General features: G+C 43.3%; 3 protein-coding genes, 1 long non-coding RNA gene and 1 pseudogene across 10 annotated transcripts; 2 read left to right on the top strand and 3 right to left on the bottom strand.

Annotated features, from left to right (window-relative positions):
• Positions 1-15,089: 15,089 nt before the first annotated feature.
• On the bottom strand, positions 15,090-19,956 carry CUNH1orf216 (chromosome unknown C1orf216 homolog). Of its 2 annotated transcripts, none has more exons than XR_010411021.1 (3): positions 19,745-19,956; positions 16,706-17,465; positions 15,090-16,213 (listed from the first exon to the last, which is right to left on the bottom strand). XR_010411021.1 is itself a non-coding variant. In XM_045898103.3 (3 exons), exon 2 carries the CDS (start codon positions 17,458-17,460, stop codon positions 16,774-16,776), a length of 687 nt encoding a protein of 228 aa, XP_045754059.1. In that variant the 5' UTR covers positions 17,461-17,465; positions 19,745-19,954; the 3' UTR covers positions 15,090-16,213; positions 16,772-16,773. The 2 variants fall into 2 exon arrangements, 1 of the variants encoding a protein (XP_045754059.1); XM_045898103.3 differs by having other exon boundaries at positions 16,772-17,465; positions 19,745-19,954.
• Positions 19,957-33,868: 13,912 nt separating this feature from the next.
• On the bottom strand, positions 33,869-66,643 carry CLSPN (claspin). Its single transcript, XM_045898102.3, has 25 exons — positions 66,494-66,643; positions 63,912-64,020; positions 62,956-63,404; positions 62,184-62,354; positions 60,619-60,696; positions 60,215-60,287; positions 58,637-58,745; positions 57,875-58,452; positions 52,964-53,155; positions 50,262-50,512; positions 48,897-49,075; positions 48,506-48,570; positions 47,712-47,911; positions 47,227-47,381; positions 46,120-46,346; positions 45,475-45,586; positions 40,441-40,516; positions 40,120-40,223; positions 37,674-37,838; positions 37,460-37,581; positions 37,087-37,214; positions 36,662-36,764; positions 36,001-36,083; positions 35,577-35,738; positions 33,869-35,289 (listed from the first exon to the last, which is right to left on the bottom strand). Exons 1-25 carry the CDS (start codon positions 66,515-66,517, stop codon positions 35,179-35,181), a joined length of 4,026 nt encoding a protein of 1,341 aa, XP_045754058.1. The 5' UTR covers positions 66,518-66,643; the 3' UTR covers positions 33,869-35,178.
• On the top strand, positions 66,620-96,110 carry LOC135364201 (uncharacterized). The gene is made up of 3 exons (XR_010411020.1): positions 66,620-66,750; positions 86,502-86,597; positions 95,008-96,110. It is a non-coding gene; the product is annotated as an uncharacterized LOC135364201 (long non-coding RNA).
• On the bottom strand, positions 93,656-94,207 carry LOC123858403 (mitochondrial import inner membrane translocase subunit Tim17-A-like; annotated as a pseudogene).
• A 4,019-nt stretch (positions 96,111-100,129) lies between the features above and the next one.
• On the top strand, positions 100,130-138,912 carry LOC123859800 (protein argonaute-4). Of its 6 annotated transcripts, XM_064589476.1 has the most exons (19): positions 100,130-100,491; positions 109,720-109,885; positions 113,576-113,696; positions 115,108-115,289; positions 115,478-115,614; positions 115,720-115,854; positions 116,999-117,086; positions 118,882-119,029; positions 119,502-119,621; positions 119,747-119,875; positions 120,135-120,268; positions 121,396-121,580; positions 122,589-122,748; positions 125,402-125,717; positions 125,858-125,992; positions 131,179-131,268; positions 132,366-132,467; positions 132,737-132,936; positions 135,059-138,912. In XM_064589476.1, exons 1-19 carry the CDS (start codon positions 100,473-100,475, stop codon positions 135,165-135,167), a joined length of 2,676 nt encoding a protein of 891 aa, XP_064445546.1. In that variant the 5' UTR covers positions 100,130-100,472; the 3' UTR covers positions 135,168-138,912. The 6 variants fall into 6 exon arrangements, 5 of the variants coding, with proteins under 5 accessions (XP_064445546.1, XP_064445548.1, XP_064445545.1 ...); XM_064589478.1 differs by lacking the exon at positions 131,179-131,268 and having other exon boundaries at positions 100,132-100,491; XM_064589475.1 differs by lacking the exon at positions 100,130-100,491 and having other exon boundaries at positions 109,106-109,885.
• Positions 138,913-143,766: the final 4,854 nt, after the last annotated feature.

Below are 143,766 nucleotides of genomic sequence, written 5' to 3'. Positions count from 1 at the left end.
CAGTGTTTCCTTTGAATATTTTTTTCTCTACTTTTTCTAAAATATGGCTGAAGTCACGTGGCATTTGTAATTTTTGCTTCTGGCATTTTCACCCAATATGATAAAATGGGAATTTTCCCATGGCTGGATGTAACAATGTCCTTAGCCATCCCCTTTTGGATGGTCTTAGGTCCTTTCCAGCTGCACATAATATTGTAAATGATGCAATAATACAGTGATTTGATACTGCTTTTTGATCTGTGTTCCATCTGTCCAGTAAGGCTGAGATCTTTGAGGACAAAGAATCTGTTTTCTCTTCCCTTTCTATCCATCAGCATCATCCTGGGATAGGACTTGGTACAGAGGACTTACTGAGTCTTCACTGCAGTACAGGCACTGTTCTAAACATTTGACACACATCAAAGCATTTAATCCTCACAACTTCCCCATGACTAAGTAATATTATTATCATCCCTATTTTACACATGAGGCAGCTGAGGTAGAGAAATTCGCCCAAGGTCATCAGCAAGTAAAGGACAGAGGGAGAATTTGAATCCAGGCAGCCTGGTTCCAGAGTCTGAACTCTTAACCGTCAGCCATACTGCTTCCCTGTGATGATGGGGACAAAGGGAACTGGTGATGGGAGACAGCAATCCCAGCTTTGGGAACCGGTTGGTTTCATGTTTGAAACCTGGCACCCAAGCTTCATCTCTTAATTGGGAAGGGAGGGTCAGGAAGCCTTGGGGGAAGGAAGTGATTCAGATCCAACTCACAGGACAGGAGCTTCCAACTGTGTCCACCCTTGCACCTTTCTATTAGCCCACAAAGCACCAGAGGGGTCTTTCTCATTGCAAATCCCATGTTGTCACTTCCCTGCTTAAAGCTCTCTACTGCCCTCAGGATAAATACCCAAGCCCATACCTAGCAGGCAAGGTTCTCTCTAGCTCCATCTCTCTCCATTCTCCACCTGGCTTCTCTTCTCTGCCTTACCCGCAGGTCCTTCAAACCCCACCACACTGGGTCTCACTCTCATACCTTTTGGACTAGTACCTTGGAGAGCTCTTTCCTACCTCACTCCTGCTTACTTTGGCCTCCCTCAAAGTCTGTCTAAGCACTCCTCTTTTCTAGAAAGCGTGCTACAAACCCCTTGACTGGATTGTGTCCCCTCTGCTAGACCTGTACTTCTCTCCTGACACTCACCATATTTCTTGTAATTGCTTCTCTTAAAAGCAATACTTTTTTATTCTAGAAAATTCAAATATAAGAAAAACAAAAGAGGATATGCTCACCCCACAACTTCAGTTACCAACTCAGTCAATTTGGTTTCACCTGAGCTCCCAACTCCTTCCCTCCTCCTGTATTATTTTTAAGCAAGTAATATAAAGCATTTTATTTCATCTGAAAATATTTTATTTAGCAAGTGCCTCTAAAAGATAAGGACTTTTGAAATCATAATTACTGTATCATCCTCATACTTTTGAAAGCCAATTATAATTTTCTTTTTCCAACTTTTTATTTTGAAAAATTTCAAACTACAGAGAAGTTGCATGAGTAAGTCAATGAACAACCCTAAATTTCTCACCCGATTCACCAATTGTTAGCTTCTTGCCACATTTGTTCTCTGAACCATCTGAGACTAAGTTACGAATATCATGATCTTTTATTCCTATACATCTCCACATATATTTCCCCCAAGCAAGGAGATTCTTCTATGTAACAATAATATGCTGATCATATTAGAGATTTAAGATAGATATGATAAAATATGCATAATACAATCCATATTCACATTTTGCCAAATGTACCAATGCTGTCCTTCCCCGAATTTTTTTTTTTCCAGTCCAGCACCTGATCCAGAATCATGCATTGCATTTTGTTGTCTTGTCTTTTTAGCCCCTTTAATCTGGAACAGTTAATTCTTTCATGACTTCGATGTTTCTAAAGGGCCCCTGCCTGTTTCCTAGCCTGACCTTGAATTGGGGTTTGCCTGATGGTTTCCCTCCTGGTTCTGCATCCCTCAGGTTCTGCATCTTTGGCAGGCCTGCTACCTTGATGACAGTGTGTCCTCAGGGCTTGATACTTGGAGGTGGATGGCCATTGTCTCACTATGATGATATTGATTTTGATTGCTTGATTAAGGTGTCCTATAATTACTTTAAAATTTTTAAATGATCTGGGGTTTTTTGTGGGGTTTTTTGTTTGTTTGTTTGTTTTTTCCTGCTAGACTGTGAGCTTCATGAGGGCAGAAGCCATGTCTGTTTTCTCCATCTCTGGATCCACCAAGCAAAGCAGATTTGTTTAAACTGGAAAGGTGCACCTACCCTGGGCCCCCAGACTTCCACTGTGTTCAGCTCACAGCAGCCTTAGGAGGGACTAATTGAGACCTCAGATGAAGAAAATGAGGCTTAGAAAGGACCTGGCTCCATAACAGAGTGATTTCCTCCAACTTCTACCTGAGCTGTTCCCTCCCTCCTAAGATTCTCTCTTTGGATGGCATCTGGGAAAAACCTCCCCCCTGCCCCCCTAAAAATTGGTTTCAATGGAAATAGAAATTCCCAAAAAGAAGGAAATCACATAGCTGCCCAGAGCCTAGGGGCTGGAGGAGAGAGGTGGGAGGCCTTATTTGCATTTTTTCCATTAACAAGCTGGAATCGAGCTAGCTCGCCTGGGGAGATAATTTGAGAGGGAAATCTTTGCATATTTTATTTAAAAGCACGCTGCGTTAGGCGGGTAATAACGCAGAGTGTGGTGATTAGGTGAGGCCTGCAGGGGGCGGGGGTGGGGTCCTTTCCCTCCCCTCCTCCTACCACCCTATCCCACCCCTCATCACCACCTCCCCCACCACCCCCGGTCCTGGGAACCAGCTTCCTTAAAGGAACAGCCTCCTTAGGCCTCAGAGGCAGGTTGGGGCTCAAGCCTCAGTACGTCTTGACATTTTCCTGCCCAGAGGTAGAGGTCCAAAACTGAGACACTAGCCCTGTGGTCTTAAGTGGCTGGGGTGATGGTGGGAGTGGAGGGTGGGAGGGGAATACCACCCCTATAGGGGAATTTTAAAAAATATGAGAGAGATGTATTGGTTGTCTCAATCATTGCAGAGGCAATCCTATTGGTATTTCATATCTGGGACCAAGGATGCTAAAGTGGGACCCTGCATTGCCTAGCACAGTGCCACTGAAAGAATTATTCAAAGGCCAAAGGCACGCCCTCCCCGCACGCGTGCACAAGCCTTTCCTGTGAGGCCTGCAAGGCTGTTGCATGGGTTTCAACCCAGACCTGCGTGCTTTGAGTAGTTAGCTGAATGGGCGGGGTCCTTGCTCCATTGCAAGTTGTCCGATCTAATACAAGTCACTTAACCTCTCAGAGTCTTCACTTCCTCTTCTATAAAAAAGGCATAACAATGCCTCCTTCTCAGTATAGTAGTGAGACAGCAATGGGAAAATAGAGGTTCTATTTTCTATAAGTGTTCTATAAACTACAGAATTCTTTTTTTTTTTTTAAGATTTTATTTATTTATTTGAGAGAGAGAATGAGATAGAGCATGAGAGGGGGGAGGGTCAGAGGGAGAAGCAGACTCCCCACTGAGCAGGGAGCCCGATGTGGGACTCAATGTGGGACTCGATCCCAGGACTCCAGGATCATGACCCAAGCCAAAGGCAGTCGCTTAACCAACTGAGCCTCCCAGGCACCCTAAACTACGGAATTCTGATCGCACATTAGAGGATGTAAGGAACTCCTGAGGGTAGTTATCCTTCTCTGGGTAGAGTTTATAAGGCCAAGGCGACCCTAAAACCATTCCCTCCTCACCAGTGAGGGACTCATTAGGTCACAAGGTCAGTTAACACTGCTTGTCCTTGACTATAGCTTCTCCACTGAAAAATGGGGTTCATTGCACCCTCTCTACAGCCAAATAACAGAACTGGAAGTGATTTGAGAAAATCTTAAATATTATGAAGAGGCAAGGTATGAGAAGTTTCCATAAGGTCATTTGTCATTTCAAAATGAGCCGGAAAAATCTGCCTTCTCCTCTCCCTGCCTCAATCTCCTCATCTGTTAGATGAGTGCATAGTCATTGACTCACCATCCCCAAAATGCATATGCATGCATGCCCACCCACACATACACACACACCCACGAACTAGAAGATCTTATAAAGAATTAGGGGAGTGTCTTAGTGTCTCACACAAAAGAAGTTTCATTATGGAGATGAAGGGGATGATTGCACCTGAGACAAATTGGGGAGGGGGGCAGGAAATCAATAAAAGAGTCTGTTCCTATCTGCCTGAGTTTGGGGATGGGAAGGAATTCAGGGGTAAGGTGGTTTGTGAGTCCTGGGATGCACAGGAAGCAGAATAAGTACACCTTCCCTTCCCTCCATTTTCCCAAAAGAAGGAGGAAACTGTCATTTAGAGCATTAACTGTAGGGGCACCTGGCTGGCTCACTCAGAAGAGCAAGTGACTCTGGATCTTGGGGTCATTAGTTTGAGCCCCACATTGGGTGTACAGATTACTAAAAAAAATAAGTAAAAAAAAATTTTTTTTAATCTAGGGTATTAAATGTAAAACTGTACCATGAGGCAGACACCAGCTCTCATTTCTCCCTCCCCCTTCCATTCCAATGGCAAGCTCCCCACTCTTTCCTGCTCAGTTCCACTTAGCCCCAGGTGGGTTGGTGGGGGTGTTCTCTAAGTTACAGAAGCCTTTCTGAGTACAGATGAGCCTCTTTCTCAGGCAAGGAGTCTGTAACTTTGTTTCTTCCTGGCCAGGTTTGGAGGGGCAGTGTGAGACTGCAGAGTAGTTTGTGGGTCCTACCAGAAATGGAACCCACCTAAAGTAACTTCTGTGTATTCACCTGTAAAATGGGATAGTAGAGAAAGGGCACCTCGGAAGGCCTGAAACACAGTGCCCGTGCCCCTTGTCTGCTCTGTATCTCTACCTTCTTCCCATCCACGTCTCTGTCCCCATCCCCCAGTCCTCATCTTACCTCCTTCTCATCCTCTCCCACAGCACCTTCTCTCAAAACCATTCCATGTTCAGGAATACTAAAAGCAGAACCTCCCATGGAAAGTATTCCCAACTTTGCGAATAAAAGCAAACTTTACTTTTTTTTTTTAAGATTTTATTTATTTATTTATTTGACAGAGAGAGACAGCGAGAGAGGGAACACAAGCAGGGGGAGTGGGAGAGGGAGAAGCAGGCTACCCACTGAGCAGGGAGCCCGATGCGGGGCTCAATCCCAGGACCCTGGGACCATGACCTGAGCCGAAGGCAGACGCCCAATGGCTGAGCCACCCAGGCGCCCCAAACTTTACTTTTCTTTATAAAATTATTAATCACAAGCAATAAAGATTACATTACCAGTAGACTTCATTACAATTAATTTCAAAACAGCATAAAAATATCACTGTTTAGAAAACAAATGGTCAACTACTGAAATAAAGACATTTGCTTCTAGAAAGGGTGGAAAATAATATCAAGACAAATTAACAGGGGTGCCTGGGTGGCTCAGTGGTTAAGCGTCTGCCTTCGGCTCAGATCATGATCCCAGGGTCCTGGGATGGAGCCCCACATCTGGCTCCCTGCTCAACTGGAAGCCTGCTTCTCCCTCTCCCACTCCCCCTGCTTGTGTTCCCTCTCTCGCTGTCTCTCACTCTGTCAAATAAATAAATAAAATCTTTTTTAAAAAAGACAAAAAAACAACACATTGACCTGTAACAATTTTGCAATTTATAAAGCAATTTCAAGAGCATTTTTTTTAAATAACTAAAATAATCCTGTAAAGTAGATGGTACTTGGGGCACCTGGGTGGCTCAGTCAGTTAAGCATCTGCCTTCGGGGCGCCTGGGTGGCTCAGTCGTTGGGCGTCTGCCTTCGGCTCAGGTCATGATCCCAGGGTCCTGGGTTCGAGCCCCGCATCGGGCTCCCTGCTTGGCGGGAAGCCTGCTTCTCCCTCTCCCACTCCCCCTGCTTGTGTTCCCTCTCTCGCTGTGTCTCTCTCTGTCAAATAAATAAAATCTTTAAAAAATAAAAAAAAAAAAAGCATCTGCCTTCGGCTCAGGTCATGGTCCTGGGGCCCTGGGATCGAGCCCCATGTTGGGCTCCCAGCTCAGCAAGGAGCCTGCTTCTCCCTCTCCCCCCACCTCAAGCTCTCTCTCTCAAATAAATAAATAAAATCTTTAAAAAATAATAATAATAAAGTAGATGGTACTTGTTTTCTTATCCCCTTCTAACAGATGTGGGAACTAAGGCTCCAAAAGATTAAATGAATGTATCTCTTGGTCACAGGACTAGTGAGCTTGGGAAGAGGCTGTAAAGCTTACAGTTTTCTAAGGGGTACAGGGAAGAGAAAGGGACTAGAGATGGGAAGGTCAGATGGGGCTGCTGGTGATGAGTGGGATGAAACTGGACAAGGAGTAAGTGGGGTGGGGCTAATACGCTCAGGACAGGATGATAATGGCATCTGGGCATGGAGACTGGGGTGGGGCTGAGTAGGAAGAAATGAAGAAATGTACAGAGGTAGGTAGGGGGTGGAAGTGGGGCAGTGTGGAATTTGAGGGGGTAAGAGCACTGATCCTGCAGCCACACCATCTGGGTTTGAATCCTGGCTCTGCCTCCTACCGAACTGTGGGAATTTAGGCAAGTTGCTCAACACCCCTGGGCCTCAATTTCTTCATTCACAGAATGGGGATGGTAATGGTATCTTTCTCCTATGGTCACTGTGAGGATTAGCTAAGTTATCACGCGTAAAGCGCCAAGAACAGTGCCTGCCCTGCACAAAGGAAGTGCTCTATGGGCACGCTCTCCCCCACCTCTCCCTTCCCCTCTTCCTCCTCCTCTCCCCTCCCCATCCTGCTGCTTCTTTCTCTTGTTGTCGGTTAGGGAACCGGGAACCGGTTTGGGCTGAGGTAGAGAAGTGAGGTGGGAAGCTGGTTAGAGGATGGTTAGAGGATGCGCTGGCTGTTGCGGGAGCAAGAATAACACGTGGACTCTGGTGGGAATAAAGTGGGAGCGAGCACGGCATGGAAAGCCTCCAGAACAGCCAGAGAAAAGATGCTCTGGGCTTCTTCACAGGAGTCTGGACACACACATATTCACCTGTATACACCAGCATGTTCTAGATGGAGCCTATGTTGGGCTCTTGTGGGACCAAATTCAGTTTGGGCCTTTTAAGGGAGTCTTGTAGGCTCCCATGGTGACGCCCAGTGACCCTGGTATAGAACCCCTCTTTACAGAGGACTGGCTTCTGGGGTTCCCAGTCTGCACCCATTACTACCCCATATGCACCCAAACTGTGACAGTCCTGGGGGTGTACCTGAAGACAGAGGTATGTCTGGCTCACAGACAAGTGGGCTATTTTACTGACTTTATTATACTACCAGCATCCCAGGAAGTGATGTGCTGTCTCAGGCCAAACTGATCAGAGGGAACATCTGTCAGAGCTGTGCAGACAAAGCTCCTTTCCACATTGCAGTTCCTGGCTCAAAAAGACGCCTCTGTCTCTGGGGCAGTGCCCTGCTTCTGAAGCCTCGCAGGTCCCAGGTTCCTGCCTCCCCAGGGCAAGTCCTCTTCCCTTTTCCTACAATGCTCTTTTCCTCACCTACTTTTACTCATCCTCCAGGGTGACCCCAGCTCCTCTGTGAACTCTTTCTAGATCGCCACTTACCTCCCTCATTCCTCTTACCACCCCAGACACAGAAGCAGGCTCTCCATTCGCTAGGTTCCCATGGCAATGTGTTTCCCAAATATGATCTCTGGAAAATGATCTATGAAAAAAAGTTTCCATGCTCAAATAAATTTGAGAAACCCTTTTCATCGGCTGCTCTCCTCCCAGGAACTCACAACACATACAGTAAATGAGACAGTAAAGGCCCTGAAGAGTCCTGCAGTAAAAGTAAAAAGGGGCACCTGGGTGCCTCAGTCAGTTAAGCGTCTGCCTTCAGCTCAGGTCATGATCCCAGGGTCCTGGGATCGAGCCCCACGTCAGGCTCCCTGCTCAGCGGGAAGCCTGCTTCTCCCTCTCCCTCTGCCCCTCCTCCTGCTCATGCGTGTGCTCTCTCTCTCTCAAATAAATAAATAAATAAAATATTTTTTAAAAAAAGAAGTAAAGAAGTCCAGTTTGCATGGTTAAACCCAAGCCCTTTGATCTCGGAAATCGCTTACTTCCTGTCTATTATTCTGGAAAGTGCTTCCATAGCGCCGTGTACAGACTTCCATTAACACTTATCACACTGCACCCTGATTACTCATGTCTGGGTCTGTCTCCTGGAGAGACTGTGAAATCCCTGCGGGCTGGGACTGTCTCTGATTCATCTGGGTCCCCGGTGCCTAGCAGAGAGTCTGGCACATGGAGACAGTAATAAATATTTGTTCAATGCAGGGATTTCCTGTCTGGGACTAAGATGGGGACATGAAGGCAGGTTCCTGGCAGCACCTGGGAGGAGATGACAGTGGTGACAAGAGCAGGGTGACACAGATATGCTTGCAGACTGTGGGGTTCTAGGCCTTCCGGGGATATGATTCATCCTGAGGGATCAGGGACAGAGATGAGGGTGTCCAGCATCTCTGGGGATTCAAGCACCCGAAGTGGCCTCCGTGGCCGCAGTGGCCTGAGAGAACCCAAGGAAGGGTGGGACCTCATCAGCTTGGGAGGAGCTTGGCTGTCCTGCATGTGGCAGGACACCACAGTGTGGGTCGGGCTGGGCCAGCATACACCCTCTTTGGAGAGCCTGGCTTCCCTGACTCAGCCACTGCCCTGTCGTTCCCTGGACCTTGGGGCACTGAGGGATGGTTCTGTGAGGAACGAGGCTAAGCCAGCGATTTCATTCCCTTTCCTGAGAGGGAAAAATCTCCAAGGCCCTTGAGGAAGGTCTTTGTGGACTAGACAGTAACTTGCAAGACACCAAACCCTGGGGACAGATCTGGCCAGCACGCATGCAGGAACCAAGAAGGCCTCGCAAGCCAAGCAAAGTAAGTGGAGTCACTGGAAAGCCTCAGAAAGGTCTGAAGTTGGAGGAGCCTTGTGGAAGCCCACTCTAGACCAGTGAGGGTGAATGGAAGGACTGGGCTGGAGACGTGCCTGGGAGTGGAAGCAGAGCACCTGGTGATTGACGAGGAGGGCCCCCAGATGACTGAGTGGAGCGAGGAAGTTTGTGAGTGGGGAGAAGGTGGCTCAGCTTGGGACTTGGGAAGTTTAAGGTGCACTGAGGCATCGGGTGGAGCTGTCCAGTAAGTAGCTGACTATGTGGGGGGGCGGGGCAGAGGCCCTGCTGGAGACAGAGGTTGCGGAGGGAGTCTCACGGACGGGAGAGGACTGAAGTCACAGAGTGGAGGAGATCGCCGGAGGAGTGTGCAGAGAAGCGGCCCCAGGACAGCCCAGGGGAGCGTCAAGGGAGCTGCTTGCCCTGAGAGCTGAATGCTGACTGCTAGAGCCTGGCTAGAGGAGTCTAAGCAACAGGCAGCGCCAGCCTCCCACCCACAGGTCCCGTCCCACACCTGTGTTCTCACTTGCACAGCCCTGCACTCCAAGCGGGGAGCACACCCCGCAGCCCCTTTTGCTCTTCCCCCCCCACGGCCCCGCCCCTCCCTGCAGACCCTGGGGTTAATCCTCCCCTCCCCCAGATTAGGGGCGCTGCCCCGCTTTGTGCGCCCAAGTGCCGGAGGCGATAGCCCTGGGAGGCTCGCGGCCGTCCGGGCAGCTGAGGTGGGGAGGGCAGAGTGGGGCACGGGGAGGAGACACAAAGAGGGGGAGGGACCCCGACTGCAGCTGTCCCGCGAGGGGACCGGGACAAAGGGCCTGCTGGCGGGCCGGCCTGAGCCGTTTTCATGCTTGTTGGGATTAGGCGCAGGAAACGTCGCTCCCAGTCGTGCGGATCAGCAGTCCGGGGCGCACCGGCGCGTGGGGCGGGCTCGGCCCCGCCCGCCCCCCGCTTTGTGCGGAGCCGGGGCTCCCGGCGGCGCCGGGCTCCGGGGAGGCCGCCCCTTTGTCTGCGCCTTTCCGGGGACGAGCCCCGCCCGGGCCCGCTGAACACCAGCTGAACGCGGGCCTCCAGCCCTCTCCTTCTTCCCCAGCGCGGAGCACTGGAGCTCCACCTTGACCCCCCCGCCATGGGGCAAGGTCATGCCCTCCCCCCCCGCCCACGCCCGAGGCCCTCTGACTGCTCCCACCCCACGGCCGGAGCCTTCTCGCCTCCCAGGTGGGGGCGGGTACAAGCCTCTGGGGACCTAGCCCCTACCCGGGCCCTGACCTTAGTAGGACGAACCCCCCTTTCTCACGCTACCTCCCCCTTTCCTCCCGCCAGTCCCATAACCAGATGAATCTCTTCTCAAATCTGGTGATAAATGAGAATGGAGCGATTAGAGGATCGACCGGTTCTGAGCCTGGGTTTTGGGGGAAGGAGCTGGGCAAGGATAAGTTTTGGCCAGAGAAGCCTCCAGGCCTGGAGAGGAAAAGCAGACACATTTCTGGCTGTCAGGTGCTGGGGCTGGGAGAGTCTCAGGGGTCTGCCGGAGTGTGGACACCTCCCCAGGCTTGGTGCAGTCTTATTTCTGAGAGGCATTGAGGGAGGAGGAGGGAGCACGCATGTGGGGTCTGTGGCCAGGAGTGTGAATTTGTGAGTCTGAGCGAATTTGTGTGTGTGTGTGTGTGTGTGTGTGCGCGCGCGCGCGCGCGCGCGCGCGCTCATGCATAGGTGGGGGCCCCTGTGTCTGGGGGCGTCTAGGGGATGTGGGCATGTATATGAGTGTGGGTTTGAGGTCTGGCTCAGACCCCAGAACGGCCCCATCTCATGCTCCTCTTCTCACCACCAACATTTCATTAAACTCATGGGTCTGGGATTCAAGGCCCTTTAGCAACGCTTTTAATAGCACAATGGCCCAGCTGCATTTCCTACCTCTGCTGGCTCCCCATCCTCTCCTTGTCAGTTAATAACAGCTCAGGTTCGCTTCTTTGTGCCAGGCTCAGGTGTAAGCCTTTTACATGTGTAAACTCATTTATCTCTCACACAATCTTATGAAAGAAGTACTAATTATCCCCATTTGACGGTTGAGGAAAGTGAGGCATAGCTAGGAAGTGGAGGATCCAAGACATCTGGGTCCAGTCTACACTAGAAATCACTATCCTCTGTTGCTTCAACTTTTACTCATTCTCTAGGCACTTCTTCCTCCAGGGAGGCTTCCTAGATCAGGTGCTCACAGATTTTATTGATTTCCTGTTCCTGTCACCTGTTCCAGGATTAGGAACCGCTTGTAGGAAACAGAGGCTGGTAGGGCACAGGCCGTTACCAGGGGGCATTCAATCTCCTTAGAGATGGTCACCACACAGAGCCCTGATGAGCCAGGTTGGGGAGCTCACCCAGCACATTCTGAAGCCTCCTCATACCCCCAACTCTTTATACTCTTCCTTAGTTTCCCACTTCACTCCCTGCACCCCAGGCTTTAACCCCATCCCCTCGGCCACACTTAAAGGAGATGACCTCCTATTAGAGAAAGTTTTCATGGAACTAGCCCATTCTTCTCTCCCCAGAGGACCCAGCCCAGCACGGCCTCCCCGCCAATCCCTTCCATGCCTCATCCTGTTCCTGGGACCTGCTCAGGCCTCTGCTGTGTGCCCTGCCCCTGTGGGGTCTCTGGCTGTCAGCTCCAATCTCATCCCTCCTTCCTCCTTGTAAGTAAGACTCTTCAGGTAGTACCAGAAACCTAGTTGGACTTCCTCGCTGCTGGTCACGGGATTCCATTCCGGCTGGAAGGGGAAGGTGGCTCATTGGTTAATTCTCTCCCTAGAGCATGAACCTTCCCTACTCCCCTCCCAGTCCCAGAGCATGAACCTTCCCTACTCCCCTCCCAGTCCCAGGGACTAACTAATCCCCACCCAATGACTTTAAAACAAGCTCTCAAGTAAAGCAGTCTCCGGGGAAGACCTGAACAGAGGGCCAGCCCAGCTTCCCCTCTCCTAGGTTCAGAGTGGTTTATGCATTAGTCTCTGGGATGCGAGTCTCCTCTGCCTGAGCAGGGCAGAGGCAGGCTCCACAGGGCCTGGTGGGTTTTGATGCATACAAAGCATCTCCAGGTTCGTTTCCTCATTCACGCTGACCCATTGCCACAGGTGAAGAAGCCGAGGCAGTCTAGAAAGCCTCTGGACCCTGTCTGCCCCACATCAGAAGTCCAGAAATAACTCCAGCACTTCCTGTCATCAGGCCTCCAGGCTACCTGGTGGGCAACGGCATCCCCTGGGGTCCTGCCTCAGTTTCTCTGCCCCAAACTCTGGCCTGGCTGTGCCCTAACTCCCTCCTCTTGCCCGGTTTCTTCTGTTTCTTCTCTCGCTCCCCACCACACCAGGGGCTGGGCCTGCCCCTAGAGCCTCAGTGACTGGCAGGGCCCCATATGATCCACCACCCTGGCTCCTTGGTCTGGCTTTATCTTTTTCTCAGTTCAGACAGCTCTTTTATGGAAAGGAATACTAGGCAGCTTTATTTTTAAAAGCTTTTTTTTTAAGATGCCTTTCAAATTTTGGATTCAAATTCCTTAAGGAAAAATTTGATTTTTTTTTTTAAAGAAAAATGTAAGTGTGCATCACAAAAGCACGATTTATAATAACTCTCATTAATGCAGTTTACTCTGTGCCAAGTAGAGTTCTAAGCATTTTGCACATTATATATTCATTTAATCCTTGCAACAACCCTGTGAGGTCCTTACTACTATTGTCTCCATTTTAAGATGAGGAAACTGAGGCACAGAAAAGTAAATTGACTTGCCCAGGGTCACAGAGACAAAAAGCAATGGTGCGAACGTCCAAATCCAGGGGTCTGGCTTCAGAGTCTGTGCTCTTAACTGCTGGCTGTGCTCAGAAGAGCCTTCACACATTTAGGAAAGAGCCCCTTCTAAAAATTCACTATCTTGTGCTCTTAGAGATTGACGTTGTCTCTTTGTTAGAGATCTCCATGATTAAAGTCGTTAACCTTAAAAATAAAACTGTCAGTTATTTTACCAGGAAAGATGGGTTTATTTGAGGGTAGCAAAGCTTGCAATTCAGAATAAACAAGCTTCAGCAAACCACAGGCAAGTCCAGAGAACAAAGGAGAAGAATGCTCTTTTATAGAGGAAAGGGGGAATTGGGAGGAGCTGTTATAAACAAAAAGTCCATTGGAGTAACCCGGGAGTTTGAAGTGTAGTGGTGGTCACTGGCTGAGTTGTGACAGCCTCTCATTGGCTGGGCTGTTGCCCCGCAGGGAGAAAACCTTTCTTCTTCCTGCTCCGGCATTGAAGTATCTGCTTCTTCCTGTTGGGAATGCAAGGTAGTCTCTTCCTGTTGGTTATGCAATTCACTGGGAGTGATAGTGGGTGAGAGCTCCCCCTCCTGGCCTCCCTGCTGCTTTTAAATGAGGTTTCCTTTTATTAATTTTCCATTATTCGCATTTAGCTATATAACTCTTTGCTAGAACGACATCCCTTAATAAGTGGAATTTGTTAAAACTGGTTCAGTGTTGTTTCTGTTTAAATGGCAAATGTCAAGGTGACAAGAATTATTAATACCTTGGGGCTCCTGGGTGGCTGAGTTAGCGAGAGGCCGACTTTTGATTTGGGCTCAGGTCATGGATTTCAGGGTCCTGGGATCGAGCACCAAGTTGGGCTCTGCACTCAGCATGGAGTCCGCTTCAGATTCTCTCCCCTTTTCCCTCCCGCTCACTCTTTTTCAAATGAATAAATAAAATCTTTAACAAAACAAACAAAAAATACCTTGGGTCACTGTTTCAGTGAAAAGGATACTTTGTGAGGTTTAAAATATATAAACCTTGTTGGGGAGAAGTACAGGGGGACATTAGATTTCTCTGCAATGTTTCAGTTTATAAAAGGAGAACATAATTTTTATTTGTATAATTAAAAACCAATAAAAAATATGCCTTTATTTAATCAATCAAAAAATGCCTTCTGTGGTAGGCAGCCTCTACCTCCTGGTAATTAGTCTTATATAATACCCTCTCTTTGAGTAACTTGCTTTTTTATTTTTTCTACATTTATTTATTTGAGAGAGAAGGTGCGTACAAGCGAGTGGGGGGGAGGGGCAGAGGAAGAGAATCTCAAGCAGATTCCCCGATTGTGGACCCCACGCGGGGTTCAATCCCATGACCTATGAGATCATGACCTGAGCTGAAATCACAAGTTGGATGCTTAACCAACTAGGCCACCCAGGCGCTCCTTGAGTAACTTGCTTTTAACCAATAGAATATGACAACACTGAGGGGTTATCCCTTCCATGAGTAGGTTGCAGAAACTAATGACCTCTGTCTTGCTAGTACTCTATCACTTTCTTGGCTTGCATGCTTTGATGAAGTGAGTTGCCATGTTGGAAGAACCCACATGGCAAGGAATGGAAAATGACCTCCCTCGAGGAACTGAATGCTCCCAACAAATAAGACCACAGACCCTAGACTGACATCTTGATTGCAGCCTTGTGAGAGATTCCTGACCTACAGAAATCGTGAGATAACAAACGTGTATTATTTTAAGTCCCTAAGTTTTAGGGTAATTTGTTATGCAGCAATAGATGCCTTTCTTTATATAGTGAATTTTTGAGAAACTAATTATTAAGTCATCATACAAACCCATGTAAAAGAAAAGGTCTAGTCTAGATTGGCACAGCAAATATCTGAAGTCATAGACATGCACTATAACCACATCTGTCAGCACCATCTGAGGAGCCTAACTCAAGTCTTTTGCAGTCAGGGCACCCTTCAGGGAGGTGGTGGTTCAAAGGCAGGGTTGAGTAGGAGTGTGGGGGCGGGGAGGGAGAGAGCATATGTATCCCTCACCATCAATGCCTACTGCCCCCCCCAACCTTCAGGCCCAAAGGTGCCTTAGGACAAGGGCAATCCCATACGGGGCTCTCAGGCTGAGGCCAAGTCGCCCCTGTCAGACCAAGAGGCCCCTGAGGAGAAACTTCTTGTCACCCCCATCAGCCACAGCAGGCTGAATTACTCCTCCCCAGTGACTTTCCTCCCGTCTTTCCTCCCGTCTGTCCCCTAGCTCCCAGCCCAGAACTCTGCTCAAAAGGGCAGCTCACACGGTGTGGAAAAGAGGCCACCAGACAATGGGTAGAATAGAAACACAAACTCAAGAAATGTATTTCTCTGCCCCAGTTTATTCACCCTGGCTTGGCCCAGAGGCCAGGTTCATACTCAACATGCAAGGGCTAGACACAAAAGTCCCCAGGACCATTGCTTCAACCTCACTAATATGCCCTTCACCCACCGTCAGGGATAGAACTCTTTAGAGAGAGGAAGAGCACCCCCATTTCGCAAATAGGGAAACTCAGCGTCATGCCACTGCTCACCCATCAGGATCTTGCATCCTCATGGCTCCCAAAAGCAAAGCACAGAGCTTGGCTACCTTAGTCCTTATTTCTCCCCAGAATTCACCCACTCTCCATTTCACAGAGCCTCTGCTGGAGCCAGTCAACCCCCACTGAAAAGACCATGCAGTGACGGAAGGGGTTATGACCCAGCATCCTGAGAGCTTCCAGAGGCTGGGCTGACACTGCCCCCTGCCCACCCTGGAAAGCCGACTATGGCTCCTCTGGGCCTAGACAGCCTGATTTCAGGAAAACAGACCAACCTACTTGAACATCCAGTGTTGCTAAAGCCAGAAAGGGACAGCAAGTAGAGGCACAGAGAAGAAACTGAGATTTTTTTTTTCCCCAGCAGTCTTGGAGTACCTCATCCATTCCTTGCAAGCGTATAAGTGCACATCTGCTTTCATCAGAAGCTTAAATCAATATGGTCTGCAACCGCTCCTTTGCCGTGGAGAAGCATGGTTTGTTTCCAAGTGATGTTTTAGAATTCCCTTTCTCCTATTCTTCACAAGGTTCTGCCACTGTCATCTTCCCCATCCCCATCTCCCATGTGCCCCAAGGCAGAGTTCAAGTGGGACTTTATCTTCTTCTCTGATCCCACCCCCACCATCCCTGCCGCAGTGTCGATCACCAACCCCAGCTCCCCTCCCTCAGACTCATTCTCTACCAGTCGCCCTGGCAAAACTGTAGCCAAAAAGCCATGGCAGGCCAGAGCAGCCACCACACTTCGTCCACAGCAAATCCACCATCAAGGACAACAGCCTTAGCAGAGCGAAGTCTGAGAGGGGTGATGGGGAGAGGGTGGAGAGGTAGCTGGGAAGTCTCAGGGGAATGGATCAGCCACAACCCTCAGATAAATACTGCAGCCAGCCCTCTCTCCGGAGCAATGGGACCCTGGGGAGAGAAGAAGGCTAGGTTGGCAACGGGTAACACAGCGTGTGGATGCCCCACATAAGCAACTGAATATGTATTTGCATATACCTCCTTGTGAGTCTGCCTGCGAACACACACGCTCCTACTACACACTTCCCATGCCTGCACCTGCACACAAAGGCCTGCACACACAAAGACACATTCATATACACCCACTACAAGCCTACACACTCACTCAAACTCACTCATACACACACACAACTTTTGCATATATATCCTCACTCATGCACACATACGCACATTGTTGGATACCTGTTCGTGCACACATATACAAACTTACTCCCTCTCACATACATGCTGTACACACACATATGTGCACACACATAGGCCTGCACCTAAGTTAGCTTGTGTGTACATACAGGTCCATGCCTGGACCCATCTGCCTACATATTAGCACGTACATACTCACGTTTGCTTACCTGCACTCATACCAGCAAATAATCATGTACTTACTTGTGCACAACCACACACATGCCTGCAAATATGGACATACACCCCTGCACCCCTGTGGAGGCACACCCTTAGCCCTGCTCCTGGGGCCCGGATGGGGCTGCCCTCTGTTGGAGACAGCGGATAAGCTCCTTTCGGTTATCCAGGATGGTGTCGAAGCTCTCCTGCAGACGGGTCTGCTGGTCTACCAGCTGCTGCTGCAGGCCCCGGATCCACTGCAGCAGGGCCAGGCGGCGGTACATCACCAAGTGCACGTGGTGCTTCTCCTTTTCCTGCTCTTTGTAGCGCTCCTGAGCCTGCAGCTGCTGCACAGCCTGGGCCACCGAGGGCAGAAGGGCATCTGGAGGGCCCGGGCCTCGAGGGGTCCCACAGGCAGGCTCAGGACTGCTGCTGGGGCTGTCAGTGCTCAGGGAGCTGCTGGCGTAGCCGTTGTCCTCCAGCGGGGAGCACACTGGGCTGGCACCACTCAATTTCTCAAGCTCAGCTCCGGGGATTTCTGCCCCCTCTGGTGGGCTGCGCACCTCCCCCTCGGGGAGCCCAGGGGCCTGGAAGACCTGGTTGTCAGAGGGCAACTCAGAGGAGCTCTGCATCAGGATGGGCTCCACGTGGCCTGGCATCCCATGCCAGTTCTCATTGGCATCTTTGGCACTCGCCATGAAGTTAGAGTTGCTGTCTGGTTGGAGCTCCGGCTGACATACTCCCGGCGGGTCCCCCAGGAACTGGCCGCCCTCAGCCACCCCTGGCTGGATGGCGAACATTTGGTCTGTAAAGGGGAAGCAGAAGAATGAGTTAGAGCAGGACGGGGGTTGGGGGGTGGGCTGGGGTGGTGTCCGAAGTCATGGCAACCCAGCTGCTGGGGCAAGGCCGTCTCAGTCCCTTTCCCTCTGGCAACACCTCCTTTGTGGTTCTCCTCCTCTTTCTCTGTTGACTCAGACTCCTGCATAGGGTTTTCTCAGCCCTCTGAGACAGCTTGTCTTCTCGTTCTATGCATGTCTCCCCAGAGGACCTCATCTTCTGCTGTAGCTTTAAGAACCTTCAGGTGTTGGTGACTCTCAGATGTGTCTCCAGCCCAGATCCAAACGCTGTCCAACTCTGCAACCAACCATAGGCTCCCACTCTCCGTTCAGTCACTTCAGCCAGAAACCTACGAGCAGCCCAGACTCCTCACTCAGCTTCCTCCCCCATCTCACTGGCCACCAAATGCTGACAATTCTTCCTCGTAAAAACCTGTGTGTGTATGGACAGACGGCAACCCTCACTTTCACTTGGTTCAGGTCATTTCTTACCCCGATTACTGACGGCCACAGCCTTCTCACTGATCTCCCTGCCTCCAGTTAAAAAGGTAAACTTGATTTGTCACAGCTCTGGGTGGCCTCTCTAAACTGCTGAACCTCCACATGGCCTACAAGGCTGTGCTTCAGCTGGCCCTTGCTCACCCCTCCGGACTGGCCTCTTCCACCCCAAACTGCTCAGAAATCTCCGAAAATACCATCTTTCACCTCACACAATTCCCCTGGCCTGAGGCGCCTGGGTGGCTCAGTCGTTGGGCGTCTGCCTCTGGCTCAGGTCATGATCCCAGGGTCCTGGGATCGAGTCCCACATCGGGCTCCCTGCTCGGCAGGAAGCCTGCTTCTCCCTCTCCCACTCCCCCTGCTTGTGCTCTTGCTCTCGCTGTTTCTCTTTCTGTCAAATAAATAAAATCTTAAAACAACAATTCCCTGGTCTCTAAGCTCCTCCCTTCTCCACCAGCAAATTCCTTTCCAAACTCAAAACCCAGCTCTCATATCCCCCCTCTCTGAAGCCTTCCTGATATCCTCCCCCAGCACACAGAACTAAGCACCCTTAACTACGCACTTCCCCTGGGTCCCCACTGCTCCGGTACACACTGCTTTGTCTGTATTTGTTCCTTGGCCTTGGAACATAGCTGATGGTCAGTCGATGTCTCTATGTAGCCGTTTTGGGGTTTGTTTTGGTTTTGGACTATCTTGTGATAGCAGCTTGCACATGTGGCTCCCTGACTAACCGCGGAGTTCTTCCGCATATCCTCGTCATACCCCCGGGGCCAGCACGCAGCCTGGCTCTACGCGGGTGTCAGTACACGGTTGCTGCGGGAGTGATGGGGGAGGGGGACTGCAGTGGGCTACCTATGCTCGGGAAGAGGGAGCCAAGAGTAGCAGGAGGCTACTGCAGGCTGCCCAGGGCTGGAAGACCGGGCTTCAGTTCCCCCCTCGGCCCCAGGGAGCGCCCCCTCCCGCCCCGCCCCCCATTGACAAGCCTCTCTTCGGACCTTGCCCTCTTCCCTCTGCGTCTTCTATCTTGTGCCCCGCCCCTAGCTTGCTCCATCCTGAGGCCCCAGAGGGAGGGCATATCACAGCATTCTTTCCTCCCCAATAACCACCTCTTACCAAAATTAGGATTTGAATTGACAAGGGGTTTCTACTGACCGCATAGTGCTAGGATTAGAAAAACAGGCGATCAGTGAGAGTGAGGGATAGTGTAAGTACAGCAAGCACTAAGAGGTTTTTATAGGGGGCAGGGACCCTCCCTACATTCAGTAGTGGGCAAAAGTCCTGGGGGGTGTAGGGACGGTCCCTTAGTGACCTACACGCTCCCATCCCTCTAAGCAGTCTTGGAGATCTTCCCCGGCCCAACTGTTTTCTCTTTCCGAAGCTGGGCGGGGCCACAAGGCAAAGCTCAGACGCGGTGGCTGGGGTCCTAAGGCCCACGGGGTTCTCAGGGATGGTGAAATGGGAACCCAGACACCCCAGGATCAGGCTTCCCCCCAAGCTAATCTGTAGTCGGCCGGGGTCGTGGTTGGGGCGGGTGGGGGCGCTTGTCTCAGTAATGGTGGGGGAGGCGGCCTCCCTTCCTGCCTAGTCCTGCGGGAGGGGACTTCCCCAGGAGACAGAGGATAGAGACCGTCCTTCCCTAAGCTCCCCATAGGAGGCAGCTGGGCGGAGGCTGCGACACCCCACCCCGCCCCCTGGCACCCCCCCACCCCCCGCGCTGGGCCCCTAACCCTCCCCTCCGGGCCCGACTCACGGCCTGGACGCGCCCGGCGCGGCGCGGCTGGCTCTGCTCCGGTAGACCCCGTGGCGGGAACTCGTCCCTCGGGGCTGGCGGGGGAGGGGGCGTGTCCCTCGGCCCGGCCTGGGCAGCCCCACCGGCCGGGCGTGGGGTGCGGGGCTCCCGGACGGCGCGGCCAGCCCCAGGCCTGGGCTCCGGAGGCGGGCGGCGCCAGCGCGGCGGGGCGGGGCGGCCGGGCCCACGTGGGCCGGTTCGGGGTTCCGCCGAGCCAGCGGCCGGTGCAGCCCGAGCGCCCGAGCCGACTCCCCCGCCTCCTGCAGCCTCGACCGACGCCTGCCGGGTCGGGTTTATCTTCTAACTGCATCCACTGGGTCCCTCGGATCGCTTTGCGTCACTGCAGATACTGTGACATTTTCAAAATGAAAATCCGATCATGTCACCAGCCCCTGCTTAAAGCCTTTCAAATGGCTTCCCTCTTGCGGGGTAAATCCTTCAGGCGGCAGCCACAGGGTTCTGAGCCAGCTTCATCCTCTGGCCTCCATCTCTGCAGCTGGGCCTCACGATCCTTTCTGCCATGCGACTTCTGCACACACTGTTCCCTCTACCTGAAATTCTGTTCCCCTTCTCGACTTACTCATATTTCAGCTCTCTTCTCAGATAAACCTTCTCTGACCTCCTAGACCAGGTTCATTTCCCCTTTTGTGTTATCCCAGGGCACTTTGTTCCTTTTCTTCATTGCATCTATCACAATTTGAAATGACATATTCATTTTGTGCTTATTTCATTAAAGTCACTTAATGAAAGCTATGTTTTAAAAGAAGAAAGAAAATCTGCTCTGGGACAGGACTGGGTCTCCTGTCCTGCACCTAGGCCCAGGCACCCTCCTCCCTGCAGGGCAGAGAACCTCTCCATGGTGTCTGTGCAGTGAGCTCTTCTCAGCTTCTACTTACCGAAGCCTGATCCCCCTCACTCCCTTCTTCTTAGGAGGAGATGAGGAGAGTTGGGACTCAGTTTGCAATCAGAGAGAATGGGGTCAGAGTTGGTGCTGACCCTACTGATAAGAAAACACTGGCTGGCGTGAGGGAAGTTAGGGCTTCTTAAATTAAGTTTTTGACTAAGGCAGCCCTAGGAAAGAGACTGGGGCAAATTTAGCCCTCAGGGCACCCACGTGAGATTCTAGGAGGTCCCTTCCATACTCCCTACTTTACCAAGTAAAGCAAGCAACTGGCTACAACCTTTTTCATGTCCTCTCCCATTAAAAACAAAATAAAACTAACAGGGATTCATCTTTGGATCATAATATATTTAAAATACTCTTGTCTTTCCCTCATCTCTTTCTGCTGCTTTTCCCCCCCTCTCCATCTTTTGCTATTTTTTAGACCTCAGCCCCATTTCTACACAGGAGCTGAACCCTAGCTAGTCTTCCTTTTTCTCTTACCCACCTCAAGTTCCCTTTGCCTTTAGCCAGGTGACCAAATGAGGTGACCCAGATCCTCACTCCTAAAGCCACTCTGAGCCTGGGTGGTCTAAAGTTGTGCAGATCTTCCTGTGTCACACAGCTATGTCAGATACTTAGTTGTTCTGTGGACCCAGAGCTGCTCCTCCCCGCCTCTCCTGTGGACCCCATCTCTCCCAGATCTAACCGTGTGGGCCAAAAGGGAGCCTGATGAGTCCAGAGATGGGAACCCCATTCCAGGTGAGTTAGCATCCTTCTCTGGGACTTTCTTTTTTCTTTTTTTTTTTTTTAAGATTTTATTTATTTATTTGACAGAGAGAGACACAGTGAGAGAGGGAACACAAGCAGGGGGAGTAGGAGAGGGAGAAGCAGGCTTCCCGCTGAGCTGGGAGCCCAATGCCGGGCTGGATCCCAGGACCCTGGGATCATGACCTGAGCCGAAGGCAGACGCTTAACGACTGAGCCACCCAGGCACCCCTCTCTGGGACTTTCTGAAATAAAAGGAAGACGAAGCAGGGAAGACATATGGGTAGGGCTGCAGCAATCACATTCCCTGCCAAGTGGAGTCCGTTTGTAGTAGGAGAAAATGATGCTCATGCACGGAAGCAGAGACAAAAGACGGAAGTTCTGGTGATGTTCCAGTCCCTACTTCCTGAGGCCTATTTCTATATCTTCCAATAAGGCCCTTATTTTGCCAAGCCTAACTTGAGTGGAATTTCCTTCACTGGCAATCAAAGAATCCTGATTAATACAAGAGCACAAGGTGGTGACCCAGGGGTCCCTCTCATATACCTCTCAGCCCTCATTAAGGAATAGCAACTCTGTTTCCCCATGGTAGCCATTATCAATCCAGCTTACACAGCGACCTCCTTTGAAATGCAGTGGAATCATCTTAGTGTTCCCTCATTAGAAACATTCCTCCCTAGACGCTGAAACCTGCTGACCTGTAGAGGCTAGAATGGTGGAGACAGGAAGTAAACTCTGGGAGAAAGTCATCAGGTACAATCACATAGCGTGCCACACTTACCTCTGCCACTTCATATGTATTCTGGCCACAGATGACAAAGAATTCTATACTGATTGTTGACTTAGAGCCTCTATTGTACTCTGCAGGGCAGCAGACAGCCTGGCTTAGCTGAGTCATCAGTCGGTCTTTCCTTTGTTCTATTAAGCTAGTTGTTTCTAAATAACATCATCTCTGAGAAGTCAAGTGAATTCCAAGGGCATCAGATTGCAGCCTCTCTTCTCTTAGTCAAGGGTAAAGTTGTGTGGGATGCTCTAGTACTGTATAATTAACCCAGCAAGTGCTCAGACTGTGGTCCTGGGCACTCCATACTTTTCAAAAGCTGGGAGCCTTGAGAACAAAAAGCCCCAGGAAGGCAGGGGCGTCCATGTCTGCATGATCACAGAAAAGCAGATGTACAGAGGTCTGTGATTCATTCACCAGAAGATTCCACAGTCAGGATGCCAAGGAATCAGTCTTTCCAGGTACAGCAGTAAAGTGTCCACCTAGCTACATAGATTTCAGGGACTTAATTGGCAGGGACATAGAAGTCACCAGAGATGGCCAGTAGCAGCCCGGATAGGCTGGGTAGACATCCTGGCAGGCAGACAGATGTCAGAGCCAAGAGAGGCTAGCAGTGAGTAGCCAGATCCAGGCCCTAAGTGCCTAGAGCGTCAGGCAAGGAGACAAGGGAGATGAGAGGTATTTCTACCCCAGGATATAGGACAGGCAAGAGTTCCTCTCCAGGTGGAGAATTTCTCAGTGTCAGTACTCCCAGGAAGAAAGGGGTGGGGGTAGAATCGAGGTGTTTCAACCTCAAAGACTTTGCCCCTTCCTGTCCCTTCACTCACATCCAGCAGAGTGCTCTCCTCATGTCACGTGCTGTGTTGGGGATTCAGAGCAGAATCAGGACTGATGGGGGCCTTGTGTGACTCCCTGTTTAGAAAGGGAAATAGAAAAAAGTGGGTCAAAGGAATGAGTACAAAATAGAGTAAGGAAAGCCTTCACAGGCTTTAAAGGATGAATAGAAGCTCCCCAAGAGAAAGCGGGTGAAGGCCGAAGAGACTCTATGTGGTGTGTATGCTCAGAGTGTGGTCAGGGTGACTGGAGCTTGAGGGGAAATGGAGGTAGGAGATGAGGTTAGAGGGTAAAGTTGGCCCAGTTGTGAAAGGCCTTGACCACCATTCCAAGGAGCCTGAGCCTCATCCTGCAGGCAGCAGGAAAATAACTGAGCAAGCCCCCAAAGCTTTCTTATCAGAACAAAGCACAGGCCTCTAGCTCTGGAGGACAAGCTCTATTGCTACCTGCTTTCTTCTCTTTCCCCGAGCTCATAGCACCTGCCAGCCTCCCCACATGGCTTTGGGAACTTAGGCAAATCAAAGCATTTTAAACTTTTCAGAGTAAATAAAGATATTATGCCTTGAACATGGTTAAATAACATTGTAATTGTGAACATTGTTCCTTGGACTCCCAAGACTAGGTACAGCCCTGGAGGACCTTTGGTGTCCCAGAGAGTCCTGAAGGCAGAGTAGAAGGAAAATCATTCCCCAGAATTAGCTCATCCTGGGAAAGAAGGCCTACAAAGCTGGTGACCTGGTTGTTTTGTTCATCCGTTTCTCTGCTGCCTCTTAAAGGTAAAGCGCCACTCTATTCTATCAAGAAATTGCTGTGCTGGGGCACCTGGGTGGCTCAGTTGGTTAAGCATCTGCCAGGTCATGATCCAGGGGTCCTGGGATCGAGTCCCACATCGGGCTCCCTGCTCAGCGGGGAGCCTGCTTCTCCCTCTCCCTCTGCCTGCCTCTCTGCCTACTTGTGCTCTCTATCTCTCTGTCAAATAAATAAATAAAATCTTTAACAAAAAAAGAAAGAAAGAAAGAAAGAAATTGCTGTGCCATCACTTTAGGTAAAACATGTCCATTCCCTGCCCCCGATATGGCTGTTTTCTCAGCTGTAAAATGAGGGGGGGGGCGGGTACATCAAACAAAAGTTTTAAAACTTTTTTTTTTTTAGCCTTGGAATCTTTTATCTGCCCCCCCCAAACAAAATCTATGTAGTATACCCAGATGGAGATCTTGTCTCCTCCCTGAACCCTCCACCCTGAATGGCTCCTGAGGAGGCTCCCAGGAAGCTTTTAAAGCTTGGATGGGGCATAATTTCAAATGCCCTGCACCATAAGAATATAGGAGACAAATCCCTCCACTCACCATCCCTGCCTCCCCTTCTGAAGGGGGCAAGAAGAAACTGAGGGGGTGTTTTGGAGCTGCTGGGAGAATGAAAGGTAGTATAGACTCTTTCTCTTCAATGCACCCAAGTGGTAAATGGCCTCTTCCAAACCTCTCTTCCACCACGAGACCAGAAAGCCAAATCCAAGGTCCCGGAGGCTGTGGGAAATCCTAGAGCCCACAAGAGAGGGACTGGGCTAGAGAAGCTGATGGGAAGGAGGACTGAGAGAAGGGAGTGCCTGTTCTACCCCCTTCCTAGCAGCTGCCTCTGTGGGCTCCATAATCCCCATGCCCTCTCCGCCACCGCACCCTCTGGCCTCCCACCTCTCCTCCACCCACCCCATTCATCCGTAGGAGGGCGCGGTATCAGCACAGCCTTTCAGGGTCTGACAGGTCCTTTCTGGGTGCCCCCCACATGTAACCACTTAACCCCCGGCACAAAGGGCCTGGCTGAATGGGCTTGGAGCCCGCGGCTCGTGCAGAGGGGGAGGCCTCAATAGGATTTGGGGAGCTGGGTGTATAAACCGCTCTGCTCCAGCAGCCCTCAATGGAGGAGCTGGAGTCGGGGCATGTGCCGAGGGGAGGAGCCCGGCAGCTGCATCCCACCCCTGAACAATGATTTATTCATTCTCCAGGCACACACAGAGAAAACAGGCCCGAGGGAACGTGGCCCCACAAATCGCCCTTGGCCTCAGCTGATTCCCATGGCAATCCCTGCAGCTCAGAGCGCCCCCTCCCACTCCTAATGTATTGCCTCCAGCCTACCCTTCCTCTTCCTGGCCAGCAAGTAGAGTGCAAGATGACAGTCAGGGAGGCCTTTAGTAGCCTGCAGGTGAGGCAGGCTTGCTCTTTGAATTGTCTCCACCCAATCTCAACCTCACTCTCTCTGAAATCTTCCTGGTCAGGTTTTTCTCAAACCATTTCACAGGCAGAGAAACTGATGTAGGAAAAAAAAAAAAGGCACATCGCTTGACCCATCTCAGGACTGACCCAGGGGAAAGACTGAAAAAGAAGCAGGGTTTGGGGGTTCAGCCTGGAAATAGCCTACAGATAAAGGGCATGCAATAAAGGCTTTCTGGGTGAATTAATGGCTGCTAACAAAAGGTATCCTATTTGTTGTCCACACTCTTTTCCCTAGCCCCCATCCTCCAGCCACATCTGGCTCTGATTCCTGGAACAATCTTAGGGAGAACATTGGGGATTAGGGGAGAGAAGGAAGACAGATAAGTAGTGATGCTAAAACCAGTAGATTAAAAAAAAATGTTTGGGTGGGGGCGCCTGACTGAAGGTAGAGCATGCAGCTTGATCTTGGGGTCATGAGTTCAAGCCCCATGTTAGGGGGTAGATTGTACTTAAAATTTTAAAAAAAATCTTTAAAAAAATGTTGGGTGGGTAGGTGGTTTCGAGAAGCTAAATTGTGACAAGAATAAATTTGTTTTTGCCTTCTAGCATCCACACATCATGTTACCAGAGCCAGATCAAAAAAAAAAAAATCATCATAATAAATAAAACTAAAAATCAATAATGTTAGCAGAAAAAGGAGAACCAGATTGAAGTGACCATCCTCAGACTGGCCCCTGGGCCTCCTGGCCTCAAGCTCATAATTACCCTGTCACACAGAAAACAAATCTGTTGTGGGTGTTAAATGTGGAGAGGTGGGAGATCCTGGGCAAAGAGGTTGCCCAGCTCAGGAGGGGGAAGGGAGTTGTAGTAGGAAGACAGATTGGCCTTTGGTGCTGGGGCAGGAGGGGGGTGGAGGGGGGTGGTTTGAGACTGACAAAAATTAAAGCCTTGAAAGTTTCAGAAAGTTTTCTTCCATGAGACAGGAGGGTAGACGCATGAAGGGAGGTGATCCTGCCTAATACTGAACAGTAACGGTGGCAAGTCGGAGGGAGAAGTCCCCCAGCCCACTTCGCTGAGCCCAGGAGGGCGGGTTGCTATGCTGCTGCTGCCCTCTGGTGGCCAGAAAAAGAGTATCAACACCTCCAGTGCTGGAAACTGCAAAGAAGTCTGTCTCCTTTTCTGTTCTAAAGTCTTGGCCACCAAGACCTGCACATCCCAGGAAGCAGATGCTGAGACAGTTTAGCATGTAGGACACTCATTAAGAAGTGCCCTTGGGGGGGCGCCTGGGTGGCTCAGTCGTTAAGCGTCTGCCTTCGGCTCAGGATCAAGCCCCGCATCGGACTCCCTGCTTGGCGGGAAGCCTGCTTCTCCCTCTCCCGCTCCCCCTGCTCATTTTCCCTCTCTCGCTGTGTTTCTCTCTCTGTCAAATAAATAAATAAAATCATCTGTGGAAGGTAGGGGACAGGAGCCGAACTGCCATTCAGACCCCTGATAGTGTCAGCCAGCCCCTCAGGGAACTCTGAAGGTTGGATGGCCCTTCAGATTGTCCCCAAATGAGCTGAGATGGCCAGCCCTTTATACTCCTGTCACTGGATGCGGGCCATGCTGGAAAGGGGCATGACCGCAGACAAGGGGTTCTCTGCTGCAAAGGCAGTCCCCCAAGGGGCTGACCACTGAAAGCTATCTGCAGACAATGCTCCCAGAAACTGGGCCAACCCAGTCTTCCAGGACAGGGCAGTGCATTCCCGCCTACCCCACACATGCCCCACAGATACTCAATTAAACATGTGTTATGTGAGCAGCCAGGTTAGATCATGCCTCAGGCTCCAAGCTCAATGGGGACAGCCTGCAAGTCTGTTATTCAAGCCGCTGATCTTGGGAAATGGTCAAGGGAGCCTTAATGCTCGAACTCACAGATCCATTCATTCAACAAACACTCACTGGGCTTTACTGTGTGCCAGGCCCGGAGGGAGACACTTCACCAATGTTTTTCTTATTTAATCCTCACAACTGTGTGGCCGGTATTAACTTAGATTATTCGCATGAGATCAAGTTATCATGTGGCTTTCGCCATGCAATGACACTTATAAAAAAATGACACAATGGGACAAGTGCTATTGCTGCTGTCAGAGGTCCTTTGGGCCACAAAGGGGTGTCGGCTCTGTTCTGTGTGTGTGCATGCATGTATGTAGAGACAGGGCTCTCTCTCTCTGCTTTTAGCCAGAATATTTCCTCGATCACAGCCGAGAATCATGCCTCCATGGCTTCTGGCTTTAATTCATTTCTACAGAAGCACCGGCTTTAAAAAGTCCTGGTTGTGGGACGCCTGGGTGGCTCAGTCGTTGAGCTTCGGCTCAGGTCGTGATCCTAGGGTCCTGGGATCGAGTCCCGCATGGGCCTCCCTGCTCAGCAGGAAGTCTGCTTCTCCCTCTGTCTGCCACTCCCCCTGCTTGTGCAGGCTCTCTCTCTCTCTCTCTCTCTGACAAATAAATATCTTTAAAAATAAATAAATAAAAATTCCTGGTTGAAGCTACAGAGCTAGCTCCTTCCCTGGATATTTAAAGGGGAAACCATTCTTCATCCCCAGTGCTCTTTGGCCATCTGATCATTAGAAAATCATGAAAGAGTGAGTTCTACCTCTAATGTCTAACTTCCCTATCTGCATGATCATTTGGGGAGAACCCTGAAGGGCAAGAGGTGGAGGTTTCTGCTCCAAAAACCTCTCTGTATCCTATACTTCTCGCTAACCCAACTTTGTAGGAGGTGATAGAGGAAGCTGTCAGCAGCTATTCCATTATAGCCCTGACCTGTTCTCATCTTTGGCCAATTAAGTCTCCCAGCCATCCTAGCCACCAACATAAAGATTTTAGTTTTCTCGGGGCACCTGAGTGGCTCAGTCGTTAGGCGTCTGCCTTCGGCTCAGGTCAGGATCCCAGAGTCCTGGGATCGAGCCTCGCATCGGGCTCCCTGCTCCCTGGGAAGCCTGCTTCTCCCTCTCCCCCTGCTTGTGTTCCCTCTCTCTGTCAAATAAATAAATAAAATCTTCAGAAAAAAAAAAGACATTTAAAAAAACTGTAAAAAAAAAGATTTTCGTTTTCTCATTTAGATTCCAATCATAAAGAACTTGAAGGAAAAAGAGGCATGTATGTGTGTTGGGGGGGAAGCTTGGATGTCATGGAGCAATTTCTGGGTCTGACTGCAGAGAGACATAAAGTACTCTCAGTATTCCTCACCCCCCCCCCCCACACGCCTTTCCTCCTGGGTGCCCAGAACCTAATTTTTCACGTTTGGAAAACCCAGATGATTTTTGCCTGGGTCCATCTGGTTTTCCAAATAACCTGTCTTTTTGATAAATAACATAAGTTAAATTAGACAAGACAAACAAAGAAAGGGGTGGGCAGTCAGCTTTTTTCCTTCCATCAGCCCCTGAGAGAAAGACAGGGGCTGAAAAACGTACACCATGACTCACTCCCAACCCTGCCCTAGCACTTTCCACCCCTTAGACTTGGTCCTGTGATTCCCCAGCCTGGCCCCTTCATCCCCACAGGCCCCTTCACCCCCACAAGCCTAGCCACCAGCCATCAAGAATACCAGACTGTGGTGCTTTCTAAAATGAAGGGAAAGAACCCAGGCGTTCAGCCCCAGAGCTTCTTCCAAACACCCTGAGGCTGTAGCTACTTCAAACTCCCTTTTCCCATTATGTATCCCACCACAGGGAACAACTAGATCAATACACTGAAAATGAAAACCTTTAAGGTGAGAGAAGGGAGGACAGAAAGAGGGGATGGGAAGGACGGGGATAGTACAGACGGACGATACAACTACTAGGGATAGAGATCTGGCACCGGGGTCTCCAAAGGTAAAATCTGAGATGACCCCAGCCGTCCACAAAGCCATGCTGATTTCCTGAGCTCGCTGCGAGAGTCCAGGTACACGGCCAGCGCCCATCCCAACCACTCCCACAGGTCCCAGCACAGAGCCAGCCCATGGGCCATGGGCTGCTGGCTCTGGTAAGGCTTGGCTTCTCCTCCCTACTCAGCCAGACCACGGTGAGCCTGAGCCCCACCCCATCCTCAGCAGCGGGCTAGTGGGCATCAGTGTGGCCTCTTACGTGTGCTCCATCATTTCAGGTTAATTTGTGCCTCTGATCCCAACCACAGCTCTGTGAGCTAAACCCCAGTCATTCCACTCGGGCCTCATTTTCCAGATGAGGAAAGCAGGTCAGAGAATGACTTATTCAAGGTCATGCCACTTGTAAGTTGCAGAACAAGGACTTAAGGCTTTAGCTACCACCTCAACTATCCCACACTAGAAAGCTTCTTTGCAAGCAGTTCAGCTCCAAGCTTCTCCCCATTAGCTCTTCCAGGCTTCAAATCAGTCCTTGCTCAGTAGGTATTTATTGAATGATTCTATGTGCCAGGTACGGTGCTTTTCTTTCTTTTCTTTTCTTTTTTTACATTTTTAAAAAGATTTCATTTTTAAGCGATTTCTATACCTAGTGTTGGGCTCAAACTCACAACCCCGAACCAAGAGTCACACGCTCTATGACTGAGCCACCCAGGCGCCCCTTTCTTTACATTTTTTAACAAAACAGATATGGTCTCTGCTTTTACAAAATTTAGTCTAATGAGGAAGGCAGACCTACACAAACATTAAGGTGGCAAATTGTGATAAAAGGGGGCACCTGGGTGGTTCAGTCGGTTAAGTACCTGCTTTTGGCTCAGGTCATGATCCCAGAATCCTGGGATCAAGCCCCGCATCGGGCTCCCTGCTCAGCGGGAGTCTGCTTCTCCCTCTCCCTCTGTGCTCTCTCTCTCTCAAGTAAATAAATAAAATCTTTTTAAAAACTGTGATAAAAGATGCAAAAGAAAAGGAAACTAACAGAGGTAAGCTGATTAAGAAAGGGGTGGTAATGGAAGTTCAATCTAAGCTAACATCTGGAGAATTATACACTAGCCAGACAAAAAAGGAGGGTGGAGAGGAGGCATGCCAGGAAAAGGGAAGAACACTTTGGAAGGCCCTGAGGTTAAGTGTAATGTGGAAGGAGAGTGGACAGGAGGTTGGGAGGCAGAGCTATATAATGGAGGACCTTGTAGGCCATGAGGAGTTTGAAGCTCATTTTGAGTGCAAAGGAAACAATAAAAGGTTTTATTTTTTATTTTTAGAAGGGGGGGAGGGGCAGAGGGCAAAGGAGAGAAACTTTTTTTTTTTTTTTTTTTAGATTTTATTCATTTGAGGGACGCCTGGGTGGCTCAGTCGTTAGGCATCTCCCGTTGGTTCAGGTCATGATCCCAGGGTCCTGGGATCGAGCCCCACATCGGGCTCCCTGCTCAGCGGGAAGCCTGCTTCTCCCTCTCCCACTCCCCCTGCTTGTGTTCCCTCTCGCTGTGTCTCTCTCCATCAAATAAATAAATAAAATCTTTAAAAAAAATTTTTTTTTAAAGATTTTATTCCTTTCACAGAGAGAGAGCAAGCACAAACGGGGGGAGAGGCAGAGGAAGAGAGAGAAGCAGGCTCCCTACCGAGCAGTGAGCAGACTTGGGACACCATCCCAGGACCCTGGGACCATGACCTGAGCTGAAGGCAGACGCTTAACGACTGAACCACCCAGGCGCCCAAGATACTGAAAGGTGTTATATGAGGGAGTGGCATCCTCCAATTTATGTTTATACAAAGGTCACCCTCTGGCTGCTGTGCATAGATTAGATGGAAAGCAAGCAAAAATATTTTAGGAGAGGAGAGATCAGGAGGCTGTCGCAGTCCGCTGGCAGGAAATTATGGAAGCTTGGATTAGGGCACTGGCTATGGAGCTGGGAGACCGCTGAGTCAAGATGCAATGTGGAAATTGAAATACCAGGTCTCAGAGAGTGTTTGATTACGGAAGTAAGGAAGGAGGTGTCAAGGATGCCCCTACAGAGGTGCCTGGCTGGCTCAGTCAGTGTAGCAGGTGACTCTTGATCTCAGGGTTGTGAGTTCAAGCCCCGCATTGGGCTTAAAATATAAAAGAAATATTTAAAAAATAAAAGAAAATAAAAAGAAAAATATTTTTAAAAAGAGAGAATGGTCATATAAATTAAGTCATGGAGATGTAATATACAGCATGGTGACTGTACTTAATAATATGGTATCGCATACTACAAAGTTGCCAAGAGAGTAGATCATAAAAGTTCTTATCACAAGAAAAAAAATGCATAAGTAGCCATGTGTGATCATAGATGTTAATTAACTAGACTTACTGAGGTGATCACTTCACAATATATACAAATATCAAATCCCATTATAATGTACACCTTAAACTAATATATTTTTTGTTACAATTACAACAAAAAAGAAAATCCTTTCGACTCAGATTTGAAGGAATGATAAAATGAAATAAAATCTTCATAACTTAAAAAAAAAAAATTACGCCCTTCAGGTTTCCCACCTGAACGACTGGGTATATGAGGTACTTATTTTTTTTTTAAGATTTTATTTATTTATTTGAGAGAGAGAGAATGAGAGACAGAGAGCATGAGAGAGAGGAGGGTCAGAGGAGAAGCAGACCCCCTGCTGAGCAGGGAGCCCGACACGGGACTCGATTCCGGGACTCCAGGATCATGACCTGAGCCGAAGGCAGTCGCTTAACCAACTGAGCCACCCAGGAGCCCTATATGAGGTACTTTTACTGAAATGAGAAACACTGGAGGAAGGAGCAGGTTTTTAGAAGGAAGGAAGATCGTATTATTTTTTTTAGAGTAAGCTCTGGGCCCAACATGAGGCTTGAATTCACAACCCCAAAATCAAGAGTCGCTCGCTCCACTGACTGCACCAGCCAGGCTCCCCGGGGAATATCACATTTTTAAGATGCTTTTTAAGGGGCGCCTGGGTGGCTGTCGTTAAGCGTCTGCCTTCGGCTCAGGTCACGATCCCAGGGTCCTGGGATCCAGCCCCGCATCGGGCTCCCTGCTCGGCGGGAAGCCTGCTTCTACCTCTCCCACTCCCCCTGCTTGTGTTCCCTCTCTCGCTGTGTCTGTCAAATAAATAAATTAAAAAAAAAAAAAAAAGATGCTTTTTAAGATCACACATTTGAGATGCTTATGAGACAATGGGCCTTTAAGTTGTCCACAAAACGTGATACAATTGTGACAGGAGTGATTTCTCAGGCTTGCTGTGTAGCACTTGACATAATGCATTCACGTTCGTTTTCCAACGTAAGCCTCACAACTCTGAGACAGGCATGAATGACGATCCTCATTTTATAGCTCTCGATGGAGGCTCTGAAAGGTGTGGTATTATTCATTCAACCTTTACTAGGCAACACTACATTCCAGGCCACATGTCATGGAGTGAGAAGGGCATTTGGCTGGCTCAGTCCGTAGAGCGAGCAACTCCTGATCTCAGGGTTGTGAGTTCGAGCCCCACAGTGGGTGTAGAGATTACTTAAAAATAAAATCTCTATGAATAAAAGAAAAAAAGAGAATACAAGGTAGAAGATAGAACACTGTCTCAAGTATGATGTGATCAGATACCATGACACTCCTCCCTATCGTTAGGTGAACAAGTCAAGACAGGAAACCCTATGAGTCATTAAACAAGTAGAGGACATAAAGACCAAAAACGTCCAGTCTGAACCATTAGAAATTCTCGAAGGGCACAGTTTGTGGAGAAGCAGTTGAGATGAGGGATTGCAAGGGAGCTGAGCAGCTTGTCCCCATGGCGCTTTAGTGAACAGAACCTGGCGCTTTATGCGAGAGGCCCTAGAACAGTCTGTAGTTTGTACAACTGTGGACTGAATTAACCAGATCAGAGACCTGTTCACATGAAGTAAAACCATGTGTCCCTACCCCACGGTGTGGAACCAGGTGACAGGGCTGACACTGAGCATATCTCTCTCACAGATGCACAGGCTCTTACCCCTCCAGGGAGGAGTTCCAAGCTAGCGGAGCGGAGTCCCAGCACGAGCTGTAGCAGCCGGCCCTGGGGCGTTTCATTAAAACATCGCTGAAGCTCATGGCTCAATGTTTGGGGCAGAGGCATCTGGGTCTGGAGGCAACTCTCCACTGCAATCCTGTTAGCCAGGTCGAGGCTTAGCTTGCCCTGTGACAGCTGTGCCCACGTGGGGAAAAAGTGACCCAGAGCTGAAGACCCAACTTCACTTTCTCCAGAGTGCTTTCTTTCCAGAGCCTAGGACAGAAACCATTGGCTCCCTGGATATCTTTCACACTACTTTTCTTATCCTCCGTGGTCAATGCCAGCCCTCTTCTTCTGTCCCCCCAAAAAGGGTCTGGGAAAGCAAAAGGAGAGAAATATCTCGCCCTCCTTCCCAGCTCTCTTCTGCATGGCAAAGGCTGCCTGTCTAGGACCCTGTTTAGAGGGCTCAGAGGGAGGGGCATTAGCCCTCACCGTGGACCCAAGGCTGCAAATCAAAGAGCTATAACCACAGACACCATTTATGTAAACTTTCCTCACCTGCACTGAACCCAAACCACATGGGGAGTTAATGTGATTCACCGGAGTGGAGAGGCCAGGGAGGGACAACTGTAGCAGCCTTTCTCTCTAGACCCAGGGGGGCTTCCTTAGGAGACAGGTCGCCTGAAAACAATGCTCCTGAACATTAGACAGGTACTGACCTAAGAATGAGGACCCAATCTGGATGGCAAACCCTGCCTTCAGGCACTGAGATTTATTGAAACACTACATACATATTAAAACATCTTTATATACATTTTCCCCATTACAAGATTACAAATATACAAATTCAAAGTCAGCATCTTGTGTATTAGAAACAACTGTAGAAAACCTACACCCTAACTCCAGCAATTAAATTGGTGTTCCCCATCTGCCCATCACAAACTGGCACAATTCATCCAATTTGTCAAGTCCAGTTCCTGACAGTGAAACCACAGTATTCACATGGTATGTTTTTCCAAAGCAGCAGTGACACTCAGTTCTGGGGGGTGCGGGGGAGGATCTGTCTAGAATTCTGAGAGCCTCATGATTGTTCAGGGAAAATTGGGAGTGGGGGGGCAATTCTCTTCAACAATATTTTGATTATAAACTCGATAGTGGTCTTCTCTCTAAATAAGCAATGAACTGTTGTCCTCTGGTCAGGGCAATGTAATAAATCCAGTTGAATGCAATAAATAATGGTTATATGTCTTTTTGTCAGGATGAGAAGGGAGGTCCTTGAGCAACTTTGTTTCACATTGAGAATTTAATCCCAGGAGAGAGCTCTCTCTGCCCCATCGGATATATAATGTGGAAGACACCGGGTGTATATAACCCTTAATCTTCATCCTCGTAATCCAGAAAATTAGGGCAAACATCTTTCTGACTTGGGTACTGATTTGAGTCCTTACTATAGGGGAAGCAAATGTTAATCGGCAAGTTGAGGCTGCCTCGGGAAGAGGAATACAGGAAAATGGAAGGGGCGAGACAAATATAACGGCCCATCTGTTGATTCCGGGGTCCTCCAAGAAGGCTCTTTCACTGAGTCCAGGTCACTGTGGGGCACATCTTAGGGTGTGAAGGATTCCCACTGGCATCGACATCGGCATTCCCTGTTTTCTGGAATTTTCCGTAATGCCACACTTTTCCATCCTCCTCCTCCAACCACCCCTTTCACAAAGAGCTATCAAACCAGGAGGCTGCTAGGATAAAATGTCAAATATATAATGGAGGAAGTGAGCCTTCACCCAAGCATCCATGAATTAATGTAAACACTGCAGAATTAAGATTAGTGGCCAACCCAGGAAATAATACTAGGAAAGGAAAAAGACGTCCAGAGCGATGCAGTGGAAAGAACTGAAATCTCTGTCCGTAATCTTAATGCACTGATTATAAAGGGGAGCAGAGGGAGGTCATCCATGTGAGCATCAGTTCCAATCTTCAACGCCAGAAACTTCTCAAAGCAGTCTCAACATAAGTGCCAGCACCCTTGATGATATTAGCTTTCCAAGTATCTGAAGATGCTTTGCTTCAATCCTGAAGTGCTATCATCTGTTTTGAGGCGCTTGGGTGAAGGGGATGTCATTAAAGATGGAGCCCTTCTCCTTACCTAGAGAGCAGAGAAAGAGTCAGGACCAGCTCAAGACCCTCATACAAGTACTTACCTTCCATTAGCTCTTAAGAACACATAGTTAAATCATGGATATTTAGGAAAAAGAGAAATATAATCTTTCCAGGAAAGTTTCAAAGCTGATTACCTACTGGAGGTACTTCATTGGGGAGTGCAAGATTAACACCCCAGCATAAACCTTTAAGCCAGAAATATCTCTATTTTTTATTTAAAAATCAATCAATCTTGCCCTGGAGAGCCACCAAATCAGTTCTCAAATTCCCTACCTGAGGCTTAGATGATTGCTTCGCTGCCTCAGCCTTAACAGGAGAAAGTGTATGGAAGACAAAGTTTCTTAAATTTCGGGGTGCACTGGGGTTCAGGTCAGAGAGGGCAGCCAGTTTCTGAAGCACAGCTTTGGGCTGGTTTAGCAGTGAGCCTGTCTTCAGCTGAAGAGAGAAGAGTCGGTTGGCATCAGATCCCACGTGCCAAGGGAAGAATGAGAAGTCAGTCCCACCCTGCCTCCCCAGGTCTTGCGGGGACATATTCCTACCCCACTCAAGTAAAAAAGAAAGAGCAGAATCTTTTGACAGCTGCTTTCATTTCCTGCAGCCACCTCCCTCCGCTAATGACAGAGTACTCCCTTAGCCTGACCTGGGCCTAGAGAGCCTTGCAGATCGTGACATCAGCCTAACCAAGTCCCCAGCCAACCTGGTGGGCACTTTCCGGCCTGACGGCTTCAAAGGGACTTCTGAGTAAAGACTTTGGTTCTTGAGTAACCACAGCATGACTGGCTGAAAAGACAAGACAGAAAGGCTTATTCTGGGCAAAGCTGGGTAGAATTACCTTTAGATCTAAACAAGCTAAGAAGCCTGTAACTAAACGAATAAACTAAAGCTTGAAAACTCGGATTATTTTATAATGGTGACTTGAAACTATAGTAAGGAGCGGCAGGAAGAGAGACGACCAACTTGAACGTTGACAAATAGTTAACAGTAATAAGCAAAAACAAGCATGGTAAGAGTACAGAATAGTGTTTAAGAGCCTCATTCTGGAATTAGATATATCTAGGTTCAAAGTCTAGCTCTGACACAATCCTGGGCAACTAAATAAAGAAGCCAGAATTCCTACTCTGAGCTGCGTTAGAAGATAAAGTCAAACCAGCTACCTATACTCACAAGTACAATGTCCACTGCCCAATAGGCTAAGATCCAAAAACACTGTCATTTCCCATCTTGGAGGGCCCTCTTTAAGACAATGTTAGACACAGGACCATGCCTAAGCCGCAACAGTCCCTAAGGCTGCAGTCGCTTCCAAGGCTCCAGCACGAACAGTCCAGGGGGCTGGACCCGAAGGAGGGCCAAGAGCTCACCATTTTTCTGTAGTGCTTTGGCTGTAACTTTCTTGGCTAGCATCATAAACTGACTGTCTTCCCCAATGTCATCTTCTTCAGCTGCAATTTTCCCCTGCTGTGCCTGAAAATAAAAATCAACATTAATGGAAGTCTACCGCGTCCCCAAATGGCATAGCCTGGATTGTGAAGCTAAGGTACCTGGGATATCATTTGCTTTCTTTTTTGCAACCTTTGTTGCTATAGACAAAAAAATTGATATTGGACAAATACAAAATGAACTGCTCATGATCATCTTCTCAAAGCACAAAAGAAAATTCAAGGATTAAAAGGGACAGCAATAAGTTGCCCAAGATTTTGAAACTAGCCTGACCAGTGAGGTGAGTGGGTCCTCTCCTCCTCATAAACTAGGGACAGAACAGAGGACGTTCTTACAGACTTCCTACCTGGTCCTGAAGCCACTGCTCTCGTTCAATTCGCTCCTTCCTCCAACGGGCTTCTGTCTCATCAAGCTGCTCTTCGATCTGATCATCATCAGAGTCTCTGTGGAACAAGTCCATCTGGGAAGCATCATCTAAAGCAAAGAGTCAAGGCTATCAGCATTCCGCAGTCTCCTGGGAGAAGGTGCCCGGACAGACACACAGAACTCATCGCTCATCATACACCGACACAAGCTTTCCCCACTCACTAACACCAAGTCACGGTTACGGCCAGGTCCTCCTCAACAGCCTGCTGCGGTTTTGATTTCCACTTGCTGTCTTAAACTGGACAAACACGGATGCCGTACCATTTTGTTTCCGAAAGCAATGACCAAGATACCTATGTTTTTCCATCGGAATTTCCTTATTCGGCCAGGACCGTCACTGTGTAGATCCCCATCAGCGAGGTACCTCTCTTGGTATAAACGTAGCTCTCGCTTATCATCATCCAACATCGTTTTCCTGCAGGGAAAGTACAGCATTCAAAACCGGGATCACTCTGGCTGGTCGTAGAAACACCCCATTACGCAGAAGGGGCTTGTTGGGATACTGACATGTGTATTTTCTTGATTTGATTCTGCAGCTCCTCGTCAGAAGGAAGTACTTCATCAATTTCGTCCTGTTCATATTCGTCAAGCTCTTCCCCATCATACTCATCTTCACTTCCCACATCACTCCCCGACACCTCTGCCTCATCCTCCAGGTATTTCTTCAATCTCCTAGAAAAGAATTGTAAAGACTAGAAATGCAACAATGAATACAAACATACACAGACTATGGATGCAGTGAGAAAAGCAGAACATAGAGCCACTTAAATTTTAATAATATATTTTGAAGATACTTAAAGTCTATCATTTAATACACACTGTATGCCAATAACTGTCCTTTCCAGGCATTGTGGCATTATCTCAGGGGGGAAGACTATTATTCCCTTCAATTTAGTTGAATGAAATGAGTAAGAGTAAATAGAGATGAAAGAGAGTAAATAAATTACCCAAAGTCACACAACTAGGAGGTAGCAGAGCCTAGATTCTTTAAAGCCAGAATCCCAATCTCCTCTATACATTTGGGACATACCTGCTGGCAGGTTCAGATTATTCTGTTCTGTATTTAAGCTCACCAGTGTTGGGAGACAGATTAGAGATGGTATTGGTATAAAGACATAATAGATTGGGATCCCTTACAGCCACCAGATCTCGACCCCTAAGTTAGAGGCATGACTGAGGCTCAGAGTTACTGATAAGTAAAACCACTACTAGTTTTTGTGACCTCAGTTCCTACTAAGAACAAATCTGCTGTCACTTTGGGCTCAAAGTCCTGTCATCTCTGGTCATGAGTGGTAGAAGTTTGATGGCTATCTGAAGGCTGATTTTTATCAAAGACTCATGTTATTTTTTTTAAAGATTTTATTTATTTATTTGACAGAGAGAGAGAGAGAGATCTCACAAGCAGGGGGAGCCGGAGACGGAGAAGCAGGCTCCCTGCTGAGCAGGAAACAGATGCGGGGCTCGATCCCAGGACCCTGAGATCATGACCTGAGCCGAAGGCAGACACTTAACCGACTGAGCCACCTCAGCACCCCAGACTTACGTTATTCTTTTAAAGCTGAGTTCCTCTAAATCCTAGGGTTCCTGAGGAATTACTTCAGAGGGCTACTAGCCACTGAGTTCTCTAATCGTCCCATTAGCCCCTTTGGAGCAGTTCAACTTTTAGCTGTCATTCTTTCTAAGATTTCATTTGGACAAAAGACTTTGCAGTTAAATAAGGTTTAAGAACCACTTCTTTAGAAAAATCTATAGAGGGGCGCCTGGGTGGCTCAGTCGTTAAGCGTCTGCCTTCGGCTCAGGTCATGATCCCAGGGTCCTGGGATCGAGCCCCACATCGGGCTCCCTGCTCTGTGGGAAGCCTGCTTCTCCCTCTCCCACTCCCGCTGCTTGTGTTCCCTCTCTCGCTGTATCTCTTTCTCTGTCAAATAAATAAAATCTAAAAAAAAAAGGTTTAAAGAAAAATCTATAGATGACCCAAAGCTGTAGGAGATAGTTAATCTGAAAAATGACAAATTAGAACCCTAAACTTGATCTTAATAGAATGGAATGATGGGCTAGAGACAATAATATAAAGCTAGCAGGGATCAATATGATATCCAAATGTTAATTCTGAAGTCATCCGCGTAAAATATAATATTGAATACCTATTAAAATGGTATTTATAAAACTTTTAACATCACAGGAAAATGCTTATGGATATCCTAAGTGAGAAAAAAGCAAGATACAAACGTGTACATACAAAAAACCCCAAACAAACCTGCACAGATCTCAACTATATGAAAATATATGCATAAAAATGGTTATGGAGCAATCTACCATCCACACATTCATTAAATACTTGGATGGTGAACACAGATGATTTTTATTTGTAGCTTTCTGTCTTCTTTTAAATATTCTAAAATAAATGGTTTACTTTCATGAGCAGAAAAATGAAACATTAAAAAAAAAATGAACGGGAGGTCATATGCCCAACATTAGGATGAGGAAAACCTGAAATGACAGTAATTCATAGGAAAAAAGACCCTACTCCTAGACAAGGAATTTTTGTTGTCTACTAAATCCTCAGGATCTATATAGTGACTCAGCTCTTATGATCTTTGGTTACTTTACAAGTAGTGTGCGTCCAGATCATGGTTGTACCGCTACCCACAGCGGGAGTCAGACCACACCTGAGGATAAAGAGAATATCTAGGACGTGAGGAGTCGGGAAGCAACATCATGTGAGAAACAGCTGAAGGAACTAGAGATATTTAGTACAGAACTCACTTAAGGGAGTACATAACCATCTTTGAAGACTCAAGAGATATCATGTGAATGGGGTTTATTTAATCTGTGTTGACCAGGTCTGTTAACAGCAACAGACCCAGCAGACTTAGGTAAAACGGTAGCAAGCTACAACTCAACCATTAGGAGAACTTTCTCTAGCAATGGAAGGAATGGACATAACACCTACATTTGCCTTTTCAACCTCTCAGACTGCTTCAGGACCTCTTCCTCATCATCATCTTCATGGTCTTCCAGGGCCAGATCTTCATTAGCAGAGTTACTGTGTTCATCCTGAAAAATCAGAGTATCACACATAAGAGTTAAGCAGAATAGAATGTGTCCTCAACTAAAACAGGAATAAACTTCTGCCCAAACATCTCATTCTAGGAAATGGCTTCGGATGACATGCCAAACTTAGAATTCTCAACAACTCAGACTAGGAAAAAGACAGACAGCAGCAGCAACACCTGGAGTTCAGTTAGGATTACTCTGTTCCCTTCAAACTCACCTCATCACTATCAAACTCATTATCATTTGGGATAAGCCGAAAGTCTCCAAATTCCTCCTCTTCACCTTCTTCTTCCCTAAAGTGCAAATCAAGAAACCAATAAATAGGTTGTTGAAAGCAAACTACAAGGATTCAGCCAACTTAGGAATTGAAAATATTTTATTGGCACCAACAATCTCTTTAAGAAACAGGAAACAAGATACCTTGCCTTTAAAAAAAAATTTGTTTGTGATAAAATACACATAACATAAGGCACCGCATCTCAGCTGGCCCGCCCAAGACACCCTGAGCACCAATCCTATTCCCCCTCGCGGCCCCATTTCCAATCCAACAAAATAAAAGAAACTATCATGAACCAGGAGAAACTCGCCAAACTGCAAGCACAAGTGCGCATTGGTGGGAAAGGAACTGCTCGTCCAAAGAAGGTGGTTCATAGAACGGCTACAGCAGATGATAAAAAACTTCAGTTCTCCTTAAAGAAGTTAGGGGTAAACAGTATCTCTGGTATTGAAGAAGTGACTATGTTCACAAACCAAGGAACAGTGATGCACTCTAACAACCCCAAAGTTCAGACGTCGCTAGCAGCGAACTTTCACCATCACAGCCCAGGCTGAGACAAAGCAGCTGACAGAAATGCTACCCAGGATCTTAAACCAACTTGGTGCAGACAGTCTGACTAGTTGAAGAAGACTGGCTGAAGCTCTGCCCACACAATCTGTGGATGGAAAAGCACTACTTGCTACCAGAGAGGAGGAGGATGATGATGAAGTTCCAGATCTTGTGGAGAATTTTGATGAAGCTTCCAAGAATGAAGCAAACTGAATGGAGTCAACTTCTAAAGAAGTTGAAGTTACTGGGAGCTGCTATTTTATATGACTGCTTTTTAAAATTTTGTTCATGGATCTGATAAAATCTAGAGCTCTAATATTTTTAAGCCCAAGCCCCTTGGACACTGCAGCTCTTTTCAGGTTTTGCTTATACACAATTCATTCTCTGCAGCTAATTAAGCTGAAGAAGCCTGGGAATAAAGTTTGAAACAAGGTAATAAAGTTCTTTGCCTAGGAAACAAACAAACAAAATACACATAACATAAGCACAATGCTCAGCGCAGAGCCCGAAGCGGGATTTGATCTCAAGACCCTAAGACCATGACCTGAGCCGAAATCAAGAGTCAGACGCTTAACTGACTGAGCCACCCAAGTGCCCCCAAACTCTGTATCCTTTAAACAACAGTTCCCCACTCTTCCCTCCCCTCAGCTCCTGGCAACTACCCTTCTACTTTCTGTCTCTATGAATTTGACTACTCTCAGTACCTCATCTAAGTGGAATCCTACAGTGTTTGTATTTTGGGACTGGCTTATTTCACCTAGCATAATGTCCTCAAGGTTCATTCATGTTGTCACATGTGTCAGAATTTCCTTCCTTTTTAAGGATGACTAATCCATTTTGTGTGTGTGTGTGTGTCTACCACATTTTGTTTCTCCACTTGGGATGCTTCCATTTTTTTTTTTAAAGATTTTATTTCTTTATTTCACAGAGAGGCACAGCGAGAGGGAACACAAGCAGGGGGAGTGGGAGAGGGAGAAGCAGGCCTCCCGCCAAGCAGGGAGCCCAAAGCGGGGCTCGATCCCAGGACCCCGGGACCATGACCTGAGCTGAAGGCAGACGCTTAACGACTGAGCCACCCAGGCACCCCAGGATGCTTCCACTTTTTGATCATTATGAATAATGCTATGATGAACATGGGTATACAAATATCTGAGACCCTGTTTTCACTTCTTTTGTGAATATACTTGAAAGTGGAATTGCTGGATCATATTCTATTTTTAATTTTTTGAGACACTGCCATTCTGATTTCCACAGAAGCTTCAACAGTTTACATTCCCACCAGCAGTGGATAAGGGTTCCAATTTCTCCATATCCTCACAAACACTTGTTATTTTGTGGGTTTTTTTTTTAAATAGTAGCCATCCTAATGGGTGTGAGATAGTATCTTATTGTGGTTTTGATTTGCATTTCTCTAATCATTAGTGTTGAACACTTTCATGTGCTTATTCTTGCCTTTTTATTCTTTTTTTTTTTTAAGATTTTATTTATTTTTGACAGAGAGAGAGTGTACAAGCAGGGGAAGCAGCAGGCAGAGGGAGAGGAAGAAGCAGGCTTCCCGCGGAGCAGGGAGCCCGATGCAGGGCTTGATCCCAGGACCCCAGGACCATGACCTGAGCTGAAGGCAGATGCCTAACGACTGAGCCACCCAGGCGCCCCTTGCCTTTTTATTCTTAATAATTATGAACATTTAGGGGTGCCTGGGTGGCTCAGTCGTTAAGCGTCTGCCTTCGGCTCAGGTCATGATCCCGGGGTCCTGGGATCGAGCCCCGCATTAGGCTCCCTGCTCGTCGGGAAGCCTGCTTCTCCCTCTCCCACTCCCCCTGCTTATGTTCCCTCTCTCGCTGTCTCTCTCTGTCAAATAAATAAATAAAATCTTAAAAAAAAAAAAAAAATTATGAACATTTATTAAGCACCAAGAGTATACTGCAATGGTTGCTATGTAAAAACACAATTAACAACATAGTGTCCCTGCCATCGAGTTTACAATCTAAAATGAAATACAACAAGAATGCTGTAAGCCTACCTCAAAATTTCCTTAACTTAGAAAGTGGCTATTTTGGCAAGTAAATGAGGCAAAATGGCCTATCATTTTAGGTACAATGTTAATAGGCTTTGAACATGATCCAAAGAATGTTTTACTTGTACCCAGACATTTCCCCCAATTACAGTAGGCTTGGTAAGAAAAAGAGCACTTAGAAATTGGGTAAGAACAATGAATTATTTCAAATTGCCTTGTCGGACTTTAAACAGAGAAATGCTTACTAGCCTGAGTTTTTCCACAGCTAGGGAAAACCCCATGACAAATATCATGAACTCAATCAAGCCTATCTTCTATTCCACTTGCAACTTTTCGACTTCCTCCTCCTTTCCCACAGGTAAGGGCTCCAGTGACGCCCCTAGCAGGGAAGAAAGTACTGTATCTAGACAAAATATCCTAAAGTTGTAGAGGGTTACCAAATTGAACTTCCAGGAAATATTAATTCCTATTTTAAAAGAGGAGTGAGAAAAGACAGCAGTGCGCATCTGGCTGCAGGAGAGGCCTGGGTATGTAAGATATGTAAACAAAGCAGCTGAGCTCAGTTCATGCATCTTCAAAGTGATTAAGAATATGGGTAAATAGTTGCTTTTCTGTCCCTTATTTCTGGTGTAGGGGGATTTGACAATTTAGCGTCAAGATCCCAAATTGCAAAGCCTGTACTTTTGCCTATATCCATAGTATAATATTTAATAAATACTTCCAAAGTTTTCCTTGCTGGTCACATATTAGCTGACATAGGCACACTGAAGGGATTTTGATTCTTACTGTCAAATGCAAAGACTGTTTTAAACATCTGAGTACATATAGTCTTAAACTATATATTGATTATTTTCTTTTTTTATTTAAAAGATTTTATTTATTTATTTGGGTCAGAGAGAGAGAGAGAGAGAGCAAGAGCACAAGCAGGGGGAGCGGCAGGCAGAGGGAGAAGCAGACTCCCCGCGGAGCAGGGAGCCTGATGTGGGGCTCGATCCCACCTGGGATCATGACCTGAGCTGAAGGCAGATGCTTAACCAACTGAGCCACCCAGGTGTCCCTATACTGATTATTTTCAATCACTGATAATTCTTTGAATTTTTAGTGTTCTCTAAAAGAACACTAAATAGTAATTGGTTATAAGTTATCTGAAAAATGAAATAGAATTTAATTTACTCTGTAAAGTGCATGCACAAACTTTTAAAAAAATACACGCATACAAATATTTTAATTTGCCTTTTTTTTTTTTAAAGAGAAATGTTGTGTTTAATGGTAAAGCTTAGCACACTTTTAACAGCAGCCATGGCCTGAAGTCGAAGCAGCAGGGACAGGTAGGCGACCCCCGCGGAGTCTCACATGGTGAAGAGAATGAGGAAGGTGACCATCCCACAGAAGAGCCCTCTGTCCTCAGACAGGGGAAGGCCCAGAATGGCACAGAAGAGCTGCTGCTTGACAGACGGGTTCCTGGCACAGCCAATGATGAAGCTGCAAACACTGTTCCAGAGCCAGCCCCTGAACCAACCACACTAACTGTGGTAGCCCCAGCACCAATAATCGTGGCTGCTGGAGTGCCTGGGTGGCTTGGTCAGTTAAGCGTCTGCCTTTGGCTCAGGTCATGATCTCAGAGTCCTGTGATCGAGTCGCGCATTGGGCTCCCTGCTCATCGGGGAGCCTGCTTCTCCCTCTCCCCCACCTCCCTGCTTATTCTCTCTCTTTCAAATAAATAAATAAAAATCCTTTAAACAAACAAATAAACATGGCTGCCGCAGCAACATCCCAGGAGAGAACACTGGTCTGGAACTCCGTCAGGCCCCCTGGAGCAGGGAGCTGCTGTAGGAGGGCTGCTTGGATGGGATCCTGGCCTACTCAAGGAGGCAGACACAGGCCTGACTGGAGCCTTGGTACAACAGCGGATCAGAGCCAGAGGAATGAGCAGTGCCTGGTGCTCTGCACTGTCTGCCTCCCAGCTTTAGCTCTAGGTTTCTATTCTTGCCGTTTTTGTTTTGTTTTGTTTTAAAGATTTTATTTATTTATTTGAGAGAGAAAAAGCACAAATGGGGGGAGGGGCAAAGGGAGAGAAAGAAGCAGACTCCATGCTGAGCATGGAGCCCAACTCGGGGCCTGACACCGGGCTCAATCCCAGGACCCTGAGATCATGACCTGAGCCCAAGTCAGACGTTTAACCGACTGAGTCACCCAGGCGCTCCATATTCTTGCTTGCTTTCTTTAACCCTGTTCTCCACCAACCAAAGGAAATCACTGTAATTTCCTTACTTTGCAAACGAGACTCAAACGTACTGCAAGACTCTCAGACAGGATAGGAAGCCCCTAAGATGGTTCCTTATTGCTGACCTCAGGATTTTATCAGAAGACTGGGCCTTCCTACGTTCCCTCCAATCACTGAGACTCACCTGTCTGTGGGGAAAGAACCTGAGCAAAGAGCAAGTGCTTCTTCCATTGGATCCCCCAAGCTGCTCTCCTTCTCCTGCTTATTTAACTCTGATGGAGTCAGAGTAGAGGCATCTATATTACAACAAAGAAAAAGATTTGTCACCAAGAAATAACAGCTTTGTCCTCTTTCCCCAGCTCAATACAGTTCTAAGGTAAGCTTGCCAAAAAGATCCATTCATTCAACAAATCCTTATTTGGTGCTTACTATGTGCCAGGCACAAGGGATACGGTAGTGAACAAAACAAAAATCCCAGCTCACATAGAGCTGACATTCTAGCATCGGGGAGAATGGAACACGCAAGTGGAAACAAGTAGGCATTAATATGAAATTAACTGTCCTCTAACACTCTTCTAAGCTTTGCACGCATATTAACCATAAATGAGAAATCGCATGGCAAAAGCTGAAGCTTAAGTTGACGTTTTACCACCTTAAGGAAGTCAGGGCTCCAAATGTCAGGAAGCTAAGAATTCAGCCTATACACAAGAATCCAGCACAGCCCTGTTTTCTGCGAACTTTTCACCCACGGGTAACAGGCTTCTTTTCAAAGACACTGACTTAAGATATTTGGCTGTGGTGAGCCCGATTTTCTCTGTTGGCTATTTACCTTGAGAAGTGAATTTTCCTGAACAAAGATTCAGAAGTTCCTCCAGGTTCTCTTTCTTGTCATTCTTCCTGGGCTGAGTTTTTTCAGTTTGAGATGTGAACTTTCCGGTACACAGATCCAATAGTTCATCCATGTTAGCGTCCATGGCATTCTCATCCATACTGGCCAATGGCAAGCCAGGCTGCAAAGCCTGGTACTGATTCCTGTGGTTTCTAACATTTAAGAACCTACAAACACAATGAAGAATATAAGAAATTCTCTAGGGGTAAAAACAAAGTAGTAGGTAAAAAAATCTAAAGAGGATTTTTTTTTTTAAGAAGGGGGGAGGGGCAGAGGGAGAGAGAAAGAGTCTTAGGCAGGCTCCATGCCCGGCCTGGAGCCCAAGGCAGGGCTTGATCTCACGATCCTGAGATCATGACCTGAGCCGAAATCAAGAGTAGGACGTTTAACCGACTGAGCCACCCAGGCGTCCCATGGGGAAAAAAAATTGGATGTTTCTAAAACCTAACTTAAAAGCTGAATCCCAGGGGTGCCTGGGTGGCTCAGTTGGTTAAGCATCTGCCTTCGGCTCAGGTTATGATCTCAGGGTCCTGGGATCAAGCCACATGTAGGGCTCCTTGCTTGGCAGGGAGTCTGCTTCTCCCCCTCTCTATGCCCCTCCCCATCGCTCATGTTCTCTCTCTCAAATAAATAAATAAAATCTTAAAAAAAAAAAAAAATGCTGAATTCCAAACCAAAAGACTGTAGCCTTGTGATAATCTAAAGAGGGAGGGAGTTTAATAAAAGAATAAATGCTATTTGAAAGGTAAAGGGGTAAAGGATAATTTTTGGTTCCAGTGCCAGAGTAGAACTTGGTGTTATGTCCACGTAATGTGCCACGGATCTGTAAAGCAGAGATCGAAGGATCAGAATGCCAGCAAGGACTATTTACGTTTTATTTTCTGGAGGGCCTTTGTTCAAACTTGCAGAATGTAATACTAATGGTCTGTACACCTTCTCTTTCTCAGAAGAGAAAGCACAGATGGAGCAACAGAAGCTCACTTTATTTTTAAACAAATTAAGCAGTACCCAGCACCATCCCACCCACAGAAACATAAAACTACCTACCCATCTGCATCCAACAGTTGGCTCTGAGTGTCATCTTCTAAACAAAACTGGAAGTCTCCGGCTCCTAGGAAAAGTGTCTTAGGCTCTGGGGAGGCGTTATACAGATCCTGGGAATCCTCGATGGGAAGTGAAGGCTCAGACAGCTTTCCTGAACTCTGGCACCAAAACAAAACCAAACAAAAACAAAACATTTTATAATTGTCATTCACTGTCATGACAACAACAGAAGTTGCTATTTGCAGGATTTTATCTACTCTCAGGCAATTGCAATTGAGGAGGACAATGCATAGCCAAGAGAGGAATAAAGAAAAACATTTTCAGGAAAGTAAGAACACTGGATGAGGCTTGTTTTTAATACACAAAGGGGGTGGTTTCTTTAAAGTGAACATACATAATGTGGTGGGAGTTGGTTGGCTTGGACACACTTAATTTAGCAGTGTGGGAAGTAAAAGGGGGAGGAGATTAGAAAACAATTACCATCTTACCTTAGAAGCTGAGCTGACCAAACTGGCTCGAAATAGCCCAGGGGAAGGAGATCTGAATCCTCCTGCTGTAGGGAAAAAACTGGTCCCACGGCCTGTCTGTCTATTGCAAGGCTGATAGGATGGAATCGTGGAGCCAATCAGCTCAAAGCTGCTATTGTGGCTGCTCTCCTTTGTTAGCAATGAGCATGAATCATCTTCATCTAAGGAAAGAGAAATAACTTCTAAGTACATGATTCCAGAAATAAGGTGGATCTGTTTAGGACAAAGAATTGAGAATGAAACTGTCAGGTAACATTCATAGGCAAACCTCTCAAGTTATATGTTCTAAAACATGAAGTTGAAGGTAAATTATAGTACTAACTAGCATTATACCATCGAGGTTTATCACTGAGCTAAGTGACACCTGAAAGTTCCCATCTTTCTCTCACCCTGCCTAACGCCTATGATCACTCTCCCCATTATCCACTCACATATACATCTTCCTTTCATCTACATATGACAGAAATGTTTCACGGTTCACTTAATCAACACACACTACTAAGGACCTATTATATGTCCATGGTCAACTGTAAGGAAACTGAATGTAAGTTTTCAAAAACAGAACCAAGAAAAATCTTCTAATTCGTAAATTCCTTTCAGAAGAATTTTCTAACTCATAGATTCCTTTCATTGCCACAGGGGAGACTGAGAAAAGTCTACTAGAGTTCAAAAAAATGGAATCTTATGGAATTGTAGTCCTGAAGTACCAAAGTTAGAGGAGCTAAGAAAAGTTCTGTGTAGGAGTTACTACTTACCCAGTTTGCTAGACCTTTTGCCTGAGATTTCATCTGTTTCTGATTTTTCTTCACTAGGAAAGTAACTACAAAACAAGAAGGTAAGTTGTTTTATCTGGTTCTGCTTTTTTTTTCTTTAAGACTTATTTTTTTGAGAGAGAGAGAGTCTGAACACACACAAATGAGGGGAGGGGCAGAGGGAGAAGAAGAGGGAAAGAATCCCAAGCAGACTCCCTGCTGAGCCTGGAGCCAGACACGGGGCTCCATCCCATGACCCATGAGATCACGACCCGAGCAGAAATCAAAAGTCGGACGCTTAACAGACCGAGCCACCCAGGAGCCCATGTTTCTGCTTCTTCTGAGAGGGGCAAACGCAAGGGAATCTTATCTTTCCCTAGAGAGAATTACTTACCCCATCTTGGAAGAGTGGTCCTTAAACAGAAGTAAGGTAGAATCGGATGACAGAGGTTTGGGGACAGAGAGAAGGCCAACTGACTTGCCAATGTTACTACTGCCGTCACTGTTGTCTTTCTCCATTTCTTTCTCGTCTTTGGTTTCCATTTCTTCACTACTGAGAAGGAATTCTGCAATCTTCACCAATCACACCGCCCCAGAACAAAAAATTTAAAAGCAAATATGCTGTTAGCCTGATATATGGCTGCTTGGTTACAGGTCACATCTTAGATCTGAAAAGGTAAACCTAAAGGAAGCTTGGTCTAACCGTTAGCAGCAACATAACTTTTCCTGACACTTCTAGAGCTCTTTTATACTTATTTTACCTTTTACCCTCCCCAACTTGCTACAAGATTGTGAAAGAAGACTGGATTATCATTTTATTGAGGCAGTGAGGGGTTAAATAATTAGCCTGAGACTGAGGGACAACTAGCAGCCTCAGACCAAAAACAGACTGTGACAGGCAGCCCAGTTCAGACATTCAGACTCCCTTCTTTCTTGACCCAGGGATAAATATGAGCCAACTCTCGCAGTGACTTCAGAGTTCCAACACGGGGGCTTTTCTTTTTCTTTTCTATTATTTATTATTTTGGTGGCTTTTTTCTTTTTCAAAATACCCAAAACCCTATCATCATCTATCTTACCTAGGCAGAAAACAATACTGTGGAACAAGAGTAAGAGGCCCTTTTACAATTACCCTCCTTAGCAAAGAAAGAAACTCAGGAAGATCTCAGCCTGCCTGAGAACTTATTCTAGACCTCCACCTGATCAAGGTTAAGACTACTGTTCATTCTGAATAGAGAAAACTACATACACAACAAAGATAAAAGCATCTAAGGGGGCGCCTGGGTGGCTCAGCTGGTTAAGCATCTGCCTTCGGCTCGGGTCATGATCCCAGGGTCCTGGGATCGAGCCCCACATTGGGCTCCCTGCTCGGCGGGAAGCCTGCTTCTCCCTCTCTCACTCCCCTTGCTTGTGTTCCCTCTCTCGCTGTGTCTCTCTGTGTCAAATAAATAAATAAAATCTTAAAAAAAAAAAAAAAAAAGCATCTATGAATACAAAGCTGTTTCCATTTTAGTCATATATTTCAATAAGTAGATTAACAGGTAGAGGCCAAGCCTAGGGCCCCACGAACGGCCAGTAGCCAAAGTCACTGACGGAACTGAATGCACTAGGACTACGGTACCTCTGAGCTACTTACGTCATCTCTGCCCCTAAAATCTCTTACACGATTGAACATGCTTACTCTACTCTTATTCACATCTGATTTTCTCTTTCCCTTACCCATCCTGACCAGGTAACAAAATTAAATAGTTGTCAGAACCTCCTGATTGCCTTCTTCCTCCTCTTCTTGCTCTAAATCTCTCTCTTCCTCCTCTTCTTGCTCTAACTCTCCCTCTCCCTCCTCTTCTCCATCTTCCTCCGACTCATCCGTCATTTCTTCCTCCTCTTCCTCTTCTTCAAATCCATCTTCATTATCTAACTTAAATAATGCTTGGCGCTTTTGGCGTTCCTCAAGCCTACGGAGTTTCATCGCTTCCTGTAGTTTGGCTTTCAGCACCTGAAGCTTTTCACCTGAACAGAAATATGAAGAAATGCTGTAGACACAATGACCGACTACCTATTGCAATCATGGAAGCGTGCATTTCAGGCAACTCCAGAAATGTTCTAGTCACATCCCCAAAGGAAAATCAGAGACCTTAGTACTCCAGGCTTTTGTTATCTTAACAAATAAGGAGCAAAACTACATCTACTCACAGATTACATAGTCTTTTTTTTTTTTAAGATTTATTTATTTATTTGACAGAGAGAGACAGCGAGAGAGGAAACACAAGCAGGGGGAGTGGGAGAGTGAGAAGTAGGTTTCCCTCTGAGCAGGGAGCCCGACACGGGGCTCGATCCCAGGACGCTTAGATCATGACCTGAGCCGAAGGCAGACGTTCAACGACTGAGCCACCCAGGTGCTCCAACATTAATATTAAAGAATAAAAGAAACAACTCAAGAGTAAAATGGGCAAAGGGTATGTTCAAAGAAAAAATGAACATATGTGGTTAATAAACAAAAGTAATGCTTATTAACCTCATTTCTCTCTCTTTTTAAGATTTTATTTTTAAGTACTCTTACACCCGACATGGGGCTCGAACTCATAACCCCAAGATTAAGAGTCACATGCTCCACTGACTGAGCCAGTCAGGCACCCCTCACCTCATTTGTAATTAAAGAGATACAAATCAAAATAAGAGATACCATTTTTGACATATTGGCAAAAATTAGAAGGGTTGATAGTATCTCTTATGAACAAGAAGAAACAGGAACTCTTACAAACTGTGATTCAGAGTGTAAATTTGTACAACTATTTTAAAGGACAATGGGATGATATATATCAAAATTTGACTCAATGATTCCACTGTAAGGAATTCTGCATCCAGGGGCTCCTGGGTGGCTCAGTCAGTTAACTGACTGCCTTCAGCTCAGGTCATGATCCCAGCATCCTGGGATCAAGCCGCACATCAGGCTCCCAGCTCAGCGGAGAGCCTGCTTCTCCCTCTCCCTCTGCTGTTCCCCTGCTTGTGTGCTCTTTCTCTCCCTCTCTGTCAAATAAATAAATAAAATGTTTAAAGGAAAAAAAGAAAGGAATTCTACATCCAGATACACCAACATATACCTGATACGGGGGTGCAACATGAGATGCCAAAAACTGGAATAAACAAGATGTCCATTAACAGGAGTATGGTTAAACAAATCATGTTACAGTCACACAATGGAATATTATGCAGCTGGTAAAAAAAACCTCAAGAACAATATAATGTGTATCTGAGCTCTGAAGTTAGGAGGTCTGGATTAGGCTGCTGGTTCTACTACTCACAGGCTGTGTAAACTTGAGCAAGTTGTTTAAATGCTTTGTATATCAGTTTCCTCATATATAAAATAAGGATACTGATGTTATCAGTATCCTTATATCCTATATCTAGGTACTAGGTAAAGTACCTAGAGCAGTGCCTGGCAGAGAGTGAGTATCCAATGTCTGTCTGTCCGTCTCTCTCTCTCACACATACATACACTCTGGTGTATGTATATGAATTTTCTTCCTAGGATACACAAGAAATTGTCAAGAGCTGTCTTTAGGAAGACTAATTTTCCATTTCATACATTTTCCACAGTGTCTTAATTTTTTTCTATGTGATATATTAATTGTACTTTCCAAGTGGAAGTGGGGACAACAGACATTGTTAAAACAAAAAAGTAGATTAGAAATCAGAATGCATGGTATGATCACATTATTGTTTGTTTCTAAAAACATATACATACAAGCATGCAAAGAGAGATTAAAAGGATACATAATAGGGATGCCTGGGTGACTCAGACGGTTAAGTGATGGACTCTTGATTTTGGCTCAGGTCATGATCTCAGGGTTGTGAGATCAAGCCCCGTGTGGGGCTCTGTGCTCAGCAGGATGTCTGCTTGAGATTCTCTCTCCCTCTCTCTCTCTCTGCCCCTCTCCCAGCTTGTGCCCATGCTCTCTCTCTAAAATAAATAAAATCTTTTTTTAAAAAAAGGATACACAATATAGTTATAGGTGTCTCTGATGGAGGATCGTAGAAGCTTTTTCTTTATTCTTTCTTTGTATTTCCTACAATGGATATTTATAGTTTTTTATTTTTTAAGTAATGTATTGATTTTTGAAGTTTTTTATGTATTTAAGTAATCTCTACACCCCATGGGGGACTCAAACTCACAACCCCAAGATCAAGAGTTGCACGCTCTTCCGACTGAGCCAGACAGGCACCTTTATTTATTGTTTTTTATAATAAGACAAAGACAATTGGAAATAAAGTCATCTTACCCACCCCACACATCTAAGCAATGCTCATGTGAATCATGCCACAGGTACTGCTATCCAATCTCCAAAGTGTCCAAGGAAAGAGATTCTAGAACTTTTTACTACAGGGTCTTCAGTAGCCATAAAGACCTGCCAGAGTGCAAAGTGTGAGGAATCAAACAAACAAAAACATGAACTCAAATACCTGGCTTTGTGTGGCTTGCTCCATCCAGCTTCTCAGCTGCCAAAGTCACAGGTACCACATCTGCCTTCAGCTCTTCCCTGCCATCAGTGTCCACGTCTTTCACTATGATGTTCACATTCACCTTCTGACCAGCCCTGGGCTTGACCGCTGGGTTGGCGTGCTTCCAGAAACGCTGTTTCAAGGCTTCCAGTTCTAGATCCAAAGACCAACCAGTGTGTCAGTTCGCCTTGCTTAAACTCTTTCCTTTAAGATTCCAGTTAAGAATCATAAGCTAAGTTTTTTTTTTGTTTTTTTTTTTTAAGATTTATTTATTTATTTATTTGTCAGAGAGAGAGAGAGAGACAGAACACAAGCAGGGGGAGAGGCAGGCAGAGGGAGAAGCAGGCTCCCCGCCGAGCAGGGAGCCCGATGCGGGACTCGATCCCGGGACTCCAGGATCATGACCTGAGCCGAAGGCAGTCGCTTAACCGACCGAGCCACCCAGGCGTCCCATAAGCTAAGTTTTTAAGCTCAACAAAGTCGCAGCGGGAAAAAGAACACCCAAAGACACCAAAGACTCCTTTGCTACTAACACCTATGTCAAATTCATATTCATGTAACTTAACCAAACTAATGAAATGTTGCAATTGTTCTTCCTCAGTATACTTCAAAAATCATTTTAGGGTAGGGGCACCTAGGTGGCTCAGTTGGTTAAACGTCTGCCTTCGGGTCAGGTCATGATCCCAGGGTCCTGGGATCGAGTCCCGCATTGGGCTCCCTGCTCAGCGGGGAGCCTGCTTCTCCCTCTCCCTGCCGCTCTGCCTTCTTGTGCTTTCTATCTCTCTGTCAAATAAATAAATAAAATCTTTTAAAAAAATCATTTTAGGGTAGAAATTTACAATTGAAGTCTCTAAATGTATGCAATTCTTTTTTTTTCATTTTTAAAATTCAAATTCAATTAACATATAATGTATTATTAGTTTCAGATAAATGTACACAATTCTTAAAAAAAAGTATTACACTGATAGAACCAACACCATAATTATCAGTCATTCAATGGCTTAATTTTTCATAGATTCCAGCCTCTTTTTTAAAATTTCCCTATTTTGAACATTTCACTATTAATTAGCAATCTTACTAAATATGGGCAAGGTCAATTTAAAAAGAGGAAAAAAAAAATTACAATCCATCCAGTCAGTGATGTAACTCAGCAGCAGGACTGGAAAAGTCTGTTGGTGAAACTGTAATACTAGCATAATCAGTATCATCAGGAAGGAAATCCTACTTACAGGTGGCCTACTTACAGGTATACCACATACCCAACTTGTATGCAAAGGGGAATATATATATTGGGAGCAGTAAGTTCAGTGGTCCAACGGCAAGTAGGGCCTCTCCCCACTTCCCCATTGCTACAGTAGCTCAGAATTTCTTCCCCCCTTAGCTAGCTGCTACCTGGTACCATCACCTAATGCCTCTGTTTAAGACATCATACCATAGTGGGTTGTTTTAAGAGAGCTGACAGTTATAAAGAGAAAAGATTCCTTTGGGGTTGAGGGATCTAGATATCTCCACGTGCCTTCTCTTCCATATAAAATGTGCAGAACACTCCAAGTTTGGTTCTTCTTCTAAAACGCACTCGAATTGTATTTTAGTAGTTTTGGGGTTAGCATCTAGATGTGGTTTTTCCTTCCCTTGAAGGGAACAGAAGAACCGGAAGGAAACCTTTTCATTCTGAGTCCCTAGCATTATTAGTAGCAAAAACCCAGCTCCAAAGGATAGTATGTTTACATGACAAACAGACGTGTAGGGAGAGAAGATGTAAGTTTGCACCCGCTTTTATAGCAGTTCAGTAAGGCAGGAAGCAATGGGGAAATGGATGTGGAAAGGTAACAGAAATGAGCAGGTCATTATTGGCACCAAAGGAATAAAACAAATGGATGTGGAGGAAGATTTGCTTGGGACCTAAAATAATAGTGAGGCAGAGGAGTTGCCTTCATTCTTCTGGAGAAAGTCAGGCTCCTTAAAGCTCTTCATCTCCAACGCACCTGGGCACCTACTTTCCTTGCCTTTTACTACATGACTCAACCACCTCCCCCCTCACCCTAGAATCCCTGTTCAAGCTCCTCTCCCTCCATCAGTCTTTGTCCAGCTCCATTCATGTCTGCTCCAGCTCAGGTCTCCACCACCAGCAGCTTGAATCTAAAACTGTTCTCATTCCCATTGTTCTTAGTCCAGAAAGTAGAGGAATTAAGGGCAGAGATTATTACCTACACTATTGCAGGAAGCAGGAGTCCTACATTTCTGGCACCCCAAAGTTGAGATCTACGTGTCTTTTCTCATGGAAACTTTATTCTATGTGAGGTTAAGGAAACTAAGCTGTTCCTACTGCTTTTACTCTTAACCCCTTCCCCTGTCCACCCTACTAGCCACCAGATTGAACTTCCCAAAATGACTATCCGATTAGGTCATTTCCTTTGCTAAAAATCTGTCAGTGGTCCTCTGCTAACAAAAGGCGCAAGTAAAGCTCCTCCCATGGCCTAAAAGCCCTGCGAGATCTGGCCTCTAGTTACCCATCCTCAATGCCTTTGCAATCTTCACTCCAGTTCGCCAGAACACCCAGTGTTCTCTCTTGTCACCACTGGGTCTGTTCCCTCCACCAAGAATGCCCTCCCTCACCTCTCTGCCTTAGTATCTCCTACTCGGCTTTCAGGACTCAGCTCTGGTATCGGTTCCTTTCAGAAGCCTCCCTGACTCCCCACGAGGTATTCCAAGGAAGGTACCCTTCCTCCAAGTTCAGAGTATACCCAGCCCTTACCATCCAGTTGTGTTGTAATGATCTGTGTGCCTGCCTGTCACTCTTACTAGACTTTAACTTCCTTGAGAGCAGGGACTATGTCTTGTGTACACAGCATCCGACACGATGCTAGAAAAAAGTTTATTGCCCGGATAAATAAAAGTCGATCCTTGTTCATACACATGGAACTGGCTGACATGGAAACCCAACTTTCACGTCAAATACTATTTCTGAAGGAAAACATATTTTGAGTTAAAAATAAAGGCTATGACGTGCCAGGCACTGTGCTAGTTCCCTATATAAGCCAAATGTAATGTTGGAAAAATGACCCAACCTCTCCAAGCCTCCGTCTCTTCACTGCAAAATAATACCTGGGGCTGTGAGAATTAAGAATAATAGAGAATCTATCAGTGTCTGATGTACTAGGTGCTCAAAAAAAAAAAAAAAAAAAGGTTTCTTCCCTTTCCTGTCTCAGTCCAGAACCATTTAGAGAGCTTCAAATCCCAAATAAAAAAAACCTCACAGGAGTTAGTATTTTAAGTATTTAAGAGATGTTTCTTCCCCCCTCTCTTACTCTGGGACTGTTTAGATAACTTCTAGTCCCACATCACGAAACTTTCCCTCCGTGTTCTGGGCAACAGCTTATTCCCCTGCTTCTTTGCTAATGGAGCTATGCTGGTTCTTGCTCTGGTCAAACGGACTTATCCATCCTCCCCATATGCACCATGCAGAGCTTGCTCTGTCCCTTCCAAGAATGTCCTCTCCACTTCCAAAAACCCATCCCTTCAATCCGCAAAGACTCACTGGGCATAATTTACACACTAGATACTGTGGATGAAAAGAGCACCTGCCAACCATAAGTTATTATGGTTATGATGTAAGTAATTTCACTAATAATAGAAGTAGGAGCCACTATTTGAGTGCTTCCTTATGCTATCTATTTCTATGCCTTATTTCAACACATCTTCACTATAGCCCTGCGAACTGGATATTCTTTTTTTTTTCCTTAAAAAAAGATGGCTCGAGAGGTCAAATAGCACACTCAAGGTTAAACAGTTAAACTTCATATTTGCTGGTGACAGAACTATGGTTGAGCAAGGAATTCTCTTGTCAGTGGGGGGAACATCAGGTGTTTGTTACAAAACTGAATATTTACAAAAATTATAATCACAAGGAAAGCACAGTCCAGATTCAAACCTTGGTCTTGCTACAGAGCCTAAGCTCTTAATTATCATGCCATACTGCCTCAATTCAGAGGAGGGAACACCCAATTCTACCTACTAGTCAGAAAGTCTACCTAATATGGTAATATTTGAACTGTCTTGAAAGATCATTCATTCATTCCCTCATCCAATATAAACGCCTGTAATACGTCATCCACTGTGGAAGCACTGGTGATAGAGTAGGGAATAAGCCAGGAGATCCCTATTCACAGTATAAAGGGAAAGGCAATGAACAAGTAATTACATCCACCTACTCTTCAAGCCTTCTTTTAATCACCTATTGGAAGAAATTAATTCTTCCTCAAAACTGCCACAGCACTTTATTCTAAATGTTTCCTTCAGCAAAGACTACTTTTCCCTTTCCTTCATTTTTTCCAATCATCAGTGACACACGTTCATTATAGATGTCACTTTCCACCTTCTCTCTTGCATTACTGTTATTTGCATACTTATCTCCCCTACAAGAGTGTAAGTAGCTTAAATGTACGATAAATGTCAGATTGCTCTTGGTATGCCCTACAGAACCTGGCATGTCGTGGATAGCTTAATATTTGTTAAATGAGTCGGGGAAAAAAGAAATTCAGTTTTGCAGACAATTTACTGAACCAAAATGTTTCCCTTTAACGGTGAAAAAATGAATAATGCTTTTTTGAATGTCATACCATAATACAACAGCGATGCACCTTTTTTGTATACTAACCTGTCAACAGGCTTCCATTTTAAACAAGCTTGAGAACACTGATGCCCTGCCAAATTTATCTAAATAGAATTTTACCCATATGTGGTACATCTACAGAATAGGATCATGTGTGGTTACGGGTTCCTCCTGGGTTCCCCCTATCCTCCATAGTAGCAAATAATAGAAAGGTGCCAGAATAAATTACTCTGGAGGCGTCCCACAATTCAAAGGATTACCTCTGTTGGTTTCAGGTTCTTCAAGTATCACAAAGGAATCCTCATCAGCACCCAGTCGAGGTTTAATGGAAACATCTATCCCCAGTTGCTTCAGTCTATCCAGAGTGAACCTCCTCGCTTTTTCAGGTGGCACAATTATTGATTTAGTTTGCTGCCCGGGCTCCTCCACCTTCTCATCTGCTTCTTCTGTTTTCTTCAGGCCTTCTTCTCCCTCCAGAGCATGAAGTTCAGGTGCCACAAGCCCTCCGGCCTGATACTCCTCATTGTCCTCCTTCCCAAGGAAGCTGGATTCCTGTTGTGCCACGGAGCTGTCCTCGGGTAAAGGTCTATCATCACTCTGCTTCTGTTTCTCCTGAATTTCTTGTTCTTCACTTCCCATCAAATCCTTACTGCAAGACTCATCTGATCCAGTTGTGATCTGGGGTTCCTGTAAAGCTTCAGGGAGTGCATTAATTTCCATTTCATATCCTGCACCTGTTGTCTGATCAGAATCTTTGCTATGGTGGTCATTATTCTTCTCACTTGTATTTGCAGTGTCCGTGGTTTCTTTGGGATGGCTTGACTGATACTTAGATGACCTAGAAAAGGGAAAATGAGCTGAAGTTGAAAATTACCCTAAGTGTGAAACTCTCATATCAGCACATAATGATATCAGTTAAATCGGTTTTACGAGAGGGAAGAATCTGAACTTTTTACATCAGATGTTTGTTACAAAACTGAATATTTACAAAAATTATAATCACAAGGAAATAGAGTTCTTACTTCAGTAGTGCCATGGCATTTCCCTGGCAAGTGGGTCGGGGTTTACGTTTGAAGAAATCATGAATGGTTTTATTCTCAGGCATATGATATGGAAGATTAAGTGCAGACTCTATAAAATGGAACAAAACAAGCAAATACATATACTGTATATTCTGAAACGTCACTTGATATTCAGTTAACTAAACAGTACAGTGAAAGACATCACCAGAAACAGAAAGCAATCTGGCTTTAATAAAGACAGGATCTAAGTACAAAAGAACTCCCTGAAGACCAGTGGCTTTTTTTTTTTTTTTTTTTAGATTTAATTATTTGTTTGTCAGAGAGAGAGAGAGCACAAACGGGGGGGTGGCAGGCAGAGGGAGAAGCAGACTCCGCACTGAGCAAGGAGCCCGATGTGGGACTCGATCCCAGGACCCTAGGATCATGACCTGAGCCGAAGGCAGCCGCTTAACCAACTGAGCCACCCAGGTGTCCCGACCAGTGGCTTTTAAACCTAGTTGTGAAATCAAACTAATCCAGGAAGTTTTTTAAAAATACAGATTCTTGGGGCACCTGGGTGGCTCAGTCATTGAGCATCTGCCTTCGGCTCAGGTCATGATCCCGGGGTCCTGGGATCGAGCCCCGCATCTCATCAGGAAGCCTGCTTCTCCCTCTCCCACTCCCCCTGCTTGTGTTCCCTCTCTCACCGTGTCTCTCTCTGTCAAATAAATAAATAAAATCTTTAAAAAATAATAAAAAAATAAAAATAAAAATACAGATTCTTGGGGTGCCTGGGTGGCTCAGTGGGTTAAGCATCTGCTGTCAGCTCAAGTCATGATCCCAGTGTCCTCAGTAGAGATTCTGCTTCTCTCTCTCTCCCTCTGCCCCTCCCTCCCCCACAACCCCTACCCGCCTCATGCTCTCTCTCCCTCTCAAAAAAAAGTTTAAAAAAATACAGATTCTTGGACCCCACTTCGAGCCAATTGAATCAGAATTTCTGTGGACCTAAGAACTTACACATTTGAAATGTTCCCAAAGGGATCCTGATACAGCCGGTCCATAGAAAACCATTAAAAAAACCTCTCCCTCCTTACCACTAATACAGTTCTGGAAATTTTCTGTTTATGCTAATGTTCGAGGGACTTTAGAACAATGGCCATTCACCAAGATCAACTCTAAACTTGATTATTATAATTCATACTAGGAGTGTTAAAAACACAAAAATCCCTCTTGGGGAACCCAGCTAACTCAGTTGGAAGAGCATGTGACTCTTAATCTTGGGGTCCTGAGTTCAAGCCCCACATTTGGTGTAGAAATTAAAAAAAAAAAATCTAGCGGCGCTTGGGTGGCTCAGTTGGTTAAGCATCTACCTTCAGCTCAGGTTGTGATCTCAGGGTCCTGGATCGAGCCCTGTGTCAGGCTCCCTATTCAGTGGGGAGTCTGCTTCTCCCCCTGCCCCACCCCCCACTCATGCAGGCGCTCCCTCTCTCTCAAATAAGTAAAATCTTAAAAAAAAAAAAAAAAATCCCCAACAGCTAAGGTGAGCTTATGAAGAACTATTGTGATTTGCCTTAAAGTTACTATAGTGGTTTACATTACCTCGAATAAGGCGCTGAGTTTCACTATGCAGTTTTTTTAATGCTTCCTTACTTAATCTGGCTGCCTTCCTTTCCTTAAAGAAAACAAAAAGTGAGACTGCATTAATGCTATTATCCAGAAAGATATTCATGCTTCAAGAGTTTGCCCTCTTCAAGAAAAGAGGATGGAGAAAGAAAAGTAAGCACTAATAAGTTCAGTACAATATAAACTCAAGGAGATAATTTATTTTGCATATCATATAGAATTAACTCAACAAAATCCATATTTGTGTGCCTACTATGTACAAAGCAATATCTTGGGTACCAGGAAAATATGATAGACATGATAAAATATTTATCCCTCAGAAATTCACAATCTCCTGGGGAAAGAAATCAACATGACAGTTATAGAGAGCTCCATCTCACCTTCCTTATGGTGCCTTTCGATAACTCAGTTTCTTCTTCAAATGGACATACCCCACCCTCCAAAGACAGTTCCTTTTTCTAAAAGAGAAGATTACAAGGTGAAAAACATGGACAAAAATTAAATTGAAGGGGTGCCTTGGTGGCTCAGTAAGTTAAGCAACCAACTCACGATTTCAGGTCATGATCTCATGGGTCATGGGATCCAGCCCTGTGTGGGGCTCCATGATGAGCGGGGAGTCTGCTTGGGATTCTCTCTGCCCCTCCCCCCACTTTAGCTTGATCACTCTCTCTCTCTCTCTCTAAAGGAAATAAATAAATATTTTATTAAAAAATTAGGGGTGCCTGGATGGCTCAGTCGGTTAAGCGGCTGCCTTCAGCTCAGGTCATGATCCCAGGGTCCTGGGATCAAGCCCCATGTCAGTCTCCCTGCTCAGTGAGAGCCTACTTCTCCCTCTCCCTGCCGCTCTGCCTACTTGTGCTCTCTCTGTCTGTCAAATAAATAAATAAAATCTTAAAAAAAGGGGGGCCTGGGTGACTCAGTCAGTTAAGCATCTGCCTTCGGCTCAGGTCATGATCCCAGTGTCCTGGGATCGAACCCGCATCGAGCTCCCTGCTCTGCAGGAAGCCTGCTTCTCCCTCTCCCACTCCCCCTGCTTGTGTTCCCTCTCTCGCTGTGTCTCTCTCTGTCAAATAAATAAATAAAATCTTAAAAAAAAAAAATTAAACTGAAATAACAGGATATTGCTTACTCAAAAGATTGCTTCTGTATCCCAACATCACATCATTGTTAATAACAAGCCAATAATTATCAAATAGAAAGTTTTAAACCTACAGCATCCATATAAAGCCTAGAAAAAAATTTGCTGTCTCAAATGGAGCTTGGGCTCTCATTTCTTACACTTCTTTATTATATCTTTCCCTAAGGAGGGACAATGACTCCCAGGGAACTAAAGATAATCTTAGCAAGAACAGAACAACTATGCTTCCAAACACTCAGGACAATGATGTTTGACTGTTGTTTCTCTTTGATACCTTTCCAGAAACACTTTAGGTTCATTTCATAGAGGCCACAGGATTATAAAATTTGTATCTCTGCCCCATTACTTACCTGCTTCTTATGCAATATAAAGTATCTCACGTTTTTTTCCCCTAACATTCCTATGAAGGCAGTCATAATACTAGATCCTTGGGGTACCTGGGTGGCTCCGTTGGTTAAGCGTCTGCCTTCAGCTCAGGTCATGATCCCAGGGTCCTGGGATCGAGCCCCATGTCGGGCTCCCTGCTTGGCGGGGAGCCTGCTTCTCCCTCTACCCCCTGCTCATGCTCTCTCTTTCACGATCTCTCTCTAATAAATAAATAAAATCTTAAAAAAAAAAAAATACTAGCTTCCACACAAGTTAGCATGTCTATCACCTGTACTGCCTAATTCCAAAATTAACAGCCAAAAAACTTAAATCAATTGCCACATTTTTTTTTCAGTTAAAAAAAAAGGTTCCAACAGTAAATTAGAAAATAAAGCAAAGGTTAGAAGCAGTAGGTTAGCTCTTTTGCCATCATCTACTTGCCTTGTGCTTTTTTACTTTGTTTTTCACAGCTGCCCTTATCGATTCTAATGACTCTTCATCTTCCAATGCAGAGTTATTTTCCTCCTCCTCCTCCTCCAGCCCAGTTTCAAAAAGGTCTTTATCCACAAGAAGACAGCCACTGTCATTAAATGGCTGTTCCACATCATCTTCCTGGACAATGCATAAAGGAAAAACAAAATCCAATCACCCAAACTCCAATATTTCACATCATAAGGTAATTTTGATCAGGCCATAAAAAGCCCATATTACATCAGTAGACACATTTGTGGCATTCTAGAACATTCTCCCTGGTTCCTACCCACAGTCATCCTTTGAGGTCCATGCTGTGATTTTACTGTCCCAAACCAACTTAATAACAGTATATATATTTTTTGAAAAGTCAATTAAATACTTATTAGGCAACTACTTCATAAAACTCGAGGAGGGTTTCTCTAGTTAGCAAACAAGACCTGACATGGATACCTAAAAAATTCTCCTCTGAAAGTTAATTTTCATCAAATCAGAGGCAGCAATTACTCCATGTGCTCAAAAAGAAAATCAGAAGCCTATTTATTTGGAAGTGTCCCCTGTTTATCCAAAATGGAGAATGAGACCAACAAGTTTTAAATTACATATCTCATTACTCACAATGCAAAAGAGTCTACTCAAAGCTATATTCTGAGTGCAGAAACCTCAAGAACTAAAAGCAACTTTTTCTAAGATGTTAAGTTCATCTGCCTTAGAAAGAACAAATTTATTCTTTTAAATATACCTCATTTTTCATTTCCTTCTTTTTTAGTCGCCTGATTTTTTCCATCTTTCTTTCCTCTTTCTCAAGTCTTCTCTTTGATTTTACTTTTGCTTTTCCTTCAATTCCTTCTTTATCACATTTGGGTTTTTTGGAAATCTTTCTGTCAACTGTGAAGTCCACAGAGTTTTCAGATTGGAGACTCCGCTCTAAACAAGGTATCACCCGAGTTTCAAGATTTTCCTGGTACAAAGACTCCTCAATGTCACTTCCAGCACTGTCTGCCAGAGTTTTGTAAATCCTTCTGACTTTTCCATTTTTTCCGGCATATAAATTCTCTTTATTTTCCTCCTCGACACTGTCATAGGGAGTTTTCTCTGGAGAGGCATTTGTGTCCTCTCTCTCAGACTCACTGTCTTGTAGCACCTTCCTGCTTTTTAATTTCTTACTCACGAATATCTCTTCATCTGAATCTGGAGGAAACATAATTTTTTTTAGAGGTCTACTGTCATTTGGCCCTCCTCCTAGTCCCACTGCTCCTCAAAAACATCCAATTATCCAAGTGCTATGTCACCTTGTGAAATTATGTAACTACCACTAAGAACTGATTGTAGCAAAGCAAATCTAAAAATAGGTTTTGAAAAACATTTTCCCTGGAAAAATGTCTCTTACTGAGAAATATAATTATATATATTTACAAAGTGTAAAGTTGTTCTAATTCTTCTGACAGGTATTAAAAATCCTTTTATTAAAGGATGAATGCATTCAACAAGGCAGTGATAGCTTCTAGACATTTTATATATTTTATTCAATAACATAATAGAAATGGTTAATGTCAAAAGGGTACAAGCCCTATTATTTTGTTTTTATAATAAATAAGACAAACAATAAGGTTAGACATTAACAATTTAATGAACCAAGAGAATAATGAAATTAATCCAATCTATTCTATTCCTAAAAATAAAATCACTATTACAAACCTCTGTCACTCAAGGGCACAATTGTTTCGCAGCTGCCTTGTCCACTGTCTGAAGGGCTATCAGCTTCTTCCTGTGAAATGAGCTTTGGATCACTGATTTCTAGGTGAACCTAGAAAATAAGAACATACTTGGCATTAACCAGCTGGTGACAAAAAGCTCTAAGTACATAATGATACACAAATCATAGGATCGTAAGGCTGAAGTAAGGAAAACACCAATATAATGGTTCAATGAAGGGATGACATTAAGAATTATTGGATAAGGGGCACCTGGTTGGCTCACTAGTTAAGCGTCTGCCTTCGGCTCAGGTCATGATCCCAGGGTCCTGGGATCGAGCCCCACATCAGGTTCCCTGCTTGGCACGAAGCCTGCTTCTCCCTCTCCCACTCCCCCTGCTTGTGTTCCCTCTCTCACTGTGTGTCTCTGTCAAATAAATAAATTTAATTTAATTTAATTAAAAAAAAAGAATTACTGGACAAGGGGCGCCTGGCTGGCTTGGTTCAGTGGAGCATGTGACTCTTGATCTCAGGGTTGTGGGTTTGAGCCCCACAATGGGTGTAGAGATTATTTAAAAATAAAGTCTTAAAAAAAAAAAAGAATTACTGAGCAAAAAAACACAAAAATTCATTGTTCACCTTTGAAGAATGCTATAGAACCAATGCTTTATTTTGAGTAATGGTACCTAAACAAAAAGAATCAAGTATTATATGTTTTTTGTTTGAACTGCTTCTCAGTGTATCCAAATGACATGTTAAATAACATCACAGAGATGCATCGAGATGTGAAAAACTATAGAACAAACAATGTGTTTCCTTAATAGTAAACTGCAAGAAAAAAAGAGGAGGGAGGAGTTAAGATACATATATACACACACATTATCAACAATTGCAATATGCAGACTTTGGATCCTGATTCAAATAAACTGAAAGTATACATATGAGTCAATGAAATCTCAACACTAGCTAGATATTTAGTATTAAGCAACAATTCTATATTTTTTAGGTGTGGTAATAATATTTGTGGTTATCTGTTTTGGAAAGCCCTTATCTTAGAGATGCATAATGAAATATTTGTGGATGAAATGAAGTCTGGAATTTGCTTCCAAATAATCCAGTGAGGGGGAAAGTGAGTGGGACTATAAATGAAACAAAATTGGCATGATTTGATTAACTGTTGAAGTTAGGTGACAGTTTCATTATACCAGCCTTTCTATGTTTGTATATGCTTGAAATTTTCCAAATAAAACCATTTTAAAAGTCATAAGTAAAAAATAATAAGTAGTACGGGTGTGTTATTAGGTGACTTGACCAGGTAGTGACCAGGCTGATCCTAGAGGCCAGATCTCCTACATCCTTGGTGTCCTTAGGGCTCTGAATGGACTTAAATAGGGGGGTAAATATCAACATCTGTAAAGTAGTAGGGCACTACCCACCTTAATGGTTTCTCAAACAACTATTAAACTGACTTAAATGTTTGGTACAATTATTTAAATAATAACCAAAGGTAACAAGTACTGAGGAATCACTAAGGATCATCATGCATGTGCTGATGATTCTCCCAACAATCCAAAGCAGTAAGATTTTTTTTTTGTGGATGCAGAACTGAATTTAGGTAACCACATAACTCAATACATGGTGATGCTCTTAATCACTTTATTCTAGGCAATTTGTACCAATATCAGCAACAGTCAGGGTCAGGAACAGGGTGAGGACAGAGTCGAATCTTAAAAACCTCAGTAATCAAGATAATATCTTAGTGCAATATTTAAAAAAATCAAATTGATAAACTATGGCTCGTGAAGTCACCCAACTACTTTTGTAAATAAAGTTTTATTGGAACCAGGGCCAGGATTAGGGGAGGGTGACATGTAGTGCAACCGCAGGGTTTTGCTTTAATTTTTACTTTTAAAAATACTGCATTAAAATACTTTAATTACTGAGCTTTTGGGAGCTCTCTTAAATTATGCTCCCAAGGCTAGTGTCTCACCCTAGTCCCGGCCCCAGGAAAGAACACGGGTCTGGAACCATCTGCTTCTATGCCCAATCCCGCCAGCGATCAGCCAGCCACCAGCCGGGAAGCCCAGAGACTGCTACTTCTCCCGGGGTCCCGTGCATGACCCCAAAGTCCCCTTGCACACTCAATTCCGAACTCCCAGAGACCCCCGCCGTCCATTTCCGGGGAACCCCGCCCCGCAACCCAGCGGCCCAGGTCAGCCCTCTGTTTTGGGGAGCTGAACAAGGAAGAGCCCCGGCGGCAGGAAACGCGCCAAAGGGGAGGCCGGACGGGCGGGGCCCGCTGAGGAACCGCTGGGCAGCGGGCTGCGCGCGCCGCAGGGGCCACAAGCGACGCTGCCACGCGCACCGAGGGGCGGGAAGCGCAGCGCGGGACGGGACCACAGAGTCGCGAGCCCACCGGGCCGCGGGGCATCCCGCCAGACCGAACCGCGCGCCGCCACGGTGCACGCCGGGAGCTGTAGTCCTCCCATCCTCCGCGACCCGTTCCGCCCGGGAGACCCCTACCCAACCTCGCCCCACCGCGCCAGGCCTCTGTAGCTGCGGATGGCGGCCTATGTACGAACTCACCTCAGAAAACAATTCGCGGGTCATGACTCCGGCTTCCCCGTCGCTTTGCTGTAACGGAGCAGGTCTTCGGTTCTCTTAGCCGGGGTGCAGCTGCTCCCGCGGTCTCCAGTCAGGCAACACTGTTCGAGCTTTCGCGCCCAGCCAGAGCGAAGGCCCCGCCCTAAGGATTCGCACCAATCCGGAGAAGTCTTTCTACATGAGGCCACGCCCTCCACCCTGTCCTACCAATCACGAAGCGCCTTCGGCCAGCCCCGCAAGTACAATCTGGGTTGGGTTGGCGGGTCCCGGCTCTTCCAGTCAATTGAAACTAAGGGAGGCTGGGGGGGGGGTCCCGTCTGTGGGACGGAGGGGCCATCTGGCCTTGCAAGGCGGTACCAGGCGAGTGGTGGCCTTTGACCTTTGGCCCTTGCCGCAGCGCATTTTGAGGTGTAAGCCCTCCAAGCGGGAAGTGAGCTGGGAGAAGGTCCCAGGGAAACCGAAGGCACCTATGAGGATTTTCTCCGGGACCTCCATCCCTGGAACAGCTAGATCCCCCTACCTGCTCCTTCTTGTACATAGCATTCACGCCACTGAACATCGACAAAGAAAAGTTTTATGGGCTGCTCAGATACCAAAGAATATCCTTGGATAGCCTTTATAATTTTATTTAATCTAAGGGACCCCTGGGTGGCTCAGTCGGTTAAGCATCTGCCTTCGGCTCAGGTCATGATCCCAGGGTCCTGGGATCGAGTCCCACGTCTGGCTCCTTGCACAGCAGGTAGCCTGCTGCTCCCACTGCTTCTGCCCTCTCTCGCGCGCGCCCTCTCTCGGGCAAATAAATGGAAGGAAGGGAGGATGGGAGGATGGGAGGAAGGGAGGAAGGGAGGAAGGGAGGAAGGAAGGAAGGGAGGAAGGAAGGAAGGAAGGAAGGAAGTTAATTTGAGGACGTCTCGGTGGCTCAGTGGGTTAAGCGTCTGCCTCGGCTTAGGTCCTGGGATCGAGCCCTGCATTGGGCTCCAAGTCTGCTTCTCCCTCTACTCCTCCCCCTGCTTGTGCTCTCTCTCAAATAAATAAAATATTTTTTAAAAATAAGGTTAATTTGAGGATACGGAAAACACCTACCAGTCCATTCTTAGACTCCTTAGACAAGGCAAGAAAAAAGAATAAAACGTCTGGAGTCAGACTAATCCCAGACAATTCTAATCCCTTGTCATTATGCTGGTTACTATCTTTTCCCCCTGTGGGTCCATTCTCTATCATTCCTTATCCTGCTCTGTCCAGGCAAGGCTGACTTCTCCCCACTGCATTACCCAAGCTCCCTTGACCTCTGGCTTCTGGTTGAGTCAAGCTCCTGGAAGGTACTTTACAATATTACTGTAAGGAGGAGATCAGAGAGCACCAAGAAAGAAAGGCCACAGTAGTTACTTCACTCTCATGAGCCTATCCACTGGTAGGTGACCAACTCATCCCAATTTTCCCAGGACTTTCCCAGTTTTAGCATTGAAAATCCCACCTCCCGAGATACTCAGTCCCAGGCAAACCAGGATAGTTAGTTACCTTATCCACTGGCCTCCTCTTCCAAATTTCCAGCTCTAGCGGGTTCAGATAAACGTTCTCTTTCCTCATCTTTATTTCTTTACCTCCTCACCACTTCTCAATTCACTTTTGCCCCCCACCAAGATCCCATTATCTATCTTCTTCTCTCCCATCCGTCTAGCCACACTTCTACCCGCTTCACTATTTCTACATTGATGATTTCCAAATATACATCTATAGCACTCCTCCTTCATATATGGAGGGCTAACATATATCGGGGGCTTACCCTGTGACAGACACAGTTGCAAGAATTTTGCAAACATCTTATTTAGCCTTCAGAGTAAATTTGTAAGGTAAGTAATATATTATCTCCATTTTAGCAGGGGACTAAACCTTTAAAGGTAGTAACTGGTGGAGCCAATATTCACACCCTGCTCAATCTGACTCCAGAGCTCATACTCCTCAGGGAGACTTTGCCTGAGCCCCTTCTCCATTCTCCCTCCATCCCCTGTTCTGCTTTTCCCAATAACATCTCTGCCTGAATTTTATTTTTATCTATTTGGATATTGTTGCTCCAAGAGGACAAGCACTTTGTTTCCTTTAGCACCATATCCTCACTATCTAGAATAGTTGTTCTCCAACTTGAGCATGCATTGGAATGATCTGAAGAGCTGGTAGAAAGGTTGTTGCACCCCACTCCCAGAGTTTCGGATTCAGTATGTCTGATGTGAGGCCAGAGAATTTTCCTTTTATTTTTTAAGATTTTTTAAAAATTTATTTATTTAAGAGAGAGAGCAAGAGAGCACAAGCGGAGTGGGGGAAGGGGCAGAGGGAGAAGCAGGCTCCCAGCTGAGCAGGGAGCCTGACACAAGGCTGGATCTCAGGACCCCGGGATCATGACCCAAGACCAAGGCAGACGCTTAACCAGCTAAGCCACCCAGGAGCCCCAAGGCCCGAGAATTTTCATTTCCAACAAGTTCCCAGATGATGCTAATGTTACATCGGTATGGAGACCACACTTTGAGAACCAAGGGCATAGAACATACCTGGCTCATGGTAGCAAATTAATATTTGTTGAACTAATTCAGTCACTTGACAACTATACTATTCTCGAACTCCCTTTGGAAGTGAATAAATGAGATAATACTCCTGATATTAGCATTTTCAGAAGTGATTAGCATTTTCCTTTCTTTGAAAAACACCTATTTAGTCACCAGAAAAACAAAGAAAGAGAGCTCTGATTTGGACAATGAGCGGAATGAGTGAGTTAGGAAGGGGAAACATTTTACTCTATACATTAACTTGTGCTGATCTAAAGCGAGTCTGATTTCTGCAAAGACATCCAAGTGGACAACAGACACATGAAAAAGTGCTCAACCTCACTCAGCACCAGGGAAATCCAAATCAAAACCTCAATGAGATACCACCTCACACCAGTCAGAATGGCTAAAATTAACAAGTCAGGAAATGAAAGATGTTGGCGAGGATGCGGAGAAAGGGGAACCCTCCTACACTGTTGGTGGGAATGCAAGCTGGTGCAGACACTCTGGAAAACAGTGTGGAGGTTCCTCAAAAAGTTGAAAATAGAGCTACCCTACGACCCAGCAATTGCACTACTGGGTATTTACCCCAAAGATACAAATGTAGAGATCCGAAGGGGCAAATGCATGCCAAATTTATAGCAGCAATGTCCACAGTAGCCAAACTATGGAAAGAGCCTAGATGTCCATCAACAAATGAATGGATAAAGAAGATATGGTATATATATACAATGGAATATTATGCAGCCATCAAAAAAATGAAACCTTGCCATTTGCAATTATGTGGATGGAGCTAGAGGGTATTATGCTAAGTGAAATAAGTCAATCAGAGAAAAATAAGTATCATATGATCTCACTGATATGAGGATTTTGAGAAACAAGACAGAGGATCATAGGGGAAGAGAGGGAAAAATGAAACAAGATGAAACCAGAGAGGGAGACAAACCATAAGAGACTCTTAATCTCAGGAAACAAACAGAGGGTTGCTGCAGTGGAGGGGGGTGGGAGGGTTGGGGTGGCTGGGTGATGGACATTGGGGAGGATATGTGCTATGGTGAGCGCTGTGAATTGTGTCAGACTGATGAATCACAGACCTGTACCCCTGAAACAAGTAATACATTACATGATAATTAAAAAATTAAAAATAAATAAATAGAGCAAGTCATCCAACAAGCTCTGTTTATGAAGTTGATGGTAGTAAGGGAAATCTCTGCAGTGTTCACTTTGCAGAGATTAGTCTGAACCTGTCCAATAAAGGGTTTTGTAAACTTAGGTAAGTTGTTTAGCTTCTCAGAGCCTTGTTTTCATTATTTATAAGTAGAAAACACTGGATCCAATCCAATCAGATCAGATGGACTCTCAAATGGGTTTACTTGGCAGATCACCTGGACGTATGGTAGTCTAAAGGAAATATTTTGCAGTACTGACCACACCTAATCTGGTCATAGAAATTAGGAAACATTTTCACTACTAGGATTTATCCTTATGTCACCCAAAATCAATATAAAAAAGGAATTCTGAGATTACATGTCTATGAGAAAATAAGCCACAGGATTTAACATGGTCAGCCCATTCCGAAGTTATATTTATATTTGCTCGCTGGAAGACAAAAGCAGATTCCAAAAGCTTATGAAAGTTTGGAGGAGAAAGTTGATTAAATTATATATTTTATTTCACCTTTTCTGCAAATTGAGAAAGCCTCCCATGTTAAAGTTTTAGTACTACTATTCTTCTGGAGTTGAGTGTGAGGAGTGGCTTGCTTTTCTCAAGTCCTGGGCCGCCGAGTCTTTATCCTTGGAGCAGCACTGCCACCGTGTGGCAGTCCTTGGTCATGTCATTCCATCTATTGCCTGTAGCCACTCTACCCTAAAAAAAATTGTTGGTTTTTTTTTTTTTTTTCATTTTAAAATTATTCAGAATTGTTTAAATTTTCCTTTGGTGTAGTGAAATAATTGCATCTCCCAGAATCTGCTCTTAAAAATAATTTCATGCCGGGGCGCCTGGGTGGCTCAGTTGGTTAAGCGACTGCCTTCGGCTCAGGTCATGATCCTGGAGTCCCGGGATCGAGTCCTGCGTCGGGCTCCCTGCTCGGTGGGGAGCCTGCTTCTCCCTCTGACCCTCCCCCCTCTCATGTACTCTCTCTCATTCTCGCTCTCTCAAATAAATAAATAAATCTTTTAAAAAAATAAAAAATAAATAATTTCATGCCGTAACTCCATACAGTTTAATCGTCTCCTGGAGAGTGTCCCATTGTAAGGCCAGGGCTGTTTTTCTGGCTTAATTTAAGTACTCCCTGACCTTTAAAAATGGCACAGGACCTGACACATAAGGGGTGCTTATTACATAATTGTTGAATGAATGATTAAAATACCGTGGCCTAAAAAACAAAACCAAAACTCAGGGCCTTTTCCAAGGCACGACAGCACACACGCTCTCCACTATTTTGTATGCAGAAGCTCTTTTTTTTTTTTTTTTTTTTTTTTTTTTTTTAGAGAGAGAGACAGCGAGAGAGGGAACACAAGCAGGGGGAGTGGGAGAGGGAGAAGCAGGCTTCCCGCCGAGCAGAGAGCCCGATGCGGGGCTCGATCCCAGGACCCTGGAATCATGACCTGAGCCGAAGGCAGACGCTTAACGACTGAGCCACCCAGGTGCCCCTATGCAGAAGCTCTTTTACTGCAACTTTTGGCAAGCTCAAGGATCTATCCAATATTCATCCGCTCATTTAACAGACCTTGAGCATCTATGTTAAGCCTAAACACGGAGACTATGCAGATAAATAAAGCACAGTCTTGTTCTTGGAGAACTTCCCATTGTTGGTTGGAGACAGGCAAATAAATGCGCATGTGTGATAGTAGGAGTGTGTACAGGTACCTGTGGGGCCCTGAGAAAGGCAAGTGACTTTGCCTGGGGTGAGCCATGGGGAGATGACTCCTGAGCTGAGTTTTAAAGATGGATTGCAGCTCCCTGGGCTGGCAGAGGGAGGAGAAGGCGCTTAGGTATGCACAGGGGCTTGATGAAGTGTGTTGCGTTTGGGGAGCTGAAAGTAGGTCAGTATGACTAGAGCCCAGGGTATGTGTTTGGGTGAGGAGGGGGGAATGGCCAGAAAGAAGGTTGAAAGTTAAACAGGGGACAAAAAAAAGTCTGGCATGCTATGCTTACAGTCTAGTTTTTAGGCAAATATGAACTGGCCTTCTGGGGTTGAGGGTGGGGGTTGTAAAGAAGGAGAGCAACGTGGCTTGATACGTGTTTGAGAGAGATTATTCTGACAGGGTATGAAGGCTGGATTGGAAGGGGATTAGACTGGAGGCAGGAAGACCAGTTGTCTAGGTGGGAGATTAGAGGGACCTAAACTAGGTCAGTGATAGTAGCAATGGAGAGAAGGAGATGGATTGGGAACAAAGAGCGTCCTAGACCCCCCCTGTCCACACATTGTCCACATTGGAGCTCTCTCTCTTAGCTTTCCTGGTGGCTGAAGAGGTGCCCCCCAGGCACAGGCTCATCTCTCCATTCCATTTCCAAACTGCTCTCTGTGAAGTACCCGGAACCTCAGCTCAGCAGCTTTTTGTTTCCTGTTAGTATAATTTCTCCTTAATTTTCTTTTCCTTTCTGGCTACGTACCCAAGGCGGGGGAAATGTGTAAGAACAATTCCTCTGTCCTGCTTTATTGTCTTTTTTTCCTCAGGCTTTTGGCTTCAGTTTTTATAAAAACCCAAGTATTTTCATGACCCAACCCTCCCCTAAAGCCCTAGAGACATTTAATTGCTTGGTGGTGAGAAGAGTGTTTATTTAGACATCAGCATCCTCAGCACTTGGTCAATTATACTTCAATCACATATTCCTCAACCAGTAGGGAGACTCTACGCATATATGTGTGTCTAGGGAAGGGGATTCCATCACAGAAGGACAAAGGTGATCTGCTCCACTCCTGCTTTCTATTAAATTTCAGCACCTGCTTTTGGGTAGGCTAATGCCTACTTCAGACATGTCAGATAATTGGACTGTACCTAGAAGGACAGAATCTTACAGTAATATAGTAACTCCTTCAAGCACAGTATAGTTGGGGAAGAAACACTTCCTAAGACAGGAGATGGTACTGGACAGACAAAACAACATTTTTCCCACTATAAGCCCAAAGGATGGTTTTATTAGTGGTATTCAACCAGGGGATTTATCACAGTTGTTATAATGCCCCCCTCCCCTGGAATTTAGAGGGTAGGGCCAAGGTAGCTAAGTGAAATAAGCATAGAGGAAGAGTATTTTTTTAAAAGATTTTATTTTAAAATAATCTCTGCACCCAACATGGGGCTCAAACTTACAACCCCGAGATCAAGAATCTCATGCTCTACCAACTGAGCCAGCCAGGGGCCCCAAAGGAGAGTATTTTCGGCAGGGAAGATGAAACGGGTAAGGGCACCGAGACAGGAATGATGATAAGAATTTTCAGGGACTTGTTCAATCAGTGACTTCATGAGATGATGGAATGGAAGGTAGGGGATAGGATGTCAAGATTGTTGAATTAAATTCAACTCAAGGATCTATAGAGTGTCTTTTTGGAGACTGAATATCTTTTGGATACACAGAATATATGGAGAGAACGAGACAAGGTAACTTCCTTTGAGGATAGAAAACACAGAGCAGATTGTGATGAGTGTTACGGGAAAGATATGAAATCTGTGCTCTGGGAAGTATGATCACAGCAGAACTTGAATATGAAGCATGGAACTTCAGACAGTCATTCATTCACTCCACAAACCTTTACTGAATATTGTGATGGATTGCTAGAATAATCACAGCTCTTTGTGTCCTCTCCCTTCCTCAATGTGATTTTGCTATGCCTCCCATCTAATTCTCAGTCTCTTAAATCTGCCTGTCCTTGTTACTTGCAGTGATGAACAAAATATAGAGAGAGTATCATTGTATATAGAGCTTCTGAGGCTAAGCTTTAAGGAACTTTGCAGGTTTTATTTTCATTATCTTAGAGCACTGTGGCTACCATTTAAGAAACCTCAGGTATCTTACTGTATGGGCCTCATAGAGGAGAATAAAGGCACTTCAGCCAACAGCTACCTGCTAGACTTGACCATCTTGGACTATCCAGCCCTACTGAGCCTCTAGATGAATGCAGCCATGTAAGTTACCAAAGATGAGACCAAGAACAGAACTGATCAACTAAGCCTAGCCAAATGACAGAATCATGGGCAAATAAATGAGCCACTACATTTTAGTATGGTTTGTTATGCAGTAATAGATAATTGAAACAAGCCCCTACCATGGGTCAGGCATAGAAGATATGTATTTAAACAATATTTCTGCTCTTATGGAGATTATATTCTTGTAGCAGAAGATAGATAATAAACAAATAAGCAAATATAATGTCAGGTAGTCATAAATGTTTTGAAGAAAAATAAAGGATGTTAAAGGATTAGAGAGTAGACCCCAAGTAGCCAAAGCAATCTTGAGAAAGAAAACTGTATTACAAAACTATTATAATCAAAACAGCATGGTATTGGCATAAAAACAGACACATAGGTGAATGGAACAAAGTAGAGAGCTCAGAAATAAACCTATAAATGGGGTACCTGGCTAGCTCACTTGGTAGAACATGTGACTCTTGATCTTGGGGTCATAAGTTCAAGCCCCGTGTTGGGTGTAGAGCTTACATTAAAGGGGGTGGGGGGAAGGAGAGGTAGAGAGAGACCTGTGAATATATGACCAATTAATTTACAACAAAGGAGCCAGGAATACAACAACAGGAAAGGACAGTCTCTTTAATAAATGGTGTTAGGGAAACTGGACAGCCACATGCAAAAGAATGAAACTAGACCACATTCTCACATTGTACACACAAAAAAATGAACTCAAAATGGATCAAAGACTGGAATGTAAGAAACCATAAAACTCCTAAAAGAAAACATAGGTGGTGAGCTCCTTGACATTGTTCTTGATTATTTTTTGGATCTGACACAAAACCAAAGGAAACAAAAGAAAAAATAAAGAAGTGGGACTACATCAAACTAAAAAGCACAGCAAAGGTAATCATCAACAAAATGAAAAGGCAACCTCCTGAATGGGAGAAAATATTTGCAAATCATATATCTATAAGGGGTTACTATCCAAAATATATAAATAACTCATACAACTTGATATAAAAACAGAACAAAAAATCCAATTAAAAAATGAGCAGGGGGCACCTGGGTGGCTCAGTCATTGGAGCATCAGACTTTTGATCTACGGGTTGTGAGTTTGAGCCCCACATTGGGTATAGAGACTACTTAAAAAATAAATTAAAATTTTAAAAAATGAGCAGACAATCTGAATTGACATTCTTCCAAAGAAGACATACAGATGGCCAACAGGTACATGAAAAGGTGCTCAACATCACTCATCATCAGGGAAATGCAAATCAAAACCACAATGAGATATCACCTCACACCTGTTAAAATGGCTATCACCAGAAAGACAAGAAATAACAAGTGTTTGTGAGGATGTGGAGGAAAGGGAAATTGTACACTGTTGGTGCAGTCACTTCCTCAAAAAATTAAAAATAGAACTAGCATATGATCCAGCAATTCCACTTCTGGGTATTTATTTGAAGAAAATGAAAACACTAACTTGAAAAGATATATGCACCCCCATGTTCATTGTAGCATTATTTAGAATAACCAAGACAGGGGCGCCTGGGTGGCTCAGTCGTTAAGCGTCTGCCTTCGGCTCAGGTCATGATCCCAGAGTCCTGGGATCGAGCCCCGCATCAGGCTCCCTGCTCCGCGGGAAGCCTGCTTCTCCCTCTCCCACTTCCCCTGCTTGTGTTCCCTCTCTTGTTGTGTGTCTCTGTCAGATTAAAAAAAAAAAAAAATCTTAAAAAAAAAAGAATAGCCAAGACATAGAAACAGACTAACTTTCCATTGATGGATGAATAGATTTTTAAAAATGTGATGCACACACACACACAGGAACATTATTTGGCCATAAAAAAGAATGAAATGTTGCCATTTGCAACAACACGGGTGGATCTTCGGGGCATTATACTAAATGAAAAAAGTCAGAGAAGAACAAATACCATATGATCTCACTTTTATGTGGCATCTAAAAAACAAATTCATAGATCTCATGGATACAGGGAACAGATTGGTGTTTGTCCAAGGTGGGGGCGGGGGAGTGGAGAGTGTGTGAAATGGGTGAAGGGAGTCAAAAAGTAGAAACTTCATGGGATGCCTGGGTGGCTCAGTCAGTTAAGTGTTTGCCTTCAACTCAGGTCATGATCCCAGGGTCCTGGGATTGAGTCCCACTTCGGGCTCCCTGCTTGGCTGGGAGCCTGCTTCTCCCTCTGCCTGCTGTTCCCCCTGCTCGTGCGCTCTCTCTCTCTCACAAATAAATAAATAAAATCTTTTTTAAAAAGGTACAAACTTCCAGTTATAAAATAAATAAGTCTTGGGGATATAATGTGCATCACAGTGAGTGTAGTTAATAATACTATATTGCATAATTGAAAGTTGCTGAGAGTAGATCTTAAAAGCTCTCATCACAAGAAAAAAAATTGTAACTATGCATGGTGACAGATTGTGGTGATCAGTTCAAAATATACAATTGCCCACTGAATAATGTGGGGGGTTAGGGGTGCTGACCTCCCCATGCATTTGAAAATCCACATATGACTTCTGACTCCCCAAAAACTTAACTTTTTTAGATTTTATTTATTTATTTGACAGAGAGAGAGATAGTGAGATCAGAAATACAAGCAGGGAGAGTGGGAGAGGGAGAAGCAGGCTTCCTGCTGAGCAGGGAGCCCGATGCAGGCCTCCATCCCAGGACCCTGAAATCATGACCTGAGCCAAAGGCAGACGCTTAACAACTGAGCTACCCGGGCATCCCAAAAACTTAACTGTTGACCAGAAGCCTTACCAATAACATAAACAGTATATTAACACATATTTTGTATGTTGTATGTATAATGTGTTGTATTCTTTTTTTAAAGATTTTATTTATTTATTTATCTGAGAGAGAGAGAGAGCTCAAGCAGGGGGAGGAGCAGAGGGAGAGAATCTCAAGCAGACTCTGTGCTGAGTGCAGAGCCTATAGGTACTGTATTCTTACAATAAAGCTAAAGAAAAGAAAATGTTATTAAGAAAATCATAAGAGATAATACATTTACAGCACTCTACTGTAAAAAATGCCCATATAGGTGGGCCCACACAGTTAAACTCATGTTGTTCAAGGGTCAACTGTATACAAATATTGAATCATAACACTGTACACCTGAAACAAATATAATGTTATATGTCAGTTAAAACTCAGTTTTTAAAAGTTTATTAAAAAGGGAGGGTTAAAGGATGACAGGTGTGGTTGGGGGATAAAGAGAAGAGCTGCTATTTTAGAAAAATAAATCTTTTGGTTTGGGGGGGTTGTTTTCTTTATTTCTTTCTCTCTCTCTTTTTTTTTTTTTTGAGAAAGAGAGAGAGGGTGAAGGGGGGAGAGGGACAGAGGGACAGGGAGAGAGAGAATCTTAAGCAGGCTCCACACTGGGCATGGATGATTCGGGTCTTGATCTCCCAACCCTGAGATCATGAACTGAGCTGAAATCAAGAGTCAGGTGCTTAACCGACTGAGCCACCCAGGCAGCCCAGAAAAATAAATCCTTTGAAGAAAATCTGAGAGTGTTCTAGAAAAGGTTTTCATGCTGATGACCCTCTACCAACTATCAGTAAAGTCTTTTCATGATCCTAACCCAGATCCTTACAACTGCATTAAATTCCATTTATAGAATCATGGAAGGGGGGACACCTGGGTGGCTCAGTCGTTAAGCTTCTGCCTTCGGCTCGGGTCATGGTCCCAGGGTCCTGGGATCGAGCCCCGCATCGGGTTCCCTGCTCCGCGGGAAGCCTGCTTCTCCCTCTCCCACTCCCCCTGCTTGTGTTTCCTCTCTCGCTGCTCTCTCTCTCTCTCAAATAAATAAATAAAATATCTTTTAAAAAAAAGAATCATGGAAAGGGCATCTGGGTGGCTCAGTCGGTTGGGTGTCTGCCTTCGGCTCAGGTCATGATCCCAGCATCCTGGGATCGAGCCCTGCATTGGGCTCCATGCTCAGCAGAGAGCCTGCTTCTCCCTCTCCCTCTGCCTGCCTGTCTGCCTGCTTGTGATCTCTCTCTCCGTCAAATAAATAAATAAAATCTTTAAAAAAAAAAAAGAATCATGGAAGAAACTTTAGAAGTCAGTTCATCCTATCATAAATAAAATGAGCCCTAGAGGAGGTATTATGTTGTAATTTACTTATATTAAATACAATAATATAGAATATAGAATATGATATATTATATGTTAATAAGTGTTAAAATACTTCAGACTAGAAAGTTTGATATACATGTATATTAACTAGCTTTAGTGTAAACCTATTAGGGTGTAAAGCTATTAGTTAACATTGAAGTACCCTAATAAGAAATATACTTTAGGAGTGGTTAGTTAGTATCTGAGAATGCTAGTCAATTGTCTACATTCCAGTAGCAGTTATAAGAACTTCCACTATTTCCGTCTCCAATCAGCATTAGAAACCGTTGAATACAGTTAGATGTTAGATACAGTTTCTCATGGGTGAAATGAGTGGTGTCAAGATATGTGATTCGGGTAGAAGCATTATATTGTACAAGCATCCCCACCCTTGCCTAGCCAAGATATAAGAATCTAGTGTGCCCAACAAGGTTCCTTTAGCGAGATGTTATGGGCTAGGACCTATTCAGTTTTTTTCTTCCCATTTAGTGGAGGATTGTGTTACCTGATTCTGACTAGCATGTCAGATAAATCCTGCTGCTAGAATATTTTCTTATTTACCTAAAGTAAACCTTTCATGCCAAGTGCTTGGCAAAGTGTCTAAAAAGATCAGGAGCTAAGACTTCATTGAGCTAACAAGTTGTATGACTGGTTTTGCCTGCTTGTTAATAAATATTTGAGCCTGTGGCAGATTTCAGTCTGAGACTTGCTTTCATTGTAGCACACCACTTGGTGGTAAGGTTTGAGGAAGGAACATGTGACCCATCTCTTCCTGTTGAAGGCTACTGATAGCTGCCCCTCACCCTTGCAATAAAAACAAACCCCCCAAAAAACCCCACTCAAGAGTTAATAGTTTATTAATAGAATATAATTAATAAATGAACAAACTGGCTTGGGTCAGTATGCAACAGAAGATGATTTGCCTAAAATCACATAACAAACTGATTCTTACCACCATTAAATATCAAACAATTTGGACCCACATTACCAAAGAGAAGCCAACCAATGTTAAGTCAAGGTAAACATGTGTTTCAGGAAGTTCAGCTTGCTATAGCCTAGAGAATGGGCTGAGAAGAGAAATGCTGGAGATAGGAATAGCAATGAGGAGATTGTTGCTATAGTCCAGGTGAGGCAAGAGTCAGAGGAAACAAGCCTGGGCACTGGCATCAGAGAGATCCTCATTCCAGTACTGGCCCTCCCATTTATCAGCTGTGTGACTTCAGGAAAGTTACTTCCCTTTTCTCAGATTCAATTTCCCCCAAAAGAAATAATGATTATATGAAGTGGTACGTGCTCAGACCCCTAACTCACTGGTATGCAGTAGGCACTAAATAAATGCTAATTCCTTCCACCACCATTAAACAAAATGGAATGATGTAATGGATATAGAAAGACTAGTCTAAGCCTAAGCCCATATTATGTGGGCAATAATATAAATTTGTGGTCCAAATCACCCCTACCTACTCCATATACATACTCTCTGCCCAAAGTTCCCAAATATTTTCCCTATATAACTCGGAGAATCCTTTTTATGACTACCATCACTTTTAGGATTTAATACAGTTGGGCATATTCCTCTCGTGTGGCTATTATGGACATAGAAGGCTTGACAACATGGAGGAGTCAACCTGAGTTGGCCCCTTGGCAAGTAGGAAACGCCTCCACAGTCAGGTAGTTGGAAAATAGATGGATGGACCAGGCAGAAATACTTCTGGTCCAGTTCTAGCCTCTGGGAAAAAGAAAACAAGAGAGACTCTGGAAGACCAGAGGCACCAAGAACTCTAAGGAATGTGGCTTCTCTAGGGAAGAACTCCCATCTCTTCTAAAATTCTGGTCCCAGAACCTAGGACATTGCTATACATTTGATATCTCAAAATACTGTTGTTGAGAAGGAGAACTGGTAGTTTGAACACATATGTTTATCTCTTCTCCTTCTTGGAGCCCCACAAAAATGACAGCAAGTGAATAAAACCAGAATAAACCCACAAGGATAAAGAGAGTAGGAGAGGAGGCATCAGAGGATAAGAAGATGGAAAGCCGAGTGGAAAAATTAGCAGGGCTGAGAAGACTGCATACCAAGTGTCTGCAGAGGTGGTGCTAATGAGAAGCATGGCATTTCCTGCCACAGAACTCCGGCTAAGCTCAAGTACTAGAGAGGACCCAGAAACCCAGGAAGAAAGACCCAGGGAGAAGAATGGATTAAAGACAAAGGATTGGATCAAAGTCTCTATGATCCATTAGCCCTTCAGGTCCATCTACAATCTTGCACCTGTGAGATGCCTGCCCCTGCCCGGCAGGAGTCTCGAGGGTTAGTCTGTAGAGCAATTGAACCGGAGAGGTGCCTCACTAGAAAAAAGGAAACTCATTGGAAGTCTATATACCGCAAAAGAGAAAACACACTTCTCTGTCTACTCTCACCCCAGTCTCTTTGTTTGGTAGCTAGGTTAATCCCTTCCTAGGTATGAAAATGAGGATACTTTCTCTGGAGAGACTGAACAAGTTGTAGCTGCTATTATAAAAGCCACTGAAACTCCACACATAGATACAGAATTCAAATCAACCTTTTAATACCTGACTCTTCAACGTGAGTGGACAAAAAGATCAGCAGACATTTGATGAAAGCCCCCCAAATAAATGAAGGAGACCCAAACAAACAAAAAATAAGAGACTAATATTTTTATTTATTTAAGATTTTATTTATTTATTTGAGACAGAGAAAATGAGAGACAGAGAGCATGAGAGGGAGGAGGATCAGAGGGAGAAGCAGACCCCCTGCTGAGCAGGGAGCCCGATGTGGGACTCGATCCCAGGACTCCAGGATCACGACCTGAGCCGAAGGCAGTCGCTTAACCAACTGAGCCACCCAGGCGCCCGAGACTAATATTTTTAAAAAGGGACTAATATAACACTTGCCTCCCTTCATTTCTGGGATTTCACACACCCTTCTTTTCCTCCTACCTCTTTGGCCATTTCTTCTCAATCTCCTTTGCTGGATCTTCCTCATTTCTTTGATCTTTAAATGTTACAGTGCCCAGGGCCCTATCAATCCCAGAATCTCTTTTCTTCTCCATCTACACTCACTCCCTTAGTGATATTATCCAGCCTCCTGGCTTTAAATAATATCCAAATACTGTTGACTCCCAAATATATATCTTTAGACCAATCTCTTCCCTGACTCCAGATTGTGTATCTCTATGTCTACTAAACCTCTCCACTTGGTGCTCTAATAGGCACCTCAAAACTAATGTGTTCAAAATGTACTACTGGTCTTCCCCCCAAGAATCTGCACCCACCAAAGTCTTCCTCATCTTAATAAATGTCAATTTATTAATAGATAAACATTAATAAATGTCTTTCCCAGCTGCTTAAGCTGAAAACCTTGTGTGTTACTTTGAGTTTCCCCAAAAGCCGACTCTGAGATAAGGATTCAAGTACAAATAGTTTATATTTTACAGAAGCAGGATTCACTAGGAGGAGAGTGGGGAAGTGATATATGGAAGAGGAGGTGGCCAATGAAGATGTGTTGTTCCGCCAGCTACCACTGATTGGCTGGAGCTTAATCTTGTGGGAACTGATATAAAACACATGTGTCACAATTATCCCATCTGAGGGACTAAGGAGCTGGGGTATTTATACACCAATTCCTGAGGATCACTGGTCGACCTAGCTTTCCACGGTCAGGGTTAATTTCCCAGCACTTCCAATCTAAGGTAGGAATTGTTAAGACTGGCTTTTCCTTTGCACTTCTGGGAAAGGCCTCAGGCACAGAGATGCAGACATCTGAGGGTACTAACAGCACTGAAAGCTTGGAATTATACTTAATGCTTCTCCTTCTTTTATACCCTATATCCAGTTGATCAGTAAATTTTGTCTTCAAGACATATCCAGAATCCACAGCTATCACCCGCTATGACTCTACTTCCTTTCCTGTTTAACTTTTTTGTTCTTGTTAGAGTTAATAATTGCCTTGTTTTTCATTTTAAATAGTTCTTAATGTGACTCTCTTCCCCTCCTCTAGTTTTATTGAAATATAATTGACAAAACTGTAAGATATTTATTTATTTTGAAGATTTTATTTATTTATTTGTCAGAGAGAAAGAGAGCACAAGCAGGGGGAGTGGCAGAGGCAGAAGCAGGCTCCCCGCTGAGCAAGGAGCCTGAGGCTGACTTGATCTCAGGACCCCAGGATCATGACCTGAGCCGAAGGCAGATGCTTAACTGACTGAGCCACCCAGGCATCCCAGTTGTAAGATATTTAAAGCATACATCATGGTAATTTGATATACATATACACTGTGAAAGGATTTCCACCATCTAGTTAATTAACAGATACATCACTTCACATATTTATTTGCATGTGTGTGAGAGAACATTTAAGATCTACTCTCTTAGCAAATTTTATTTTAATTTTTAGAGGGGGTGGGGAGGGGCAGAGGGAGAGAGAGAATCCCAAGCAGGCTCCATGCCCAGGCCCAGCACAGAGCCCAACCTGGGGCTTGATCCCACGACCTTGAGATCATGACCTGAGCTGAAATCAAGAGTCAGACGCTCAACCTACTGAGCCACCCAGGCACTCCATTAGAAAATTTTAATTATATAACAGTGTTATCAACTTTAATCACCATGTTTTATATTAGTACATTAGACCTATTCATCTCATGGCTGGACGTTTACCAACCTCTCCTTATTTCCCTCATCCCTCAGCCCCTCTAGTTTAAAACGCCATCTTTTTCATGTACTAAATTTCAATAGATAGATAGATACATAGATAGATAGGAGAGAGGGAGAGAGAGAATGGTCTTGGATGCTTTATTCTGTAGTAAAAAATAAGGCAAAATTTAAACAAAAAGTGTAATATAACTCTATTGGGAAAATGGAAGGAGAGGAGGGGATGTCAATAACAGTATTAAATTCACATCTTCCACAATAGTCATTAGATAGTTTTAGTGATTAATTGAACACTATTATAAGCACATTACCTAGAAATATGGCAGTAAATATCCAAAGAAACACCCAAAAGAATTGAAAATGGTTGGGGCGCCTGGGTGGCTCAGATGGTTAAGCGTCTGCCTTCGGCTCAGGTCATGGTCCCAGGGTCCTGGGATCGAGTCCCGCATCAGGCTCCCTGCTCCTTGGGAGCCTGCTTCTCCCTCTGCCTCTCTCTCTCTCTCTGTCTCTCACGAATAAATAAAAACAAAATCTTTAAAAAAAAAAAAGAATTGAAAATGGTTGCCTTTGGGAAGCAAGACTCTTGAGATGTAGCGGTATGGAAATCTAAACAATGGTCATGTACTACATTAATAAAATCTCCATTCTGATTTTAGATGGGATGGATGTTTCTATTTATGTTCCAAACTTTCTATAATTATCTTTCATTTTATTACTCTCTATTTTAGTGTTATGCAAATACTATATGAATACATTACTTTATTTTAAACATTCTATGAAAATGAATAGAATAAAATGCATAGGGGCGCCTGGGTGGCTCAGTCAGTTAAGCGTCTGCCTTCAGCTCAGGTCATGGTTATGGAGTCCTGGGATCAAGTCCCGTGTTGGGCTCCCTGTTCAGTGGGGAGTCTGCTTCTCCTTCTCCCTCCACCCCTCCCCTGCTCATGCTCTCTCTCGCTTGTGCTCTCTTCCTCTCAAATAAATCAATAAAATCTTTTTTAAAAATTAAAAAAAAGAATAAAGTGTATAGTCCTCTTTAGCTGCCTCCTAATTCCCTCATTGAGGTAACCACTATTAATATTTTATGTGTACATATAATCCCTGACATTTTTCTGTGCATTTATAGTTTTGCATATACAAGTACATATTATATTTTATATTAACAAGATCGTATTGTACATCTTATCCTGCAACTGTATTTTTTCACCTTAAGAACATATTTTAGGGGCGCCTGGGTGGCTCAGTCGTTAAGCACCTGCCTTCGGCTCAGGTCATGATAAGGGTCCTGGGATCGAACTCCGCATTGGGCTCCCTGCTAGGTGGGAGGCCTACTTCTCCCTCTCCCACTCCCCTTGCTTGTGTTCCCTCTCTCGCTGTCTCTCTCTATCAAATAAATAAATAAAATCTTTAAAAAAAGAATATATTTTAGAGATCCTTCCATGCCAATACATATGGATGTATCTCATACATTTTAATTGTTACTTATTATTCTATAATAGAAATGTAACCCACTTTTTAACAATTCCCTTTGGTGAATGTTAAGGTTGTTTCTATTTTTTCCTATTGCAATCAATGCTGTAATGAAAAAACATCCTTGTATGTGTGTACAGAAGTTCAAGTTTCTCAAAACAAAGACCAAGAATGGAATTAAGTTTTTGAGGGAAGGCACAATTAAGTGTTTAATAGACACTGACTGACTACCTTCCAAAAATGCTGTCCCAATTTACAACCCCACCAACATTGTTCAAGAATAGTAATTTCCCTCACTCTTACCAACTGGTTGTAATAAATTTTTAAGATATTTTTCAAGCTAGGAATTTATTTTATTTTATTTATTTATTAAAAAACTTATTTATTTATTTGAGAAAGAGAGTGAGCGAGAGAGAGCACAAGGGGGGAAGGAGTAGAGGGAGAGGGAGAAGCAGACTGCCCACTGAGCAGGGAGCCCAATGCGGGGCTGGATCCCAGCACTCCAAGATCATGACGTGAGCCGAAGGCAGACGTTTAATTGACTGAGCCACCCAGGCACGCCTGAAGCTAGGAATTTTTAGAATATCTCATTTTTGTACTTTGCTTTTCTGACTGCTAATGATTGCACACATTTTCAAATTTGTTAGCATTTGTATTTCTTCTGTGAGTTGCTAATTTTTCTACTGTATTGTTAGTCTTAAACTGACTGTTTTGTAGGAGACCTTTATAGTTAATTTTATGGTGTTTTTTGTGAGAAGTTTTAATTTTTCATGTTATTAAATCTGTTGGTCTTTTTCCTTATGTTTTCCAAATTTTGTATTTTGTTTAAGAATGCCTTTCCTACCCCCTCAAAATTTGGAAATACTTTTCTTTTAAAGGTTTATTTATTTATTTTAGAAAGAAAGAGAGTGGGAAAGGGGCAGAGGGAGAGGAAGAGAAGAAGACTCTGTGCCGAGCATGGAGCCTGACGTGGAGCTCGATCCCAAGACCCTGAGATCATGATCCGAGCTGAAACCAAGAGTCTGACGCCTAGGCGCCCCCAAATTTGGAAATATTCTATAGTTTCTAGTATTACTTTGTGTTTGAAGTTTATCTATTTTAATCAACCTGGAATTTATGTTTGTGTATGGTGTGAGCAATGATTGGAGCATATTATTTTCCCCAAATGAATAGCCAGTTGTCCCAACAACATTTGTTACAGACATTACTTTCCCCTCTAATTTGAAATGCCATCTTTTTCATACCAAATTCCAATAGATAGATAGATGGGGAAGAAAATCTGGTCTTGGACACTTTATTCTTTTTATGTTCATCTATTCTTGGGCTAATAATATTATATTTGAATAATTATAGCCTCATAGCACATTTTGATATCTGATAGGGTAAGTCCTTCCTCCCATTTGGTCAACATTTTTGGCTATTCTAACATTTTTTTGTCAACCTGCCAAATTTCATTTTTAAAAAGATCAATTTGAGTAGCAATAGCATCTTTAAAATAAGTGGTCTCCCATATGTCTTTATTTATTTGGATATTCTTTTATATCTTAGAGTAAAACTTCATAATTTTATTCATATAGGACATTCACATTTCTCGCTAAGTTTATTTCTTGGTTCTTTATAGACATTGCAGCAATTGTGAATTGATTCTTTTCTGTGACATATTCTAATAAGTTATTGCTGGTCTATAGGAAAGCTATTGATTTATATATGATACTTTTATATATAACTATTTTATTAACATTCATTCTAATAATTTTTGAGTTGGTTCACTTAGATTTTGTAGGCTCTATCTTTCTTCTCCAAATAATGCTTTTATTGTGTCTTTTTTCCCAATATTTATACCTTATCTTTTCTTGTCTCTCAGCAGTAGTTAAGTACTCCAATGCGTTGTTGACTGGTACAGATGATCATTGACATGCTTTTCTTGTACTTTAACTTAGTGGGGTTTGCCATTTTTATTTTAACAGGTAATTTGGTGGGTAGATTCTCAATTATCAGAAGCATGAAGGCATTATCTAAACAAATTGTTGACTTAGAGTTGCTTCATTCAACAGACAGCAAGACATCATGAAAGATATTCTGCAGCTGACTTCCCTTTGTCCCCTAGAAATATCCTGACAAGGGAACAAAATGTTAACAGTTTATTTGAGGTGAGTTTCATGGAGACTAAAGACCTGCCCAAATACTTTCTCACTTACTCCTTGCATGAGTAGCACAATTTGTGCATATTATAGTAACATGTTCAACTTAATAGGATGCACCTGCATTTAATATAAAGTATTTAATTTGATAGAATGTATCTTTATATAATATTTACACATTTAACTTTGGATGATTGCCTTTATAGGGATCATAGTGTGGGCATCCCCTTATGTGGAACCTCTACTATAAGTACAATGTTTGCCTTTGGTTTCTGGTAGATACTTTTTATGACATTATCGAAAGAGAGTAATAATAGCAGAAGTTACTATATATTTGTAATAGTTACTGTTGAAATTGCTTCATATATTAACTCATTTAGAAAATTTCCTTCTAGGGGCGCCTGGGTGGCTCAGTCGTTAAGTGTCTGCCTTCAGCTCAGGTCATGATCCAGGGGTCCTGGGACCAAGCCCCACGTTGGGCTCCCTGCTCGGCGGAAAGTCTGCTTCTTCCTCTCCCACTCCCCTTGCTTGTGTTCCCTCTCTTGCTGTGTCTCTCTCTGTCAAATAAATAAATAAAATCTTTTTAAAAAAAGAAAGAAAATTTCCTTCGATTCCCAGCTTACTAATAATCGTGTGTGTGTGTGTACGTGTGTGTGTGTTAACAGGAGTGTGGGATTTTACTGAATGGTTTTTCAGCATCTATTAGGATAATCTTATGACTTTTCTCCTTTATTCTGCCACTGTAAGGAATGAAATCAATACACCTCCTAGTGTTGAATCAGAACCTCATGGAGTCCCTTAATCTATCAACATCATCACTTTTCACTAATTATCCCACTCTCCTCATGTTCTCATTTTTTTCTCTTCCAGTCTAGATTCCATGGTACATCACTGCAATCACAATATTGTAAATATTCATAATTCTCTTGTCACTTTCTTTTCATTACATTCACTGACAGAACTCCAAATCCTCTTACACCCAATTCACTGGGTAGTCCACATCTGTACCTGAGCAGCTGGACATAGCTGGAGAAAATCACTCACCTGTGCTGTCTCAACTGAAATTTCTGACTACAAACCTTAAATGAGACTCAATACTTCCCAGTAATGCTGCTATACTCCCCCTGGTATAATTTTGTTTCCCCACTGTCCAATATGACCTTTTCTACTCCCTTCAAACCTCCAACATACTCCGTCCCCCTTTACTCTCATATGACTTCAATTTATAATTCATTGAGAAAGTAGAAGCATTCAGATTCATCTTCCTCCCACCTAATCTACCAACTTTTCTTTCTTTCTTTGACACAGAGAGAGAGAGTCTACCAACTTTTCTGATCTGCATCAGGATCCATATTCACTGCTTTTTCGCCTGGGTCTACACTCTTATCCCACATTCCTTTGTCTTCCCAAGGATCAAATTCCTTCCCTCTGCTGTACCATCAATTTCTCCTTCTCTACCAGATCATGTCTATCACCAAAATCACATGCCTAAGGATCTCTCATCTTAAAACACACATAAACAAAATTCTCCCTTGACAGCATATGTCTCTTCAGCTACCATTCCACTTACTCCTACTCATAACCTTTCCATAAGTCTTCAAACTTATGGGAAGGTTGTCTATATTTGCTTTCTCTGCTTCTTAACCTTTCATAATGATCCAACCAACCTTTTAACCTCTTCACTCCCTGAAGTTGCACTTGTCAAAGCTACCATTGACCTCTAGTTTGCCACATACACTTCTCTGTTGTTCTCATCTTGATCAACTTCTATGAAGTTTTCAACATGGTTAACCACTTCCTTCTTGAAACACTTTCTTTTATTAGCTTCAATAATATACCACTCTCCTCATTTCCTTCTACTTTATTGGCTGATGCTTCGTAGTCTCCTTTGCTGGCTTCTTGTTAAGCAAACCTCCAAATGTTGAAGTGATTCAGGACTCCATTCTCTGCCCTCTTGTCTTCTCACTCCTTTGTTGATCTCATCCAGCTCTAGTGATCTAGTTTTCCTTTCTTTCTTTCTTTCTTTCTTTCTTTCTTTCTTTCTTTCTTTCAAATTTATTTATTTATTTGAGAGAGAGCAAGCACAGGTGGGGGAGGGGCAGAGGGAGAGGAAGAGAAAGAATCTCAATCAGAATCCCCACTGAGTACAGAGCCTGATGCAGGGCTCAATACCGAGACCCTGAGGTCCGGACCTGAGCCAAACACAGACGTTTAACCATCTGAGCCACCCAGGCGCCTCATGTGTCCCAGAGGTTTTGAACAGATGTGTTTCCATTTTCATTTGTTTCCATGATTTTTTAAAATTCTTTAATTTCCTGGTTGACCCATTCATTCTTTAGTAGGATGCTCTTTAGCCTTCATGTATTTGAGTTCTTTCCAAATTTCCTCTTGTGATTGAGTTCCAGTTTCAAAGCATTGTGGTCCGAAAATATGCAGGGAATGATCCCAATCTTTTGGTACTGGTTGAGACCTGATTTGTGACCCAGCATGTGATCTATTCTGGAGAATGTTCCATGTGCACTTGAGAAGAATATGTATTCTGTTGCTTTAGGATGGAATGCTCTGAATATATCTGTGAAGTCCATCTGGTCCAGTGTGTTATTCAAAGCCCTTGTTTCCTTGTTGATCTTCTGCTTAGATGATCTGTCCATTGCAGTGAGTGGGGTGTTAAAGTCCCCTACTTATTATTGTATCATTATTGGTGTGTGTCTTTAATTTTGTTATTAATTGGTTTATATAATTGGCTGCTCCCATGTTAGGGGCATAAATATTTACAATTGTTAGATCTTCTTGTTGGATAGACCCTTTAATTATGATATAGTGTCCTTCCTCATCTCTTATTACAGTCTCTCGTTCAAAATCTAATTGGTCTGATATAAGGATTGCCCCACCACTTTTTTTTTTTTTGATGTCCATTAGCATGATAAATGGTTTTCTACCCTCTCACTTTAAATCTGGAGGTGTCTTTGGGCCTAAAATGAATCTCCTGCTAAGAGCATATCGATGGATCTTGCTTTTTTATCCAATCTGATACCCTGTGTCTTTTGATTGGGGCATTTAGTCCATTGACATTCAGAGTAACTATTGAAAAATATGAATTTGTGCCATTGTATTATCTGTAAAGTCAGTGTTTCTGTGTATTGTCTCTTTTCCTTTCTGGTCTATGTTACTTCTGGGCTCTCTCTTTGCTTAAAGGATCCCTTTTAATATTTCTTGCAGGGCTGATTTAGGGATCACAAATTTTTTTAGTTTCTGTCCTGGAAGCCTTTTATCTCTCCTTCAATTTTGAATGACATCCTAGCTGGATAAGGTATTCTTGGCTGCATATTTGTCTCATTTAGCACCTTGAATATATCATGCCAGTCCTTTCTGCCCTGCCATGTCTCTGTGAATAGGTCTCTGCCAGCCTAATGCTTCTACCCTTGTAGGTTACGGATCTCTTGTCCCAAGCAGCTTTCAGGATTTTCTCTTTGTCTCTGAGATTTGCAAGTTTCACTATTATATGTTAGGGTGTTGACCCCATTTTTACTGATTTTGAGGGGAGTTCTCTGTGCCTCCTGGACTTGAATTCCTGTTTCTCCAGATTAGGAAAGTTCTCTGCTATAATTTGCTCCAATATACCTTCTGCCTCTCTCTTTCTCTCTCTCTCTCACTTCTTCTTCTGGGATCCCAATTATTCTAATATTGTTTCACTTTATGGTATCACTTATCCCTCGAATTCTCCCCTGGTGATCCAGTAGTTGTTTATCTCTCTTTTTCTCAGCTTTTATATTTTCTATCAATTTATCTTCCATATCACTAAGTCTCTCTTCTGCTTCATTTATCCTAGCATTTAGAGCCTCCATTTTTTATTGCATCTCATTAATAGCCTTTTTTATTTCAACTTGATTTTGATTAGATTTTAGTTCTTTTATTTCCTCAGAAAGGGATTCTCTAGTGTCTTCTATGCTTTTTTTCAAGCCCAGCTAGTATCTTTATAATCATTATTCTGAACTCTAGTTCCAACATCTTACTTATATCCATATTGATTAGGTCTCTGGCAGTCAGTACTGCCTCTTGTTCTCTTTTTTGAGGTGAATTTTTCTGTCTTATCGTTCTGACAAGAGAAGAATAGATGAACAAGAGAACAAAATGTTAAAATGGCAACAACAACCCCAGAGAAATACACACCAAACAAATCAGAAGAGACCTGAAACTGAAAAAAAATAAATAAAATTTAAAAAAGAAAGAATATAGGGGTGTCTGGGTGGCTCAGATGGTTGGGCATCTGCCTTTGGCTCAGGTCATGATCTCCAGGTCTTGGGATCGAGCCCCACATCATGTCATCAGGCTTCCAAGTCAGCAGGGAGTCTGCTTGCTTCTCCCTCTGCCTCTCCCCCTGCTCATGCTGTCTCTCTCTTAGATGAATAAATAAAATCTTTTTTTAAAAAAAAGAGAGAGAAATTGGGGTGCCTGGGTGGCTCAGTCATTGGGCGTCTGTCCTTCGGCTCAGGTCATAATCCCAGGATCCTGGGATTGAGGCCCGCATTGGGCTCCCTGTTCTGTGGGAAGCCTGCTTCTCCCTCTCCCACTCCCCCTGCTTCTGTTCCCTCTCTCGCTGTGTCTCTCTCTGTCAAATAAATTAATAAAAATCTATTAAAAAAAAAGAGAGAGAGAATATAATCAGACAGGTTGAACAGAACAGAGCAATACACTGGATCCTGTGTGTATTTTGGTCTGTTAGAAAACTAGATCCCAAAATTGTAAAGAAAGAAAAACTTGTATATGTACAAAAATAAAATTAAATACAATGAAAGGATAGAATAACTGTAAAAATGAAAATTAAAAGACAAAAAAAAAGAAGGAATATAAACAGACAGGTGAACAGAACAGAGCAATACATATATTCTGAGTGTATTTTGGTTTGTTTGTTAGAGGAAATTACATCTCAAAATTGTAAAGAAAGAAAAACTTATATAAATAAAATTAAATACATTGAAAGGATAGAATATAACTGTAAAGATGAAAGTTTTAAAACTTCAACCAAAAAAAAAAAAAAAGAAGAAGAAGAAGACAAAAAAGAGAGCATATGATCAGACAAGTGAAGAATACAGAGCCAAACACTAGATTCTGGATGTATTTTGGTTTGTTAAAAGAAACTGCATCCCAAAATTGTAGAGAAAGAAAAAATTTTATATATATATAAAATTAAATACAACAAAAGGATAGAACTTAACTGTAAAAATGAAAATTAAAAAAGTTTTTTTTTAAGATTTTATTTATTTATTTGAGAGAGAGAGAATGAGAGACAGAAAGCAGGAGAGGGAGAAGGGTCAGAGGGAGAAGCAGACTCCCCGCCGAGCAGGGAGCCCGATGCAGGACTTGATCCAGGGACTCCAGGATCATGACCTGAGCCGAAGGCAGTCACTTAACCAACTGAGCCACCCAGGTGCCCCGAAAATTAAAAAAGATTTTTTAAAAAGAGTTGATAAAATAAGAAAATGGTTGAAAAAGGAAAGAGAAAAGGGGTGCCTGGGTGGCTCAGGTCACGATCCCAGGGTCCTGGGATCGAGCCTGCATCAGGCTCCCTGCTTAGCAGGAAGCCTGCTTCTCCCTCTCCCACTCCCCCCTGCTTGTGTTACCTCTCTCGTGTCTATCTCTGTCCAATAAGTAAATAAAATATTTTAAAAAAAGGAAAGAGAAAAAAATTAAAATTCAAAGACTAAAGAATCATGGGGAAAAAACCATGAATTCTATATACTATTTTCCCCTAGCACTGGAGTTTTACAGTTCTCTATGATTGGAAAACTTGGTCTTATCTTATTCTTTTGGTTTATTTTCTGTTTATTATTAGTCTCATTTCAAGACTGAACTGCATGAGGAGAGGAACCCCACTTCTCTGGCTCACCCTTGGATCCCCATTACCTAACCCAGGGTTTGGCACATGACAAATATTCAATAAATAGTTGCTGAAAAAATTCAGTAACATATAAGTCAATGAATATTTTCATATTAACTTAATAGACTCTAAAGAACCACAAAAGTCATCTGACCTTACCTTTTTCATCATTTCAAACTTGCTTCAATACCCTCAGAGCCTGGAGCTCACTACTTCCTGAGAACCCTTCCCTTTGGATAAGTCTGGGTATTAGAAAGGTCTTTCTAAAATCAGTTATTTCCCCCCCAACCTATAGATGAAGAAACCTTGTTCTGGGCTAGGGCGGAAGTCAAAGGGATTCGGCATTTTTTGAGCCCTTAAAGTGCCAGGCACAGTGTTAGGTGCTTTTCATTCATCATCTTCTTTGATCATCTCAATAACTCTAAGAAACAGTGTCATCTCCATTTCACAGATGAAAAAGCTGAGGTTCAGAGAGATGAGGAGAATTACTCAATGTCACATGGCCTATAGAATTGAAATTTGAGAATTACACTATAGATTTGAAATTCAAATTAGATTTATCTCATTCCCTAGTTCATTCCCTTTATTTCATCTTGAAGAAGAAAGAAAAAAATCAATTGTCCCAGTTAAAAAGTGTAGTAGAAACAAAGGCTGGAAGTAAAAGCAAACATATTAATTGATTTGTTTGTCAAAGCCTCATGCACTGCCCTCCTTAGTAGTTACACCATCTCGTAAAGATGGCAAAATCAAATATAATTGCCAAGTCTCTCTATTCCTGGCCCTAGATCATGGATATGTAGAAAGCTGCCTGCTTGCAAAATACAAATGAGGGCCACTTTTTTTTTTAAGTTCCAGGAGTTCTTTTATTGTTTGACTGACAGGACAACAAAACCAGTCAGAGAAGTCCCCAAGGAAATGATGGTCATGTTTCATTGTTGTTTGCCCTCTGGTCCTTCATCTTCTAAACATTTATTATTTTTCTTTTACAGATATTAAACATTTATTTTTATCACAAATGCAATCCAAGTGTGAATAAATAAATGTATTATCTTTTAACATCTGCCCCCCACCATGTTCCTTTAAATAGAAAAAGGAGCTAAGTGTCTCTTCAAAGCCTGTGTGGCCATAGTTGTCCCACCTATGGTTTTAAAAACAGACCATAACTTACCTTCTGAAATCCCTTCTTGAACTACAGCTCATTCTGTTAAAGAAATCCTGGGAAAGAAGTCCTATTGATATTGCCAATAGTCTCCAAAAGGTGAGGATGGTAACTGGGCTGAAGGCAACTGAGAGGGGTCTTCAGCAAACTGAGGACCATTGGGAAATCGTGCAGAGGCAAATCTTGTCAATGAGATACCAGGTCCTATAATTAAAGCTAGAATGCCACCTATCGCTGCTGACCCAACCATGGCCACTGGTCCATTTCTTGCTGTCAGTATGGCTCCTGTTAAGGCAACAGTTGTGAAGGAGTTTGAGGGATCTTCTTTCGCTCTGACTTGAACCACAGTGCAGTCAGTCATGAAAAATAAACCTTCACAAACTGCAAAGCTATCTCCCAACCGCGGAGCCCTGGTTTTAATAGCTGTGAAACTCCCTTGTAGTCTGTGGTTTACTCCCACTGGAGAATTGTAAAAATCTTTGAGTGCTTGAAAGATACCACCATCTATGGTATCCATGGTAAAGGCCCCACCACAATCATCCACAGTTCGCAAGGGCAAGGCTCTCGCATATATTCCTCCATCTTGACTCCACCAAAAAAAAAAAACCCGTTTTTTTTCTTAAGTTTTTATTAAAATTCCAGTTAGTTAACATATGGTATAATATTAGCTTTAGGTGTACAATACTGTGATTCCACACTTCCATACAACACGTGGTACTTACTACAGCAAGTGCACTCTTTAATCCCATCACCATTTCCTCCATCCCTGTCCCTCCTCCCCTCTGGTAACCATTAGTTTGTTAAAAGGGCTACTTCTTAAAAAAAAAAAAAAGAGAGAGAGAGAGAGTCACTTCTATTCAACATGGTACTGGAGGTTTAGGGCAATTAAGTAAGAATATAAAAGAAAAAGCATCTGTATTGGAAAAGAGAAAGTTAAAACTATCTCTATTTGCAGATAACATGATCTTATATATAGAAGATGCTAAAAAAATCCACACACACACAAATTAACTGCTAGAGGTAATAAACTTATTCAGTAAGATTGTGGATGCAAGATTAACATAAAAAAATCAATTGTATTTCTATATATTAGCAATGAACAATCCAAAAATGAAATTAAGAAGACAATTCCACTTATAATAGCACCAAAAAGAATAAAATACTCAGGAATAAATTTAGCCAAAGAAGTATAAAATTTGCACTCTGAAAACTACAAAACATTATTGAAAAAAATTAAAGAAGAACTAAAGAAATGAAAACATATCCTGTGTTTATAGATTGTGATATTTAATACTGTCAAAATAGCAATAATCCTCAAATTAATCTGCAGATTGAATATAATGCTTATCAAAATTCCAACTGCCCTTTTTTTTTTTTTGCAGACGCAGACAAGCTGATTCTAACTTTCATCTGGACATGCAAGAGACCCAGAATAGCCAAAACAGTCTTGAAAAAGAAGAACAAAGTTGGAGGACTGACACTTCCTGATTTCCAAGCTACAAAGCTATAGTAATTGAGACAGTGTGATTGATACTAGCATAAAAAAAGACAAAGATTGATAGAATTGAGAGTCCAAAAATAAACCCTTACATTTGCAGTTGATTGATTTTGACAAGGGCTGTAGGCCATGGGGGAAAGAAGTCTTAAACAAATGGTGCTTGGACAACTGTATGTACATGCAAAAGAATAAATTTGAACCCTACCTCCCATCATATACAAAAGTAAATTCCAAATAGATCAAAGACCTAAATGTAAGAGCTAAAACTATAAAATGCTTAAAAGACAAGATAGGAATAAATCTTCATGACTTTGGATTAGGTTTCTTAGATATGATAGCAAAAACCCACAAGCAATCAGAGAAAAATTAGATTGTTGAAATTAAAAACTTTTGTGCTTCAGGGGCACCTGGGTGGCTCAGTCGGTTGAATGTCCAATTCTTGATTTTGACTCTGGTCATGATCTCAGAGTCCTGGGATTGAGCCCCAGGTCAGTCTCCACACTCAGTGGGGAATCTGCTTGAGGATTTCTCTCCCTCTGCCCCTCCTCACCTCAAATAAATAAATAAATCTTTTAAAAAAATAAAAAGAACAGAAGATTTGAATCAGCATTTCTCCAAAGAAGTTATACAAATAGACAACAAGTACATAAATAGATGCTCAACACCATCTGTCCTTAGGGAAATGTAAACCAAATACACAATGAGATACCACCTCATACCCAAGAGGATAGGTATAATTTTTTAAAATCTGAAAATAAAAAATATTGGCAAGAATGTGGAGAAATTAGAGCCCTCACACATTGCTGATGGGAATATAAAATAGTGTAGCCACTGTGGAAAACATTTCTTCAAAAAGTTAAACATAGAGTTATCATATAACCTAGCAATTCTCCTCCTAGGTATATACCCAGAAGTGAAAAGTTATATATCCACACAAAACTTATATGTATCCACACAAAAATTTGCACATGGGTGTTCATAACAGCATTATTATAGCCAAAAATGGAGACAATCCAAATGTCCTTCAACTGATTAATGGATCAACAAAATACAGTGTATACATACAATGGAGTATTATTCAGCATTAAAAGCAATGGAGTAGTGGGGTGCCTGGGTGGCTCAATCAATTAAGCATCCAACTCTTGATCTCAGCTCAGGTCTTGATCTCAGGGTCATGAGTTCAAGCCCCACATTGGGCCCCATCTTGAGCATGGAGCCTACTTAAAAACAAAACAAAACAATGAAGTATTGATGCATGCTACAATATGGGTAAACCTTGAAAACATTATGGTAAGTGAAAGAAACTAGATACATAAGAGCACATACTGTATTATTCCATTTATATGAAATGTCCAGAATAGGCAAATCCATAGAGACAGAAAGTAAATTAGTGGTTGCCAGGGGCTGGGGTATAGGGTTTCTTTTTGGATGATGAAAGTGTGCTGGAATTGGATAGTGGTGATGATTGCACAATGTTGTGAATACATTAAAAACCACTGAATTTACACATTAAAATGGCGAATTTTATCATATGTGAATTTTATCTCAATTAAAAAAATACAAAAGAATGAGGCTGCCAGTAGAGTAGGAGCAGGTGGGCAGAAATTCCATTTGGATGCCAGGTGGTGTCTCTTGGCAAGCTAGTCTGGTTCAGTAGTGTCCAGTGCAGGTCCCTGTCCTCCTCAGCCAAGTGGCTCCACTTCAGCTCCCACTTAAGATTTTTGTTTGAATAAGGGGTTCCCCAGCTAAAGAAGAATGAAAGCCCTTGGCCCAACTGATCAACTGCAAAGAAGTTCCTCCCCAACTTCTAAGCTCCAGACTTGTGCAACGTTAGTATGAGGAGAGGCTGAGGAGTCAAAACATCAACAGAGGCCAGTGGCCCAGACAAGGGTTGGAGTGTCACAAATAGGGCTGCTGGCTGGAACCCAGCCTTCTGGCACAGTGTCTGATAGGAAGTCTCCCTCTGGCTCCTTCTGGTCTCAGGGGAGCATTGACATATTTGAGAGGTTTAGTTTCATTCATAAACCTTGACTGAGCATGTTCTGGCTCTCACCCCCAGATGGGTGAGCCAAATTCCTGTCCTCAGGTGGCTCAGGCACAGGATGTGAAAACATGCTCAGTCCCTGACAGTCCTCTCCCCTCTCTTGGACTGGGCTGAGATCTTGGGTTCACTGTCTCTCAAAGGACAGCAAGAGAGTGGCAGGGGAGCAGCTCTTAGCCCGGGGAAAGGAGGGAAGGGATGAAAATTAGTGACTATTGGGCACATATATTGGGCCAAGCACACAGGAACATGTGCATATATGACTTGACTTCCTCCTTACTGACTCCTTTAGCAGTAGGTGAAGGGACTTGTCCCAGGTACTTGGAGCTAGTATGCTATAGAACTGAGATTTGAACCCAGGATCATCTGATTTGAAAGTCTGTGCTCTGGAGAAGCTGGAAGTTCACCCAGAGTTTTTCACCTAGGCCCCTCCGTTGGACCATTTCTAGCTCCCACTATTTACACATTACTTGCTCATTCATTCATTCATTCATTCATTCATTCCATAAATTTCCCTGAGTAGGCATTTGGTGCCATATAATGTGTTAGGCAACAGACACACAAACCTGAATACCCAAATAAGGCATGAGCCCTGCCTTCAAGGATTTATAATGCATTGGGAGCTAAGCCTGGACTGAGATAGAAGACCGGGGGCTGAGTTAATTATACCACCAAGGGAGGCCCTATAGTGGTCTGGCCAGATGGCAAGTGGTTTTAATATGAGAATGAGAATTCAAGGTTTGGGACAATGGGGGCAAACATATTGCTGATTCTCTACCCAGCCCCCACCCTGTCCTGTAGATATGGGCGGTGTAGGAAAATGAGCAGCCACCATCAGAGAGAGCTGAGGGGGAAGTGGTATTCTGGGGCATGGCTTCTACTCAGCCACAGCAGGAAGTGGAGGGAGGGCTTGCTGAACAGGCCAAGGCTTAGGGGACTTTACTGACTATAGAACTTTGGTTTGGGAGGGCTTAGAAGGGTCTTTGGGAAGGGGCCAGTGGGTGCTAGAGTGGGTTTGGGAAGGAGAATGTAGATGATCAGAGTGGTCAAGAATAACAGAGTGAGAGACAGGGGATTGAGGCATTGCAGTCCTGACTGAAACAAGGTAAATACATTTCATACGCAGGTTTCTGAGGCTATTTTTGGTACAGGAAACAAGCTATCATCCTTGCTCAGGGTACCAAATAGGACATGGGGGAAATCTGTTAGGAAGTGGGAGACTGAAAATCAGCCTCAACTCAGGCTGGAAGCCACCAGCACTGTTTAAACTATGGGAGGAATTTAGCCTGGAGTAGAGAAGAAGGGAGGTGGCTACTAGGTTTAACTCAAAGCTTGATCTCTAGTTGTTTTTTCTTATACTCTTAGCTGTAAACCTGTCTGTTCATTTAATGACTACTTCCTCCTCTTCAAACTTGCTGTCCCCTCTTACTATTTCCAGTTAATATCTGATTTAACAGAGAAGTATGGTGCTATGGAAAGAACTTCGAATGTAGTATCCGTCACTATAGAATCTAGTCACTCAATTAAAAGTCCCACTTCCATCGCCAGTCAGGGATGGAAGCAGCCAGAACTAGAATGCAGGATTTAGAACTCCAATTTTTCCATCCTTCACTGTGGTATCATATAACGCAGAGCCTGACTTCCTCAGCTTCCCTGAACTTTGGTTTCCTTAACAATATCTACCTTATAGTCACTGTGAAGATTAAATGACATGTGAAGCCCATAATACAATGCCTGGCCATGGTATGCCCCTAACATTTTTTATCATTACATGCAAAAATTACCTGGCTCTCTGGCTTTGATGCTCAAATGAATATCTCATTATACATGTTACAGGCTGAACATATGAAATTCATATACTGAAATCCTTACCCCACTATCTCAGAATGTGACTGTATTTGGAGATAGAGTCTTTAAAGGGGTAATTACGTTAAAACAAAGTCTGTAAGTTGGGCCCTAATCCAGCATGATGGGTGTCCTTACAGGAAGAGGACATTTTGACACAGACATGTACAGAGGGAAGATCACGTGAAGACACAGTGGGAAGACGGCCATCTACAAGCAAAAAAGAGAGATCTCAGAAGAAACCCGTCCTTGGACTTGGACGTCCAGCCTCCAGAACTGCCAGAAAATTAATTTCTGTTGTTTAGGCCACTCAGTCTGTGGTACTTTGTGATGGCAGCCCTAGCAAACAAGACATACGCATTGTACCCTTTTAACTGGTGGGCAGAAGGCTCCCTCGTTTTGCTGACTAGAAACTGCTTCTTGGGCTGTAGTGCTGTGCTCTCCAACTCAGAAGTTCCCACTGGGCGGGCCATGCTGCCTTGGAGTGGCTGTTGCTCCCTTGGCTCTTGGCGGCTAAGAGGAAGTCATGTGAGAAAGCAAGACTTGCCCTTCTGAAGTGCTTGGTGACTTGCTGACCAGAGGTGGTTGTGGTGTGACTAGCAAGAGAATGCATCATGCATCATGGTCCATTCCCGGGGTGCTTTCAGGCTGCATGGGGAGGGAAAGGCAACTGGGTGTGCGATCTGGATGAAGCAATGGAGGAAAAGTGTTCCGTCTGTGGTGACCCTGGTGTCCTCTGTCCCAGGACAGGAGAGAAAGAGGAGACAGAGGAGAAAGAAGGGGTCTGAGGTGGGAGGAAGGAGGAGAGGTGCCTGATGTGAATCACAGGGCACTTTCCACCGCCAGAAGTGGTGAACTGTGTCTGTGGATCAGCGGGGTCTGGAATCCCGATCTTTTGCGGGGTACGGTTTGCCGGGAGGCTCTGGGACCACCGCACGAATCACCGCCCCGCCCGCCTTTTGCCGGGTCGGCGGTCCTGGGCGGCTGGGCAGCGCGAACGGGCGCGCGCGCCCCCGACACGTCCTCGGGGCACTGCCCCCTCCGGGCGCGCGCGCGCCCCCGCCCCACCCCGTCCCGCCCCCCGCCGGGCTCCGTGCACCGGGCGCCCGGGGCCGCGCACGCCCCCTCCTCGAGCCGGGACCCTGGGTCGGGCGCGCCCCGCGCCTCCTCCCCGCCCGGCGGGCGCGCGCGCTGGCTCCCGCTCCCGCTCCCGCTGGCGGCGGCGGCGGCGGCGGCGGGGATTGTTTTTGTTGTCGCTGAGGCCGGAAGAGCCGCGGGAGCCGCGTCCCTGTCCCCGGGCCGGGCGCCGCCGCCGCCCCCTGCCCAGCGCCCGCGTCTCCGCGGCGCCCCCCCGCAGCGCCAATATTCCGGAGATCAAGCGTTACGCGGCGGCGGCGGCGGCGGCGGCGGGGCCCGGAGCGGGAGGCGCCGGGGACCGGGGCGAGGCGGCCCCCGCCGCCGCCATGGAGGCGCTGGGACCCGGTGAGGAGCGCGCTCGGGCCGGGCCCGGGACTGGTGGGCGGGCGCGTCGCTCCGGGTCTCCCCCATCGGCTCTTGCTCACCTGGGTTCGGGCCGTCAGGCGTGGGGGAAGGGGATCCGTGCCCCATAGCACAGGGCGGAGGGAGCTGACCCGGGCCTTGGGCGGCGGAGACCGCGGTCCAGCCTGGAGAGACGAGGCAGGGCTCGGGGTCTAAGGGAGGCGGGCCCAGGGTGGTGACCCCCGTCCCCAGGTGGACGGGAGACCTAACCGAACCTCGGGGAGGTGGTCTGTGCTCCAGGGTTGAGGCAGGCCAGTTCGGGCCTCAGAAGGAATGATCTGTGCCAAGTGCTCAACTGAGGCCTGGCCTCTACTGGCCCGGGAAGGACACCCTCCTACTACCAGGGGTATGCTGGGCATGGGGCCACACCCGTGTTTTTCTTTGCACTGGTAGACGGTGCAGAGCCCTCAGATAAGGAAGAAGAACTTCCCCCAAACACTTCTCATGACCCCCCAGAGGCCAAGAGGCAAAGTACCCACCCTCTCAAAGGCCCTGAAGTCTCAGGAAATATGGTCCTATGCCTGTCAGTCTGTGCAACAGTCCGGGAGTGATCTGGGCTGTCGCCTTAGTGACAGGCAAGTGTCCAGTGAGCCCCTTCTAGCATGGGCTTTAATGGCCTGAGTGCTCATCTAACTGGGTTATCGTTGGTTGGGAGGATTAAATGAAGGTGAAAGTGCTTTGGAAACTGTAATTCCCCATCTTTTGGAATGACCTCTGTTTCTCTCTCCCAGTCGGCCCAAACTAGAGGAACCATTCCAGGTTGTAAGAAACGCTCTGCAGGCTGGGAACCTGGTGCTCCCTCCTCAAACCGCAACAGGTTTCTAATGCCTTCGCTAAGCAGGGTTTAGAGGCTGTGATAGAATTAACTTTATATCAAACCTTATCTACATAGTGGACTTAAGTTGTAGGGCATTTCATTTTTTTAGTGTGCAGAAAATTCAGTTTACCATTTGAGTTTGGAAACTTTGCCAGTTTGTTTACTTAGAACTTGTTTACAGAACTGAATGAGTAAAGCCCACTTTAATTTGCTGCTTAAAATATTTTTTAAAGGCCCCCATAATCAAATTTCATATGCCTTTTAAAAGTAAATTGGTTTCGTGACACTAATATTATTTGATAAACCTCAATCTGAGTATTACTCTGGGTTTCTTCAGCTATGTCCCCCAGCCAAAGGCATGATCATGTCTTTAGGAATGTAACAGACTTCTGTTCAAATCCAATCTAGTAATTTAATAGTTGTATAACCTTGGGCAAATTCCTTAATTCCTTTGAACTTTCATTTCCTCATCTATAAAATGAGGGTAATAATAATTATGTATTGCAAGATTGTTGTGAGAATGAAATGAGATAATGTATATGAGGAGTCTTATTGTGGAGACTAATGCTTTGTAGATATTCAACAAATGTTTCTTCTTCCCTCCCAGTTAGTAATTCATAATTGAAGCAACTGTTGCATTTATGAGCTGGTGCTGGAAGAGACTATGTAACTAACTGTGTATACAAATTGAATTTCATGGAAAAGATCAACCTGGTAGTTAGGAACCTCCTAGGGACTTTTGGGGGGGGGGGGCGGTGATTTTAGCTTTTGCCGATTTGAAGACAGCTCAGGATTGTAGAAAATTAATTCTCACTAAGCACAGTTTGAAGACACGAGTGGAAAAATCAAAATGTCACATAGATCTTTTCTGTTAACTAGAATATTTTCTTGTCTACTGTCTAGCAAACCCCTTTTCCGGTGTCACGGTACCTTGGAAACCCAATTAATAATAAGCCGCTTGCTGAGCATAGAACTGGAGCAAAGGGAGTTGATAGTCTTGTGGGATATTTTATCCAGGCTGTTTTAGAACTTAGAGAAGCATTATAGCCTTACTGAAACACACCACTCTAGTGCTTTGTGCCCTCCTCACTTGAATAATCACTGACATGTTCTTAGTCTTGCTGTGCTCTGTCCTCACCCCATTTTGGTTTCTGACAATAATAACTTAGAAATATAGTTAGTCAGATTACCATTTATTTTGGCTATATTAATGATAACTTTTATTTTTACAGTGCTTTATAGTTTGGAAGGTGCTTTCATAGCTCTTAGCTCATTTGATCTTCTGTGAGGTAGGCAAGGTAGCATTAGCCCCATTTTACAGATGAGTAAAGAGATTCAGAGAGCTGAAGTGACTTCAAGATCTCAAGGCTGAGTGGTGAAATGCAGATGAGTCTGGGTCATCTGAGCCCTAGTCTATTGCCCTCCTCTTCATTTAAGGCTGACTTCTTCCAATCGGTGTTGAGTAATATTTGTTTCCTTTTTGGAAGATGTAATTTTCTGACTTTGTCACCAACTTTTGGAGATATACCCATTATAAAGCCCAGGACCTTTGAGCACTGACTATAACATTTCATGCAAGTACAATCATAATAGCTAACATTTATTGAGCACTTACTATTATGAGGCACTGTGTTAAGCTTTTTGTATACATTATCTCATGGGATCTTCACAATTGCTTTATGAACTAGATGCTATTATTATCACACCTCCCATCTTTTATAGATGAGGAAACTGAGGCACACAGTGACTAAGAAACTGGCCCAAGGTCATGCAGTTAAGGAGTGGTAAAACCAGGATTGAAACCTACACAGTTTGGTTCTGCCTTAGCCACCCTGCTTTATTTCTTTAAGTAGTTTGCTGAATTCAAAGAAACCAGCTTTTGGAAAATTTTAGATTATATTTTTCTAAATAAATCTCCTAAACTTACTCAAAGAAGTGACCACTCACCTAACTTCTCTTTCATATTACCAAAGAACAGGCACACACTACTTACATTTCTCCATCAATCCCACTTCTTTAATTTCCTCTGCCTCTGTCCCTTTGGCATCAAGTCTTCAGAGAGGTATAGATACCTTAGGATTGTGAAGTATGTTGGGGAAGAAAAAGCACTGGGCTGGAAATTAGAAAACCTAAATTGTAGTCACAATTTAAAGTCAAGTCCTATGTCCTTGGGCAAGTCATTTGCTCCAAATTTCTGTTTCTGAATTTCTATCATAAAGCTGGATTTATGATACAATGATTGTTTAAATGTACTTTAGACTGTGCAGGGCTAACTTGTCCATATGATTTGATGGGGTTAACTCAGTACGCCAATCACCTTTGATATTATTTATTATTTACCTCTTACCTTGTTTTTAAATGTCTTACCACACCCAGAGTAGATCCCTTGTACACCAGAAGTGGAACTCAATTCCAAGCAGTCATATTTTTGGTATAAATTATGTGCTTTTGCTTAAGTGAAAAATAAGAGTCAATTCTTGGGTTTTAGGAATGACTGGGTTTCTGTTTGGTCTCTATCTGGGGCTGCTACAAAGATGACTGATACAGGCATACCTTGGGGATATTGTAGGTTCAGTTCCAGACCATCACAATAGAGTGAATATCACAATAAAGCAAGTCCAATGAATTTTTTGGTTTCTCAGTACATAGAAAAGTTATGTTTACTCGATACTGTAGTCTAAGTGTGCAATAGCATTAAGTCTAAAAATGTGCATACCTTAATTTTTTTTTAAAGATTTTATTTATTTATTTGAGAGAGAGAGAGAGAGAGAGAGCACATGAGAGGGGGGAGGGTCAGAGGGAGAAGCAGACTCCCTGCTGAGCAGGGAGCCCAATGCGGGACTCGATCCTGGGACTCCAGGATCATGACCTGAGCCGAAGGCAGTCGCTTAACCAACTGAGCCACCCAGGCGCCCTGTACATACCTTAATTAAAAAATACTTCATTGCTGGGGCGCCTGGGTGGCTCAGTCGTTAAGCGTCTGCCTTCGGCTCAGGTCATGATCCCAGAGTTCTGGGATCGAGCCCCGCATCGGGCTCCCTGCTCCACGGGAAGCCTGCTTCTCCCTCTCCCATTCCCCCTGCTTGTGTTCCCTCTCTCGCTGTGTCTCTCTCTGTCAAATAAATAAATAAAATCTTTAAAAAAAAAAAAAAAAAAAACTTCATTGCTAAAAAGTGCTAACCATCATCTGAGCTTTCAGGGAGTCATCTTTTTGCTGGCGGGGGCTCTCACTTTGATGTTGTTGGCTGCTGACAGATCAGGGTGATGTTGCTTAAGTTTGAGGTGGCTGTGGCAACTTCTTAAAACGAGACGATAATGAAGTTTGCCACATCAATTGACTCTTCCTTTCATGAATGATTTCTCTGTAGTATGCAGTGATGTTTGATAGCATTTTACCCACAGTAGAACTTCTTTCAGAATTGGAGTCTATCCCCTCAAACCCTGTCACTGCTTTATCAACTGAGTTTGTATATTCTAGATCCTTTGTGCTCAGTTCAACAATCTTCACAGCATCTTCACCAGGAATAGATTCCATCTCCAGAAACTGCTTTCTTTGCTCATCCAAAGAAGCAACTCCTCATCCCTTAAAGTTTTATCATGAGATTGCAGCCATTCAGTCCCATCTTCAGGCTCCACTTCTAATTCCAGTTCTCTGGCTGTTTCCACCACACCTGCAGCTACTTCCTCCACTGAAGTCTTGAACCCCTCCCAGTCATCCAGGAGGGTGGGAATCAGCTTCTTCCAAACTCCTGTTTGTGTTGATATTTTGAGCACTTCCCCTGAATCTTGAATTTTCCTAATGGCATCTAGAACAGTGACTCCTTTCCAGAAGGTTTTCTCTTTACTCAGATCTATCAGAGGAATCACTCTCTCTGACAGCTATAGCTTTACAAAATGTGTTTCTCAAATAATAAGTCTTGAAAGTTGAAATTACTCCTTGGTTTATGGGCTGCAGGATGGATGTTGTGTTAGCAGGCATGAAAACACCACTAATCTCGTTGTACACCTCTGTCGGAGCCTGTGGGTGACCAGGTGCATTGTTCATGGACAGTAATATTTTGGAAGGAAGCTTTTTTCCTGAGCAGTATGTCTCAACAGTGGGCTCAAAGTATTCAATAAACCATGTTATAAACAGATGTGCTGTCATCCAGGCTTTGTTATTTCATTTATAGAGCACAGGCAGAATAGATTTAGCATAATTCTTAAGGACCCTAGGATTTTCAGAATGAACATTGGCTTGAACTTAAAGTCACCAGCTGCATTAGCCATTAACAAGAATTGGTCCGTCCTTTGATGCTTTGAAGCCAGGCATTGACTTCTCTCCAGCTATGAAAGTCCTAGATGATCTCTTCTTCAGATATAAGGTTGTTTCAACCACATTGAAAATCTGTAGCCAGATTTTAATTATCTTTAATTATCTTTTTTTTTTTTTTAAGATTTTATTTATTTATTTGACAGAGAGAGACACAGCGAGAGAGGGAACACAAGCAGGGGGAGGGGGAGAGGGAGAAGCAGGCTCCCTGCAGAGCAGGGAGCCCGATGTGGGACTCAATCCCAGGACTCCAGGATCATGACCTGAGCCGAAGGCAGTCGCTTAACCGACTGAGCCACCCAGGCGCCCTATCTTTAATTATCTTAACTAGACCTCTTGGAGAACTTGCTGCAGCTTCTGTATCAGCACTTGCTGCTTTGCCTTGCACTTTTATGTCCTGGAGAGGGCTTCTTTCCTTAAACCTCATGAACCAACCTCTTCTAGCTTCAAACTTTTCTCTTTTTTTTCTTTCTTTCTTTCTTTTTTTTTTTTTTGAGAGAGAGAGCGTGTGCGAGAGAACACAAGCAGGGGTGAGGGGCCAGGGAGAGAGGGATAGAAAGAATTTCAAGCAGGCTCCATGCTCAGTATGGAGCTCGATGGGGCAGGAGGTGGGAAGGTTCCAATCTCAGGACCCTGAGATCATGACCTGAACTGAAATCAAGAGTCAGAGGCCCAACCGACTGAGCCACCCAGGTACCCCTAGCTTCAAACTTTTCTTCTGCAGCTTCCTCACCTCTCTCAGCCTTCATAGAATTGAAGAGAATGAGGTCTTGCTCTGGGTTAGGCTTTGACTTAAGGGAATTTTATGACTCATTTGATCTCTCCAGACCACGAAGACTTTCTCCATATCAGCAATATGGTTGTTTTGCTTTCTTCTCATTTGTGTGTTGGCTATAAAGCATTCCTAACTTCCTTCAAGAACTCTTCCATTGCATTCACAACTTGGCTGACTCTTTGGCCCAAGAGGCCTACTTTCCACCTGTCTTGGCTTTTGACATGCCTTCCTCATTAAGCTTAATCATTGCTAGCTTTCGATTGAAAGTGAGACACATGTGACTTCCTTTCACTTGAACACTTAAAGGTAGGGTTATTAACTGGCCTAATTTCAGTGTTGTAGAGTCTCAGGGAATAGGGATGCTCAAGGAGAGGAAGAGAGACAGGGGACTGGCCAGCCAGTGGGGCAGTCAGAACGCACAACATTTATGGATTAAGTTTGTTGTCTCATATGGCTGCAGTTCATGGCACCCCAAAACAATTACAATAGCAACTCAAAGATCACAAATATAATATAATGAAAATGTTTCAGATATCGTGAGAGTTACCTAAAGGTGACACAGAGACGTGAAATGAGCAAATGCTGTTTGAAAAATAACACCAATTGCTCAATGCAGGGTTGCCACAAACCTTCAATTTGTAAAAAATGCAATATCTGCAAAGCCCAATAAAGCAAAATGCAATTAAATGAGATATGCCTGTATTGTTCAGTTCAACATTTATTGAATTCCTACAATGTGCTAGTCCTTGAATGAGGTATTGAGGAGATAACAGTGAAATGGAGGTCCATTTCTTCTAAGAATTTACAGTCTACTGGATGAGACAATAACTAAATATTGTTTCTATGTGCTTGTGCTAAGTGCTCCCTTATGCAGAGGGTCTTGGGTACACCAAGGATGCATCTTCCAGTCTGGGAGATTCCAGAAAGGAAGTCACACCTAACCTGAGTTTTGAAGGATGAGTAGAATTTAGGGAAAGATTAAACAATGAATTTAATATGTGAGATTTTCAATAACTTTAAGAATTAGTATATGGAGATCTGTCAACACACGTCTCATTAAAGTGTTTGCTTTGATTTTCCTAAGTGATGTTGGACTAGAGTAGCTTCTTGCCTCAAAGTTTTCTCTCCTTAGTGAATTGTCTTTGTTCTTGGCAAAATGCTGTAGCAATAAGAACCTGTTCTAACTTTCCACTGTAATCACAGCCCACTTTACTCAACACCTATTCATAGCAGAAAAGATGTTTATTTTTTAGGCCAGTGTCTACTTGACATTATCATCAGAAGGAAGTAAGGTTTTCTAGAGTCAAATATTTCCCAGTCTGTGTTTCCTCAATCCTTATCTCCTGAATATTGGTAGATATTTGATTCTAAAAAGAGAGAGTTTAGGGGAAAAAATAAGTTGGGTTAAATGATTAGTTAAATAGATTTATTTATTATGAAACTCATTAGAGAATTTAATACAATAATGTACATTGGAATTTTGAGAAGGGGAGAGAATTCGCAGTTTCTTTAGCTTATTGATCCTTCCTTTTGTGGAATATTTTATGAACCATCAGTGGAATAATTTGGAATGACTGCTCTGTCTAGACCAGGGTTTCTCACCCTCAACACTATTGATATTTTGGATAGATACTTCTTTGTTGTGGGGGCTGTCCTGTGTACTGTAGGATGTTTAGATGTATCCCTAGCCCCTAACCACTATATGTCAATAGCACCCTCTGAGTGGTGACAACCAAAATTATCTCCAGACATTTGTCAGATCCTGGGGAACAATATCTCCCCCAGGTTGAGAACCACTGGTCTAGACTGTAAGTTCTTTTAAGGCAGAAGCTCTTTTTCCTGAATCTATAGAGCAGGTTAGACATGTAATAAGTGAATAAATGTTGAATAAGTAAACAAGACATTATGATCAAGAAATGTCACATTGGGGACGCCTGGGTGGCTCAGTTGTTAAGCGTCTGCCTTCGGCTCAGGTCATGATCCCAGGGTCCTGGGATCGAGCCCCGCATCGGGATCCCTGCTCCGCGGGGAGTCTGCTTCTCCCTCTCCCACTCCCCTTGCTTGTGTTCCCTCTCTCACTGTGTCTCTCTCTGTCAAATAAATAAAATCTTAAAAAAAAAAAAAAGCCCACAGAAATGTCACATTGTCCAGATTCTACAAACATTAGGTTATAAACAATAAAGTCTAGCATTATTGGTATTGTTTCACTATCTAAATTAGCAAGTAAATTAATAAATGTAGCTGCTGTTAATCTCCTCCTGTCTGTACAAATTTTAATAATGTAGGCTAGTTTGTGAAGGATTAATGGATCTTCTCCAGCCTGAGCATGGTGATAGTCCCTAGAGCTTAGAGATGGTTTTATTTTTTATTTTATTTATTTATTTTTTTTAAGATTTTTATTTATTTATTTGACAGAGAGAGACACAGTGAGAGAGGGAACACAAGCAAGGGGAGTGGGAGAGGGAGAAGCAGGCTTCCCGTGGAGCAGAGAGCCCGATGCGGGGCTCGATCCCAGGACCCTGGGACCATGACCTGAGCCAAAGGCAGATGCCTAACCGACTGAGCCACCCAGGCACCCCGAGATGGTTTTATTTTAAAATGCATATAATTTTGGGGTGCCTGGCTGGCTCCATCAGTGTAGCATGAAACTTTTTTTTTTTTTTAAGATTTTATTTATTTATTTATTTGAGAGAGAGAGAATGAGAGACAGAGAGCATGAGAGGCAGGAGGGTCAGAGGGAGAAGCAGACTCCCTGCCGAGCAGGGAGCCCGATGCGGGACTCGATCCTGGGACTCCAGGATCATGACCTGGGCCGAAGGCAGTGGCTTAACCAACTGAGCCACCCAGGCGCCCGTAGCATGAGACTCTTGATCTCAGGGTTGTAAGTTTGAGCCCCACATTGGGTGTAGAGATTACTTAAAAATAAAATCTTTTTTAAAAATGCATATAAATTTGTAAGCCTAGCTTTAGATCTACTGATGCTCATAAGAGGTTTTCTACAGTAGCTTATATCTGAGAGGATTTCATCATACTGTCTATATAATTTTAATGTCCCCCAGATTCAAAATGATAGCCACATGGCAAAATATTTAGAAATCTAGAAAACCTTAGGTTAAAAGATATCACAAACTCTTTATATCAGAATATGTTCAGTGAATAATAAGATCTCAATAATTATATCTGTTGTTGTTATCATCATCATGATCATGAAGGGAATATTATCCTTTATGACCAAAGAGTACATCAGAAGTCTTTCAATCTCTTCAGGACCTCCAACCAGCCTGTTTCAGCCACCTCGTCGTCCTGGCCTTGGAACTGTTGGAAAACCAATTCGACTGTTAGCCAATCATTTTCAGGTTCAGATTCCTAAAATAGATGTGTATCACTATGATGTGGATATTAAACCAGAAAAGCGGCCTCGGAGAGTCAACAGGTAAGGATTAGAAAAAGTAGACTTCTATATATTTAAATGCATATAACTTATTTATTATGTACCATACTGTTCTCTAAATTCTTTCAACGTGTAGGCTTTGTTTTCTAAGATGGTAAGTTTCTTGATGGCAGCTTTGTTGTCTCATACTTGGTTATCCTCCACAGATTCTAGCAGAGTGCTGGATACATCATTGTTCAATAAGTAGATACTTATCAAATGAAGAATAAAGTCACTCTTATTGTCCAATGGTAGCAGAAATTTAAATAATAAAATAAATAAGTAAAAATAAGTGAAGTGTTAGTATCTGTGGGAAATTAGAACTATCTGAAAATTCAGGGGCATCTGGCTGGCTCAGTTCGTAGAGCATGTAACTCTTGATCTCGTTGTTGTGAGTTTGAGCCCCATGTTGGATGTAGAGATTACTTAAAAATAAAATTTAGGAAAAAATTATCTGTAAGTTCAAATTTTATTATTAAGTATTGGTATTGGACATGAGAAAAATATAAGTATAAAGGCAGAAAAATCATCTTGGAATATTGAAAAAAGTAAGCTCAGAGAGAAGCACTGTTTAATTCTAACATTATCCAAGAGGGGTCTAGATGAGATGATTTAAGCCTTGTGGTCTGTGTGGCAGGAATTTACCAAGTGTGAAGACATAGTCCTGTAGTAGATATTTTTACAATGCTAAGAACACCTACTTACCTTTTCTCTGTTTTCATGCCATGATAGTTAAGCAGTCCTTAATATTAAGATTCTTGCTTTTCTTTCTTTTTTTAATGAGAGCAGTTATTTTTTAAAGATTTTATTTATTTATTTGACAGAGAGATAGAGAGCACAAGTAGGCAGAACATCAGGGAGAGGGAGAGGGAGAAGCAGGCTCTCCACTGAGCAGGGAGCCCGACCTTAGGCTTGATCCCAGGACCCTGGGATCATGACCTGAGCCAAAGGCAGCCACTTAACTGACTGAGCCACCCAGGCGCCCCAGATTCTTGTTTTTCTTAGAATGCCTGTGCTGTCAAGTACAATATTTTATGCTGCCTGATTTTTGTTTCTCATTATAGATCAATAATACGGCTTTCTGATACAGTTTAATCTCATGCAAACCCATGATTGCTTGGCTATTGTATAACTGAGATCAATTGTAATAGAAATGGTGTTAATGGTTAACATTAATCCATTCAATGAATATTTTATTGAGTGCTTCCTATGTACCAGGTATTGTTCTATGCCCTGAGAATACAACATGAACAAAAAAGGCAAAAGTTTCTACCCTTGAGGAGCTTATATTCTAATAGGGGAGAAGACCAAAAATAAATGAATAAGCAAACAAAACATATTACATGTTAGTTGGTGATAAGTGCTATGAAGAAAAATAAATAAGGGAAAGAAGATAGAGAATGGGGGTGAGGGGAGCCACTGAGATATTTTTAATAATTTTTGGAGGTAGTGTCAGCAAGATGTGTTGATGGATGGAACATGAGGTATGAAGGAAGAAATGAGTCATGATCGATCCCAGGGTTTTTGTCCTATGCAAATAGAAAAATGGAGTTGCCATTTATTGGGATGGGGAAAACTATGGGAGAAATCAACAGGGCTGGCAGATCAGGAGATCTGTTTTGGACACATTAGGGCTGAGAGGTCTATTAGACATCCTAGTAGAGATGTTGAGTGGGGGGGGGGAGTTGAACAGATGAGGTTGGATTCAGGGGAGTGGTCCACGCTAGAGACAAACATTTGAGAGTCATCACCATATTGGTGGGAAAACCATGAGCTGGGTAAGATTATATGGGAAGTGAATGTGGTTAGAGAAAAGAAGACTCCAGGACTGAGTCCTGGGGTACCCCAATATTTTAAAATTGGGGAGGTGAGGATTATTAGCCAGGAGACTGGCATGGAGAGGCCACTGGGATAGGCAAAAACCAGGACTGAGCGAGGAGGCAAGGGAAGATGTGTTAAGTTGGAAGAATTTATCATTTAATGTTCAAAGAGCACTGAATTTAGGATTGTGGAGCCCTCTGGGGACCTTGGTAAGAGTAGTTTTGATGCAGGGAAGGTGGAGAAGGTTTAAGAGAGATAGGAGAAGAGCAATCAGAGACAACTCCTTTAAGGGATTTTGACACAAAGGGGAACAGAGAAGTGGGAGGTTCAAATGAAGAGGAAGTCGGGTCAGGGAAGTTTAATTTTTTTGAAGATGAGAGAAACTATAGCATATCTGTATGCTGAAGGAAATAATCTAATAAAGAGGAAAAATTTGATAATCCAGGAAAAAGGAAAATTCTTGGAGTCATATCCGTGAACACACCAGAGTAAGTAGGCTTGTTGTGTGACAAGCACTGTTCTAAATATTCTGTGTGTATTTATTCACTTAATACAACAAACTTTTGTGGTAGGTATTATGATTATTATAATTTTACAAATGAAAAGAAACAGATAGTGGAAGATTCAGTAACTTGTCCAAGCTCTGCCACTTACTCACTGTGTGACCAAGGGCAGATCACTTGCCTATTCTGAATTTTTTTTCTTCTTTTTACTATGGAAACAGTAGTCATCAGCCTATTTGTCTCACAAAGATTAAGTGAGAATAGATGTGAAAATATCTCTTCACTATAAAACTATGTATGGTTATAATTTAAGAATATAAGATGAGAAATTATCCTTCCAATATGAAAATGTATTATTCTTAAGATAGTTTTTTTTTTTAATTGGTAACATATGATACTACACTTTTCCATCAATTTTTTCAGTTGTGTGATTTGGTTTATAAATGTGTATCTTTTCCATAGATTTTATTTGCAGAATATTAATGCCTTAGCTAGTTGTGATATATTTTGGCTTTTAAGATATAGTTCCTGCATGTAGCACTCACTAAACATTGGTAAGATACAGTTTTCTATTAACTCTAGCATTCCAAAATCTCACAGACTCAGATCTGTGCATCTTAAACCATATACTCTAGTTATCCTGCAACTGCCTTTACTTCAGAGCCTGTATACGGTGTAGTCTGGCATATAGATAAGAACACTTAGGTAAAACTATGCATGCTTGATGGAGGGAAAGGGCTTTCATTCCAAAGAAGAAACTACATTGGTAATCTTTATGGAATGACAATATTTTACATTTCCTTCTCTACACTGCTCAGGAGCACTTCGGAATAAAACAAGACAGTATGAAAAATAATAAATGACCAGCATTAGGCAAGGGGGTTGACTTATTCCTTTGTGTATGATGCAGCTTGGATTTATTGGCCCTCACATTTCTGAATTTCTGCCTGCTCTCTTTTCTGAAACCATGATACTTGAATGAGGATGTTTATTTGCTAACAAATTTATCATGGTTCAATTATGAATATTCATGCCAAACTTAGATACCTAAAATAGGTTATTCTGGTAAGGCTATATTTGTCATGGGAGAAGACCATGAAAGGCAAGAGTTTGAGAGGATGCCGTTAAGTGTTATGCTCTCTTTTTATTCCCTGCTTTTCTTGTCATCTCGTAGCTGCTTTTGTTCTCTCGTTGCTACCTTTCTTTAGTTGACTGTTGTTAACTATTTTTTTAATTACTGAAGTCAATTATAACTATAACTCTTACTTTTTCCAAGTAGTTTTGAACTCAATTTAGGTGATTAAGGTATGGTGATAGTTTTCTTACTGCTCACCATTTCTCAAAGCTAACTGCCACTCTCTCTGTTAAGAGAGGTAGTAGATACAATGGTGCGGCACTTCAAGATGCAAATATTTGGTGACCGGCAGCCTGGCTATGATGGCAAAAGAAACATGTACACAGCACATCCACTGCCAATTGGACGGGATAGGGTAAGTGTTAACAGCCAGAAGTGCGTATTAGACTTAGGTCACTTACATAGGACAGAAATGTTTCCCCTTCCAATAGCAACTTGATTCTTAGAGTTGTTTCACATAGTGATGATAGATTTGTTACTGTGTCCATATTCTCTTGTCCTGTAGTTAATCAACAATTGAAGATGAGATTAGCATTAGAATTTAGGTTGATTGTGATTATTAGAATTAGATTAGTTTGATTACATATATTCTGGTTTTCACATTGCTAATGTACTTGCTATGTGAATCTGAAAAATGGAGTTTTTATAGATTATAGAAAATTATCTAACACCCACTTGGGGAAATATTCATAATACCACAATAACTTTTTCTTTTACAAGTTTAGTTTTTAAATTAGAAAAGCAATATGTAAACATATACTCCTTATAAACTTACTTAGACATCTAGAAATACTGTGATTTCCTGCCTCCCTACCTGCCTGCATCCCCCAATCCCATTTTCCTTTTTAGAGGAAACTACTCTAATAGTTTGGTATGTATCCTTTCGGATATTTTATGTGCATTAGCTATTTATGCATACGCCTATGTATATTCTTACTTGTTTGCACATCATTCTAGGATTTGCTTTTTCATTTAACAATATGTCTGGGAGATCTTTCCATTTCTGTACATTTACATATAACTTATTATTTACTTAATTCAAATTCTTTTTTATTGTGGTAAAGTATGCATAACATAAAATTTACTATTTTAACCATTTTTAAGTGTACAGTTCAGTGGCATTTAGTGTATTCACGTTGTTGTGCAATCATAATCACTATCGATCTCCAAAATTTTTTTATCATCCCAAACTGAAAGTACATACCCACTAAGCATTAAGTTCTCCCGTCCCCTTCCCCCAGTTCCTGGTATCCACTATTCTACCTTAGGTCTTGGGGAACCTGGGTGGCTCAGTTTGTTAAGCATCTGACTCTTGATTTCGGCTCAGGTCATGATCTCAGGGTTGTGAGATCAAGCCCTGTGTTGAGCTCCGTACTGTGCGTGGGGCCTGGTTAAGATTCTCTCTCTCTCTCGCTCTTCTTCTGCCCCTCCCTCTTTCTGTCCCTATGAATTTGACTATTCTAAGTACTTCATATAAGTGGAATCATATAATATTTGTCCCTTTGTGTCTGGCTTATTTCACTTAGCATAATGTTTTCAAGGTTCATTCATGTTGAAACATAGACCTTTATTTTCAAACTATTACATAATAGTTAATATTATATTATTCCCTCTTGATGGACACTTAGGTTGTTTCCAATGTTTTACAATTACAGAAAGTCTTAAAAATAAATATGCTTATGCATATACTATGTTGAATATTCCTGGGATCTTTCTTTCATACTCTGTAAATATATATGTGTAACTATGATTTTTTTTTTCCTAAGGTTGATATGGAAGTGACCCTTCCAGGTGAGGGTAAAGACCAAACCTTCAAAGTGTCTGTTCAGTGGGTATCAGTTGTGAGCCTTCAGTTGCTTTTAGAAGCTTTGGCTGGGCACTTGAATGAAGTCCCAGATGACTCCGTACAAGCACTTGATGTAATCACAAGACATCTTCCCTCCATGAGGTTAGTACCTTCGTTTGAGTTCGTTCCCACAAATGTCAGATTTTTTCGGTAGGTCGCACTAGAGCCATTGAAAAGTTTCCACGTAAGTCACAGTGTAAACTTGGTTTCAAGTTTGTTTATAAAGTTGAGAATAAAATGAAAGACCTTTTGAGTTTTTGATGGTGAAACATGCAAACTCATTTCTTCAGGTACACTCCGGTGGGTCGTTCTTTTTTCTCACCTCCTGAAGGTTACTACCACCCTCTGGGAGGGGGCAGAGAGGTTTGGTTTGGCTTTCATCAGTCTGTGAGACCTGCGATGTGGAATATGATGCTCAATATTGACGGTACGCTAGAATTCTCCTTTTACTCTTTACTCTTTTGGCTAGTTTTTTTTAGTGCCTCCCCTTTCTCTGAACTGAAGCTAAGTATCCGTCCTCTCTGTTTGTTAGTCTCTGCAACTGCTTTCTACCGGGCTCAGCCTATCATTGAGTTCATGTGTGAGGTTTTAGACATTCAGAACATCAATGAACAGACCAAACCGCTAACAGATTCCCAGCGTGTCAAGTTTACCAAAGAAATCAGAGGTAGGTATTTGCATTACCGTAGTCTCAGCAAGGCAGCTCAACGTAGTGCAAGGAGCAGGGTCTTGGAGTCAGACACACCTGGGCTTCCATCCCATCCCAGCCAGGTCTATCAGTGGGACCTTGGGCTAGTTACTTACTCATCATAAGTCCTAATTTGTTCATCTCTAAGGTAAAGAAAATAATGTGTATCTTTAAGTTTGTTGTGAGAATTAAATGCAATTAGATGTATAAAGCTTCTTGTCCCATAGCTGGCACCCCTCAGGCATGCTTACCCTTTACCCACTTAAAAACTTCCATTTTAGGGGCGCTTGGGTGGCTCAGATGGTTAAGCATCTGCCTTCGGCTCAGGTCATGATCCCAGGGTCCTGGGATCAAGCCCCACATCGGGCTCCCTGCTTGGCGGGGAGCCTGCGTCTCCCTCTCCCTCTACTGTTCCCCCTGCTTGTGCTCTCTCACTCTATCAAATAAATAAATAAAATCTTTTTTTTTAAAGATTTTATTTATTTATTTGTGTGAGAGAGAATGAGAGAGAGCACATGAGAGGGGGGAGGGTCAGAGGGAGAAGCAGACTCCCTGCCGAGCAGGGAGCCCGATGCGGGACTCGATCCAGGGACTCCGGGATCATGACCTGAGCCGAAGGCAGTCGCTTAACCAACTGAGCCACCCAGGCACCCAATAAATAAAATCCTTAAAAAAAAAAAAGAAATAAATTTAAAAACTTTCATTTTATTTTATTTATGTATTTTATTATTATTTTTTAAAACTTACCTTTTAATAAAGTAACACAAGTTTATTCTCCTTTGGAATTTCTTTTCTTCTTGTTATTAGCTGTCTTCTCTCACTACAACACAAGCTTCATTAGGGCTATCTCTAGACCCAATAATAAATACCAGAATTGTTGGGGTTTAGTAGATATTTATTGAACAAATTAATAAATTTATGTAGGTGCACATTTTAAGTCATCTGGGTTCTAAGTTTTTCTTCTTAGCTGAGACTTTTTGCCTATACATGATGAACTTGTTCTCATATCCTTGCAACCTTAGTCCTGTACAATGCTGAAGTTCTGAAGACATTTGAACCTGTTTTTGTCACTATGATTTTAATTAATACCTGATGTTTTGACTTTTTTTTTTTTTAACTTCAGGTCTTAAAGTTGAGGTGACCCACTGTGGACAGATGAAACGAAAATATCGAGTTTGTAATGTGACTAGACGGCCAGCCAGTCATCAAACGTATGTTAACCACGTTGAAAATGATACTGTTACATTTTTGGTAACAGAAGAAGCTGCTATGATTTGAGAAAATGGTATCCCGTATTGCAAGTTTCAAAATCACTGAGATCATCCGTTAAAAGCCCCAGAGCTTTAAAAAATGTTTTAAAAATTTTTGATAGAGACATTTAAAAAACATATTTCTTGCCTTTGATTCATTTCACCTCTTAAACAAAGGATGCCAAACACAGATCAACTTTTATATAACAATGCAGAGTCATCATTTATTATACTGTTATAATTCTCAATGCATGTCCCAAAGGATCTGTTAAGTCCTATAAGTCATATAAGGCTGTCATGAGAAGATACTGCTTTGTGTTTTGTTTGGCTTTTTCTCTTTTTTGTAGCTGGCTGCCACTTCTTCCAGCTATCAGTATGTACGGCATGTCTCTAGCAGCTACTCATTTCCATTTTCCAATCTTATTTTTCTAATCACCCAACTTCTAATCCACTGAGAACTCCGCAAAATGAGAAAATATATATGAAAGTATATATTTACTATATATGTAAGTTTTGTTCTTGTAATCAAGATTAAACTGATGTCTGACATAAATAAATATTGGCTCCTCCAAGTAAAGAGCATGAACTTAAATATATAAACTTTACATTATTTTGGTTAGTCAGAAGCCTTTTGTTTGTTTATATTCTAGTCTGACTTTGTTTTAGTTCCACGGTTCTCAATTTTTAAACTTTAGTGTACATCAAAATCATCGGGAAGGCTTTGTTCTAGATAGTAGAAGTTTTTGGGTGACCTCTGGATAAATGTGGTATAGTAATTCAGTATGATTTGAATAAATTCTTCAGTATGAACCCATATGCACCTGATGTAAATTTCTTAAGAGCTATAAAGTGATATTCCATGTATTCTTCATATTATACTATTGACTTCATTCTCTAGGAGGAAAAACATTACTGAAACCTTATGAAATCACTATTGAGAAGTGTAGCTTTTGTTTCAAGAACTGTATCTTTTTCATTAATTACTTCACATAACCCTAGAAAAATAATTATACTTATAGATTTGTATAATCTTTGCATGAAAATTAAAAGCACGTAGATTTAAATATCACATAGATGATCCTTGCTGCATTGTTATTTTGTGGGGCTGTAACAGTTAAGAAAGCAGGTTAAAGTTATTATTGTACCAAGTATTTAAGATAATTTGCCCACTGAAAGAACCAAAGAAAGAGAATCTCTTAAATCTTGTTCTCCAGTTTCTATCAAATATCCTGGCACAGTCTCAGTTTCATGTGTTTGGTCTTGTTGCCTCTAAATCCACATATATTTGTCCTGGTTTGGGGATCTGGAAATGTGGCCCCAATAACTATGTTACACTCATTTTAACAAAAAGTTCCCTTAAGCAAATAAAACTCCTCTGTGGATGATCCCAAGTCCTTATTTGATTTTAATAATTTATAGGAAACCAGCTAGAGATTATATATGTATCTGTAGGTGTAGATTATGTATGTATCTAGTGAGTTTGTGTTTTCCCGTTCTGCAGCTTCTTCTCGTTTTAACTTCTTTTTAAGTTTTAATTTAATATTTTTCTCATCCCAGCTTCAACAAACATGGAAAATTCCAAGAGTCGCTTTTCTCATTAAATACTAAAATGACTTAAGTGAAACTGGTCAAATAAAGATTGACCTTTGTTTTTTAAGTGACTGATCAAGGTAGAAAATGTTAGGCTTTTGTTTGTTTGCTTGTTTAAGAAAAAAAGAACTTGAAGACATTTCTAAAAAGGTATTCTCTCCCTTAGTTTTCCTTTACAGCTAGAAAATGGTCAAGCTATGGAATGTACAGTAGCTCAGTATTTTAAGCAGAAGTATAGTCTGCAGCTGAAATACCCCCATCTTCCCTGTCTCCAAGTGGGACAAGAACAAAAACATACGTATTTGCCCCTTGAGGTAAGCTAAACTGAATCTTCTTTTGCCGAATCTGCCAATCTCTTGAATGAGTTAAAAAAAAAAAATCATGTTCTAAACTAGTAGTAGAATTTAGTATTAATTTCTAAATTATTTTGGGCAGGGGCACCTGGGTGGCTCAGTCCATTGAGTGTTTGACTCTTGGTTTCAGATCAGGTCATGATCTTGGGTTTGTGGAATCCAGCCCAGCATGGGGCGGGCTCCTGGCTCAGCAGGGAGTCTGCTTCTCTCCCTCTCCCTCTGCCCCTCCCCGCTTTGCGTGTTCTTGCTCTCTCTCTCTCTCAAATGAATAAATAAATCTTTAAAAAAATAAATAAAATATTTTAGGCAGGTAGCTTCGCTAGGTAATAGCATTTTCATGTTTTGGGGAATGGAAGAGGTAAGATACAGTTTAGCAAAGGCTTCCTATATAGAAACCCGTTACACAAACAAATTTCTCTTTGCCTCTCTGTAGGTCTGCAATATCGTGGCAGGACAGCGATGTATAAAGAAGCTCACAGACAATCAGACTTCCACAATGATCAAAGCTACAGCAAGATCGGCTCCCGACAGACAGGAAGAAATCAGTAGACTGGTCAGTAAGGCATGGTCTTCACGATACACTATAGCTTTCAGATGAGAAAACAAGACAATAGAAAACTCCTGGTAGGACACAGTTACTCTTTGGTTTTTATATGCGCAGGCTTTCCTGTTCTTTAGGTGAAGAGTAACAGCATGGTGGGTGGACCGGATCCCTACCTTAAAGAATTTGGTATTGTTGTCCACAGTGAAATGACAGAGCTCACAGGCAGGGTACTTCCGGCACCGATGCTGCAATATGGAGGCCGGGTAAGCTTTTTCTCTCATTCAGCAAAAGCTCCTTCCAACAACCAGTCAACAAGAGAATAATCCAGGGTTTCTCCGCCGCACCGTACTGAATTGACCCGTAGTTTAGCTCCTTACTGCTTTTTGTCTTTTGGCTAATACCAAATAGTGTTTTGTTTATCCCGTCATCAACATTAACATGGCCTTAGATTGTAATGTCTTTTCTCTTTTCTTTTGTTTCTTTTCTTTTCTTTTCTTTTCTTTTTTTTTTTTTTTTTTAAAGAATAAAACGGTAGCCACACCCAACCAGGGTGTCTGGGACATGCGAGGAAAGCAGTTTTATGCTGGCATTGAAATTAAAGTTTGGGCAGTTGCTTGTTTTGCGCCTCAGAAACAATGTAGGGAAGATTTACTAAAGTGAGTATCTTCATATTTTCAGCTTAGTAATATCCCTTCCAGATATGAAAATACCATCATGACATGAATGTGCTATGCACGCTGGCACTAAATCCCTGACTCTTAGAGTGACGCCATCTGGCTGTAGGAAACAGACCTTGTATTATAGTAAATTGCAAACTTGGGAATGACATTAAGAATCTGACTCAGCTTCCTTGCAATTAGAGCAGAAATCTGTGACTAACTAAAGGCCAAAGCAGAGACCGTTGGCAGAATCTTGAGTTCTTAGTGAAGCTTCCTTTGGTATTAATTGTATCTTTTCAGCTGAGATTAAAAAAAAAAAAACTCGTCTGTTTTTAATCATTGTAATTTACTAGTGAGCTTGTTTTCCTGCAGGGTCACTGAGAGCATTGGTTCATGTCTTCCAGATGCAGCTCTATCTATAGAAAGGAAGTTAGTGAGAAGGGTAGAAAAATCAAGGCAGCAAAAGGGAACTGGACGGAAAAAAGGAATCTTGCAAAATATTTGGCAAATGCACAAAAATTATTCTGAAAGCTTTATACATAAAGTCACTTCTCATATCCAGAATTTAAAACTTCACAATGAATTTTGTTGTTGTTTTTTTTTTCAAAGTGATGGTTTCTTTTGATATTGTTATTAAATCACATAGGTTACAAGTTTGAATATAATCCTAAATATGCCAATTTTGTGTTTCCAAGTTCTCAGCTGAACACAAGCTTATCCGACCATTCTTGTGCCAGGCTTACCAACATACACATTCCCTGAAATTTTGACTTTGCTTTTCTTTAGTTCAGAATTACGGACTTGAATGTTTAAAAAAAAAAAAAGAAATCTTTGAACAGAAATGCTATTCTAGTTCCTAGGGCCCAGTTGAGGCATAATTCTTTAAAAATTCAAAATGTTGATCTGAGAGCTTAATAATACAGATTCTTGTGCATTATAATTGCGGTGATACAATTGCCAGCCCATCTTTGGCAACCAGTTAAAGATTTTTTTCTTTGTTTAGTTGTTTATTTTTAATTTTGGCTAAGAATGTGCAGAACTGAAAGAAGTATCTTAGTGGAAAATAAATGCTAGGAACATACTCTGAAATGAAAGCATTGTGCCACTTGGTTCTATTTTAACAGGAGTTTCACTGATCAGCTCCGTAAAATCTCTAAGGATGCAGGAATGCCTATCCAGGGTCAGCCCTGTTTCTGCAAGTATGCACAAGGTGCAGACAGCGTGGAGCCCATGTTCAAACACCTGAAAATGACCTACGTGGGCCTACAGCTAATCGTGGTTATCTTGCCTGGGAAGACACCAGTGTATGGTATGGACCCCTTTAATACTGAACGAGGGATGATTTCAAGGAGTAGGTCAGGATAAGCTAGGTTATGCTGTAGTCACAAACAACCCCAGACTCCCGGTGGCTCAAAGCATCCAAGGTTGATTTTTTGCTTCTGCCGTGTGTGCATTGAGGTAGACCGTGGCCCCTGTTCCATGCCATCGTGTCATTTTCCCTCTGGGACCCAGGCTGGCCAAGTAGTTGCTATTGGGAAAGTTGCTGGCCCCATGGCAGAGAGAAAAGAGAGCTCTGCAGGGCTCTTAACATTTGCAGCTTCTTGACCACAACCAGCCACATGGCTCTTCCCAACCTTTGTGTGGGCATCGAGAATGGGGGCCGGGAAATGCAGCGGGAACGAGTGTGCGGCATACAGTGGAATTCTACCGTAGTCCTCAAAGCAGGAAGAACTGGAATGTTTGGTGAAAAGCACTTAGGAAGATCAGAGTGGGGAAGAGTGGGGGAGCCTACCACTTCCAGAAAAGAAGCTGTTCAGTTTGTGTCTATTGTAACAAGAGTGATACAAAGTTCTTTTGGCTATCATCTAAATAAAGGATTTGGGAACTACAGACCCCTGTCTGAACGTTATAAAACGTCTTCAACGCCCTCTGTAGTTGTTTCTTTTGTTACTGTCTGTTTATCTCTCCTGTTTAGAGGAAAAAGAGGGGGAGGGTGGGAGAAAAATACTTAAAAGTCAAAGAGCTGGCGTGTATACTGAGAGGGAGGAGTTGAGAGATGGATTCCTTTGCCAGACCAGTCCTGTGGAAAAAGTAACCCCAGGGGACTGAGTTAGTGGCAGCACGCAGCATCCAGGAGTAAAGGAAGTGGGCTACCTTCAATGCTTGCAGGAGGGAAGAAAAGGAAAAATTGCCCTGGGGGGTTAGCAAATAAAACGACCACTGTGTAAATGTTCATGTGTGGATTTTGGCCTCTACTCTTAGTAATTAGGAGAATATTTAAACATTTTTAAATTAATTAATGAATTTATCCTTGTAGCGGAGGTGAAACGTGTTGGAGATACCCTCCTGGGTATGGCCACACAGTGTGTCCAGGTAAAAAATGTAGTGAAGACCTCACCCCAAACCCTTTCCAACCTTTGCCTGAAGATAAATGCAAAGCTCGGAGGAATTAACAACGTGCTTGTACCTCATCAAAGGTAAGATTTTGAACTCTGTTTTTTCTACTTTTTTTCCCTACGTTTTTATTAAGATCAAATGTAACGTTATTTACGGTAAAGCACACAAATCTTAAACATGCATCTCAATTACTTTGTCTTATATATGTATACACTCATGTAACCACACTCAGGTGAAGATCTAGAACATTTCCAGCACCCTGTCAGGCTTCCTTGTGGCCCCTCCCAATAGATAACCCCCAAAGGTAACCACTATCACCATAGATTAGTTTTGCCTCTTTTTGAACTTCATATAAACGGAACCATACAATATGTAATATTTTGTGTCTGTTTTCTTTTGTTCATCCTTATGTGTCTAGAATTCATTCATGTTACTGTATTAAGTAGTAGTTTATTCATTTTCATTGTATATCATTTCATTATATGAATATACTCACAGAATTTTAATCTCATACCGTTGATGGATATTTTTGTACATTCATTATACAATTTTTCTACATTTTTGGTGGATGTAAGTACTCTTTCTCCCGAGTATATATCCAAGAGTAGAATTGCTAAGTTACAGAGAGTATGTGTATTTAGCATTGAGAGATACTGTGAAATAGTTTTGCCGGGTGGTTGTACCAGTTTACATTTCCATGGAGATTTCTGGTTGCTCCATATTCTCACCAACACTTGGTAGTATCAGTCCTTTTAACTTTAGCCATTTTGTTTGGGATCATAGTATCTCATTGTGGTTTTAATTTTCATTCCCCTGATGATTAATCATGTTGAACACAATTTCATATGTTTATTGGCTATTTGGATATCCTCTTTTGTGATGGGTTTTTCAGTTCTTTGCCCATTTCTTAGATTGGGTTGTCCATCTTTTCATTAATTTGTATTTTCCCTATCTATTGAGATAATATCTAACTTGCTAACTCTAAAATGTTTTCATGTGAAATTCTATATGTGAAAGTGATTTGAAAAGTTCAATTTAGGGCTGTGGTATTAGTGATTTCTATACGTGACAAGAATATGAAATTGAGTGCCTTGCTCTTATACAATCATATTCCATTCTTAATTTGCCCTTGAATAACATTTATAGGTAACAAAATCCTTCCTACACCATTGATGAATGAGGTATACAGGCCATGTGGGAAGTTAACCTAAAATCTGAAATCATTTAATTTTACCCCAAATGTTTGAGACAATATAGCATAGTAGTTTAGGACGCATACCTCAGTGTCTGACACCCTAGGTTTGGATTCCAGCTTTCCTGCTTCCTAGTTATGTAAGCTTGGGCAAGCTCCTTAACCTCTTCTGTCTCATTTTTTAAATCTGAAAAATTGAGATAGTAATTGTACCACGCTCATGGGATTATTGCGAGGACTAAATGAGTTAATACAGGTAAAGTGTTTAGCACAGTGGCTGGTACATAGTATATGTAAGGTGTTATTATGTTATGCATATGTATGTTACAGATGTATGTTTGCTGTTGTATGATGATACATACAGAGAAATATAACACAGCCTCTGCCCTCATGGAGATATCTATTCTATTATAGAGATTTTCAGATTTGGGATGTCTCCTATATTATACTCTAAGAATCAGTACTCAGTTCCAAATCCTACTTTTAAGAATTTGCCAGAGAAGCATGAATGATTTTACCCCCCTTGATTCCTTAGAAAAATCAGTGCCAAATAAATGAGTTCATTCTTTCAACAAATATTTATTGAGTGCCGGCTGTGAGCTAGGCAATGTTCCAGGCACTAGGGATACTGCAGTGAATAAGACAAAACAAAATAAAATTCCTGCCCTTGTGGAGCTTACACTCGTGTGTGTGTGTGTATGTGTGTGTGCGTGTGGAAAATAAATACAATTTAAATTAAGTGGGGTGCCTGGCTGGCTCAGTCAGTAGAGTGTGTGACTCTTGATCTTGGGGTTGTGAGTTTGAGCCCCACAATGGGGGTAGAGGTTACTTAAAAATAGAATCTTTAAAAAAATAATTAAGTAAAATATGTGGTATAAGTGATGAATACTATAGATAAAAATAAAATAGGGAAGTAGATAGACTCAGTTCTCTTCTGTAAGCCTCACATCTTAAAGAGCATTGGGGGTTTTGTCCCCGTTCCATGTAAATTCTGCAATTCTATATCTGTTGTAAGAATCCTAGGATCCCAAGAGAGTTCATTCTGGGAAAGTCTTCCCTTCACACACACACACAGATTTTATAAATTTGGCTCAGGTCCTCTTTTTAAAGTCTTCCCTTCCTGCTATTATAGAAGAACCATGTTGATTTCTTTTTTAATATTTTATTTATTTCTTTTAGAGAGAGAGAAAGACAGCAGGGGGAGGAGCAGAGGGAGAGGGAGAGAGAGAGAATCTCCAGCGGACTCCTCACTGAGCGCAGAGCCCAACATGGGGCTCGATCCCAGGACCCTGAGCCAAAACCGAGTCAGACGCTTAACCGACTGAGCCACCCAGGTGCCCCAACCATGTTGACTTCTTAAGTCAATTCAGATTCATTGCAAAAGAGACACAGACACTCAGTGGGCCTTAGAGTTCTCACCCAATGTGTCTAAGTCTTTATTCTGTCTTGTAAAACTGTATCTGTGATTATATCTGGTGAGCTTGAAAGTACAGATTTTCATCCGTATGTCTGAGTGTCAGTGTCTCCTTCAATCTGAGCAGGCCCTCGGTGTTCCAGCAGCCTGTCATCTTCCTGGGAGCGGATGTCACGCACCCCCCAGCAGGGGACGGGAAGAAGCCTTCCATTGCTGCTGTCGTTGGCAGTATGGATGGCCACCCCAGTCGGTACTGTGCCACTGTTCGGGTGCAGACCTCCCGCCAGGAGATCTCCCAGGAGCTCCTGTACAGTCAGGAGGTAATTCAGGACCTCACTAACATGGTTCGAGAGCTGCTGATCCAGTTCTACAAATCTACACGCTTCAAACCCACTCGGATCATCTACTACCGTGGAGGGGTATCGGAGGGACAAATGAAACAGGTACTCTGATTACCCATGGTTGCCTTTGGGGGTTCTAGGTGTCTGATGGAGCTTCCTCCCATCTGCCACTCCAGGTAAACCAGATCTGAGAGCTGCAAAGTGAGTTCTCAATCGAACGTCGTTCTATTTCTAACTCCTAGGTCGCCTGGCCAGAGCTAATAGCAATTCGAAAGGCATGTATTAGCTTGGAAGAAGATTACCGGCCAGGAATAACCTACATTGTGGTGCAGAAGAGACACCACACACGACTTTTCTGTGCAGATAAAACAGAAAGGGTAAGAAACTATGGTAGAAGCCTCATTAGCTGATGCAAGTGAATATGATTTCAGTGGGGCATACGTATAATTTTTTTTCCCTAAAAACAGGAGTGTAATAATAATTCAATAAATATACTAACTTCAGTTGAACATAGATGATCACTTCTGAATGATACAGGTTTCAAGACTGACTGTTTCTCTTGTGTGACAGAAGTGCTGGCTTCTGGAGTTTTTAAGGGCCACAAAAACATGCCAAAATACACGGTGGTGATACAGGCAAACGCCAAAGGGATGGTTTATCTATTTGGACTTTATTATCATTTGCTACTTTTTGCTACCAGTGCCTCAGGCGTGGCTCTGGGAAGAATTTCTCTTTCAAATGATTTTGTATCAGTTCATATATCAGCGCAGGGGATTCTTGGGGTACACACTTTGACCACTTATAATATCACACTTACTAACCACGAGCAAGTTAGCGTCTCTAAGCCATAATGTTCTCATCTGTAAAATGTAGTAAGAACAATACCTATTTCACAGGGGTGTTGTAAGGATTAAATTAATAAATGAATATTAATTTGGGGTATAATTCCCAGCTTTTGATAAGAGGCATTTTGTATAATTGATATATAATCTGTTATTTATGTACAAACTAGCTAAATTATAGGTACATAATATTGACTGACTTTGCTTCTATAATATTTTCTATGATGTTATTTCATCTTTTGCAGGCCCTCCCTGATCCACCCCCAGAGAGACCAGTTCTTTCTGTTGCTTAATCTTGTAATTTTGTGTGTCACTCCCATTATTTTCTAGTACACCTTTATTTTTTGTCTCTAATCCAAGGCTGAGCTATTTTGTTTTGTTTTGTTTTGTTTTCAGAATCATTGGAAAACTAAGGTTTTCCTTGGGCTCCGGTTCCACCAGTCAACTCAGATTCCAAGTGTTGTCTTCTGAATTGCCCAAACCCTGACTCAGTAGTACTTCTTAGACCTCCACTGATACAAATTCTCCAAACTCTTGCCCTCGCTCTGGTCACAGAACACCCTGCCACCCCCTCCTTAACTGCATTGTCACCTCTCCATCCCTCCATCAAACTGCTGTCCATGTAGCTCTAGGAGCTGGATTATCTTCCTAAAACCAGGCTATCTCATCATTTTGTTCTTTACCATCCCATGTCACTCCTAACCTTCCAGAGATTGATAATCCTGGTCCTTGGTCTGCCCTGCTCCCTTGACACTTACCAGCATCTCCAATTCTCTAATCATGCCTCTTGCCAATGTCCACCTCTGGATTGGTCCACTTACCCATTTCCTTTGCTTCGACCCTTAGGCCAGTGGAGATTGCTGAGGAAGAAAGTCATTTGTTTAATGATGAATGATATTGCAGATTCATGATAGCAAATCTCAGCCAGCCTTTGACGCCGCAGTTTCTCCATTTATCCAGGTCCCCATAGCATGTGTTCCAAACCTTCACTCAACTCCCGGCCCACTCTGTGATGCCCTCTATTTCCCCAGAAAACATCGAGAAGGCATGAGTTTTCTCAGCTTCCTCTCCTCTACTTTTTTTTTTTTTTAAGATTTATCCATTTTAGTGTGGGAGAGAGTGCGAACTGGGGGGAGGGGCAGAGGGAGAGAGAGAAGCAGACTCCCCACTGAGCGTGGGGCTTGACACACGGGGGCTTGATCTCATGACCCTGAGCCGAAATCAAGAGTTGGACGCTTAACCAACTGAGCCATCCAGGCACCCCTCTCTCCTCTACTTTCAAATGTACTGAAATGTGTTTTCTCCTCTCCTTCCTCGCACATCTCAGAGGCTAATCTCTCCACCTATGCTTTTGTTCCTAAAGGTACGCTTCATTAATTACCCTTGGTTTTCAAAACTCCAGTTCCTTCTCCTCACCCTCTAAAGTGCCTCAACTCTTCCTAGATCACCCTAGTAAGCTTCCTTTTACTCTGTTTCTCTCTCAGTCTACCTGCCACCTTATCTTTGTTTTCTTTCATGACCAAACTTTTAGAAGAAAAATGACTTGACTTTCCATCTGTACCTTCTCACATCAGACATCCATTCTCTGGAGCCTGACTTCAGTTTCAGTGATTCTGCTGAAGTTGTTCGCTCAGTGACTTGCTCATTTCCAATCTAGTGCTATCTTGTCAGGTTCTTACACTGACCTCTTGGCCTGAACAATAATATGACTTTCCAGATTCACTACCCTCCTCTATAATCAGACTTTCTTTGACTTCTCTTCCTCCTCTGGCCATTAAATACTGATGTTTCCAGGCATTCCATACTTTCCTCTCCCTCTTCTCTTCTGAATTTCAACTCTCTTTAGTCTCACCCACTTTTCTGCCTGCACTGATCTGTTTATAGATTCCTAAATGTGTATTCCCAGCTGCAAACATTGCTGTGCAGTTCCTGATCTGCACCTCCAGTTGTCTACCAGACATATTTACTCAGATGCTCTTTAGACATTGTATCAGTAATATAGGTTAGGCCATGCTGTGGTAACAAAAAAACCCTCCAAAGTCTTCGGGGCTTATAAAGATGCATTTCTTGCTCGTATTACACATTCACTCCACAGTGCTCCACTCTGCTGCAGCTGTGACCCTGATGTCCTCCTTTTGGAACCTAGGCTTACAGAGAGCAATCTATCTGGAACATCACTAGTCGTTACAGCAGAGGGAAAGAAAGATCCTCACAATCCATATGTTGGCTCTTAAAGCTTCTGCCCAGAAGTTACACATTTCAGGCCACACTCTTATCAGCCGAAGCACATTACATGGCCACTCCTGAGTTAATTGGGTGGGGATATATAACCCTCCCCCAGGGAGGGTCACGGGAATATTTGGCCCTAGTGATACAATCTACCACAGGCATTTCAAGCGAAACACATCTAAACCTTCTACTTACTGTTTTATCCCCATCCAAAGCCTATTCCTCCCCCAATTTTCCTTTTCTTCTGTGACTTGGCATCATTGTATATTAAGTCAGCCAAGCTAGAAACTTCAGAGCTGTCTTTAAATTCTCCCCCCTTCTTGTCCCCCCATATCCAGTTCAAATAGTCTTCTGTGTTCTGCCCTGAACTCTCTTGTCTCAATTCTTCCTCTTGTGTGTTACCTCTGTCCTAGGCAGAACCTCCTATATCGCAGGAGACTCCTACTGGTCTCCCCATCAGCATTCGTCCTCCACAGATGCACCCTCTACCTGCCGTCTGGGCTAGCTGGCTGGCTCAGTTGGTAGAGCATGTGACTCTTGATCTTCGGGTTGTGAGTTCAAGCCCCACATTGGGCTTAGAGCTTACTTAAAAAAAAAAAAAAACGCATGTCTTACCTTGCCACTCCTTTATTCAGAAACCTTCACATATCCCCCATTGTCTACCAGATACTTCCCTTTGGTGGTCAGTGTTTTCCTAAGGTAGCCAAAACATTTTAGTTTCATCCTTCTACCATGCCCTCATACACTTTCCATTTCCCATATATATTGTGGATTTGAATTCCCGAGATGACCACATCTGTCCCCCTCTTTTTCCCCCCACTATTCTTATTAAGGTATTATATAGATAACAGTAAAATCCACCCTTTTTAGTGTACTGTTCTGCACGTTGTGACAAATGCATATAGCTGTGTAACCACCATGTCTATGAAGACATGAACAATCCATCATGCACACACATTCTTCCAAGCCCTCTGCAGTCAACCTTATCTCCCTCACCTACAGCCCCTAGCAACCACTGACAGGCATTCTGTCCTTACAGTTTGGTTTTTTTCCAGAATGACATATAAGTGGGATACCATAGCCTTTGGTCTGGCTTCTTTTACTTAGCATAATGCATTTGAGGTTCATCCAAGTTTATTGTGTATATCACCAGTTTATTCCTTTTTATTGCTTAGTATTTCATCATATGGCTGAACCACAATTAGTTCATCTATTCCTGACTTTAGGGGATATTTGGAGTGTTTCCAGTTTTCATCCCATCCCCCCTTTCAACTCCTGCTTATCCTGTAAAGGATGGCTCAACTATTTCTTCCTACCAGCTTTTAGGTGGTGTTCATGAAGGGCAGGAGTGCAGGTTCATTAGTTCTCTCTGTGCCTCTGTCTCTCATCAACATCTGCTGCAGAGCCTTCCTCATGGGTGCTCAAGTGGTAATTGTTGAAATGAACATGCCTGGATCTCTTTTTCCCCAGGGCATCATCTCCTTCCGTTCTCATCTGTAGATTCTAAGAGATTTGCTTTAAAAAAGATTCCATGCTGGGGCAACTGGCTGGCTCAGCCTGTGGAGCATGTGACTCTTGATTCTCTGGGTTGTGAGTTCGAGCCCCACACTGGGTAGAGAGATTACTTAAACATAAAATCGGGGCACCTGGAGGGCTCAGTTGGTTAAGCGTCCATATCTTGATCTCAGCTCAGGTTTTTATCTCGGGGTTGTGAGTTCAAGCCCGCATTGGGCTCCACACTGGGCATGAAGCCTACTTTAAAATTAATTAATTAACTAATTAATTAAAATCTTTTTAAAAAAGATTCTATGGTCAAATAAGTTTAGGAAATACTATTTACTCCATCTCCCTCTTAAAGATTATACATCACTGAATAAAGGTTCTGAGAAGTCATACGATAGAAAAACTTTTTTTTTTTTTTTTAAGGATTTTATTTATTCATTTGACAGAGAGAGACACAGTGAAAGAGGGAACACAAGCAGGGGGATTGGGAGAAGGAGAAGCAGGCCTCCCGTGGAGCAGGGAGCCCAATGTAGGGCTCGATCCCAGGACCCCGGGATCAGGACCTGAGCCGAAGGCAGACGCTTAACCAACTGAGCCACCCAGGCGCCCCTAGAAAAACCTTTTTTTTTTTTTTTTAAGATTTTATTTATTTATCTGAGACAGAGAGAATGAGAGAGACAGAGAGCACATGAGAGGGGGGAGGGTCAGAGGGAGAAGCAGGCTCCCCGCCGAGCAGGGAGCCCGATGCGGGACTCGATCCCGGGACTCCAGGATCATGACCTGAGCCGAAGGCAGTCGCTTAACCGACTGAGCCACCCAGGCGCCCTAGAAAAACCTTTTTAACTTGAGTTCAACCCAGTGTTTCTCAAATGTGTTTGACCATAAAATACCTAAACACATCCTGCGGAACTAATATTCCTGAAGAACACACTTTGGGAAATGATGCCAGAACTATTATAACTCAGTTACATTTCCTCTTGTCCAGGTAGGTCCCCAAGTTCACATTTGAATTTGATGGAATGAGACTTTTCTGTACTCATAGATGTTCCTGTACGCATTGGTGCACAATTCAGCTGAAGGTAATAGTAGTTAGAATGGAGCCAAGTAAGCTCCCACCAAATTCATTGCCTCTATACGAAATAAAATTCCTCATCTGGAACCCTGCTGTACGGCACAAGAGGATGAAAACTGACCAAATAGCAAGGTTTAATTCCTTTCCGTGTAAATGCATTTCTGAAGTTCCCTTCTCTGCTTTCCTCGAAGGTTGATTTTAGAATTTTGGCTGCAAGTGAGCCTTACAATTTCTGATTCTTTTTTTAAAGATTTTATTTATTTGTCAGAGAGAGAGAGAGAGAGAGAATGAGCAGGGGGAGCAGCAGGCAGAGGGAGAAGCAGGCTCCCCGCTGAGCAGGGAACTGGATGCGGGACTCTATCCCAGGACTCTGAGATCATGACCTGAGCCAAAGGCAGACACTTAACGGACTGAGCCACCCAGGCGTCCCACAATTTCGGATTTTAAAAGTGTAAATGAATGTCACCTAGTTGTATAGCTGATCAGATTAAGACCCAAAGATATTAAGCTTTGTTAAGGTATGTAGTTGCAAGACTAGGCTTAGAACTGAAACCCCGGGTTTCCTAATTCCCATTTCAGTGCACTCTTCCTGATAATGCATGTGCTGGTGACTTCTTTTACTGATTCTGTAAAAACATTAATTTTGTTGAGCCTCGTGTACCAGTTCAAAGATTTATTCATCTTAACTTTTACTGAAAGTTGTGCATATCTTTTTACTCCAAGTAAGGAATAAAGTTGAATTTTTTTCTTGGGAAGCTTATCCATTGTAAATGCCTTTCTTTCCCCCTCTGTGAACAATGCCGATATATCGTCTATAAATAGATGACAGTAATGCAACCCAGGTAAAATAATTATTTGTCTGGATTCTCCTAGAGAAACCATGGAGTATATTTGTTCAAGAAAACACTTAAGGACAAAGTGGTTGGGCTAAGATACGTTACAGAAAATTTCAACATGTTGAATTAAACTGATTTTCAAAACTTCACTTAAGAACAGTTTGCTAACTTGTTACCAATTAACACATAAGAGGAAAATACGGCCTGAGCTCAGTCTGGCATTTTGATGACTAATTATAACTACCCCTGCACCCTTTTTTTTTGGTAGGTGGGGAAAAGTGGCAATGTCCCAGCAGGAACTACAGTGGATAGCACCATCACGCATCCATCCGAGTTTGACTTTTACCTCTGTAGTCATGCAGGAATTCAGGTAATTTGGAAACTGGTTCAGATCTTCGACTCGATAGGGAGAGGTTTGCAAATTCGGCAACTGGCTTGACTAGACTTGTTATTCAACACTGTACATTACTTTGTTAATTTAGTGCTTGTATTCTAGAACTGTTACCTTTTGGTCTAGGTATCTGTTGGTAGGTGGGCTAGGCAGGAATACTTCTGAATTTAAGGAGTGGATTTCAATTCTCTGCTCTCACATAGTCAACCCATGTCAGAAACATCCTAATCATAAAAGTCTCTCTGCAGGGAACCAGCCGTCCTTCACATTACCAGGTCTTGTGGGATGACAACTGCTTCACCGCAGATGAGCTCCAGCTCCTAACTTACCAGCTATGTCACACCTACGTGCGCTGCACGCGCTCAGTCTCCATTCCAGCCCCTGCGTATTATGCCCGGCTTGTAGCTTTCAGGGCAAGGTATCATCTGGTGGATAAAGATCATGACAGGCAAGTTTCTCAGGCACAGTGAAATCTCTTTTTGTCTGAATTAGCAACATGTTAAAAAAAAAAATGAGCGACTACAGAAAACTTTTTAGAAGAGCTAAACTTCCTTTTAGGGTTTAAATTTCAAGAAGCGAGTAAAATTGAATGTGCCTTTGAGAGCTTATAATGTGACTTTGGGTCCAAGAAGTGCTCAGGCTTGCTCATACTTGCATGGTGTGTCTATAGTCTGCCCAAGGAAAAAAGTCTAATTTGGAGCTGCCTGTGGTTTTCCCATAGAGCCAAATGCATTCAGTTCTGCTCAGGAGTCCTGAGCATCCTCAAAGGTGGCCCCCACAGTGCCCTGGCTCCAGTCCAAGCAGTCACGGGCCTGTGGATTCCACTTCATGCGAGGGGAAGTCCTGCACAGCTCACTTTGTTTTCAGTACAATTTGGAAGAATGCATCAGAGTGAATCTGGGGCATGTGTGTGGGAGAGGAGAGGTGCCAGACCATTTTCACCCCCAAATAGGGATCTCAGAAGCATCAGACATTTTGACCTGTTACTGAGCATGATTAAATAGCCGAACAAGCTCTCTGCATTAATTTTCTTTTCCAAATGACCATCTGTGAAGTGTAGCAGTTTCTGGGCTCTTCCCCAAGTCTGAATTCAGCTGCTAAATAGTAGACATTCCATTGCAAGTCTATTTCTGTAAGGGTTGAAAATACGCTATTATGGAAAATGCCCAGCTGTGGCTTTATACCTTCCATTCTGTAATATACGTTCATTCATTCGACACATTTATTAGGTATTGATTGTGTGCCCAGCACTGTGCTAGGTACTAAAAGTCCTAAGATGAGGAAGACCTGTTCCCTGGGATTTTCTGTTTCCGCATGGCAGACAATAGAGGCAAACTGAGCACTGACAATTAGCCCAAGGGAGTACAGGCGGAGGTGCAGTGGGACTTCAGAAGAAAGGTTGTTAGAGATGATTGCATTGCTGGTTGGGTGGGATTTGGCTCTAGAAAGAAGAAAAAAGGATTTTCCAGGCAGAGGGGAACAATGGACATAAAGAGAAAGCAAGTGACATGTTGAGACAATACCCAGTTTTCTTTGGCTGGAGTGTATGAAAGGGGAAAGCAGGCACGAAGCTGGCAAAGTATGTTAGAGCAGGTTTTCTTTGTTAAATGTAAAAGGCGACTTGGGGGATAAAATAGACAGCCCTTCACCGTTAGGTGGGTGTGAATGGGAGAGAAGAGGATGAAGTGAAAGATGACTCAGATTGTGAACTTAGATGGTAAGGGCAATGATAATTTAAGTAATAAAATAATTACGTAGCAAAAGTAATAATTTAAGTCAGAAGAGGGATGGTGATTTACAGTTTACCAAGCCCTTTATATCCTATGGTACCCTTAAGAGGTATGTTCAGAAGTTGTTACTGTTACCGTAAAAGACCAAAGTTTGAAGGAGTTGTTACTTCTTCAGGGTTATGTAGCTAGTGAGGAGAAGATGAGAAGAGACTCCTGGCACAGTAACATTTGCACAGCAACATAGTACGCTCAGCATTAGATGAGGCACAGGAATTCATTCAACAAATGGTTATTGAGACTGTACTATGTGCTGGGCACCAGGGGTTCAGTGGTGAGTAAGATAGACAAAGTCACTGCTTTCTTGGAGTTTACATTTCCTGGGGGGAAGGTATAACTATCCAATTAATAATTTACTTTCAGTCGTGTTTAGTACCATGAAAGAAAAGTAGAGGATTCTGTGAAAGTATGTTTCAGGTGGCTCTGACCTGAACTTCGGAAGCGGAAGATTTCTTTGGGGGAAATGACATTTGACTGAAGCCTAAAGGCCAAATAAGCAGTAACCAGACATAGCAGGCAGTGGAAATCCTAATGTAAGCACTGTTAAGGATTTGGGTCTTTGGAGACATTATTCTGTTTGATTATTGTAACAGCCCATTCAATAAATTGTATGCATTTTTCAGTTGAGTGAGCTCATGTTTAGAGAGACCCAACAAATTATTTAAGGAACCACAGCTTGAGCCTAAGATCTTCTTCGATCCAGTAGTCTTTGTGCTATTTGAAACATGTGAAGTTTGAAGTGGTGTTTGTTACACCTGGTTTTTTGCATTATTGTCTTTACAGTGCGGAAGGCAGTCATGTGTCAGGACAGAGCAATGGCCGGGATCCTCAGGCCTTGGCCAAGGCTGTGCAGATCCACCATGATACCCAGCACACGATGTATTTTGCCTGAGAGTCTCAGAAAAAGAACTCAACCAATTTGGCACCCCATGCAGCCTCAAAACGTTTCAAATGCCTACCGCCTCTAGAGAGAGCCAAGTTGACTTCAGGTGGTCTTCTACCAGCAGCTCGGAATAGTTGCACTGAATCTATACTTTGCAGCACTGTCTGATGCATCAACAAAATTGAGCCATTTTTTAAAAGTAATAGATACTCATAGATTGTCTTTTCTGATGCACTGGACTGAATTTTTACCTCATCATGCAAAGGCTGATCAGCCTGAACTTCCTTAAGGACTTTACAAGAAAGGTTTCTATGGAATATTTTGCTAGCTGTGGTGTTCACCGCATCCCTCTAGTCTTATAAGAGAAGATTATTCCTTGTTTTCTGTACTCATTGAGTGGGGTGTGTGCATAAGTGGGAGAGAAAAACCAAACAATCTACTTCAGTTCAGCGTAACTTTTTAATTATGTGGGTCCATAGACTTTTTAATGGAGATTTCTGACTTCGCCACTGTAAATGCCTTTAACGAGCATTAATTTTTGAAAGTTTTACAGAGCTTTATTAGTTTTCCTACTTTATCTTCTTGATCTCTACAGACTTGAGCTGGTGCAAGTACAGGCTGCCAGGCAATTGCACTGTATTTGGTTGCAAATTCAGACCGGCAGTTCTCTCATTTGGTCGACTTTCGTGAATGTGTAGCAGAAACAGATATAATGCATGTCACGGTGACAGATAACACTGCCATGGTAAAAGTACTCATGTTTCCCCCTCTTTGAAAAAAAAAAACTAACTTTTAGTATTTTTCAAAGTTTTCAAAAGTGCCCATTTTATGCTGCTCTGTGGTTTGTTAGATCTAAATGATTTTTAAACTCTTCTCATAGAAAATTAACTTTGGCAATAAGCATTTTTTTAAGGTCCCCTCTCTTCCTCCCCCAACAATGTAGTTTTCTAGGTGAGATTTCAGTATGATTTTATCAGCTATTTCTTATAGATCATAATCTGGCAATTTCTGAAACTGGTCAGAAAAGACATATATTTCCATGACTTTAAAGAATTATTTTTATCTGTTTTGTAGTCACAGCTGGTGTCCTGTCACTATGTTTTAAAATAAGCTAGGACCACGATGCTTCCTTATTGGATGGGCTTTGCCAATCCTTAAGGTACATTGAGCGATGCTGTGACCTGCACAAATGTACCAGCATTTAAAACTTTTTTTCCCGGGAATCAAGGTTACTCACACAGTCATGTGCAGTGCAAATTTTTTTGCTTCTCTTTCAACCTGAAATGTACTTGGTGGGGTTTCCTTCCTTTCACTAAACTAAAACTGCATAGAAAAGGTTAATCTTTCTTAATAGATTCTAGATCCCACTCGCAAGGAGACGGGTTCCTTTCTTGTCCAAACAAAGGGAGCTGATCTAAAGCAAGCATCAGTGAAAATGTAGGGAAAAAATGTATTTTGTATTTAGTGTAGATAACACTTTGTGAATGGACAACAGTTACATAGAGTCTTGGTAGTTCCAGCCAGTGTTTCCCAGCCCAGATTTTACTGACTTGTGATTCTCTATCCTGGAACCTCAGAAGTGAGAGCTGGAGAAGGGGATAAAAGCCCCAGAGCCACAGTCCGTATGGCTGAGGAAAGTGCTGGTGGAAGAGACAGACACAATGTGGGAAAACGATTTTGCCCCTTCTGTCTGGAAACTGCTGGTGGGGAAACACTGGATCTGATGGTGAAGGGTGTTTGCTTGAACTCATTAGCCGGTCCAAATCTCTTAAACTAGCCTTCTCAAAATCCCAGCAATACAAAGCACTGTTTTTCTTCAGCCTTTCAAAGAAGCTTGTAAATACATTGAAGTTTACATTTCCATGTGCTGTTGATCAGCGGCGCCACCCGTGTTTGCTGAGACTGGTCTCTGAGAGTTCTATAATGTATATTGAGTCCTGTAGCTCATTAAGATGACTGCAGACATCCTTATTCTCCGCGTATAGTGGGATGAAAGCAAGCTCTGTAATTGAGGCACAACACAGGCAGGAGTGAAGAGATGGCAGATGTTAATTTCTTACGATTTTCCTTTTCTGCAAATACCTCACTTGGATACTACAAATCAGGACATGTTGGTTAGCCAGAGCTGCTGCTTTTATTCACACTTGTTCAGGGAGAGCTCAGAAAATACCCTTCAGCATGGCTGCCCTGGACCCAAGAGGAGGAAACAACAGAAGCTTCTTTAGGAAAAGGAGGACTGATTGGCGTCCAGGATGTGAAGAACTCTTGGTGGCTGGCTGGCTGGCCAGCGGGCACCACGCCTGCACTTGAGTGCCTGGGGCTTGCTTGTTCACGCACAGAAGTTCACTTCTCATCATCTTCTGGCACATATGGAGCAGGGAGCAAGGCGGAGTGCCAGGAGGCCCTGATTCGCTTGCCGGCAGTTGGGCTATATGCTTGACCTTGAACTATACAGTTTGTACAACCTCAGTCAGTCCTGTACACTGGGGCAAATCAGCATGGTGGTGGAGGAAAAGCCGGGAGGCCTATTTTTTATAGGAAACAGTACCGTTAAGGGGGCAAATGCTCTCATTTTGGATGAAAGGAAAGAAATATGGAAGAACTAGGATCATTGGGGGAAAAAAAAAGCCTGCTGAGGGTGTGAATCTTGAAGAGGTAATCACTACAGAATCAGAGTTGCAGCAATACTGTTGCAAGCAAGTCTGAATGCATAATTTCAATTTGGCTTGATGATTTGAATACCATAACCCCTTGGGACTGACTGAATCATTATGCATGTGTCAATCAATGGGAGGTGTGCATTCTCTAGAAGTAGATTTAGGCTGTTTGGTTTTGTTGTTGTTGTTGTTGTTTAATGCAGCCTGTTCAGGCACTGTCATGTGGTGTGAAAGATTGAAGTATAGCAATGCTACAGAGTAACAGGGGATGGGAAGCGGGGACATTGGGAGAGTGGTGAAGATCCAAATGTTGAACCAATTATGTTTTCTGATTGTCGTTAGCTGTTGAACCCTGAGTGGTTTCTAAAGTGAACTAGCTGGCCCAGTGCAGCTAGAGTCTGGGCAGGTAGAACATATTCATTCTTACTATAAATTTTATTTGCTGCTTCCAAAGGTGATGATTTACAGGTTCTATATGGTCTGTACTTTAGGATCTGGTGCCCAACCTACGTCAGAGCTTCTCTACCTGGCTCAGCTATCTACCCTGCCTGTGGGAGAAGGCAACCCACTGTATAGGGAGGCTCACCCTCCCCGCCCTGCCCTAGCGACCCTTTGTGGATGTGCTGTAAGATTTTCTTGCTCAATAGCAAAGTGGGAGCTCTGCTTTCATTTTAAGAAAGTGGAGGCTGAGGGCATTGTATCAATACTGCTTGAACTCCAGGGATTTTTCCTTGTCGAATTAAAGGGAAGATCTTGTTACTGATTAACCATTTTCTTATCCCGTGCTATTGACATTCATGCTCTTTCTATGTCTAGTGGCTGAAAATGTTTGCATTTGTTCATTTGACTAATGGTGTAATTTTGGTTTCTATATTGTTAGACCTGTAATGTTCTAAAAATGTATTTTATTAACTTTGGGCTGGGTGTATTCTCTAGCAATACGAGGTACTTTCTAAACTATTAAAGGAGGGGTGGTATCCCTATGTTGAGATATGATGATGGTTGTTTAAATTTTGCGATTTTTTTTTTCGCCTGCAGGGATATTTTGTGTTCTTGTGTCCAAAAGAGAATAAATTGGCATTCTTGTGCCAAAAGTTGTTTTTCTTGTCAATTGTCTGATACATATGGAGTATACTGTACTTGTAACATGCATGGTTGCTTTTAAAAAAGTTTCCTAGATTTTAAGAAATTTGAGAAAAAATAGAGAGGAAACTTGGTGTTTTTAACTCCTGGGTCTCCTTATCTTTAGAAATTGATATTTGGGAATTTTGGAAGAGCTTCTCAGCAAAATTTCACATATGAAAACTTTTACAAGACTCATCAGGGTTCTGGGTGTAGCTCTTAATGGGAAGATCTATTTAAGTGAAGTTTTGAGAAAAATCTGCAGTCTCCAGAGGGCGGTATGGCCCACATACTTTAAGACTGACTTCTCCAGAGGAGGAGCTCCCTAAATTCACCCAACCTGGTGCTATCCAGTCTCAAGTCTTTAAAAAATTCTCACCACATCAGGGTGAGTCACAGCAGAAATAATGCAGAGATTTACACTGTATAGCACTTCTCCTCAGGGAATTTATGGTTTACCAGAGAAGCACGTTCTGCATACAACTAACTTTACTACAGGTAGTTCTTTTTTCCATCAGTACAATATCCCCCTCTCTGTTTATCCATTGTCAAACATTTATCACAAACCCACTACATGCCAAGCTCTGCCTAGGTGCTGGGAATATAGAAGAGTAAAATCTTTTTTTTTTTTTTTTTTTAAGATTTTATTTATTTATTTGACAGAGAGAGACACAGCGAGAAAGGGAACACAAGCAGGGGGAGTGGGAGAGGCAGAAGCAGGCTTCCCGCTGAGCAGGGAGCCCCATGCGGAACTCGATCCCAAGACCCTGGGATCATGATCCGAACCAAAGGCAGATGCTTAACCAACTGAGCCACCCAGGGTCCCAGAAGAATAAAATCTTAATCCTTCAAAGAGTTCATTCGAATATGGCATGGGGCAGGGAGGCAGTGAGATTAACATTGCCTGAGTGCCTAGTATAACCAGTCAATTTATATTGACGTCTTTAATCCCAGCGACAGTCCTCTGAGGTTGATAATGGTATCCCCTTTTTAAAGATGAGGAGCCCACAGTTGGTTAGGCGACTGCCTTCGGCTCAGGTCATGATCCCAGGGTCCTGGGATCGAGTCCCACATCGGGCTCCCGGCTCAGCGGGGAGCCTGCTTCTCCCTCTGACCCTCTCCTCTCTCATGCTGTTTCTCTCTCGCTCGCTCTCCAATAAATAAATAAATAAAATCTTTAAAGATGAGGAGCCCATTTCAAAGGGGTTAAATAACACAGTTTCTGGATGGCATAGCTGGCATTGAACCCAGGCCTGTCTAGTTATTACCCCTGCGGTTGAGCACAAAATGATGGGAACTTAGAAAGGGAAACAACTTCAGCTATGGGGAGTCAGGAAGGATTTTACAGTGGTGGTGAATTTGGGGATAGGTGAGCAGGAGTTTTCCGGGTGGACAAGGAGAGGATAAGGGGTTGCTAAACACACTATTCCTTTACAGTAGATCGTGGTAACTACAAGTTTTGTCTATCCAAATGCTTTCCCTTCCTCCAACTTTGGGTGATTGAATATCTCTTACAGGAATCTCATTTTTTTGTGTGTTTCAGGTGAGTCTAAATGACCTTCCTGCCTTGTCCCCCACCATGTGTGTCATGTTCATGTCCATCCTTGAATCAGTCCCTGGGGGATGTGCACCAACTAGGAATGACTCATGTGTCCATGCCTGTGAGTGTGTGTGTGTGTGTGTTAGGGGGTATGGCCAGCAAGTAAGGGAGACACAGACTGATCAGTACCGTTACAATCCATATGCCTCTCTCTTTCTCCATCTCTTGGCTCCAATTTCCTCTATGTTGACTTTATTCTCCAGAGGCTAGTGGCAAATATTTAAGGAGAAAAGAGACAAAGGCAGATGAGGAAAGTAGCAACTATATTACAAGTTGACTGGAGAAGAAAATAAATTAGTTTAACAAACATTTCTGGAGCTCCTATTATGCTGTAGGAACCATAAAGATGAAAGACACAAGTTCTGGCCATGGAAAGGTTCATTTGTAAACTTGGGGCCACACATGTAACAAGGTAGCTTTGAGAGTTAAGTGCCGTGAGAAATATACACATGGAACCATGGGATCACTTGGAGAGTTTCCTAACCCAGGTGGGGGATAAAGGAAGGCTTCTTTGAGGAAGTGATGACTGAGCTGACCCATAAAGAATAAATACAAGTTTTATAAATGAACAAGGTGAAAGAAGGCATTCTAAGAATTCTTTTTTTTTTTTTAAGATTTTATTTATTTATTTGAGAGAGAGGATGAGAGGAGAGAGAGAGCACATGAGAGGGGGGAGGGTCAGAGGGAGAAGCAGACTCCCTGCCGAGCAGGGAGCCCGATGCGGGACTCAATGCGGGACTCGATCCAGGGACTCCAGGATCATGACCTGAGCCGAAGGCAGTCGCTTAACCAACTGAGCCACCCAGGCGCCCCTCTAAGAATTCTTGTCATGGGCAAAGTCACAAGAGAAAAAAGAGATCATGACTTATTTGGATGAATTACAAGTGATTTTAGTACTCTTAGATTATAAAGAGTGAGGGAGGAAGAGGGGATGATAGGTTGGATGATGGAGGCAAGCACTAGTTCCTGACAGAACAGGACTTGAATGGCATGCTAAGGGGGGGCGGGTAGAGTTTTCCACAGGTGCAGGGCTATAGCGCAGTCTGATATGAGTCCGTTATGCCAGCAACAGTGCTTCGAGTAGGTTGAAGCTGAAGTTTTGCTGAAGGGAGGTTAGAGTTTTATTGTAATAGCCCAAGCAATAGATGATGAGGCTTGTACTTGAGCAGTGATAGTGCAGTTGGAGAGAAGGAATGAACAGAAGAGATATTCAGAAAGTAGAAAAAGTAGAACTTGTTGAAAGTGGACATAGAGAGTGAGAGGAAGAAGGCAGATTCCTTAGGACTCTCAGGTTTCTGGCTGGCGTAGCCCGATAGATAATAATGCCACTGAGAGAATGAACACAGAAGAAGCAGCAAATTTGTGATTTTTAGAGAAGGAGGAAGGTTTTAAGTTCAGTTTGGGACAAACTGGATTTGAAAGCAGTGCATGCAGACTGGAGGAAGAGTTTGGGAGCCATCAGTATATAGGTGGTGATGCAAACCATTCATACATGTGTTCAGGGAGATTATTCAGGGCAAGAAGAAATGAGAAATATGGATTCCCAGGGAAGACAAATATTTAAAGGGTAGACACAGGAAGAGGCACAGCTGAAGGGGAATAAGAAATGCACAAAGAAATAAAAGAGAACCAGTTGTCCTAGAAATCAAAGGAAAAGAGCATTTCACTAAATATACATAGGATAGGAAGTTGCTGTATGACACTAGACAAGTTACTTAACTTCTTCTAACCTCAATTTTCTCATTCATAAAGTAGAAAGTACTAGTACTTTCATCCTGGGGTTTTAAGTATTAAATGAGATAATATATGTAAAATCTTGGAAGCACTTAGGTGTAAGCAACAAAGAAGGAAATGATCAACTATCCAATATCACATTGCAAGACAAAATCTGAAAAGTGTCCATTGACATTTATTTGTAGCACAGAGGTCATGGGTGACCCTGGTGGGGTCACCTGGTGGGAGCACCATTTGAGGGTGGAGGGAACAGAAGCCCAAGCACAGAGATCTGAAGAATCTATAGAATATACCTTCTAGCTAGCAGATTGGATGTATGGGGGGAAATGAATTCTGATGTTGCCTGGAGTGAGAAGTATGTTCATTTTTCAGAATAGAGATTTGAGCACATTTACACACTAGGCAAAGAGTCAGCGAAGAGGGAAAAATTGGCAATATTGGAAAGAGAAAAGATGCATGTTGAAGGGAGAACTGGAAGGAAGTAGGAGGGAATGAGATCCAAAGTACAAGTAGGAAAAACTGGGAGAGGGAGGAAGCCATACTATATAGTCTTCTGTAACTTTTTGGAGTATAATATAGTAAAGTATCCAGGTCTTAAGGGTATGTAGCTCAAATTTTCACAAAGCAAACACATTCATGTAACTCTGACCCATATTTAAAAACACAAGTTTACCTGTGCCCCAGAAGCTCCTGAAGACCCCTTCCTAGTTGTTACCTGAGCCCACTCTCCCCAAAAATAATCACTGTCTTGACTTAGATAGTTCTTCTTGTTTTGGAGTTCATATAAATGGGATCATTCAGAGTGTACTCTTTTGTTTCTGGCTTCTTTTTCTCAGTTAGGTGTTTGTGATACCTGTCCGTGTTCTTGCACATAATAGAAATGTGTTCGTTTTTTATTGCTGTGTAATACTCCATTGTAGGAATATACCACCATCCATTAGCCAGGTTGTAGACAGTTGGGTTGCTTCTCCTTTTTGGTTATTGTGAATAATGTTGCTATGAACATGGTTGTACAAATATCTCTTTGAGACCCTGCTTTCAATTATTTTAGGTATATACCCAGAAGTGAAGTTGCTGGATCAGATGGTAATTCTGTGTTTAATTTTTTGAGGAACTACCATACTATTTCCCACAGCACATGGACCATTTTACATTCCCACCAGCAGTGCACAAGGGTCCCAATCTCTCTACCTCGTTTCTCTATTTCTCACTCCAACTTCTCCATTTCATCCTTATTGGGGACACTTGTTATTTTCTCTTTTTGTTTTCTTTGTTTCTTAAATAACAGCTATCCTAATGAGTATGAAATAGCATCTCATTGTGGTTTTGACTTGTATTTCCTTAATGATTAGTGATTGTCGAGCATCCTCTCATGTGCTTTGTATATTTTCTTTGGATAAATGTCTATTCTAGTCCTTTGACCATTTTTGAATTGTGCCATTTAATTTTTTTAAAGGATTTTATTTATTTATTTGACAGAGAGACACAGCAAGAG

This window comes from Mirounga angustirostris, unplaced genomic scaffold (assembly GCF_029215605.1).
Source record: "Mirounga angustirostris isolate CCGP_5_RB_7025 unplaced genomic scaffold, mMirAng1.0.hap1 SCAF_4, whole genome shotgun sequence".
NCBI lineage: Eukaryota > Metazoa > Chordata > Mammalia > Carnivora > Phocidae > Mirounga > Mirounga angustirostris.
The sequence above is the reverse complement of the archived record's forward strand: the minus strand, read 5'-3'. Positions and strand labels throughout refer to the sequence as shown.

Coding starts and splice junctions, on each gene's coding strand:
- CUNH1orf216 (XM_045898103.3), bottom strand. CDS start 17,460: ATGTTCGCCATCCAGCCAGGGGTGGCTGAGGGCGGCCAGTTCCTGGGG.
- LOC123859800 (XM_064589475.1), top strand. CDS start 109,653: ATGATCATGAAGGGAATATTATCCTTTATGACCAAAGAGTACATCAGA. Junction 121,581..122,588: donor TGGGAAGACACCAGTGTATG/GTATGGACCCCT, acceptor TTATCCTTGTAG/CGGAGGTGAAACGTGTTGGA. Junction 122,749..125,401: donor GTGCTTGTACCTCATCAAAG/GTAAGATTTTGA, acceptor CAATCTGAGCAG/GCCCTCGGTGTTCCAGCAGC.
- CLSPN (XM_045898102.3), bottom strand. CDS start 66,517: ATGACCCGCGAATTGTTTTCTGAG. Junction 62,355..62,955: donor AGAAGGAAATGAAAAATGAG/GTATATTTAAAA, acceptor TGCATTGTCCAG/GAAGATGATGTGGAACAGCC. Junction 60,697..62,183: donor ACAAAGTAAAAAAGCACAAG/GCAAGTAGATGA, acceptor CTTCTCTTTTAG/AAAAAGGAACTGTCTTTGGA.